Source organism: Carcharodon carcharias, chromosome 8 (genome assembly GCF_017639515.1).
Source record: "Carcharodon carcharias isolate sCarCar2 chromosome 8, sCarCar2.pri, whole genome shotgun sequence".
In the NCBI taxonomy this organism is placed as follows: domain Eukaryota; kingdom Metazoa; phylum Chordata; class Chondrichthyes; order Lamniformes; family Lamnidae; genus Carcharodon; species Carcharodon carcharias.
This window is the reverse complement of record NC_054474.1, coordinates 77,955,347-78,099,525: the sequence shown is the minus strand read 5'-3', so window position 1 is coordinate 78,099,525 and position 144,179 is coordinate 77,955,347. Positions and strand designations below refer to the sequence as shown.

The 144,179-nt window shown below is 41.8% G+C and overlaps 1 protein-coding gene across 3 annotated transcripts; it reads left to right on the top strand.

Moving 5' to 3' along the window:
• Positions 1-45,949: 45,949 nt before the first annotated feature.
• On the top strand, positions 45,950-126,799 carry cpeb4b (cytoplasmic polyadenylation element binding protein 4b). 3 transcript variants are annotated; one of them, XM_041193352.1, is made up of 10 exons: positions 45,950-47,412; positions 69,372-69,462; positions 77,257-77,307; positions 89,645-89,668; positions 102,527-102,700; positions 103,030-103,119; positions 105,643-105,761; positions 106,476-106,590; positions 120,807-120,988; positions 122,747-126,799. In XM_041193352.1, the coding sequence occupies exons 1-10, from the start codon at positions 46,264-46,266 to the stop codon at positions 122,972-122,974; spliced, it is 2,223 nt and encodes a 740-aa protein (XP_041049286.1). In that variant the 5' UTR covers positions 45,950-46,263; the 3' UTR covers positions 122,975-126,799. The 3 variants fall into 3 exon arrangements, with proteins under 3 accessions (XP_041049286.1, XP_041049287.1, XP_041049288.1); XM_041193354.1 differs by lacking the exon at positions 45,950-47,412 and adding an exon at positions 68,186-68,339; XM_041193353.1 differs by lacking the exon at positions 89,645-89,668 and having other exon boundaries at positions 45,951-47,412.
• Positions 126,800-144,179: the final 17,380 nt, after the last annotated feature.

Sequence of the window (144,179 nt, the reverse complement as noted above, 5' to 3'; positions counted from 1 at the left end):
TTCAGGTTACTATCAGATCAGCCATGATCTTATTAAATGGCAGAGCAGATTCAAGGGCCTGAATGGCCTACTCCTGCTCCTTGTTCGTATGTTTCTATGTAGGAGAAGCTCAGTCTTTCAGGAAAGCATAGTTTCATGTGTGTCTCTAGTGTGCCCATTTCTTAATGCTATGTTGGAGGCATTCTCACTCTGCTGGCTGGCTAGTCCAGCAATGGAATGGCCATCCTCCTCTCTCGCATTCTCCATGACTTCCTCCTCAGATGGGATTAGAACATTCAACTCAAATTCCTTGCTCCTCTCCTTGGCATTGAAGGTTTCCTTATCTTGAATGACAAAGTGGAGACTTAGGGAAATGTCAAGAGACACCTTGTTGTCATGCATACCCATGCCACATACAGGCCACACATCCTATTTGGTACCTAATTGCCTTATCATGTACAACTGTCACATGATCTTGCTTCTTCTGCTATATGGTACCAAGGTTGACCAGCCTGGCCTAACGCTCCACTTGTAAAGTCTATTTGCTTGATACCCTCATGAAGGGCACTTTGATACAACAACACATTGCCTGTTACCCTGGCTGATCAGAGGAGGTCATTGACCCTTTTGCGACCATGTTTGTGGCTGGACGTCATAGATGATCATCTCCTCTACGATCTCTTCCAGATCACCTTGGTCAAGCAGGAGGGTCGGAGAGAGGGATCCAGGAAGGTGACTGCTGAAGCGGAGAGGAAGGAGTAAGGTTGGCTAGAGCAGGTCTAGGAAGTTGATTGCAGAAGAGAAGAGGGAGGAGTAAGGGCAGCAGGAGAGGTCTAAGAAGGTGATTGCTGAAGAGGAGAGGGAGGAGTAAGGGCAGCAGGAGTGGGTCTAGGAAGGTGATTGTTGAAGAGGAGAGGGAGGAGTGTGGGGTTGTCCAGAAAGGTGATTGCTGAAAAGCAGAGGGTGGAGTGAGGGCCTGGTGGGTGGGGGGAGGGGGAATCCAGGAGGATGATTGCTGTAGAGGAGAGGGTGAAATGAGGAGGAGGGAGAGGGTTCCAGGAAGGTGATTACTGAAAAGGAAAAGATGGAGTGAGGGCCGGGGTGGGGGGTAGGGGTATCCAGGAAGGTGATTGCTGAAGAGGAGAGGGAGGAGTGTGGGTTCACAAATGTTGTCAGTTAAGGGGGGTGGAGGGTGTAATTCACAAAGAATTGTTTCCTAGCCCTGCAGGTGAAAGATCTTGCTGCCAACTTCCTACCAGTTCTCTCTACCTGCAGAGAATGGATGCTTGCAAAGGTGGCCCATCCTGGCCTGATATTGAGTCACGTGATGGTAGGGGCAGCCTCTTTCTGCCCACCCCCACCATGTAATTCCATGTGGGGCATGTAATTTGCATCGTAATTGCATGTGTTGCAGCTCCCGATACATGAGAGGAAGTGGCACTCACTTCCAGCCCCACCATCGGGATCCGTACTTTTCTGATTAAATTCTGCCGCTTACCTTCCTCCTATCACTCGCAATCATAGTGTTCACTTGACGACAATAGAAAGATAAAAACTACCATGAGATAAACTTCCCAAACCTAATTTATAGATAAAATCATTTCATTTTTCATAAAAATGTCAACAGAACAGCCTGTGGATTCTCTTGGTTTCAGTCTTCCATGTGTCTTTGCCTGTCCTTGTGCTTTTATGCTATACAACCCCAGTGACTGTAGCACAGCTGGCAGAAAGCTGCTGATTTTCAGTGCAGATGGTCTTGGAATATGGTACTCAAGCAAATCTAGGCCTAAAAGCTCTACACCATCTCCATATGGGCGGCAGCAGTCCTAGTTGGCTGGCTGAGACAGCAGCAAGGGCACATCCAGGGTGTCAGTGGTGGGAGGACAAATGGTGTATTCCTGAAAGAGGACATAGCAGGCTTACATACCATGGAGTAACTCCCAGCCACTCCTCCAGGGAGGCATCTCAACAATCCTAATTATCTGTTGGAGGACAGATTGCTGGATCCAGCTTCCACTGGAGCACTCATGACCTTGGATGGAAGCTACTTTGTGCTGCAATGGCAGCTGAGTCATCGGCCATTGGACACTGTAATCATAGTTGGGTCTGCATATGTGTTCATCCAGCCAGTGCTGCATAGGCAGTTAAATGGCTGCGCGGCTCAGCAAGTGACCCAAGTTTGTGCAAAGCTATCACCTCACAACTTAGCCTCTACTTAAAGCCAACTTGCACCTCTTAAAGGGGAGGTGCTTTCTGATTGGAGCAGGTGCTGGGATAATTTGTGAAAGAGAATAAGCAGGAAGAAGGGTGAATTATGGCTCACCACTGGGGAGACCGTGTTCCAAAGGTTCTCGGATGCTGCACTAGATACCTTGGTGGATGAAGTGGAGAAATGGAGAAATGGCTCCATCTGCAAGGAGCCAGATGACACTCCAGAAACACATGGTGAAGGCTGTGGGAGCAGAGAGCAGTGGAGGGCAACGCCTGGCATCCAGCCCTAAGGATCTGAATGCAGTGCTGCAAAGAGTTTAATGGCCTCACACAGGTGGTCAAAATCAGTGAATGTATCTTCAAATTCCATGGGGTGAATTTTAAGACGTCTGGGGAGGGGTGGGGGGTGGGGGGGCAATGCGTACAGTGGATGGGGGGAGGGTGTGGTGGCGGGAGGTGCATTGCTGGCTCCCCCAGTAGAAAAATTTTGAGCCACCGACTTTAAAAAGGGTTGTCCCACAGTGATAGTGCGTTGGGGGTGGCCTTAAAAAGTGGATCTTCAGCTCTTCAGGGAAAGGAAGTCCTGCCCTCAAGAGCTGCCAGCCAATCTGATTGGACGGCTGCTGAGTAGACACAGCAGCACCATTATGCAGTAGTGGCCACTGCTGGACTACAAAGGAGATCCCAGGAAGAAGACAAAGGATGGGATTTACCCCCCTGCTGGCTAAGTGCAGCGACGAGCGGGATAAGCGGCATTCTCCCCGCTGGCCATAATGGCAGGTTGTCCTGCCCGATTATCCTCTTCTCACCTCATTAAATATGCATCAGCAGGAAACATGTTGTATCGCCAGTGGGAAGCCTCTGATTCACCCTCCCCGCCATGACCTCAGCAGAACCATATTTAAACCACACCCGCGCACTGCTTTCTCAATGTCTGAAGCCTGGGACTGCTCCGGAAGAGAGATAACCTCCAAACCAAAGAAACATACAGCCGCCAAGTTTAGTAGCGCGTCACTGGGTCACCATCTGAATTCCGCTGTGGAACACCATGACCTTCTCTAACCTCATGAGAGCAGGAGGATGTCCATCAAGGTCACCAACCTGGCCTAAGAGGAATTGTCTGTGGCAGTGAGTACCAACTCTGCCCGGAGGAGAACAAGGATCCAGTGTCACAAATGGATGAATGATCTATCCACACGGCCAGGATGAGAAATCAACCTTCTCATCACTCTCACCTCACATTCTCACAAGCCCCTCAGACATTCACAGGATGACACTCCACAGGGAACTGACACACTACCAGCACAAAGGGCATCACTACTCGCTCTCCTACACACACCTTGACATCTCCATCTGGTCTCTCATCCTCTGCAGCTCATGTCCTCATACAGTGCACGGCTCCACTCAGCGCACACACAAGGCATGCATCCTTATCATCCACCTTGGCATGCTTTCTGCTCACACTCTCTCCATCTGTCTTTATGCAGACCAAGCTCACCCATAATAAAAGGGAGAGGACCCAGACCAGTGGGGGCATATCAGAGATCAGGGCCCTCACCCAGTATGAAGAGCATGCAGTACACCTGGCCGGAGAGGACTGGGACAATTCCTGTGGTGACGGTGAGACCAGCAGTGCACAACCAAGTGAGGACCCAGCATCAGCTGATCCTTCAGACAGCGAGACTGTGAGTGAAATGTGATGTTTTGTACTTTGCTGCCACACATTATTTATCTATAATCTCTTTCAGTGGCACCTCAGCTAGACAACACAGGGGCACTGAGAGCCAACCAATCCTCTTCAGCCCCCTTGACTCCACAGATGGGGATCCTGAGGACACAGCAATGGAGCACAAAGCACAGAGCTCACCCATGCCCTTCAGCAGCTCAGACACAAACTCGGTGGGACTTAGGTATAGAGCAGACTCGGGATCACAATCAGGTGAGTACAGCACAGATTCTGCTCCACAGCAAGCAGGAGCAGGGACAACCAAGGTCACCAGCACTCGAAGGACTGTTGGAGGCCAGGATTCCACTGAGTCCAAGTCAGATGACAAGCCTGTGCACTCAGCCTGAATGCAGATGTTGGAGCTAGAGTGACAGTCACTGGAATATTAGGCAGGGTTGTCAGATGCGTTCCACAGATTGCAATGTACCTCAATCTCACTCCAGCTGCCCCCTCCCATCAAGGAGCTACCCAGGGGCCCACAGGCATCCATAGGGACGAAGATCAGCAGCTCAACAAACTGGGGACAACCCAGGTGACTTCATGAGTGTCCAGTCGATCCCAATCCCCTCTTCCTGTGACCCAAACACCTTCAGCTCCACAGGTCAAGGAGGGTGCACCTTCCTCACAGCAGGAGACCCAAGGTTCAAGTAATCTTCATTCTTGGCTGTGTAAGATGGAGGCGCATGTAGTCCCCCGTCTTGCATGCATTCTGGAAAGGTAAGGTGTCATGTAGAAGGAGAGATGTAGGTACCCATGGAGAAGGGTAATCTTTTCTTGAACTCCATGTACTGTCTGTCATACATGAGACTTTGCAATTTAAAAGCCCATATTCAGTAATCGTGTGCGCTCCTGCCAGCCTTGCATGTTGTCGACTCTACGGGTATACATCCAAGCTTGCCAATAAGTGTGCGCACCCTTCTTCCTCAATGTGCTGGTGCCTTGCCCCTCCCAGGCACATAGCCCACAAGGCTAGCGTCAAAAAAGGGATGCACCCCCCACCCCACCCCCCCCCCCCCTCCCCCCCGCCCCACTAGTGATCCACTCCTCCTAGATGCCCTAAGAACCCTCCCCAGCAGCATATCTTTCATTTTCTGGTGTGACATATCTACAGGTTGCAAGATGGTGGTCTTCAGGTTTCACTACCAGACAAGCTTAAACCCTCCATGTGTGGCTGTGCAAATCCCTCCCATCATCTTGGTGGAGCATAATGTTAAGGTTTCCCTCCCTCCAAAACTCTAAGTCCTCCCCCTGTAATCCTTGTTCCCATTGTAACTGTAGTTGATATCCCTGTGTTACACCTGAATCATTTGAGGTGGATGGTCCTATGCTGCATGTTGACCTTGCCCCTCACCATCTTGAGGCCTACTGCATTATGACATATAGAGGTCCCCCCCACCCCCATTAGACCATTGAGTGCCCACCCCTACACTACCTGTTCCTGGTCTACAGGCTGCAGATTCCTCTCCTGACTGTGACTGTGCCATCTGCATCCCAGTAGTATGCCCAAAACCCCCCAGACCGCCATGCTTGAGGTGATGACCATGCCCTGGTACACCATGACTGACAATGGGCTGACATGCCCTTCCCCTCCCTGGACTGGGACAAGGACAGTCTTTGCAAGCTCAGCTGTCTAAACTGAAGCTTCATTACTCGGCTCTCTTGCCATTCTGGCCACAAGGACATCTCTCTTCCCCTTCCCTGCTTCCCTGCACCCCCTGCCCTCATCATGTGTCTGTGTGCACCCTTCCCCAGTCTTCCCCCCACCCAACACAAGTCATGTGTCTGTGTGCACACTTGCCCTTCCTGCCTGCCCCTGCTGCAAGAATCAACAAGCTCCTCATGAATCCATATTTATTGAGCTGAACAGCGCAAAATTGTGCGTGGTCAACCATGCCACATCCCCAGCAGAAATCGTTCCCACTTCTGCACCCACTACTGAACTTAGGCTACAGTACAGAAGATTCTTGCCGCATTCACTGACTTTGATAATTCATTTAAGGTCATTGAACTTCTTACAACACTATATCCAGGCCCTCAGGACTGAGTCTCAGCATTAGACCTCCACAGCTATCTGCTCCCACTGCTGATTCTTGGGGGAGGGGTGGACCTTTATGGCCCCCCACCAGATTTAGGACATCTCTCCTCCTTTCCACCCCCTCCAGCATCAAGCCCTCCAATGTAGCATCAGAAAAAGTCAGAGACCACTCTCTCCCATTTTGGGCCATTCTTCAGTCTTTCACAGGTCAGATACAGCTTCCACAAGACTGCCGGTATCTACTCCAGACATATTGCGCTGCCCCTTTAAGAAGTGCAGGCTGGCTTAAAGCAGTGCAGGTTAGCTTTAACTGGCATTAGCCATTCACAATACTGGCCCTCCTACTAAGGCATCCAGCCAATCATCAGCACAATTAGCACTGGATGGATGTTGAAATCATTTAAACCAGCAGACAGCACCAAGTTCACGTACTGCCTGCATTGTTGTCAATGGGTGCAGGTTAATTGTACATTTCAATCTCCACGCCTGGCTTTGGGGCTATCGAATTTTGTCCCTTGTGTATTTCACCATCAGAGCTTTTAAACAGATGTTGCTTTTATGCCACAACATGTAATTTCCTGCCGACTCTCATTTTTCAGGCAAAATTTCTTGTACACTTGCATTGTCATTATTTTCACCACATTTGTCAAATGCAGAAGTTCAGACCTCCAAAAGGGCAAAGGAAAAAATACGCTAATAAAACATGTCCACTGAAAAAGATTCTTATTCGAGTAAACTCTCATTATTGTTATTGTACAATTCATAGCCCAGAAACTCCTGGAGGAGCAAACTTTTTATTTCGCTTCAAGCAACGATTTTGAACTCATCATTTTCTTGTCAAGGATTCTGAAAGTGACAGGAACAATATCAGCATTTCACTGCAACTCAGTTATGTATACTCTATATTTATTCCTGTAACAGAATGCTCTGATAAAAGAGATACAACTGAATTTCGCCTAGTTGCAGAGAGCTAATTTTACAGTTGGAATATTGATCTTGTAATTTTCTCCGACAGGCTGGCTTGGAATATTACTTTTGGGGCCTAAAGTGAAATAGCACCTTTCAGCTGAAGGAGATCTTTGGGGAGGAATGGGGTGGGGGGGTTGGGGGGCGGTGGTGTGTAAAGTCCTGGGTTGAAGAGAGTGTGGTGGGGGAAGAAGGTGATGACCATGCCCTGGTACACCATGACTGACAATGGACTGACATGCCCTTCCCCTCCCCGGACTGGGACAAGGACAGTCTTTGCAAGCTCAGCTGTCTAAACTGAAGCTTCATTACTCGGCTCTCTTGCCATTCTGGCCACAAGGACTTCTCTCTTCCCCTTCCCTGCTTCCCTGCACCCCCTGCCCTCATCATGTGTCTGTGTGCACCCTTCCCCAGTCTTCCCCCCACCCAACACAAGTCATGTGTCTGTGTGCACACTTGCCCATCCTGCCTGCCCCTGCTGCAAGAATCAACAAGCTCCTCATGAATCCATATTTATTGAGCTGAACAGCGCAAAATTGTGCATGGTCAACCATGCCACATCCCCAGCAGAAATCGCTCCCACTTCTGCACCCACTACTGAAGAAGGGGATAGTGTGGAGTGGGAAAAGAGAAAAGGAGGGAAAACAAGCCATCTTTAGAAATATAGATATTGCAAGAGGCCAAACGTGCTTTTTTTAATGCTCCTATCCACCAATCCCAAAGGGTAGCTTGTTGAAACTGCATTGTCAGAAATTGGGATAATATTTCACATCATTTCGAGAACCATATTCATGTCAGCACTGATATGGTTAATCACTTTTCTCAAGACCAAGGTTTGTTGAAGACTTCCTATGAATGTATCATCAAATTAATTTTATTTGTGTGCTGTACTGCATTACAGGCCTTCTCATTTTAATTTATGCATGCCAGAAGGTATATGCAAATGAACAGCATGACTAAGCAAACGGGAGTATTCAGGCCATTTCATAAATATGCTAACCACGTTTTTTTTCTCTCTGAAAATTATTTCACAGATCCAGTCGCTACACATCTTTTTGCCGGAAGAGGTTTAGGTACCATTTTCTCTCCTCTCCATCAACATTTATTCCAAAAGTTGGTGAAAATGAGGAAAAAATACAAATGTGCTGACCTATTGTAACAGGAATATGTGTATTTAATGTAATTTAGTACATTAATAAGATCCAAAATATTTAATGTCTGAATACAAGCTGCCACGCTGCACTGCAGCAGTATAAAATCACTCCCAGCTATGCATGGACTTGAACTTACATAATGATCTTTCACATCCTCAGGGTGTTCAAATGCTTTATAGTGAATGGATTATTTCATGAGATGCAGTCATACTTTAGCAAGCAAGCACCACAGTCAAATTTACTCAACAAAGCCACACAAATCACAAATAAGACAAATGAATGATCGATTAATTATTTTTGGAGGCATTGATTAGCTAAGACACAGTCAGTCTTCCTCCTCTTCTTTAAATAGCATGGGAGGATATTTTTCACATCAAACTAAACAAGTAGATGGGGTGTCAGTTAAATATTTCAGTCGAGAGACAGAATCTTCAATAATCTAGCACTTCCTCAATAATGAACACATAACCTTTTGACTCGCAGGCTGACACGTGGTTCACCCAGATCATGACATCCAAAATGCGCCTCAAGCCTCATTTATATTTGTTCCCTAAATTACAAGAGTCAAAAGTCAGAATATTGTGGGTTTAGGACTTCGGCATAATACCGCAGTACTGAGGAAACACTGTATTGTCAGAGGTACCATCCTTCAGGCAGTGATATTAAATCAAGGCTCTGTCTGTCTATTTCTATGGTTCAGATAGGAACATTAGGAAAAGGGGTAGGCATTCAGCTCCCTGCGTCTGTCCCGCCGTTCAATTAGGTCATGACTGATGTGATACCTCAACTCTGTTTTGCCACCTTTGTTCCATATTCCATGATACCCTTAATTAATAAACATCATCCTACCTCAAACTTGGAAGCTTCAATTTTCCTCGGCCTCATAGTATTGCATAGTAGTTACAGCATAGAAATAGACCAGTTAGCTCAATAGGTGCATACCAGTGCTTATGCTCCACAAGAAGCTTATCCCACCCATCATCATATCATTCTATTACTTTCTCTCTCTTGTCTTCATCTAGCTCCCCCTTTAAGGCATCTATGTTAGTCACCTAAACTACTTGTGGTAGCGAGCTCTGCATTCTAACTACCCTCTGGGTAATGTTTCTCCTGAATTCCCTACTGGTTTTCTTGGCGACTTATGTTGATGAACTCTAGTTCTGGTCTCCCCTGCAAATTGAAACATCTTATGGGGGACTTGATTTTGGAGCAGAGTGCTCAAAGTTGCTACCAGGTGAACATTAAAAATCCCTTGAGACTATTCAAAGAAGTTTGAGGAATTCCACTGTGGCCCAAGTCAAAGAGAAGGATATTTTCATGGTATCCTATTCAACATTCCTTCCTCAGGCAACACCATGTGAACAGATTAATTGCAGTTCATCCAAATGCTCTCTGTGCTATGCACAAGCTAGCTGTTGTGGTTCCTAGATAACAACAGTCCATTCACTTCAGCATAGTTCATTGTATGTGAAGCACTTTGAAATATTTCTGAGGAGATGGCTCTATCTAAATATATGACTTTCTTTTGAACAGAGCATATAACACATTGGTGCCCTGGGCCATTGCTTACAAATCCAAAAAAGTATCTCCTTTCCTGTAATTATTTCTGCCTTATACTCTATTTTTTTAATTATCCCTCTCTTTGTCTTTCAGTGCATGTGCTGCTTATTGCCTTTTTGTTTACAGTAGTCTTATATCCAAATCCATTAATATTAGGTAAGAAAATCAAATGTTTTGGTTTTGAGATATCTCCCTAGTTTTCGGGCAATGAGAAATGTCACTGTAATTGCTGAATGTCACCACTTTGATGTACTTGTTCCATGTCTGCGACTCAGTTTTAAATTTTCAAAAGTCTGCAAGTGCTGCAGACTCTGTACCCAAAGAGAATTGAACAAAATCCCTCCAGGTATCATTGTAAAACAGTTTATCCAACATAACACAGTCAACATCTTTACAAAGCGCTGTCTACTGCTGCTGAAGCATTTGAATAGCTTAGAATGTGAATGTTTGAGTGCAGCTTGCTTTGAAGCATCTAATTACATTTCTTACGCAGATAGCAGGGTACATCATAGGGATTCACATCAGTGATGCTAGACAGTATTTTAGCACAACACAACTAAAAGGGATATGTTATCTATTATGTATAAATAAAATTTATATATTTATGTTTGTGTGTGCATGCCTATTACATATATACATATATATATATATGAAACAGCACCACTGTATTTTTTCTAACAATTCTGGACAGATTAGTACACAAGTTAGAAAGCTTTACATTTGTAGTGACCTGCCCTTAGTGAAAATAATCAAGCTCTAAAGCTCTATTACCAGACAAAAATAGAACCAGCTTACTTTAATGAGATTTCTGGCTCGTGCCCCAGCTGTTCAGCACAAGCTGCTCTCCTTGCTCCATGACCCACCAATTTGTGGCCTCACTGATGATGAGATTGTTTCCATCTCTTAAAATGTGAAGAATGAGCACCTTGCTTGCCTTTCTATTAAATGCATCTACTTCCCTCCCTGCAGCTGGATGCACCAAAAATCTACTCTGAGTTGCAGTTTGAACACTTTTGTACCAAAACACATTACATACAATTTTGAAGTGAAGGTAACAGTAGCAACTTGGTGCTTAACCAACATAAAGATTTCAATTGTTACATATAAGTTTTAAAAGACATGTGAAGAAACTAGGATACAGATATCCTCAAATGAGGTAGACAGTTGACATTTATTTGGGTGACAGCATTGTAACAAATATTCATTCACTTGGCAAAAATAGATGGAAATTTTAAACTATAGAAAGCAACAAAAGTGTTAAGTAATTTTCTTCTGAATGTTATAATTTAACTGTAAGGCCTGACAACCTTGTCCACACTCATCTTGAAGCAGAGATTGTCACTCTTTACCTTAAATAAGATTGAGCATACTCTGGAAAGGTAGGGGTGAGGCCAGGTTTAAACCAGTCCATCCTTAAAATTTAAAGTCCCAAATCCACATCAGACAGCTTCATGGCTCAGATTTGTTGCTTTTTTCTTGCTTTACTCCTAGGGAAGAATCAACATAATATTATAACACCCTACTATTCTCCAAGTCATATTGCAAAACTAGTTAGGCTTTCTTCATTTAGTAGTATTTATGGTCAGGTGTTTATAGAGATATGCCACTTTTATTATGTCAAACAAAAGATACAAATATAATGCATATGAATGTTCACTGTGAAAAACATATTAGCAGCTGATTGTCCTAGTTAGATTCTGATATGGCTGAACAGTATAGAGCCTATTCTCAGAAGTTTTATGCTCTCAATGTGTACAGTTTGTGTTGACACCAAGTTTTTTTATATAAATTTCTCCAAAAACACAATTTTTAGCAATTTTTTATGTGTATTACATCATAGGCTATTATGGTTTGACCAGAAGGGCCATGTAAATGACAATACCGCTGCACATTTGGTGCAGTTGAAGGCTATATGTGTCATTTTTCCACTGAAGTAATTGCACCACAGGGAAAAAGTTGCAATTTAATCCCAGTAGGCTAGGAATTTATGTGTTAAAATAAGGCAAGGCGGAAACCAACAGTAACACCTCCCATTTGAGGAGGTCACAAACAGTTTTACTCTTGTCCCTAATGGATACAAAGGTATTGAATTGGCTTCCAAAAATGACATAATTTTAAATAGTTTTTTTATTGCTCTGAGTTTTTGATAGCTTCAATGTGGCATTACGAAATCTATGAACATTGTCATGGTATGGTCCTATAGTTATATTTCCTTGCTCGCTCTCATCTTGAAAGTGTTGACTTCTTACACTGATACAGCTTCACAAGCACCAGGTGCTCTCCAGTCTCTACTCAAGTGTCCATTATTCATGCGTGAGTCTTGATAATGAGTATTAGTGTGGTATTTGACCACTCAGCGCGCCACAGCTGAGCCCAAATCTGTCCTCAACCAATGTTCAAGCAAAAACAATTTCAACACAGACCACTAGATAGCAATCAGGAACAGGATACTGGTCCAATTTTTTCCTCTTTCTAACAAGGGGCACTGAGGCTAATTAATTATGGTACCCCACTGTCAACCCAGCTGAGATCATCTAACTCAACACAGACTAAGGATCAATCCTTTGGTGGCTCTGATCTATGTAGCTCAGCTACTGCAGTAAATAATCTTATTGAATCATCACAGGAATAGATCCACAAGTCTGCAGATATACACAGAGCTTAATGTGAAGCTTTTTGATGGATCATCATGTTTTTTTCTCCTCACTTCAATACACAGGGCTTTTCTGCAAATATTACGTCAAACAATGACTTTTATTAGAAAGAAATGCACAACAGTTCCTTGATTATTACTTTATGCTGGCACAACATTCAAACTAGAGTCCCAAGAATGCGGAGTAATTTCCAGTTACGACCATACTCCTGTGCATAATCGACCTTTGATGAAGGCTTCTTATAGTCTTTAGTTGTCAAAAAATCATAAATCCATCTTTTTATTTTTTGTTAATATTTTGCTATGCATAATAAGCACAGCACATGTCCTAGTCATCCCTAAGGATTTAAAAAGGGTGTTGTCTATTCACTGCACTATAAACATTTTCTTCAAACACAACATTTATTCTAAGAATAAAGTAAAATAGTATGCCTGTATGAATGGGCGGCATGTAATGTTCAATAAATCAGTGCCAATCTTCTCATGAGCAATGGGACAAAGTCAAAAACATGTTCGCAGCTAGGCAAATTTGATTTCTGGTATCTATATCTCTGCCTCCTTTGGTGATGGATGCCAGACCATTTTGTAAGGAACCATCTAAAGGCAAGTTGTTGTCATACTATCCACTCATTTCTTCAGGCACTTGAATAATGCCTGAATTAGTTAGCCTAGGAAGCCACTTCATGTGGTGGCACTGTGCCCATTTTATGTTTGTGTGCATAGAAGGAATGAGTGGGACCATTAATGTTTGTACAAAAGAATACACAAGTATACACTGAAAAGGTTCCATAGTAAAGTGGAGTGCTATGTATCTTTAGGAGAATGTAGTTGATTGACCACATGACTGTATTAACCAATCGCTATACAGCACGAGTAACTGTAAGCCTAGAGCTGGAGGTGATTGAAGAAGCACACAATGTGTTAGTGCTCTGTTCTGAGTTCCAATAAACCACCAGTGTTTGTTCAGTCAATTAGTCTCTCTGCCAATATTGTACCAAGCACCAACTAATGTGTTAATGTCAAGGGACTTGCATTCGCAGGGCAAAGCAAACTCAATAACCAAAAAAACATAAACTGGCGATGAGGATAAACTGGATCAATTGACGGCAATCAAGAAAGCCGGGGTAAGCCAGTTACATTATTTCACCACTACCTTGAAAGCTATTTGAAAGCGCAGTCCCCTTAGTCATCAACTATGCTGCAGTTTGGGCGTCTTGAGCCATTTGACCCCATTTCCGATGACTGGTCTCATTATACCAAACATCTAGCATTCTTCTTTACCACTAACAACTTCGCAGGGGATGGGAAGAAGAGGACGATTCTTTTGTCCACATGTGGGAACAAAACATATGGGCTGATCCACAGCCTCAGGTCACCTCACACCCCCAATGCAAAGACTTTCAACGAGTTAGTAAATATTGTGAATTGTTAAAGCCAAAGCCCTCAGTCACTATGCAGCGTTTTCAATTCAATTTGCGGAATAAACTTCCCAGAGAGACAATCACTGGCTATGTAGCTGCTTTAAAGGAATTAACAAAATATTGTGAGTTTGGGACTTCAATTAGTGACATGTTGAGAGACCAATTGACATGTGGAATCAGGGATGATGCTATTCGAAAGCGATTGCTATCTGAAACTAACCTAGACTTCAGTAAGACATTAGAATTGACAACAGCCATGGAGAGCGCTGTTAGAGGCTCAGAGGCAATAAAAGATACACAAATTGGCACCATCCATCTTGAAGGGTGGGAAGGGCCGGTAACAAAAGGCACAACAACGTAGGACTCCGCAGAAAGGTGGGAAACGATCACTATATACAGACCATTGAAGAACAACAGTACTACAGTGAAAACCCACAACATTAATGAGAGAAAAGCATCCAGGCAGCCTGCAGGCAATCACCAATTCAGAAATATCTAATAAAAACAAAAATCTGCAGATGCTGGAAATCCAAAACAAAAACAGAAATACCTGGAAAAACTCAGCAGGTCTGGCAGCATCGGCAGAAAAGAACAAAGTTGACATTTTGAGTCCTCATGACCCTTCAACAGAACTAAGTAAAAATATGAGAGGGGTGAAATATAAGCTGGTTTAAGGGGGGAGGGTGGGGGGGAGAAATGCCGGTGGGGGGTGGTTGTAGGGACAAGCAAGCAGTGATAGGAGCAGATAACCAAAAGATGTCACAGACAAAAGAACAAAGAGGTGTTGAAGGTGGTGATATTACCTTAAAAAATGTGCTAATTAAGAATGGATAGCAGGACAAACAAGGTACAGATAGCTCTAATGGGGTGGGGTGAAATAAGACTAAAAGGGCATAAAAGGTATAGATTTAAAAATAATGGAAATAGGTGGGAAAAGAAAAATCTATATAAATTATTGGAAAAAACAAAAGGGAGGGGGAGGAAACAGAAAGGGGGTGGAGATGCAGGAGGGAGTTCAAGATCTAAAGTTGTTGAACTCAATATTCAGTCCAGAAGGCTGTAAAGTGCCGAGTCGGAAGATAAGGTGCTGTTCCTCCAGTTTGCATTGAGCTTCACTGGAACAATGCAGCAAGCCAAGGACAGATATGTGGGCAAGAGAGCAGGTTGGAGTGTAAAAATGGCAAGCAACAGGAAGGTCTGGGTCATTTTTGCAGACAGACCGAAGGTGTTCTGCAAAGCGGGCGCCCAGTCTGCGTTGGTCTCTCCAGTGTAGAGGAGACCACATTGGGAGCAACGAATGCAGTAGACTAAGTTGGGGGAAATGCAAGTGAAATGCTGCTTCACTTAAAAGGAGTGTTTGGGCCCTTGGACAGTGAGGAGAGAGGAAGTGAAGGGGCAGGTGTTGCATATATTGCGTATGCATTGGGAGGTGCCATAGTTGGGGGTTGAGGAGTAAGGGTGATGGAGAAGTGGACCTGGGTGTCACGGAGGGAACGATCCCTACGGAATGCCACCAGGGGGGTGAATGGAAGATGTGTTTGGTGGTGGCATCATGCTGGAGTTGGCGGAAATGGTGGAGGTTGATCCTTTGAATGCGGAGGCTGGTGGGGTGATAAGTGAGGACAAGGGGGACCCTATCATATTTCTGGGAGGGAGGAGAAGGCGTGAGGGTGGATGCGCGAGAGATGGGCCGGACATGGTTGAGGGCCCTGTCAACTACACTGGGTGGAAAACCTTGGTTAAGGAACAAGGAGGCCATGTCAGAGGAACTGTTTTTGAAGGTAGCATCATCAGAACAGATGCGACGGAGCCAAAGGAACTGAGAGAATGGGATGGAGTCCTTACAGGAAGAGGGGTGTGAGGAGCTGTAGTCGAGGTAGCTGTGGGAGTTGGTAGGCTTGTAATGGATATTGGTGGACAGTCTATCTCCAGAAATTGAGACAGAGAGTTCAAGGAAGGGAAGGGAAGTGTCAGAGATGGACCATGAGACCATCCTGGTGGGGGATGGAGGTGTAGAGAGATTGGACTTCCATGGTGAAGAGGAGGTGGTTGGGGCCAGGGAACTGGAAATTGTTGATGTGACGTAAGGTGTCAGAGGAATCACGGATGTAGGTGGGAAGGGACTGGACAAGGGGAGAGAGAAGGGAGTCAAGATAACGAGAAATGAGTTCCGTGGAGCAGGAACAGGCTGACATGACCGGTCTGCCGGGACAGTCTTGTTTGTGGATTTTGGGTAGGAGGTAGAAGCGGGCCGTCCACGGTTGGGCGTCTATCAGGTTGGAAGCTGTGGGAGGAAGATCTCCAGAGGAGATGAGGTCAGTGACAGTCCTGGAAACAATGGCTTGATGTTCAGTGGTGGAGTCATGGTCCAGGGAGAGGTAGATGGAAGTGTCTACGAGTTGACGCTCAGCCTCCGCGAGGTAGAAGTCAGTGCGCCAGACAACAACAGCAGCATCCTTGTCAGCGGGTTTGATGACAATGTTAGGGTTGGACCTGAGAGAACGGAGTGCAGTAAGTTCAGAGAGAGACAGGTTAGAATGGATGAGAGGAGCAGAGAAATTGAAACGACTAATGTCACGCCAACATTAACAACTCATCGACACCAACACCCAACTAGGACATTCCACCCCTTCCTGTCCCCACCCCATCTTCCAATCCCAGCCCCGGCCGTGTATTCACTATCCCCCCTGACCTTCCCCTTTCCGACGCTGAACGTTCAGTGCTCAGGAAAGGACTTAGTTTCATACCCTTACCCCCTCATCTCAATGAATTTTGGGCTTGGCATGATGCTGAACTCTTCTTCCGCCGCCATCGTCTCTGTGCTCACTTCTTTGGGCAGGAGTCCTCTCCCAGTTCAACGGATCCTTTTACCCACCTCCAATATTCTCCCTCCACCTGGACCCCTCCCTCTGGATTCTTAGCTTCTCTTGATCTTTTCATTGAGAAATGTCAGCGTGACATCAGTCGACCCCACCACTGAACATCAAGCCATTGTTTCCAGGATTGTCACTGACCTTATCTCCTCTGGAGATCTTCCTCCCACAGCTTCCAACCTGATAGTCTCCCAGCCTCAGACGACCCACTTCTATCTCCTACCCAAAATTCACAAACAGGACTGTCCCAGCAGACCAATCGTGTCAGCCTGTTCCTGCCCCACGGAACTCATTTCTCAATTTTTTGACTCCCTTCTCTCTCCCCTTGTCCAGTCCCTTCCCACCTACATCCGTGATTACTCTGACACCTTACGTCACATCAACAATTTCCAGTTCCCTGGCCCTAACCACCTCCTCTTCACAATGGACGTCCAATCCCTCTACACCTCCATCCCCCACCAGGATGGTCTGAGGGCTCTCAGCTTCTTCCTCGAACAGAGGCCCGAACAAACCCCATCCACCACTACTCTCCTCTGTCTGGCTGAACTTGTTCTCACACTGAACAATTTATCCTTTAATTCCTTTCACTTCCTCCAAATAAAAGGTGTGGCTATGGGTACCCACATGGGCCCCAGTTATGCCTGTCTCTATATGGGGCATGTGGAACATTCCTTGTTCCAGTCCTACTCCGGCCCCCTTCCACAACTCTTTCTCCGGTACATCGATGATTACTTCGGTGCTGCTTCATGCTCTCGTCGGGACCTGGAAAAATTTATTAATTTTGCTTCCAATCTCCACCCATCCCTCATTTACACATGGTCCATCTCTGACACTTCCCTTCCTTTCCTTGACCTCTCTGTCTTAATTTCTGGTGATAGACGGTCCACCAATATTTATTACAAGCCTACCAACTCCCGCAGCTACCTCGACTACAGCTCCTCACACCCCGCTTCCTGTAAGGACTCTATCCCATTCTCTCAGTTCCTTTGGCTCCGTCGCATCTGTTTTGATGATGCTACCTTCAAAAACAGTTCCTCTGACATGTCCCCCTTCTTCCTTAACCGAGGTTTTCCACCAAGGGTCGTTGACAGGGCCCTCAACCATGTCCGGCCCATCTCCCATGCATCCGCCCTCATGCCTTTTCCTCCCTCCCAGAAACATGATAGAGTCCCCCTTGTCCTCACTTATCACCCCACCAGCCTCCGCATTCAAAGGATCATCCTCCACCATTTCCGCCAACTCCAGCATGATAGCACCACCAAACACATCTTCCATTCACCCCTCCTGGTGGCATTCCATAGGGATCATTCCCTTCGTGACACCCTGGTCCATTCCTCCATCACCCCCTACTCCTCAACCTCCACCTACGGCACCTCCCCATGCATACGAAAAATATGCAACACCTGCCCCTTCACTTCCTCTCTCCTCACTGTCCAAGGGCCCAAACACTCCTTTTAAGTGAAGCAGCATTTCACTTGCATTTCCCCCAACTTAGTCTACTGCATTCGTTGCTCCCAATGCGGTCTCCTCTACATTGGAGAGACCAAACGCAGACTGGGCGACTGCTTTGCAGAACACCTTCGGTCTGTCCGCAAGAATGACCCAAACCTCCGTGTCGCTTGCCATTTTTACACTCCACCCCTCTTGCCCACATGTCTGTCCTTGGCTTGCTGCATTGTTCCAGTGAAGCTCAACGCAAACTGGAGGAACAGCACCTCATCTTCCGACTAGGCACTTTACAGCCTTCCGGACTGAATATTGAGTTCAACAACTTTAGATCTTGAACTCCCTCCTCCATCTCCACCCCCTTTCTGTTTCCTCCCCCTCCCTTTTGTTTTTTCCAATAATTTATATAGATTTTTCTTTTCCCACCTATTTCCATTATTTTTAAATCTATACCTTTTATGCCCTTTTAGTCTTATTTCACCCCACCCCCACTAGAGCTATCTGTACCTTGCTTGTCCTCTTAATTAGCACATTCTTTTCTATAATATCACCACCTTCAACACCTCTTTGTTCTTTTGTCTGTGACATCTTTTGTTTATCTGCTTCTATCACTGCTTGCTTGTCCCAACAACCACCCCCGCCACCCACCCCCCTTAAACCAGCTTATATTTCACCCCTCTCCTATTTTTACTTAGTTCTGTTGAAGGGTCATGAGGACTCGAAACGTCAACTTTGTTCTTCTCCGCCAATGCTGCCAGACCTGCTGAGTTTTTCCAGAAATATCTAATAATCTTTCTGCCACCGCAATGGTCACATTATGCGTCATTGTAAAGATAAGCTGAGACAGCATTTTAAAAATTAAGGTAGAAATCGCAAAATCTGTCTCATTGAATAACCAGAGGAAGCAGAATCTGACATCTGTTCATTATACAACCTGAAAGTGGGCAGGACTGAGCCAATCCAGGTAGTCATTAGAGTCAATGAACAACCCATCAAGATGGAGGTCGACACTGAGGCATCAATGTCTGTCATAGGAGAACATATGTTCAGATACTTGAATAAAAGAGTCCATCCTTTGATTTTGGAAGAATCGGACACTAAATAAGAAACATATATGGGTGAAGAAATAAGAGTGAAAGGGATATGTCAAGTCCTGGTGCAATATGGGGATCAGTCTGCAAATTTATCCCTTATAGTAGTAGCTGGGGTGAGCCCCAGTTTAACTGGTTGCAACTGGCTCAAAAAGATTAAATTGCAATGGGCCGAGATTTTTCAAATCAGAATGAGAGACTTACAGGAATTGTTATAAAAGTACGCTTCCATTTTCAGTGATGAACTAAGAAGAATTCATGGGCTACAAGCCAAACTCCACATAGAACCTAATGCAACCTCCAGATTTATCAGAACCAGACCAGTCCCTTATGCTCTATGGGACAAGGTCAAGACCGAGATAAACAGGCTGGAAAAGCTGGGTATCTTACAACCGGTGCAATTTTCCGAGTGGGTGGCACCCATAGTATCCGTACTGAAGACAGACCAAAGTGTTTGCTTGTGCGGTGACTATAAGTTAACTGTAAACAGAGTGGCCAAATTTAATAGACACTTGATACTGAAGATTAACAAATTGTATTCAAAATTGGCAGGGGGCATCACATATTCAAAACTCGACATGAGCCACGCCTCCAAGCAGGGAAGGTTGGAAAAGGGCTCTAGGTAATTCGTGACCATCAATACACATCAAGGATTGTATCAATATACTCGACTACCCTTTGGGGTCTCATTGGTGTGTGCTATTTTCCAACGTACCATGGAAAATCTGCTTCAGGGTTTGCCCCATGTTGTTGTTTATCTCAATAGTATCTTAGTCACTGGACTAACTGATGAAGAACACTTAGCTAATTTGGAAGAGGTGCTGAAACACTTCTCACAAGTCGGGGGTATGCCTGAAATAAGAAAAATGTATTTTCCAAGCCAAAGAGGTAGTTATAAGGTCAAAGTGCAGGGCCTTTCCCATGGAATAAAAGGTCAAGGCTATTTGTGAGGCACTTGCACTGAAAAACACAGAACTAAAGGCCTTCTTAGACATGATAAACTACTGTGGCGGATTTCTCCCAAATCTATCAACCGTACTGGTTCCATTGCTTAAGAAAAACCGTAAATGGATTTCGCAAGCTCCAGACCAGGATGCGTTTCTGAAGGTAAAGCAATTGTTAAGATCCTCAGCCCTACTGGTCCACATTGACCCAAAGAAAGAATCGATTTTAACTTACAACGCATCCCCTTATAGGGGAGGGGCTATACTTTCATATCAGATGTTGGATGGCTCAGAACAACCCACTGGTTATACATCACATACACTCAGTACTGCAGAACGACGACATTCTCAAACTGAGAAGGAGAGCTTGTCTGTTGTGTTTAGTGTTCAGAAATTCCATCAATACCTCCATGGTTGCCATTTTCACATTATATCCAACTACAAGCCTCTGCAGGGATTGTTTGGAGAGGATAAGGTGATACCCCCCCATCGCATTTGCTCACATCCAGAGGTGGGCACTGATATTGGCTGCTTACAAGTAAACTTTTATTCACCGTTTGGGAAGCCAGAATGCACATGCTGACACGCTGAGCTGCCTTTCCCTGCCAGATAACAATGTGAAGGTTCCAATTCCCCAGGAACTTGTCTTAGGACTAAATTTTTTGTGTTCCTCCCCTGCCCAGGCCAAATAATTCCATGAGTGGACAAACTGAGATCCACTTTTATCTCACGTCCAAGAGCAGTTCTTGAATGGATGGTCAGGCAAACAAAGTCTGATGATATGAAGCCCTATTTAATCGCAGATATGAGCTCACCTGCCAGGACCGCATATTGCTCTGGCAAGCAAGGGTTATTGTGCCCGAGGGGGCAAAGGCCATTACTTGCCGAATTACATAGCACTCACCCTAGCATTAATAGGATGAAGATGCTTGCATGCAACTGCTTGTAGTGGCCAGGGATGGACATGGACATCAAAACCCTAGTCAAAAGTTGTCTTCAACGCCAGCAGGTGCAAAGTCTGCCCCACTTAGCTCTATTGCACCCTTGGGAATGGCTGGGTGGCCATGGATATGCCTCCACATCGATCATTTGGGGCCCTTCTTGGGCATGATGTTGCTTTTACAAACTGATGCCCACTCCAAGTGGTTGGATGTCTATGAAGTCCAGTCACCCCATCTGCTACCGGGTTTTGCAGTGCGCAGGTTACCAGAGACGCTCATGTCAGATAACGGGACTGCATTTAAGAGCGGGGATTTCCACAGGCTAAAAACCCTCAAAGGACTAACTCATATCAAAACCTCACCTTAGCACCCCGCCTCAAATGGTTTGGCTGAACAGGCAGTCCAAATCTTTAAGTCTGGGATGAAAAAGCTGGATGGGGATTCCATCAGCACCAGATTGTCACGGTTCCTGTTCGCATACCAGACGATGCCGCGCACGACCACTGGTATTGCCCCCCCGAATTACTGATGAAAACACGTCTCTGCACCCCTAACTTTTATTAGGCCAGATTTAGGGAGGAGGATGGAGAGAAGCCAAGAGGTCCAGAAGACCAGACATGACGGCCATAATCAAGAAAGAAATTTCATGGTGGGAGACACATTTCTCGCGAAGAACTTTGGAAATGGGCCCAATTGGCTATTAGGCGAAGTGAGTCCCATGACAGGACCTGTCTCCTATAATGTATTGGCAAATGGACGAATAATTAGATGACACATGGATCATCCTCTGGAGAAGAGAGATATTCCCACAAGAAGGAATAAGGTCATCATTTGCTTTTGAGTCTGCATCGCATGTGGAAGAAATGTCACACGATTTGGAAGTACCAGTGGAGCCGATTGGACCCAAGAGGGTCAAAGCTACAAACTTGCCCACTTCCACTGAAGAGCTTGGTGGACAGTTGACCCCTGAGAAGGGGGTCTCGGAAAAACTAGCTGAGGTCATTGAACTACAATGCTTGACACACCCAAGGGAGCCTCCTGAGACACTTGACTTGTGAATAGTTATTCATGTAAATAATTGGGATGTGATGCTTGTTAATTGTACTTTCAAGTAAAGGGGGAGGGATGTGGTAAAGTGGAGTGCTATGTACCTTTAAGAGAATGTAGTTGATTGACCACATCACTGTAGCGTGCACTACTTTGGTAACTGTAAGCATAGAGCTGGAGGTGATTGAAGAAGCATACATGGTGATAGTGCTCTCTTCTGAGTTCCGATAAACCACCAGTGTTTGTTCAGTCAATCGGTCTCTCTGCCTATCTTGTATTAAGCATCAACTAATGTGTTAATCTCAAGGGTGCAACTCGCATTCGCTGGACAAAGAGAACTTGATAACCAAAAAAACATAAAAGATTCAAAAGCAGAAGTGTGAAGCTCCAAATTTTTATGGTATAACCTATACAACGTGGTGTGAAATTGCACCCTTGAGGCAGCAAACAAGTTCCAAGAGATCCAATTTAATGGGTTAACCTCCAGCATCTGAACAGGATCATGCCTGCTGTGTTCAGGATTGCCTGGCCAACATGCATCCTAACCAGTGAGGGACCACTGAGAGTCGCCACCAAAATGGTGGCATCTTAAAAAAAACTTAGCTGAATTTGGAGCTGGAGGCACAAACATAAAATGGGCACAATGCCAACACACGCAGTGATTACCTGGCCTAATTTAATGGTGGCATTATCTAAGTGCCTGAAAAAAATGAAGAAATTCCCCTGGGGTAGCCCATTCGCCTGTTTCCTCCAGTCTTGTCACCCATATGCCTCCTGAGCCGCCTGATCCAGAGTAGCACTTCAATGGCGTCAGTAACCCAGGGAGGGAGAACTCTTGATGTTTTGATGAATATTCAACCTTAACCCTCCCTATCTCTGAAAACTCCTGCAGCCCTAAAAGCATCCCACCTATAACGCCCTCCACCCCACACCCCTGGCCCCTCCCCCACCATCCAGATTCTCTGTCCTCCAACTCTGGACTATTGTGCATTTACCTTCGCCCCACAATTGGCCATCATGCTTTCAGCAGCCCAGGCCCCATGCTCTGTAATTTATTGTCTAAACACCTTTGCCTTTTCACCTCTCTATCATCCTTTAAGACTCTCCTTAGAACCCGACCCCTTAAAAAAGCTTTTGATCAGCTCTCCAAATGTTCTTCTTTTGGTTCCGCAATGATTTATTTCTGATCTTTGCTTCTGTGCATCATTGCAGAGTGTTTTACTATGTTGCTATATGTGACAGATTTTTGGTGTTAATACTGTTAGTGTGCTGCTGATAATCTATCCTGATAAAAATAACAGTTGTACTAGCTAGCTGCCTATTTCTGTTTATTTCTCAATTGTGAACTCATTGGGCAGAATTTTCCCAGATTTGCACTAAGTGCGATAGTGGGTGGGTAAAATGGAGTCCTACCCGCCAAAGAAAATGGTGGGCTTTCACGCCATATCGTCCTGAGCCCACCTCATTATTTATTCACTCCTACAAAATAAACTGTTTCCATTGCAGGTAGGCTTCCATTCACCCGCCATCATTAAAACGCAGCTGCGAGCAAAGCGCCCATCACCACCAGCTCACCACCGCTTCCCGGGAGGCATGGCCAACAAAGGAAAAAAGACTGCAGCCCCCAGCTTCAACGACGGGTCCCTTGAGCAGCTGCGGGATGCTGTGGAGGACCGCTGGGATGTGCTCAACCCCCACACTGGCCGCAGGATGGGCAGCAAAGTCACCAACCTGGCTTGGGAGCTGTGGCAGTGGTGGTCAGCGCAAATGCCCTGCAGAGGAGGACAGCCACCCAGTGCTGCAAAAGGATGAATGATCTCCTCAGTTCCATCAAGGTAAGTCACTCTTTTCATCACTCCCAACTCACACACTCACAAACCCATTGCACATCCACAGGGCTTCACTCATTGCCAGTGCAAGGGACATCACCTTTCACACTCTCACACACACCTGCATTGTCCGTTGGACCACTCACCACCCACACAGGCCAAGTATACTCATCATCTGGCCCGGCAGGCGTCCTGAAACACTTTCCCCATCTCTATCCGTGTAGGATCAACTGGCACACAACAGGAGGGAAAGGTTGCAGACAGGTGGAGGGATGCTGGAGATCAAAGGTCTGACAGAATTCAAAAACAGAGCCATCCAGCTGGCTGGGACTGGTCCTGTGATGACGGTGAGGTCGGTGCTGCTCTATCAAGTGAGGGTCCAGTTGTGCAACATCCATCAGGCAACCCTGCCGTGAGTGATGTGTCCTCTTTCACAGGCCACTGCCATGCATTAATTATCTCCCCTTGCTTTATCACGCACATCTGCCAAACAGCCAACAGAGTCCATGACCCAGGGCCTCCAATCAAGCCCCGAAGAAACCTCTGAAGAGGAATCTGGAGGCACCGTCCCAGAAGTCCCATCACAGTGCTCACCCACACCATCCAACAGCGCAGAAACACATACCTCAGTGGGACCTAGCTTTAGAATAGCCTCGGGATCACAATCTGGTGAACACATCGCACTTTCTGATCCACAACAGGAGGAGGCAGGGACTTCCCAGGTCCTCGGCACTCAGAGGACTGCTGTAGGTCAGAACATTGCTGAGTCCGAGTTAGATGATGAGCCTCAGGGCTCGATCATGTCACGGTTGCTGGCACTGTAAAGGCAAGCTAGGGAACATCAGGAAGGGATGTCCACTGCACTCCTCAGATTGCAAGGCACGTTGGAGAAGTCTGTCCGACTTCAGGCTGAGGTGACAGCGCCGGCATTGCAATGCACCAAAGTCAACACTGGCAGGATGGCGGCCTCCATGGAGACCTTGGTCCAGGACGTCGCTCCTGCACTGCTGTGCGGGCTTAATTCCATCGCTGATGCCACAGTTGGCCTCCAACAGTGTGAATGTGAGAGGGGTGCTGGGCAGCTACTCCTTCCACTCAAGGAGTCAGCCAGGGGCCCTCAGGCACCCATAGGGAGCAGGATCAGCAGGCGCACACTCCAGGGCCTTACACCCAGGTGACCCTGGGAGTGATCAACCCATCTCAATCCATTTTCCTATGAGCTCCGCAGATCCAGCTTCACAGGCCAAAGAGGGTACCACTACCACACAGCAGGACCCCAAAAGTAGGCCGGGGTCCTCCAAGTCTTGGCCCTCCAGAGGATGCCCACCAAGGACATCACAGACAGGGCGTCACAGTCAGCAGGCTGCCTCCACCTCTGCTGTGGATGTCCGGGGAGCACCAAGACGTAGTGGCAGGGTTAGGAAAGTTAAGTAAAAGGTGTTGTACAGCCTGGGCACGGGTGTTGATCACTTGTACATACTGTTCACTATTGTCAATAAACTCCTAAGAATTTCTCCCTCCCTGTGGCTCCTTGTTCTGATGAGCAGTGTTCTTGCCACTCACATATGAAACCTTTCTGCACAAGATAAAAGGCAGGCGTCTCAGTCCAGGGCCTCTTCCTTGTGCTCCGTGCGGCCTTCAGAGCACAGTGATGATCCAGCCTCATGCTCCCTGGAAACATTACTGATGCCTGCACATTGGCAGTGCTGATCATTGTTGCCAGAATGTAGTGGGCAGGTGCCACAGAGTTCTCTCATTCTCCCTGTGTGCTCTTAGCACCTTTAAGGTGGGGCTGGCCCATCTCACAAGCATCAAGGACCAATGATGCTGTGCATCAGCTCCTGAAGGGCTGAGACTCCAAAGTTGGACACAGCATCAGATGTGTCTAAAGTCTCAAGGCTACATTTCTGATATGGCCCTGATCATGAAGCGCAAGCGAGCTGCTCTCAGCCAGACAGGAGTCAGACATTTTCAGAGGCTATGTGAAGATCTATGGAGTGTCCTCACTGCATGTTGTCATCATCCTCCTGCAATTGAGTGACTATTAGGGCCTCCACTGCATCACCATGACAGGAGCATTCTCACAGAGGATTTTGGCCCTGCCATAAGCCAGACTGAAGTCAAATGTTTACAACATGTTGTGAGGATCTATGGGGACACCTCACTTCATGTCGTCATCATTCTCCACAAATCTGGCAACTATGAGGGCCTCTCAAGTGTGCCTGCCTTGTCTAGCCAGTGCAAGAGCCTCATCCTTGTCACTGTCACAAGTGTCCTCCTCATCCAAAGAGATCTCCAGCTCCTCCATCTCCTCCTCAACCAGCTCGTCTCCCCATTGGAGTACCAGGTTGTAAAGGGTGCAGCAGATGATGACAATGCATGACATCCTCTACAGGCTGTATTGCAGGGCACCACCAGACCGGTTCAGGCACTGGAATTGCATCTTCAGCATCCCGATGGTCTGCTCCACCAAGTTGCGAGCTGCTGCGTGAGCCTCATTATAACGTCGCTCTGCTGCAGTCTGAGGCCGCTGCACTGGTGTCATCAGCCACGGCCCCTGTGGGCAGCCCTTGACCCCAAGGAACCAACCCTGCAGCCTCTGTGGACCCTGGAAGATTGTAGCTATCTGCAAGTGGCTCAGGGTGTAGGCATCACTCGCACTCCCTGGAAACCATGCATACACCTGCAGGATGCATTTCTGGTGGTCGCATGCCAGCTGCACTTTCAGTGAATGGAAGCCCTTCTGGTTGATGAAATCCACCGAGCATAGTGACAGAGACCTAAGTGCCACATGAATGCAGTCAATCACACCCTGCACCTGTGGGAATCCGGAGATCAGGGCGAATCCAAAGGTCCTTGCATCCTGGCTGTCCTGGTCTCGGGCAAAATGCACAAAGTTGTGTGCCATGGAGAGGATGGCATCCATGACCTCATGGATGCATTTGTGGTGGCGGATTGTGAAATCCCACAGAGGTCACCTGTGGAGCCCTGAAAGGAGCTATTGGCATAGAAATTGAGTGCCACAGTCACTTTCACAGCCACTGGCAATGGATTCCCTCCATGTCCCCTTGGCACCAAGTCCTGCAGTAAGTGACAGATGTGAGCCACCAGCCACCTAGACATGCGCAGTCGTTGGCAACACTGGTTCTCAGTCATCTTCAGGAATGACAGGTGGTGTCTATAGACCCTGGGTGTCTCTAGGCACCGACCAGCCATGGCTGACTGTCACTCCTGGGTAGCATGAGTGGGGGACCCTGTCAACCTTTCTTCATGAGGTTGTTGCTCCTGCCTTTGTGTGGCCTCAGTCGCTTTCTCCTTTGTCTTCTAAAGTTTCTGCAGGCCATCAGGCATACAGCTAGGTCACCAGAATCCATGATCCTGACATGGTCCTCCTGCAGCATGAAAGAAAGATGTGGTTATCATGGCTGCACTTAACACCTTTCCTGGCCCTGTGTGACCACACCTTAATGATTCCCGCGAGTGCTGGTCATCCCACGGACGGCCAGAGATGAGTACGCTGCATGGCTGCTCTGTCAGCCTGTGACATGAGGGACACTGGTCCAAACTGGGATGCTGAGATTGCAAGGAGCTGGGAACGCCTCCAGCAGTGATTGCAAAATGGCCAGCGTTGGCGAGGAGATTGTACAACGTGTACAGTCCAACTGCTCCATGGACCAATAAAGTGGTGGTGGACTTGAATTCTGTGCTTGGGGGGTCGGGGGGGTGGGCAGTGGTGGTGGGGAGGGGGCAAGAGGGGGGTAAGGTATGGAGCACTTGGTGACCCTTTAGTGCTCTGCATTGCTTGCATAGGCAGGCAGACTAGGAGCCTGACCCCAATCACATCACTGTGACTGCCCCCGTTTTGTCTCAATTGCAGAGGCATGGTCAGTTTATACAGGTGTCCCTAATGCATGGCCACTTCCCCGGCTTAACTTGCCCTCTGACGTCAATTGCCTGTGTGCGGGATGCAGAGCCAGGGCAGCACTTGACCCCCTCCCCCTACCTCCCCCGCCCTCTCTCCCCAGCGCCCCCCCCTCCCCCCCTCCGCCCCTGACAACTGTTGCCTCTGAGGGTGGCCAGTACTTGTCCCTAGACATCACCCCCATCCCTCCAACCCACCCCACCAAGTCAGCAGTCACCTTCGAGGCTGGCCAGCATTTGCCCCTGAACACCTTCCCCGCAGCATTCGCCTCTGAGGCTGGCCAGCAATTGCCCCTGGACACTGCCCCCCACAACCACAGCAGTCACCTCCAGGGCCAGGTGTCAGATGCCACCAAGCCCCCCACCCCCCCCCCCCCCCCCCCCCACCCCCACCCCAGCGCCCCTGAGGCCTGTAAACAACAGGCAAGCTGTGGAGAATGCTGCCACTCACTCATTTCATTTCTCCCAAAGTGAGGGCCGCCAAGTGCACGTCGCCTGTGTGCTGTTGTATAACACATCGACGTGCTTTCTGGACAACGTGGACAGACATTATGGCGGGGTTCCAAGAGTTTGGCGGGATGGCCTTTTAATTATATGCTGATGTATTACAATTAGCTCCCTACTGGTCAGTGGCAGGAAACACAGTGCGCCGTTGGAGGGCTAAGTAGACGATCGGAACCTGCCTTCATGCCATTGTGAAGCAGATCGCACCATGTTTTCCGTACACACCACCTATCATGCCCACCGCCAGCGGGCTTGGAAAATTCTGCCCATTGAATTTTCCCTCAGCTATGTTCAGGTTGCCATCGCTGATAGTTATTTAGCCTTTTATTAGTGTTTGTAAGATAGTGATCACATAATCCTTTCACTGAATTTAAGCTAACTATTGTACACCTTTAAGTCACAATATCTAAACATTCTACTGTTGTCCCTTGTTGCTGTACTATTTCTGTGAGATGAGGTTGCTCGCTCAACCATTGCAACTAGCAAAGATTTGCCCTACTGATCCACAGGGCTTAATGTTTAAGTCTGATCCATTCAGCTAATTTTCCAGTCCTGATATGATGAATGAATTTTTTCTTCATGGAATGCTCGAATGGAATGTTGTCTGGTCTGAGATTCCACTGTTATTCATAACATGTCATCTTCCATCTCTATTCTCATACTGCACTGCCTGCAAAATTTTGGTCCTTCTGCAATTTCTACTTTTTCTATCATATACTTTACCACTGCATCTGCCACAAGTAGAGTGCATCTGATCTGTTCACAACGTAATGGAAAATCTGAATATCCTTTACTGACCAAAGGAATAGAATGTATTTTATAATGAGTGTAGCCTACTGCACTGCAATGATTAGTGAAATAGAAATTGCATATAACTGCAGTATGAGTCACACAGCAAAACCACTGCAGTATGATTCATGTGCTGCACTTGTAGAAGCCCAGCAGCAATTTGAATCTCCACTGCAGATTTCTCTCTTAATGGAGATACAAAATGAAAATATTGTTCCTGCTTTTTACACCAGAGTAGGAATTGGACAAGTAGTGGGTTAGGTAAGCGGCAAGCCCACATAACATCGCCAGCATGAGGCCCTGGCAATCTTAAAGCCTGGGTCTCATTGTAATGACTGATGGGCTGCCCAAATGATTGCATCAAGAAACAGGCTGCCCATCCATTTTCACAGCACAGTTTCTCGCAATTCAGTTGCGGCCCACATAAAGCAGGAATGTATCTCTTAAAGCAAGTTTGCATTCTATTCTGCTTAATTTCCTTTCTGGAAAAAAGTAAGAGAATGAATCACAGATACAAAAATAGAATTACCTGGAAAAACTCAGCAGGTCTGGCAGCATCGGCGGAGAAGAAAAGAGTTGACGTTTCGAGTCCTCATGACCCTTCAACAGAACTTGCATTCGAGTCCAAGAAAGAGTTGAGTTTTTCCAGGTAATTCTGTTTTTGTTTTGGATTTCCAGCATCCGCAGTTTTTTTGTTTTTATCTAATGAATCACAGATGTTTCCCTGGAATTCCTCATGGGGGGGCATAAAGAGAGAGGTAGATGCTACTGAGGCCATGGTGATGGAGGAGGAAACTGTCACTAGAAGGGTTCAAAATTGACATGGAGGAAGTGTTGAATAGACTTAAGGTCAAAAAGGCACCGGGACCGGGTGAGATGCATCCAAGGATATGAAGGAAGTGAGAGTAGAAATTGCAGCAGCACTGGCCATAAACTTTCAGTATTCCCTAGACTCGGGGGTGACACCAGAGGACTGGAGAATTGCAAACATTACGCTCTTGTTCAAAAAAGGTTGTAAGGATAAGCCCAGCAATTACAGACCAGTCAGTTTAACTTTAGCGGTGAGCAAAAATCTAGAAACAATTATTCAGGATAGAATTAGCAGTCACATGGAAAATATATGGGTTGATAAGGAAGAGCCAGCATGGATTTCTAAAGGGGAAATCATGTTTAACTAACTTGCTGGAGTTTTCTGAAGAGGTAACAGAAAGGTTGATGAGGGTAATGCTTTTGATGTGGTGTACATGAACTTTCTAAAGGCATTTGACACAGTGCCACACAACAAGTTGTGAGAAAAGTTATTCCTCATGGAATAACAGGGACAGTAGCAATGTGGATACAAAATTGACTGAAAAATAGGAAGCAGAGGGTAATGGTCAATGGATATTTTTCAGGCTGGAGGAAGGTTTTTAGTGGAGTTCCCCAGGGTTCAGTATTGGGACCCTTGTTTTTACTTAAAAATATTAATGATCTAGATCTTGATGAGCAGGGGACAATTTCAAAGTTTGTGGATGATGTGAAGCTTGGGAGTGCTGTGAACTGTGAGGAGGACGATGTGGAACTTCAAGAGGACATAAGCAAGTTGGTAAAGTGGGCAGATAGGTGGCAGATGAAGTTCAATGCGGAGAAGTGTGCATTTTGGTAGGAAGAACATTGATAGACAATATAAAATAAGGGGTGAAATTTTGAAGGGGACGCAGGAGCAGAAAGACTTGGGTCATTGAAGGTGGCAGGACAGGTGGAGAGAGCAGTTAATAAAGCCTATAGTATCCTGGGCTTTATTAATAGGGACATAGAGTACAAGAACAGGGAGGTTATGCTGGATTTATATAAGATACTCATTAGAATATTGTGTACAGTTCTGGGTGCCACATTATAGGAAGGATATGAACACATTGGGGAGAGTGTAGAAGAATGGTTGCAGGGATTTTTTTTTAAATTCATTCATGGGATGTAGGCATCACTGGCTAGGCCAACATTTATTGCCCATCCCTGATTGCCCTTGTTCAGGGGAAATTTAAGAGTCAACCACATTGCTGTGGCTCTGGAGTCATATGTAGGCCAGACCAGGTAAGGATAGTAGATTTCCTTCCCTAAAGGACATTAGTGAACCAGATGTGTTTTTACAACAATGGTTCAAATTCCACCATCTGCCATGGTAGGATTCGAACCCGTCCTCAGAGCATTACCCTGGGTTGCTGGATTACTAGTCCAGTGACAATACCACTATGCCATCACCTCCCCTCAGGGATGAGAAACTTCAGCCATGAGGATAGATTGGAGAGATTGGGACTGTTCTCCTTGGAGAGAAGAAGGCTAAGAGGAGATTTGATATAGGTATTCAAAATTATGAGGGAGCTGGGCAGAGTTGATAGGGAGAAGCTGTTCCCGCTTATAAAATGATCAAGGACGAGAGCGCTATGATTTAAAGTGATTTGTAAAATAAGCAAATGTGACGTGAGGAAAAGCTTTTTCACACGAGTGGTTTGGGTCTGGAATGCACTGCCTGGAAGTGTGGTGGAGGTAGGTTCAATCGAGGCATTTAAGAGGGCATTAGGTGTTTATTTGAATAGAAACAATGTATGAAGGTACGGGGAAAAGGCAGGGCAAGGTGCCAGGCGCTGATCTGGCCGCCGGGCAGGAAGGTGAACCAGAGGCGGCAGCTGAGAGCATCCCCAAGGGAACCGGGCAAGGAGCAAAACAGTGAAAGAGGAAAGAAAAACATCCGAGTGGAGAAAATATCAACCTGAAAAGGCAGGGCAATGGCAGTAGTTCATAATGCTCATTTGGAAAGCTAGTGCAGACACGATGGGCCAAATGGCCTCCTCCTGTGCCATTAAAATTCAGTGATTCTGTGAGTCACATTCAAGACACCCTCTACCATGTTGTATGGCATTACCATCGTGCTAAATGGTATAGATTCAGAACAGATCTAAAAGAGAAAAAGAAACAGAAAACCCTTGAAAAACTCAGCAGGTCTGTCAGCATGTTTCTGTTTTTACTTCAGATTTCCAGCATCCACAGTATTAAGCTTTTATTTCAGATTTAAATGAGTAGTGTAGGAATGTGTGCTGGGGCAGGGCCGGGCATACCTAAAAATGAGATACCCACCTGGTGAAGCTACAATACAGGACTACATGCGTGTTAAATGATGGAAATGGCATGCTATAGACAAAGAATAGTGATTCCACACCAATGGATCAGATCAAAACTCTACAGGCCTGCTGCATCCAGTCGTGAATGGTGTTGGGCAATTAAACAACTAGGGAGAGGAAGAGACTCCATAAACATCCCATCCTCAATGATCGGGGAGTCCAGCACATAAGTGGGCTGAGTTTTAGAACTGAGATGAGACTGATTGCTACTAATATCAAGGCAGCATTTGATCAAGTGTGGAGCCCTAGCAAAATTGAAGTCAATGGAAACCTGCAGGAAAAACCTCTACTGATTGGAATCATACCCAGCACAAGGAAAGAAGGTTGTGGTTGTTGGAGGTCAATCATCTCAGTCCCAGATCATCGCTACAGGAGTTCCAGAGGGTAGAGTTCTAGGCCCAACCACCTTCAGCTGCTTCGTAAATAACGTTCATCCCATCCTATGGTCAGAAGTGCGGATGTTAACTGATAATTGCACGGTGCTCAGTAACATTTGAGATTCCTGAGATATTGAAGCACTCTGCATCTATATGGAGCAAGACTTGGACAACATTCAGGCTTGGACTAAGCAGCAAGTAATATTTGTGCCACACTAGTGCCAGGCAATGACCATCTCCAACAAGAGAGAATCTAACCATTGACCCTTGACATTCAATGGCAGCACCATCGTTGAATCCTCCACTTTCAACATCCGGAGAGATTACCATTGACCAGAAACTGAACTGGACCAGCCATAAAAGTACTGTGGCTAAAAGAGCAGGTCAGAAGCTGGGAACTCTGCACCAAGTAACTCACCTCCTTACTCCACAAAGCCTGTCCTTCATCTACAAGGCACAAGTCAAAAGTGTATTAGAATACTCTCCATTTGCCTGGATGAGTGTGGTTCCAACAACACTCAAAAAGCTCGACACTATCCAGGCCAAAACATCCTGCCTTTATTGACACACCGCCCATCAGCCTTCACCAACACGCACGATAATTGCAGTGTGTGCCATTTACAAGATGCACTGCAGCAATTCACCAAGGCTCCTTCAACAGCATCTTTCAAATCTATAACTCTTACCACCAAAAAGAACAAGGGCAGCAGATGCATTGAAATTGCAAGCTCCCCTCCTAGTCGCATACCATCCTGACTTGGAACTATATTGCCATTCCTTCACTACCACTGGGTCAAAATCCTGGAACTCCCTTTCTAACAGCACTGTGGGTATACCACAGTGGTTCAAGAGGTGACTCACCACCAACTTCTCAAGGGCAATTAGGGATGGTCAATAAATGCTGACCTTGTCAGCCATGCTCACATCCCATGGATGATTTTTTTTAAAAAAAAATGTTCCTGAGGATGCACCAACACATGATCCATCTGTACTGAGCACCTGCACAGAACTGGCACTCCACATGGTTAGACAGTGAGCTAGAGGGGTTTGCATGCAGAGAAACATCCGTCATGTCAAGCAGCAGCAAGGACTTGCAGCATAGACAACCCAGGTGACAGATCATCTGAAATCGAGGTCCTCTTCTAGCTCTGCTGAACAAACTGAAGATGAGGACATTAAGGACCAGCTATTAAAGAAAAATTGCTTCCTTCAAGCAAGGTATATATAATATTGGAATGCCCGCCAAGGAGTTGCAGCAGCATGACTGAAAGTATGTAGGAATCTGCTTGCAGTCTGTGTGGTCATCTTGCATAGCAGCAGCATGCTCCAGTTTATCTTAGAGTGTGTAGCCAGCTCCAGCAATGCTGCAGGCTCTTGGCTTATGCAACATGTGTGCTGGCTTCCAATGAGCAGAATAACTTGCTGTCCCTGTTTTCTACTGCGGCTTTTCCTCATCCAACTCAACACAAAATCAAGCTGGCATTAATGGCACCCATAAGCAGTTACAATTGACGGCGGTAAGTGTCAGGAAGAAGCAACCTGGAAGCTGGAAATTCTCCTGGTAATTCAGACAGCATAGTGCATACAGATCCTATGATTCAATTCCCTGCAGCTAAGTACCCCTTTAAAAATTGTTTCATTGGATCTCAAAAGACCAATTTTACTTGGTTTCACTGGCAGGTTAGACGCAAGGTAGATTTCTGTGGTTTCACATTAAAATCGGGTCATGACATCATTGGATCCAGATTTTTATGTATTCATGAGGTGCCTGCCCAGTTTTGGTGGGTGCCTGAGCTGATTCACAAAACTGCACAGTTAAATGGCAGTTGGTGGAAATGCTGCAATAGGTCTGAAGCAATTTTAACTGCCTGACCTAAATGCTTCCACCAGACTTACTGAGTTAAAATCACCCCCTTAACTTTATATTGCACATATATTCAGTAACACAGTTGGAGAGTCTGCTAAAGCAGTTACACACCCTGGGGTCCACAAGCTTCATTCTCATGCTTTATTATTGTCACAGTTTTAAGTCTTTTGTTCTCTTTGGTTACGAGGAACCAGCCAATCCTATAAGCAGACCTCATGTCCTTATAATTTTCAGTTTGTCTTTTACTATTCAATATCTAGTTAAACCAGGGATTGTAATAGACAAACTTATCTCTGTATACAGGCCACATGCATTTTCTTCTCTTTCCTGAAGGAAGACTGCAAAGCACCCTGCTGAGACAGCCAAGGCTTCATGCCAACCATGAAGTACGTGAATAGGCAGCGTATAGCTTTCAGTGAGAACAATTATCAACACCCCTCAGATATGGAAAATAATAAACATACAACTTATAAACTCACTGTCTTCTCTAGCTAGGTTATTCAAAGTTAGGTGGTTCAGACCATTTTAAAATGTAGACAATTTCTTATTGCTGCCCATTAGAAAATAATCACCCTCTGTGTTTCAGAAAAAAAGATAGCGGGTGATTGATAGATTTCTCTGACACCTGCTTTAAATCTGAAATATTTTGGGTCTGGGTGGTTGGGAGGTGGTGGCAGTTCAACCCACCAATCTATCAGTTACTAGCCTTTGTGTGAGCGCAAGTGCCTCCCTCCTCACTGCTCCATTTAAGTAAAAGGAACTTTGTGACACTTCATTTTCTTACAGTGGTATAAAATGTTTGAGATTGTAGACAGTGATTCTTCCTCATCCCCTGCCATGCCTGAATAGTTAATGAACACTTCAAATCGTCGAAAGCACAATGGCTTCAGGTTTCAGGCTTCCAGCTGTGAGAAAAAAAATGCTGGATTTAACATTATAGAAACAGTACTAATTTTAACAATCTAGCTCAGACAACACAGGCAAAATGCAGATTGTTGCAATACTACTAAAACCCTTTTAATGCATTACTACGTTGCAACTTTTTGTTGGCTGAATTAGTTGGTCTTCATGACATTGCTGACTGACAAAATAAACTTCATTCCATTGGTGTAATTATCTGCTTACTTGTTTCTCTCCAGCTCTTTAGATATTACTTAAACCTTCAAAGAGCTCCTGTGTTCATCATAATGAGAATGTCAGTGAGGGGAAATAGATCCTTGGTTACCCAGTGTCAGCTTTGAGTCCACCCATGTTCCAGAGAAGAGGTCCCTTTTCTTCTCTAAAACAATGTTGCCTAACCCAAACATCACTATTTCAATTGTGCCAGTGTGAATATTTCTGCTCCACAAGAAAAAGAATGATGCTTGTCAATAGTTTTCTTTGAAAAATGTCTACTTTTATTTTCTTTTAAATTACAAAGGACGGTTAGCTTTACAAACATTATCCTGGAGTGTTCCTTCTTATATTGCTGTGGTATCAAACAGTATTTATCATTTTACATTTGTTAAATGTTCATGGGATGTGGGCATTCCTGGCAATGCCAGCATTTATTACACATATCTAATTGCCTACAAAAGCAGTGTTGAGCCTTTGTCTTGAACTGATGCAATTTGTATGGTGTAGGTATACCCACCATGCTGGTAGGAAGGAAGTTCAGGGTTTTGACCCAGTGATAGTGAAGGAACAGCGATATAGTTACAAGTCAGGATGGTGTGTGTCTTGGAGGGGAACTTGCAAGTGGTGGTGTTCCCATGCAACTTTTGCCCTTGTCCTCCGAGATGGTAGAGGGTGCAGGTTTAGAAAGTGCTGCCAAAGAAGCTTTGGTGAGCTGCTGCAGTGCACCTCCTGCATGGTAGTGTGAAGGAGTCTATATTGCCAGTCTGTTTCTATGTGATTTTGGGGCAGGGGCCAGACCCTGGTTGAAGGACTGCAACTTCTAGCATTCCCAGGCTTCAGTGCAAGGGGCTGGGCCACACATGCTCGGTTCTGGGCTCCCTTTGACAGTTAAGGTGATGACTCAAAAAGAGTGGTCAGGTGACTCAGGGCATGGAAACCTGACCATGGGACCTGGGAGCAAAAGAATTCATGTGACCATTCCAAACAGTTATCATTTTCCAACAATCTCATTTGCAAAAACAATCATAGTTAGTTCGACCTTTGAACCATTTTCTAGAAATTTCATTGACTGCTGTTGAGTGTATGACAGATCTATTGTTTCTTTTCCACTTTTGACATGCAATGCCTTGGACTTGCAGCTAAAGGCAATCCAGGGATTCAGCAGACTTCAGTTTATATTGTGAAAGCTTATTGGTCCATGGTAACCACAGGACTGGCTTTGAGCGCTATGATTAATAGGGACAATATGACTGAATAATATTGTTTGATATTGTCCCATGCTAAATATTGTTCAGTGATCCCTGATAGCCATGTGAGCATAACAAGATATTTTACCACAGTGACAAAATAACATCATAAAGCAGTTTCAGCTGATATTTTTGGGCAAAAAGATACAAGATCCTAAATTAATTGAATGTAAGTTTGAGAGGTGAGGAGTTAATATTTTACATTTATTGGAAAATTAATAAAGAATTGTGGTTTAGCAATTTTTAAAAATTTCGGCGGTACATGGCATAGGAGGTAAATTGATCCTCTTAAATCACCTTCCTTGAGCATGGCTATGAGGCACACAGCTAAAAGTACACCATCAATGCAGTATTCTTTATTTATACCTGAAATTGTATTGTGGGCAGTTTATTTTCAATAGTCTATTCCAAGGTATGTTGGAGCAGTCATAAAATTGGCATCAATGCAATCCTTAAAGGAAGAGCAGGAGCAGATGAGATGCAGTAAGAAGCCACGAGAGTGAAGAGTGAACCCATTAAGAGGCTGATTCCAAAGTCAACCTGAGATGTAAATGCAACCACTTTCTTTAGGGGTGTTGTATCGGATTTGTCTATGCTAACTACATAATGATAATAATGTGTGATTCTTAGAAAACAACCACATTGGTATTTAGACCAATCAGGTTGCTCTGATAACAATTTTCTGAAAAATATGAAGTATAGGCATCTGAACTAATCTGCGATCTTTCTACCCTGAGAACATCTAACATAAATGGGGAAGCTTTACACAGTCTGTCTGAATTCAATGTTGTGTCCAGAATGACAGTAAAACTTTGGCAAATCAGTTTTATTTGTTTAAGTTATTTTATTTACATATTACAGTTATGTTTTCCCCAGATAATGCCGCAAAAATCCAATTTTACAAAATGCAGAGCAATGATTTTTTTGTTACTACCTTCCAAATAATTCACTGCAAATATTGAATCGTTACACAACCACTATCTTTTTAAATAATTATATTTTAACTGGCATGTACAGAACTCTCTTGGGCTAGTTATTTCAGATCAGCCTAGTCCTTTATTTCATGGTTCTCCCCTTACTTTGAGAAGGCAACTTCCTTGGGATCACAAAGAACCTTCCTGCTTGACACCCAAATGAAATTCCATGGCTGGGAACTTGCTCAAAATTATCTCAGCCATGTTTATTCAGGAGTATATTGAAAATTGTATTATATCTTCTTGATTTAAAATTTGTATTTTGAATGACATGACATGAGCATCAATTTGAGATTATTCGGTAAAACCAAAAGTAGAACAAGGCCACCAGTAATATTTTGGAAAGATTTCAGATTGGCATTGTTTTAGTGGCACTAATGCCAGGAATGCCATATTTCAATATTAGGAAAAGACACATATTTCTTTATAAAGTGGTTCACCTTCCCCAGTGAGAAATGCCTATGCAATTCATTGGAAAATACATAGGGAAGCTGAAGACTATCCTTGTGAAATACATTTTTACTTTCTTAGTGAGAGTGCCTAGGCAACTCATGAACAACAAGGTCACGAGTGAATTACAGCCAGCTTCATAAATATTCAGTGGCAGAGCTGGCTTTATGGAAATTAGGCAGACGTGGAAACAAAAATACATATTTAATTGGTGAGAAGATATTGAACATTCCCTTTAGTCCGACTTACACTCTTCTTGTTTATAAAAGAATGTAGCTTTAGTCAGGAACTATTTTAAGGTTGGTAAAGTTTTACAAACTTTTGCATGGTGTTGTCATAATATAGCAATTGTAGAAATGTGAAAAATGTTTCCACAGATGCTGGCGCATACTAGTGAAGCAGAGGAACAGCTACTAAATATTGAAGCATTTGGCAATGTTGTCCCTTAATTCCAATTGCTTTCAACAGGCAGTTTTCTTCTGTATTTTGATATTTCCTGCCTTGTAGCTTTTGGCCAACATCATCACTACAGTACAAAGCGTACACACATCTACAAACCATGTTAGACTCACTATAACCAACTAAAGCGAGATAAAACTCACTGTGAAATTCTTGAACTTTCACTGCCACTCAAAAGACAGCATTGCATTGTTCAAAAAAGTAAGGTAAATATTCTTGGGTGGATTTTTAGACTATTTCATTTAAGGGCAATTATTTTTTTTTAAAAAGTAGAGCCGGAAACTGACACATTGAATAAAAATCAGCATTAAAGCACAATCTTTATTGTAAATTAGAGTTTCAATGGGCAGAATATTCCCAGACCTTGAGGCAGTGGGGTGCAAAGCAGGCAGGAAAATTGCACTAAAAGGTATTGGATCAGCTTCCCAATGTGCTCCCTCCTCCTTGCACTTTTCTCGGAGGTGGGCCACAGCAGTGATGACAACCCACCCAGCAGCAGCATAGGGAATGCAATCAAGCTAATTAAGGAGCCACTTAATGGCAATTATTGCAGCAGCACAGCAATTTTGCTGGTATTGCCCCGGCTCCGCCACCCCTCACCACTCCCCAACCCAATCTCTTTCCACTCTCTGGCAATTGAGAGGATGTAATTGTGCTGCAGGAGGTTGAGGCTGCATTACAGCTGAAGTAGATTGAAATATTTTCAGCAGAAAATGGCCTCCTAACTCAGAGTCTTGCCATTGAGGCTGGAATTCCTGGAGGAGGATGTCTCTGATCGTCATGGACCTAATGAGGTCTCAGGCACTCCTCTGATAGTGATGGCAACACCAGTGCCCTTGCTACTTGGGCGTCAGTCACATTCCCTTTGATTACAGAGTGAGGGCTGCTGTTCTCCCTTGCAGTGGGCTCCAGAACCCACCCATCATTCCTAATCGCACAGTGAATGTGGAGTCAATCTACTAATTGGCTGCCTCCCATAGAATTCAGCTGGAAGGCGTGCTTTCGCCTCAAGAAAGTTCACAACCAAGAAACGACCCTGATATCAAGTTTCTGACGTTTGTCAGCCCAATATCTCTGATTATGCACTTAAATAGGGGAATTCACATGCTTATTGTGCTTAGAGAGAGCAAACATCCTTCATCGCATTTAATATAAAAGAGTTTGATATTTCTTTCCTTTCACCAATTTTTCTTCCCTACCTGTTTGTGATGGTCTTGATTTTTTTTGGCTTGTTATATTCCCACAGAGGCCAGGCATCCTCCCTTACCTTACCTGAGTGGCAACTATTTCTTGTGAGTCTGATAGGATTGGCAGGTCAGCAGTCTATTCATTCGCTGAAGGGTTTCAGAGCCAAGCCCAATCCAGTTGTCACACATACAATTTCATCAGACTTGGCTGGATACCGAACAGAGTGAGGATCCTAACCTTGTGGTACTGAATCTAATTGTTCTGTTCCTGCCACTATCCAGCCTTACTGCTCAGTTCATCACTTTATAAGTGCACTGTACTATCAGAGGAATTTCTGGTTGAACTGGTATTGTACATTTCAGTACTATCCTGACTGAATAGTAGTACCCTTGTTTCTGAGTCAGAGGGTAGATCTTGTTATGGCATTGGGGGTTTTGCCTGCTGGTTGGAGAGCTGGCAAGAGACCCATGGTGCCTCCGTTTGGGAAGGCCCACTGAACCGCATGCCAGTCAGGCAGTGGCAAAGCCACCAGCATGTCTTCCCCTGGAGTCAAGACCAATCAGAGGCCTGCAGCTCTTGTGCTCAGCAGCTGCTGAGGAGGCTGTGGTTGCCGCCAGAAGGACACCCGCAGAGTCCTAGAAACATGGAGGACCCAGGCTACGGGTAAGTAATGTGGGGTTGGGAGTTGGTTTTACAGGGTGGGAATCAAGGGAGAGGACAGCAGAGGGGGTCAAAAGCAAGGTCAAAAGTTGGCTTTCAGCAGGCCTCCCCCTCCCTGATGTCCAGTTCCTCAATCAGGCACTGAGGTGACAAGTGGCCTGCCCAGGTTCACTTGTCATGCATGCCACATTGTGACAGGGCCACCTGCAGCTAGGTTAATATCAGCGGTGGCAGGATGAGGCTCTTAGGTGGTCGGTAATTGACCATTTAAGAGCCTTAACTGGCAGTGGAGTGGGAAGGTCAACCAAGGACCTTCCACCCGGAACTTAATTCTGGTGAAGGCGGAAAGGTGGCGGGGTTCAGGTATGCCACCATCTGGCCAAGTAAATGCCCTTTCCACCTCTAAGCTCATGACCAGCGAGAGTAGAAGGTTCCATCTAGAGTGTGAGTTCAAGTTGTTGTGAAAATATTTTGCATTCCTACTGATGCTGCATCAGAATTGTATCATCCAGTGGTCTTTACATGATAATCATGGATAAATGTTTGATTATCTTTATTGTGAGAAATGAGGTGCATGCCAAACATTGCCTCTATACTACCTAATAATAGGTAAAGAGCTTCTTTATGCACTATGTGCATTGAAGTCATAAATGCATTTTCCATTTTCTAATTAATTTGTCTTGTTCTGTTTTGCTGTGACCTAGGCCTGTGACTTTTGCCCTTGACCTACCAGTGATACCTCCAACTTGGCTTTGAGTTGGGTTCAGCTTTGGCCTTAGAGAAATCACAATTTAAAAAACAAACTGTTCAGCCTAACTAGTGAGTGCTGGTGTTATGCTCCAAACAAGCAGCAATCCTAATCCCATATGTTGATCCTATTCCTTTATTGCTTTCAGTCTCTTTATCTTCAACCTGAATGACTAACTAAAATGTTGGCAAGTTATCTACTTCAGTCTATAGCTCTGGTAGTGCATTACACAGTCTCACAATTCTATGTAGTGAAACAAAATTTTCCTGCTCTCTATCCTAAATCTCTTACATTTAATAATATCTTTGTCACTTCATTCTAATCCCGTTAATCATTGGAAACCTTCTGTTTCTATCTAGTCTGTCCCTTTCCCTGTAATAATTTTAACACCTCTATCAAATCACCCCCTTAAACCGCTCTATGTAACAAAAACAATAGCAGTTTTTCTTAAGTCTTTCTTCATATTTGTATTTCATCAGATCAGGAAGCCTCCTATTGAATTTCCACTGTAATACAAACATATGAATTAGGAGCAGGAGTAGGCCACTTGGCTCCTCGAGCCTGCTCCAATGTTCAATAAGACCATGGCTGATCTGATTGTAACCTCAACTCCACATTTCCGTCTGTACCCAATAATTCTAAATTTCATTGGCTTCAATGGGAACGTAAGATCCCACTGTCATAAAATTTTGCCCAAAGACTCTGCTCCCACCACCTTTTGAGGAAGATGGTTCCAAAGACTCACGACCTTCTGAGAAAAAAGAATGTCTCCTCATTTCTGTCTTAAATGGGCAACCCCTTATTTTTAAACAGTAACCCCTAGCTCTACAAAATGGAAAACAGAGACCTCCTAGTTCTATTCTCTTTATTTAATCAACACTCTTTCTAAGATATGAAGCCATAAACTGTACACAGTACTCCAGCTGCGGTCTTACTACTAATTTATGTGGATTTGTCACAATGCCTTATTCATTACCTTCAGTCTACAATGCTTCTTGGTACAAAATCCCAGTTTTGTTGCAAACTTTTTCTGATGGTTTAAGCAAAATTAATACAGCTAACATATTTCAGATTTGATACCAATCACGGTTGTTGCATTCGAGAGATGGAGCTAGCCACTTTCTTGGATATATTGTAACCAGCAATGTTTCATTTGCAAAGATTGTGTTAAAAATCTTCTGCTATACAAGTATACAAGTCCAAGTCTGCTGCAACCTGTTTTGGAGTGAACCTTTGACATAGTTGTAGCATTCCTACCTCTGAGCCAAAAGGTGGTGAGTTCAAAACCTGCTTAAAGCAGTGCCAGCAAGTGGAGACCAGAACTACTGCTGTAAATTCTGGAATGGCATCCATCAGGATACTTGCATCTGGTGTGGATGGGGCTCCTGGTTTGTGGGAGCCCATAAAATCATCCTGCTGTACAAAGCTAACCACCCTCATGGCTGTAATAAAGATAGTAAGGCCTTGAAGGAAGCATTCACATAATAACCTACCAAACGATTAATCAACCTCTGAATGCTTTCAATACAATCTACTCTTAGATTCCAGAAATTTTGTGGTCACAAAGTCCATTTATCAAATGTTAGTATTAAAGCTGTAGTGAGAACTATTTCAGTATAGGTGACATGAGGAAAACATTTTTACAGAATGAGTAGTTAGGATTTGGAATGCATTGCCTAATGGAGTAGTGGAAATGTTCAATCATAGCTTTCAAAGGGGAATGGGATAAATACTTGAAGGAGAAAAAATTGCAGGATTATAGAAAAAGAGCTGAGAAGTGGAACAAACTTCAAAAGAGCTAGCACAGAGTCAATGGAAAGAATGGCTCATACCCTGCTGTATTTTTCTATGAATCAACATGCGCTTATAAAAATAGCAAATACTTAGCTATGTAAACTGTAGTTTATATCTAGGTTGGGATGTCACATTTGCTTGCAAAATTGAAAAGCAGGAAAAGACTAGCTGTTCCAAAAGACCTGCCCTAAAGGGAATGGAGCCTAAGTGCTAACTTAGAAACTTATAGAATTTTTTAAATAAAAGTGAACCTTGGATAAATGTCTAACAGAAATCTGGAACAAGGTTCTAGAAGAAAGAAACATGCGCAACAAAAAAGTATTTTGATCCTGTATCTTGAATACCTTCTATAGGTTGATCATAGAATGGCAGAGACCCCCACCAAGTTGGTTGCTTTTGTTGGGCAATGGTTTACATTGTGGGAAATCTAAGAAGAGAATCAAAATTAATCGTTAATAAGGACTATGACATAATTAGAATATGACCTGGGGCACTATTTTTGGTGACTAACTCCAAATCTGTGTTTTTACATTAGATTTCTTAATTTTTGCCTGCATTAAGGATCAATTTCCACAATTCTATCTGTTCATATTGTGGGCCATTGGTTTATTGTGACTGAATAAATCAAATTGCATTTTTATTATATAAAATTCAGAGAATTATTAGGGATCAAATTTCACAATTTCTTTCATTTTCCATGAAACCATCAGCCTTAAATATGATATACTGATTTAACTTTTATTTTTGAAAAGGACCTATATAAATCACTCAGCTTTTCAATTCACAAGCAGTAAAGCTATTCAGATACAAATCTTGAAAGAAAAGTTTTGCATTTGTATTACACTTTCACAACCTCAGGATGTTCCAAAGTGCTTTACGCCAATTTGAAATATAGGTACTGTCATAGGAAAGCGACGGCCAATTTTGCGCAACCGTGTGCCACAAACAGCAATGAAGTAATAAACAAATAATCTGTTTTAATTATGCTGACTAAGGGATAAATATTGACCAAGGCATCAGGGAGAACTCCTGAGCTCTTCTTCATAACAGTGCTGTGGGATCATTTATGTCCATCCTCCCTATACTGTACCCTTCATTTTTCCATGTCTGTCATGAAAAAAAATGCAATAAGTAGCACTTGGGACCTTTATTTACATTATACTTTATGTGCTTAATTATTTAGTTAAAGTGAAACAACATGGGCAGTGTCTTGTGATACTGAAACATGTCACCAAGCACCAAAGTAGTCTTATAACCTAAAGGTCTATGATGCATATAGGATCACCGGGCAGAACTTTTCAAGTATATACTTAAGTTTTATTCAACATTTTACGGGCTTCATTATTCCAGAGTACCTACCAAATCACTGTGAGACTGATGGGCAACCATAGATTTTTGTTTTCATTCACCTGATTTTGATTCAGTTTTGCTATTTTCATGACTTTTGTTTGCTTTGATTTTAAATGAGTTGGGCTGAGCCACCCTTACCTGAGACTGAACAGCAGTTGATAAGCTTGGGTTGTACCAAAATTAGGACCCCCATTCAATCACTTATCATTGTATTCATAAAATGATACAGTACAGAAGAAATTCATTAAGCCAATCGTATCCATTAGGAGATATTTATTGGATACGAAAGCTGAATGTCTTAATTTGCACTTTGGAGCCACCTGATCCTGTAGGATATGGATGAGTACTGATACACAGCAGTAATAATAACTTCCCAATTTAATCCATCCTGACCAACATCCAAACCAATCCCCAAAATTGATTCTTAGATTAGTCAATTCAAACCAACTGCAAGATACATGCAAAGTAACAGTGCAAAAGATGACTTAAAATGTTATGGGTACATAGCAGTAAAAAAAGGGACATCTTGTTCTAGATCTTTATTTCAATTTTTCATATTAGAAAGCTGAAAGTACTTCTTGCCACATCCTCTCCCTACATTTCTTGATGGCTGCAGAAAGGACAAGACTTTTGGTCCCTTTGCATACACAAAGCAATATCATTAGAGTTTTGCAACAGAGTGGCATCTTTCATAATGGATTTGCACCATCAAGTCTCAGTCAGTGGCAATATTGGGGAACAGAGAAGTCCAGCAAAGACTGAACTTCTTCTGTCAATGGGCTACTGGAGGATGGGGGTAGAGAATTGCGAACTTGCATTTTATGTACCACTCACAAAGGGCCTGAAAAAATACTTTCACACTTCTAATTTATTGCAATATATGAGACGGAATATTTTGCAATCAATAGTCAATAATCTGAAGAAGAGTCATACGGACTCTAAACGGTAACTCTGTCTTTCTCTCCACTGATGCTGTCAGATCTGCTGAGTTTTTCCAACAATTTTTGGTTTTGCTGTGAAGTGAAACTATGACCGACTTGATGAGCAAAACAATATTAATAGTTTATCTTTTTTTAAAAAAAAGCCCTGTCAGCTCTAAGTGCCCTTCCTTGGCCGCTGGTCAGTTGGAACCTTTCATTTAAAATCCGCGCGTGCCTCCACGTGCGGATTTCCCGTTTGTGACGTGAGATGAATATGCAAAGGAGTCTTGCCTGGGGGAGGGAGGGGAGACCTTGAAACTGCCGAACCGGAAGAGAAAGGCGGCGTGTTCTTGTCAGAGCGAAGGGCGAATGGGGCGGCGGTGGGGGAGGGGCCTGAAAACAGTCGAACAGGAAGAAGCTCGCGACTCTGTCATTGCGCTCAGTCTGTCGGTGCAGGCGGGCGGGCGAAGAGTGAGGAGTGAGAAAGCCGGGGGGGGAGGGAAACGGGGTGGGGGGGAGGGAAACAAGTTCTTCCTTCTGTGATTCTTTTTGTGGAAGGGCGGGGAGGTGGGTCGATAATATAAACATATTTATATAATGTAATAACCGACATGTGAGAGAGAGAGAAACCGGTCAGGGAGGACGGGAGAGAGAGAAAAAAAGCTGCTGGTTTCGAAACAGTTAATTGGATTTTCTGAGGCAAAAAAGTGGTGCCGAAAGGGCGGTGACTCGACATTTCCCCCTTTTTATTAATATATATGTGTATATATATATATTTCAAATATATATATTTAGAAAGGATAAAGAAACCAAAAGGAGGGCTGGGGGGTGGGAGGGGGGTGAATCCTGCGGCCGTCACTCACGCTCGATGGGGGATTACGGGTTCGGTTTATTAGTTCAGACCAATAATACCAACAGTAAGGTCGCCTTTCCAGTCAGGTATCACCACCACCACCATCACCAACAACAACAACAACAACAACAGAGCGCTGCCACCGGCTCGGCTTGGCTTTTTCCTGCTTCGGCTCCCCAGACCATGCAGGATGAGCTGCTGCTGTCAGAGAAATCCAAATCCCAGCAGCAGCAACAACAACAACAGCATCAGCAGCAGCAGCTCTCTCCCAGACTCGATCCGGCTGCTCCTGAACTAGTCCTCCTGCCCGACTCGCCCAAATCCGAGGAGGAGAACCCGAGCGGCGCTAACGGCGGCAGCAGCGCCAAGGAGAAGCTGAGGATGGAGTCGCCCATCCTGCCGGCTTTCGACTACCACGATCCCCCCCCGCCGCCTCCTTCCTCTTCCTCCTCCTCCTCCTGCTCCTCGTCGGGGCTCGGGGGAGCGGGCACGACCGGGACGCCGTCTCTCACCTCTTCGACATCCTCCTTGACCGGTTTCAGCAACTGGTCAGCAGCGATGACTCCTCCTACCGTCAGCGAGGATAATTTCTTTCACCAGGGAGTCCCCGCTCCCTCCGCCAACGGTGCCATGCTCTTCCAGAATTTCCCTCACCACGTCAGCCCCGGCTTCGGGGGTAGCTTCTCGCCTCAGATGGCCCTCTCTCAGCACCACCACCCTCACCACCACCACCACCACCCTCCTCCTCCTCCGCCGCCACCCCCTCACCATCACCACCAGCAGCAGAGGAGGTCCCCTGCCAGCCCGCACCCCGCACCGTTTCCGCACAGGAACGCTTTCAACCAGCTGCCTCACTTGGCCAACAGCATCAGCAAGCCTCCCTCTCCGTGGAACAGCTACCAAAGTCCGTCGCCTTCGTCCTCCTCTTCGTCCTCCTGGAGCTCCGGCGGCGGGGTCGGCGTTTGGGGTGGATCCCAAGGCAGAGATCACCGCCGAGGAATGACTGGCGGAATGGCAGGCCTCAACTCCATCTCGCCCATGAAGAAGCCTTTCCCCGGCAGCCACGTCCCGGCGCACAAGTACTCGAGATCCAGCTCAGCTTTCCCACCAAAGTCTTGGATGGAAGACAGTATGCTGAGGAATGACAATATTTTACCATTTCAGGTGAGCAATCATTGGAGCCTAACGCGTATTGGAGTTAAGCTGCAATTTATTAAATGATAGCGTCGAGATGGAGATGTCACATATTCCCTACAATTCGGCTACTTGTCGACAATGGCCAATACTTTACATGTACATTTATGACAGCAGTCCTTTGTATTTGAAATGTCGTACTTTAGTATGAATTCCTAACGCCCCACTTATTTTTTAACTATAGCTTAGTAAAAATGCCGTGCTCAATATTAATCAAGTAACCATACTTTGAATTTCCTGTATTCATACCAGTCTTTGCTTTTCCCGAGTCCAAATTCTAACTTCCGATGAGACTTGGGAATTGAGATCAAACAGAACCCTGATTTTTATCAAGTCCAGTCCTGAACACCACCCTGCTCGGAGAGTGTAATTCTTTTGAAATAAGCGCATATTTTTCCTTAAATTGAGTAGAGAGGCCAGTTCAATTTAGCGTTGTGAAACCCGTTGGAACTCTAATTCTATCAATAGAGAAATACATATCAAACGTGTTTGCAAACGGTATGGATGTTAATGATGTAAGTAAGGAAAGTATTGATTCACTGCTCTTCAAAGCTTTTAGTTAGAAAAATCAGATACCTTAAATTTGCCAGAAGCTAATATGCAAAAATCCTGTTATTTCACAAAATGTGGATGGCAAAAAGTATTACGACTTATACGATTTTTTGCAATCTTGTACTAATTAAATTTAGACAATTAGTTTTTAAATATTTTATATATACAGTTGTAGACATGTAGATTTTAATTATTGGTGAAGCAGCTCAGAAATTAAGATTGGTCTACCTGAGACCAACAAATTCAGCAATGTGTGTATGTGAAGGCATGATTGGCCTGATGTGCTAATGAGCACAGAGTGCATGTCCTTGCACTTCGAGTAAACAGGGTGGTTCTTTGAGCTTTACAAACTAATTTCAGCAACTACTTGCAAATCTGCATAACATATAACAAGAAGAATAGTCTTGTAATATCAAAAAGTATATATTTTCCAAACTTTGGTCCAATGACTTTTTTAGCTGCTGGTTGTGGAATTATTTTGTCTTCGTTTTGAAACCTGTGTTAAAAAGGCAAATGGAATATCCTGTCACAATTTCTCCTTGGTGTAGCAAAATTGATTACATTTTTGTTCCTCTTCCAGAGGTACTGGGTAGCTCTTGCTGGCTTTATTTTGGCTTGCAGTGTGCAAAATATGAAGAACACTTGAACAGCAGCTCTTTTTTAAAAAGATCATACACTGCTCAGCCTGTGCAGTTCAAGGGGAGTTTTAAACTTCCCAGCAATCGTGAGCTTGGCTGATCAATGTCTTCAGTGTGTAGTAGCAATGTTCTCTGCCATCCATTGGTCAGAATTAACAGTACAAGGGTCTGATGACATGGTAAGCTATTACAAAATAGTGCCCTCTTAATCAGAGATGGAGAGTTAGTTAGCATTGGAACAGTGACTAGTGACTGCAGATTGACCTCTCGCCTGTTGCTTAATTTGCTTCAGAATTTTGTGTATCTTAATTTAGTGTTCATTGGCAGAATTTAAAAAGTGATCCATTATTATAAATCCTTTAGTTTTTTTTCCCTGAATGCATTTGTAACACTTGTGCTAGTTTGATTTTAATTTTGTTACTTTCATTGCTGGTATGTTGGTATATTTGATAATTTAAGGAAAATGGTAAGTGTGTGTTTAACAGAAGAACGTCGTATATAAGATTTTTTTTCTCCCTTGGGACACTTTTATTTTAAAGAAAGTGCTGACACTTCTAGGCAGTACTGACTGTCTTTCTTTTCTACATTTACCTATTTGTTATTACAGAACTCCACTGTGGGAGGAATCTATGGATGTTGCAGTGAGCAATTTCATAGAAAGTAGTATTTATCAGTTTGTCTTTGCATTCTGGATGCTGATTTAGAATCTTCCACAATAGTAAACTTCAAGTATTGATCTGTTATATTTAGCTGGTATTCAAGTTTCCTGGCTCAGGTGCTTTTCCCTGTTGGCACCCATAACGGAAAAGGCACCTGATTTATGTTTCCCCACATGGAAGCACCAACGATTGGGCCAATCTGTAATATTTGCTAAGTGTCCGGATCCAAATGGTTGAACTGTGAAAAACAGGAAGTTTCTTTTGGAGAAAAAAAATCAGTTTATCTCCTCGTCTGAAGACATTGGCTCTTGCTGGGTTCCAGTATTTTGTCCAAATGATCAGTCATGATGAGTCAGCAGGGTATTTGTTCATGGAGGTTATCATAGATGGAAGCCCAATACTTAGTATGTGCACAATTTTGCAACAAATTATATTAGTTAGTAATTAGCAAATGAGAATCCTGCCTTATTTAAAGAATATACATAGATCATTTCCATTGCTCGAGCATTGATTCTAAGTGTATTTAATTTGCTGGCTAGTTGAAATCAGTCAACTCATTACAGACCAGGATTTGAGTCCAGTATCTTCCAGTCTCTATGGCTTAGTGGTAAGATTTTCTTTTGTTCTGTATTTTGTGGCAGGAAGAAATTTACATAAAGAGAACACAAACTTGCTCTCTCATTTAAGTGCAAAGGATGGTGATGCTGGTAAACAGGAAAACACCAGCATATAATTTGGGTTAGATGTGCTTCCAGAAACAATATTGCAAATGTATTCCTAAACGTTTCTCCTTTTGGGGGGTTGGGGGAGGTGGGCAAGGATCAACCTGTCCATTTGGGCAAGTGGTTGCTAAGTGACAGTTTGAATCAAGAGCCCTATTTCTAGGGATGGAAAGTTTTGTCCAGTACAGTAACTAGATGAGTTCTGTTCTGGGTCCCCTGACACTCTGCTATTTGTTAAGAATATGAAGGAGAGTATTTGTAATATAATACTTGCTGGTTACACTAAGCTCTGGTATGTAATGAGAAGTTAATAGCATCCAAAAAAGTATGGACACGTTAAGCAGATTGGCAACGTGTTTTAATGTATGTAAATATTTCTATTTACAATATACATGTACATGATAGAAGTGGTTAATTGGAGAAATGGATTTGAGTGCGAGCGCCATTGTGATTCTCTGAAGATATTAATAAACCTATTCAAGACAAGGCTTCAGTAGCATGTAACATGATTCCACAAATACAGTAAAAATGTTTTTGTTGCATTAATACCTTACAGGAGAACCAACCAAATAGTGGATTCTGGTGTGAAAAGTCTTAATTCTTTGTGCTCCATTCAGTATAGCCATAAAGCTTGCAATACTACATTCTGCAGAAAGTAATTTTGAACAATTACAGAACTGGCAGTGCACCAAAAGGTTTTTTCCTGAAATATAAGATTATAGGATAAAATTTGAAATTTTAATACCAGTTTCTCATTCAACTTAAACATGCATTCATATTTTAAAAATCAAGTGCATCATTCTAAATGTAATTCTGGTTTGGTTTCTGGAAAGCTGCAGTGCATTGGAGTAATTTTTTAAATTAGCTAGAGAGGTGGGAGAGGAAAACTCCCATTAAGTCAAAGTATAAGGAAAAAGACCAGCAGGGCATTGAGCAGGTTGGTGACAGTTACCTAGATTTGTACACAAATGCACAGGCATAAGAAAAATGAGTTAAAAGCATAAATTCACTTAAGAGGGTATGATGAATTTGTTATTACAGAGACATGGTTACAACCTGACCATGCTTGGAAGCTAATTATTCCAGGCTATGGAATCCCTAGAAAGAAGGAGTAGCAATATTGTTAAAAGACATAATCATGTGATTTCAGCAAGGGTGATCAGGTCATTGATAATGTATGGGTAAAGTGAGGAACAGCAAAGAATGTAAGACTCCCATTAGGGTTGTCTACAGACCCCGATGGTGATTTTGTGGAGTGATGTATAAATTTGGAAATCGAGGAAACGCAGCAAAAATAAAGTGGTTGGTTGCAATAGGAGATTTTAATTTTCATAGACTGGAAAAAGCAGAACAGCTTGATTAATAGATATCAATTTCTAGAAAAATACATCTTAGAACTGATAACAGGATATTCCATGCTGGATTTTAGTGATGAGTAATACAACTGAATTAATTCTGACTGTAAGGAAGCACCTTATGAATAGTAACCATAATATGATTGAATTTAATATTAAGTTTGAAAGGAAGGAGAGTCACAAACCAAGGTTTTAAATCCAAGACCAGCATCAATAGGATGAAAAATTAATTGGCTACATTATTCTTGGTTGAACTATTGATAAACTTACCAACATTGGAAATTATTCAGATGTATTTGTTATGATACAAAATCTGTGGTGGCGGTGTGTTACAGTTCGTTGTGAGTTGCTGTGGTAATGTGCACTTTTTTTCCTTTGTGTTGTAGTCAGGAGCAATGGATAGTGACAGTAGAGACTCCAGAGTTCTTTCCAACACACAGGAAACTTTCCTGCTCTTAATGCCTGCCATTGACATGTGTTGGAAGGATTTGCGGGTTGATACTGAACCTGTTTAGCAGCACCTTCCTTGGTGGTCATGTTCTGGGGTAGGATTTTTTATTAATTTTCATGGGGTGTGGGCATCGTTGCTAGGCCAGCATTTATTGTCCTCGAGAAGGTTCTGAGCTGTCTTGAACCACTGCAGTCCATGTGGTGTAGGTACACCCACAGTGCTCTTAGGAAGAGAGTTCCAGGATTTTGACGCAGCAACAGTGAAGGAACAGCGATATATTTCCAAGCCAAGATGGTGTGTGGCTTTGAGGAGAAATTGCAGGTGTTGGTGTTCCCATGCACCTGCTGCTGTTGTCCTTTACATGGTAGAGGCCGAGGGTTTAGAAGACACTGCCAAAGGAGCATTGCTGAGTTGCTGCAGTGCATCAATTAGATGGTGCACACTATGCCACTGAATGCTTAATATGTTGGATGGAGTGCCAACAAAGTAGGCTGTTTTATCCTGGGTGGTGTCAAACTTCTTGACTGTTGGAGCTACACTCATCAGTCAAATGGAGAGTATTCCATCACACTCCTGACTTGTGCCTTGTAGATGGTAGTAAGAATTTGGGTTGTCAAGAGATGAGTTCGCTGTAGAAAACCAGCCTCTGACTTGTAGCTGCAGTATTTATGGATGGTTCAGTTTCTAGTCAATGGTAATGTTACTTACCACTTGTTAGCCCAAGCCTAAATGTTATCCATATTTTGCTGCATATGGGCACAGATTGTTTTAGCATCTGAGGAGTCGAAAATGATGCTGAACATTGTGTATTCTTCAAGCAACCCACTCTGACGTTATGGTGGAGGGAAAGTCATTGAAGCAGCTGAAGATGGTTGGGCCTAGGACATTACCCTGAGAAACTCCTGCAGCGATGACCTGGGACTGACAAGATTGACCTCCAACAACTCAACCAGTGGTGGGTTTTGCCCCTGATTCCCATTGCCTCCAGTTTTGCTAGGGCTCCTTGATGCTGCACTTGGTCAAATGCTGCCTTGATGTCAAGGGCAGTCACTCTCACCTCAGTTCTTGAATTCAGCTGTTTTGTCCATATTTGGACTAAGGCTGTAGATTGGTGAGGATGAGGTCAGGTAGGTTTTTCCCTCTTGGTTCCCTCACCACCTGCTACAGATCCAATATAGCAGCTATGACCTTTTAGGAATTGGCCAGCTCGGTCAGTAGTAATGTTACTGAGCCACACTTGGTGATGGACTTTGAAGTGCCCCACCCCCCCTCCCACAGTACATTCTGTGCCCTTGCTACCCTCAATGCCTCTTCCAAGGGGTGTTCAACATGAGTACTGATTCATCAGCTGAGGGGAGCAGTAGGTGGTAATCAGGAGGTTCCCTTGCCCACATTTGACCTGATGCCATGAGACTTCATGAGGTCCTGAGTCGATGTTGACGGGACAATTACCCCTCTCACCACCACCCCTGATGGGTCTGGCCTACACGTGGGATAGGATATAACCAGGGATGATGATGGTGCAGGAACCTGGGTGTCTGCCATTATAATGTATGATGTGGTGAGTGTGACTATGTCAGGCTGTTGCTTGACTAGGTTGTGGTACAGCTCTCCCAATTTTGGCACAAGCCCCCCTCAGACATTAGTAAGGAGAACTTCGCAGGATTGATGGAGCTGAGTGTGCAGTTGTTGTTTCTAGTATCTAGATTGATGCCAGCTGCTCCATCCGGTTTAATTTCTTTGACTCTTCTGTAGCAGTTTGATACAGCTTGAGTGGCTTGCTAGGCCATTTCAGAGGATATTTAACAATGAAACGCGTTACTGTGGGTCAGGCCAGGTAAGGACAGCAAATTTCCTTCCCTAAAACAGGATTAGTGAACCATCTGGGTTTTTGACAGTGGTTCCATGGTCACCATTAGTGAGACCATCTTATAAGTTTCAGATTTATTTATTGAACTTAAATTTCTTGAGCTGCCATGGTGTGATTTGAATCCATGTCCCCAGAGCATTACCCTGGCCTCTGGATTGCTAGTTAAGTAACATTACGGCACCAGAACTTCAGGCTCGAGACAGGGATGCTACCCAGCGTGCCTCAAGACCTCCTGACAAAACCAGTATGTATCCCTAAAGGGTTCCACTTGTTTTGTTAAGGAGCCATGATCAACATTTTAGATGAGAGACAATATCAAGTTAAAAGAAGGAACTTAAATGTAGGCATGCAAAAGTGGATATCTGATGGATGGGAAAGCAAAAAAAAAGGATACAAAGAATGAATGGGAGCAAAAAGAGAACATATGTGGGGAACAAAATGTGCAAGGGATCTCAAGTTAACAACAAGGATATTTTGAAATATGGTAAGAGAGAATAGTAAAGGGGAATGTGGACCTGTTAAGGATGCATGCAGGATTATAAGACACAATAGCAAACTTAATAACTTTTCTATCTGCTTTCCCAGTGATGGTAGATAAAATAAAAGTTACACAGGAACTCTACAAATAAGTCAAGGGGAGGAACTTAGTAGCTAGAACACCAGTTTTTAATATTGTAGTTGAGAAAACCATGGTACTTAGCCAAATCTCCAGAGCCTGATGGCCTTTGCCAGAGTAGTAAAATAAATGGGTGAGGAGCCCTTGCCTTGTATTTATCTTCTGTGTAACACCTTATTGCCTTTGGGATTGGAAAATTGCAAATGTCACTGCGTTATTTAAAAAGGGAAGGGGGAGAGAAACCAGACATTTACGACTTGTCAGGTTCTAGTAATTCCCTACAAGTGATGAGCCATCATAACAAGAGAGATTGAGATTTGGGCAGTACAGTTGATCAGAGAATTGACATGAATTTGAGAAGGGTTGATCACATATTAGTAAACAAGTTGAAAGATTTAAGTGGTTGCTAGTATGTTGGATAGGGAAGTGTCTTTTTAGGCTTATAGAAAACATTCAATAAGATTCTGCACAAGTATTGTTAGTAAAAATGAGTGTGCATGGAATTTGGGTAACCTTATGACAGGTTGGTCATTGGTTGGGAGGTAGGAGTTGGCGAGTCGGGATAAAAGATTCATTCTCTGGCTGATGTAACGTGGTGTTCCCCAGTGATCTATTTTGGGGCCACAGCTTTTCCCAATATGGGTTAATGTGATTAATGATTTGACTGAAATGGAAAGCTGCAGTTCCAAAATTTGCAAATGACAGCAAGTTAAGAACAATGGATGTATTCCATCCAGAGTTCTGCATTTTTTTTTTTGGAAACCAAACCTCTAGAAAGAAATACTGTCCTTGGAAGAAGTAGTGTGGATGGACTAGAGTAATACCAAGGCGTAATAGGTTAAAATATGCAGACAGGTTGCAAAAAACCTAACTTGTACTTCCTTGAGTATGTGATTTAGGGGTGATCTAATCAACATGTTTAAATTCATTCAGATGCTTAAGGGTACACAGGGAATAGATACATTTCAACGAGAGAAAAAACTTTCAAGGGGAGAATCCACCATCTGTGGTTAACAAAAAAGTTAGAGATAGTATCAACCTTAAAAGAAAAAGCATATAATTGTGCAAAGCTGGGTGGCAGGTCAGAAGATTAGAAAGAATATAAAACACAGCAAAGAATGACAAAGAGACTAACAAGGAGGGAAAAATTAGAGTACAAGAGAAAGCTAGCTGGAAATATAAAGATGGATAGTAAGAGTTTCTTTAGATATTGAAATATGAGAAGAGTTAACAAAGTGAGCATCGGTCCTTTAGAAAGGAAGCCCGTAGCATTGATAATGGAAAGTAAAGACATGACAGCTGAATTGAACAAGTATCTTGCATCAGTTTTCACTATAGAGGATACGTGTAAGCTCCCAGAAATAGCTGTAAATCAGGAAATGGAAGGGAGGGAGGAACTCAAAAATTTCAATTATCAGAAAAGTGGTATTGAGCAAATTGTTGGTGCTGTGGGCTGACAAATCCCCTGGTCCTGATGCACTTTATCCTAGAGTCCTGAAAGTAGTGGCTAGTGAAATAGTTGATGCATTGGTTTTAATTTTCCAAAATTCCCTGGATTCAGGGAAGGTTCCATTAGATTGGAAAATAGCAAATGTAACTCCTTTATTCAAAAAGGGAGGGAGACAAAGCAAGAAACCACAGGCTAGTTAGCTTTACATCTGTCATAGGGAAAATGTTAGAAGCTTTTATTAAAGATGTTATAGGGCAGTTAGAAAAGTTTAAGGCAATCAGAGTCAACATGGTTTTGTGAAAGATAAATCATGTTTAACCAATTTATTGGAGCTCTTTGACGAAGTCACGTGCTATGGATAAAGGGGAACCAGTGGGTGTACTGTACTTAGATTTCTAGAAGGCATTTGATAAGGTGCCACCCTTCAGGTTATTGCAGAAAATAAGAGCTCATGGTGCAGTGGGTAACATATTGGCATGGATAGCAGATTGGTCAGCTAACAGAAAACAGGTTAGCTATAAATGGGTCTTTTTCTGGTTGGTGGGATGTAATGGGTAGTGTGCTGGGGCCTCCACTTTTTATAGTTTATATAAATGACTTGGATGAGGGGACAGATGGTATGGTTGCTAAATTGGCTGATAATGCAAAAGTAGGAAAATTACTTTTGAAGAGGACATGAGGCTACAAAGTGACATAGGTTAAGTGAGTGGGTAAAAACCTGGCAAATGGAATATAATGTGGGTAAATGTGAAATTGTCCATTTTGGCAGGAAGAATAAAAAGAATCATATCTAAATGGTGAGAGATTGCAGAGAGATCTGGGTGTCCTAGTGCATGCTTCACAAAGGCTAGTATGCAGGTACAGTAATTAATTAGGAAAGCTAATAGAATGTTATTGTTTATTGTGAGGGGAATTGAATAAATAAGTAGGGAGAATATACTTCAGTTGTACAGGGCACTGGTGAGACCACATCTGGAGTAATGTGTACAATATTGGTCTCCTTATTTAAGGAAATATGTAAATGTGTTAGAAGCAGTTCAGAGAAGGTTTACTAGACTAATACGAGGAATGGGCAGGTTGTCTTATGAGGAGAGGCTGAACTGGCTAGGCTTCTATCTGCTGGAGTCTAGAAGAATAAGAGATGACTTAATTGAAACCTTTAAAATCCTGAGGGGTCTTGACAGAGTGGATGTGGAGAGGATGTTTGCTCTTGTGGGAGAATCTAGAACTAGGGTCATGGTTTAAGAATAAGGGGTTGCTCATTTGGGACAAATGAGAACTTTTTTCTGAGCATTGAGAGTCTGTGGAACTCTCTTCCTCAAAAGGCAGTGGAAGCAGGGTCTTTGAATATTTTTGAGGCAGAGTTCGATAGATTCTTGATTAACAAAGGGGTGAAAGATTATTGGTTGTAGGTGGGAGGTTACAATCAGATCAGCTATGACATTGAATGGTGGAGCAGGCTTGATGAGCTAAATGGCCTACTCCTCCGGGTTCGTATTATGTAGAAGGGAATCCACAACATGAAGGCATAATCTTAACATTATCTGTTGATCATTTAGAAGTAAAGTTGGGAAACACTTTCACATGAAGTTTAGTAGATATCTGAACTTGCTCCCCAAAGAGCTATGGATATTATTGAAGTTTAAGACCCAAGATAAATAGATTTTTGTTAGGTTAAGGATTATGGAGCAAAGGCAAATAAATGGAGTTCAGGTACAAGTTAGCCTCGGTCTAATTCAGTGCCAAAATAAGCACAAGGGCTGAATGGCCTGCTTCTGTTCCTGTCTCACTCCAAAATATTTTATTTTGCTATATTTGGGTTGAAGTTATTCACTCCATTAGTCAGGCTAATAGTTTGCCAGTGAGAAGCAGGAAATAGGGATCTGCTTCATACTTCAGATCTGCATTTCACAAAACTGAAATTTGAACTGAAGCTGTAAGCATTGCTGGTACTGCATTCGTCAACCTGCAGTGTGAAATATTTGTTGTGGTGAATCCCAGTGTATCATAAAGCTAGATTTTAAGATTGTCACAAATTAGCGTTTTCTTCATTAAGTTGTAGTGGTTTGTATTGAAGCAGGAAAGTCATCTTCACTGAATAAATTGTACAACATAGATGATTCAACCATTGGTAAAGCACAAATTTGTAAATGGTTGTATTAGGCTTTTGCCCCAAATTCTCAATTTTGTATCCTGTTCTGTTAAGTCCCCAATTATAATTACAGCATGTTTGTTGGGCTGTTTACTGTCCATTGAAGTACTTGATTGACATTCCATGACAAACAAATCGCATCAAACATGTAAGCATCTGGTAGCAGTTGGGACCTTATATGATTTGTCTGTTGGTGGTATTTAAAGGAACGACTGTTTCCTGCTCCATCTGTAATTTGTAAACTACTTCTATGTTGAATTCTGTATGCCAGTGCTTTCCAACGTTTTCCCACTGTGACCTCATTGAAAATTGCCATGACCTCAGAGTGTGAACAGGGTGGATGAGTAGAGCTGAAAGAATTGGGGAGGGAGGTGGATTTGAAAGAGTGAAGGAGGGGAGAGAGATTTGAGTTAGTTGGGGGGGGGTGGTGGCTATTTGAGCATGGTGGGAAGTACTTAAACTGCAGTTGTTATTTTAAAAAACACCTACCTTTTCAGCAGAAATTGGGTCTTAAAAAATCTGACCATTAGGTCATGCCCACCAATAGAGAAAAAAAAGCAAAGTTTTAAAGGCACCTCACAACTGCTAGCATTCAGTTTGAGCTCCGCAGCAACCATTATTGCTGCCTTGGAGCTCATGACCCTAAAACCTCATCTCGTGACAGGGTCACAGCCCACAGTTTGGGAAGCCCAGCTGTACACATTGAAACTGAAGTGTTACAAAACAGAACAGGAGGAAGCAGAATGCAGCCTGAAAATGATCAAGTAAGAATAACAAAAAATAATGGTGAAACATGTGAACATGACCAGCGAAGTGTGTATTTTAAAACTTGAGGTCATTTTGAAGTTTAGGAGTGTATCTTGGATTTTATCCAAGAATGGGCAATCCTGTGGAGATAAAAGGCAGATACTATGCAACAGTCTATCAGGTACAGGAGTTAGTTAAAATGCAGTTACTTGAGTATGGCGGTTTTGTGATGTCCCATTCCAAATTTGGGTGGATGTAGGTTGACTTTAAGTGCAGGTCCAGGAAAAAGTGAGAGATATATTTGCAGCTGCATACTTCAGTGCAGCTCAAAACATAGGCCACAGCTAGGAGAAATTTTTGCCTGAAAGTCATGTCAGACTAAAATATCTCTCAATCGGATGTCTCGTTCAGTTTTTTAAAGAAAATGTTTTGTCAGAAGCTTCCTTCACATCAAGCGACAGAGCCCATCAGTGTTGCATTCTGATAATTGCAATTGTATATTAAGATTTCCAATGGCTGAGTTGCTTTTGCTTTCAGCAGAGAACTCCATTTTGCAAGTATGTTTTTGTATGCTTTGATTTTGATTAATTGGATGCTGAGTACCAGCTATTTTTTTTTCCATTCTTGATCTCAGCTTCTATTTTGCTTAACTGCTAAAACTTCAGTGGTTTCTTTCTACTGGCGATTGTAACTTGCCTTTTGTCTCAAGTATAGAAACTACTGTACTAAATATGCTAACATTTCACAAAGGAAGTTCAGATAAGAGAGGTCATTCAGCTCATCTGCCCATAGAAATCTAAAATCATTTTTCATCTTGTAGCAATCTAACTGCTTCTTGAATGAATCTGCAGTTTTTTTGCCGCCACTGCCCCATCTGGGAAGGTCATTTCATATATTGATCATTTTGTGCTTCCTGACAGTTCTCAATTTGTGTTTTACTTGTTAGTATCTTGAAGATATTGGTACCAGCGTTATTTGTTTATTAACTTTTAGGCACAGGGGATATCACTTTGAAATGTTATCCTCCTTTCTGTCCTGAAGTTTGGTAGTCATACTGGAGTATTGTTCCACGATGATGGCTCATCAGTACCTCCAGTTCATCTTTTGTTTACAAGCCAGAAGAGTGATCATTGTTTGGGTTTGATCATATGGGAGCTATTACGGATGCACCTGACCCTGTCCCTCTGTCTTTCTCTTATATTTGAGATGTTGATGTTATTAGATAGCAGTCGGAAGTGGGAACTCATGCATAAAGTGATTTTTCCCCGGTCATCTTTTCTTCCCCCCCATTCTCCCCACACCTTAAATAAACCTAGCAGTATTGAGCTCAATTATAATACCCATTGCTGAGATTATGCACCTTAACATAGATCAGAGCTTGAGGCCTTGCATGGTCAAGTTCAACATTAACCAGCTGATCATTCCATAAAACTCTGATCTGAGGAATCTTGCACATTTTAGTTGCATTTTAGAAGTGAGGGACTTCAGAACGGAAAGACTGGCTGTTATACAACCGGAAAACTGTATTTGATTTAATAGGGACTAAAGTTGGGCCCAGATAATGGTTATCCCAGACTATTGGAAGTTGGAATGAGGCAATAGCCCATGTTCTCAACTTTTGAGAGGCATGAATTGTGTCAAAGGATTGAAAGGTGATGTATCGCCCACCTGTTCAATAAAGATTTAAGGTAAACCAGTAGTTAGGCTTGTCTCAAAGTGATTAGCTTCCTGAGTCATGATACCGAATGAAATTAGCAAACGTTTAGTGTATTAGGTAATTCCATGGCCAGTGAACATTTAATTTTTAAGAGCAGGCTGTGCTTCACAAACTTCTGAATTTTTCAAACAAATTATTGCAGAAATAGGGGAGAGGATATGGTTCATTCTGTGTATGGAGATTTTCTGAAGGTGTTACAAAGAGTTGTTTCATGTATTAAGAGTAATGTATAGCCAGATAGTTAAGAGACTGACAGCAAAGAGTCGTCATAAGTGGATACTTTTCAGATTAGTGTGCCTCTGTATCCAGGCTGGGGATATTTCTGTCCATTTAATTGTGAATGGTTTGGAAATAGACGCAGAAGGAATGTTAATGAAGTTTGCTGGTACTGAAATTGGAACAGGGCAAACTGAAGGAGAGAGGAATGCCATGAGGAAGCTGGGGTTAGTGCAGTGAGAAGATAAGTAACAGATGCAATTCTATGCATCAAAGTATGAAAGTGTCTTTTTTTAAATCGGAGGGGGGCTGGGGGGGAAAGATCAGTTAAAGGAAGTACCTCCTAAATTTTACCACTCTTATGGAAGTTGCTGCAGATATTCGATCTTTAAAGATGGAAGAGCAGGTAGAAAAGACTGCATAAAAAAGTGAATTTTGTACATATGGCCATCAATTTGATAGTGATGTTGTTTAGACTCTTGTCGGGAGTATCGAATGTAGGTTTGCATACTTCAATGTACAAAGAATATCAGCCGTGGAAATATTGCAGTGAGGATTCACTAGAAGTATATCAGAAATGAGAGGTTATAATTATGAAGCTCAGAAATTTTTTTGGATTAAAAGAGGACTTGGAAAGCTTTGGAGAATAAATAACAAGACTTTTCCTACTGGTTGGTGAATTAGTAATGTGGGGTTATAGATACTTTGGAAGAGGAAAGGGAAATTTAGAATTTTTTGGGGGTTATTAGAACGTGGAGTGCGTATCAATGGATGGCCATTGAGATGCACTATGATCTAATTTTGAAGGAATTTGGATAGGTATTTGAAAAGCAAAAATGTAGAGAATAAGGGAAAGAAAAATAGGATGAAAGTAGGTAGTGTCATTCGAAGAGGTAGTGTCGTCACAGAAATTATGGTCTCAATGGTGTCCTTGTCATAACTTCTATAATCCACAGCTAGTAATGCAAGAAAAATTGGTGATCTGTGTTCATCAGATTTCATCGGTTGGTCAGTTCACATCCATCAAAGCTGAGGTGGGTTGAGAGCAACTGAAGAATCTATAGAACCCAATGTTGTCATAGTGGAAGAAACAAAAATATTCCCCAGAATGCAGCATGATGAGTTCTCAAATATACCTTAATGTATCATACTAAACATAGGTTGCTTTGTTTCTCAGCAGGTTAATGTCTCATTTACTTTTTATAGGCTGAGTAATGCATTCTAGCTATAGCTGTACATATTGACATTTGCACCATCTAGCTTTGTTTGGACTTGAGAAATTGTTTTCAAGTTTTCTTTTGTTACACGTGTCAGCCATGGCTCAGTTGTAGTAGCACTCTTGCCACTGAATCAGAAGGTCATGGATTCAAATCCCACTCCAGAGACTTGAGCACAAAATCTAGGCTGCCAATCCATTGCAGTGCTGAGAAAGTGCTGCACTCTGAAGCACCACCTTTTGGATCAGGCATTGGGGGAGGCAGGGCCTTACTTTTAGGTGGCATTAAAAGAAATTGTGGTGCTATGTTTTATAACATAAAAACATAAGATATATAAGCAGGAGTAGACTATTCAGTCCTTCATGTATGCTCTGAAGAAAATTAGGGGAGTTCTGCCCAGTGTCCTGGCCAATATCTATTTCTTAACCAACATCACAAAAATTAGTTTATGGCCATTATCTTGCTATGTGCAAAATTGGCTGCACGTTTCGATACAACAGTCACTACTCTTTGAGTGCATGTTTGCTGAAAAGTGCTGTGGGGCATCCTAATGTACAGAAATGCAAACTCTTCAAATTCTACTGAACTTCCAGTCAATTTTGAGGTTATTCCTAGCCCTGTAAATTGTTAAATGGTCTGTGCTATTATCTCTGAACAGCTGGAATAAGATCAATCCATAGAGTATCTTTCCGTATAACTATTTTTACGGGAGGAAGGTCTTATCTTCTTGGGAAAGGTTGAGCAGCTTGGGCCTGTACTCGTTGTAGTTTAAGTGATCTTATTGAGATAAGTTAGATTCTGAGGAGAAGTAGAAATGTGGTGAAATATATACTGTTTAAGGAGGAGGTGGGAGAGGTGAAGCTGGATAGAAGGTCAGTGATAGGTGGAGACAAAGGAGAGATTGCAAAAGATGTCATTAGCAAAAGGATAAAGAATGTGGATGTGCTAAAGGTGACATTAAGAGTAGAAAGCTGGATGAGCAAGTGACAGATGGCCCTAGTGGGGGTGGGGGGAGGGGACGGTGTGGGGGAAGAAAAATCAAAATAGGCTAAAAGGTGGGGATAAAACAATGAATAATTTTTTAAAATAATAGAAATAGGTGGGAAAAAACATAAAAATTTAAAAATATTGAAATAAGGGGATTAAAAAAGGGTGAGAATGGAGGAGAGAGTTTATGATCTGAAGTTGTTGAACTCAATGTTAAGTCCGGAAGGCTGTAAAGTGCCTAATCAGAAGATGAGGTGCTGTTGCTCCAGTTTGCGTTGAGCTTCACTGGAACATTGCAGCAGGCCAAGGACGGACATGTGGGCATGAGATCAGGGTGGTGTGTTGAAATGACAAGCGACAAGAAGGCCTGGGTCATGCTTGCGGACAGACTGAAGGTGTTCTGCAAAGCAGCCTCACAGTCTGCGTTTGGTGTCTCCAGTGGAGACCACAATGGGACCAGTGAATGTAGTAGACCAAATTGAGGGAAGTGCAAGTGAAGTGCTGCTTCGCTTGAAAGGAGTGTTTGGGCTCTTGGACGGTGAGGAGGGGGGAAGTAAAGAAATTGAGATAGCTGATGTCATGCCAACAATTCTCAATGAAAAGATCAAGAGCAGGGAAGAGGCCAGAGGGAGTCTCAATTTCTCTGCTCCTCTCACCCACTGTAACCTGTCTCCTGCACTCCGTTCTCCCAGTTCCAACCCGACTTTGTTGTCAAACCTGCTGACAAGGGTCTATCCGCAAGCCTGACCCAGACCTTCCTGTTGCTTGCCATTTCCGATCCCCCCCCTTTCCAATAATTTATATATATTTTTCTTTTCCCACCTATTTCCATTATTTTTAAAGGTATTTCCATGCATTGTTTTATCTCTGCCTTTTAGCTTATTTCGATCCCTTCCCCCCACGCCACCTCCACTAGGGCTATCTGTACCTTGCTCATCCTGCTTTCTACCCTTAATGTCACCTATTAGCACATTTCTTAGCTAATATCACCACTGTCAACACCTCTTTGTTCTTTTGTCTATGACATCTTCTGGCAATCTCCACCCATCACTGGCCCTCCATCCAGCTGTGTTCCCCCCCCCCCCCCCCACCTTAAACCAGCTTATATTTCACCTATTTTTCCTTAGTTCTGTTTGAAGAGTCATATGGACTCGAAATGTTAACTGTATTCCTCTCCGCAGATGCTGTCAGAACTGCTGAGTTTTTCCAGGTATTTTTAGTTTTGTTTTTGTGCTGCTGACAAGGGTGGTGCTGTTGTTGTCTGGCATACTGAACTCTACCTCTCAGAGGCTGAGCACCAACTCGCAGATACTTCCTCCTGCCTTTCCCTTGACCAAGACCCTACCACCGAACATCAAGCCATTGTTTCCAGGACTGCCACTGACCTCACCTCCTCTGGAGATCTCTCTCTCCCCCACAGCTTCCAACCCCAGCAGCCCGCTTCTACCTCCTCCCTAAAATCCACAAACAGGACTGTCCAGGTAGACCGATTGTGTCAGCCTGTTGCTGCCCAGGGGAACTCATTTCTTCCTATCATGACTCCGTTCTCTCTCCCCTTGTCCCGTCTCTTCCCACCTACATCATATCAACAATTTCCAGTTCCCTGGCCCCAACTGCCGCCTCTTCACCATGGATGTGCAATCCCTCTGCACCTCCATCCCCCAGCAGGATGGTCTGAGGGCTCTCCGCTTCTTCCTTGAACAGAGGCCCAAACAATCCCCATCCACCACCACTTTCCTCTGTCTGGCTGAACTCGTTCTCTCACTGGACAATTTCTCCTTAAACTCCTCTCACTTCCTCCAAATAAAAGGTGTGGCTATGGGTACCCACAAGGTCCCCAGTTATGCCTGTCTCTTTTTGGGGTATGTGGAACATTCCTTGTTCCAGCCCTACTCAGGTCCCCTCCCACAACTCTTTCTCCGGTACATCGATGACTGTTTCGGTGCTGTTTCAGGCTCTCGTCTGGACCTGGAAAAATTTATTAATTTTGCTTCGAATTTCCACCCCGCCATCACTTTCATATGGTCCATCTCTGACACTTCCTTTCCCTTCCTTGACCTTTCTGTCTCAATTTCTGGTGATAGACTGTCCACCAATATTCATTACAAGCCCACCGACTCCCACAGCTACCCCGACTACAAGCCCTCACACCCTGCTTCCTGTAAGGAGTCCATCCCATTCTCTCAGTTCCTCCGCCTCTGACACATCTGTTCCAGATGATGCCACTTCCCAAAACAGTGCTTCTGACATGTCTTCCTTCTTCCTTAACTGAGTTTAACCCACGGTGGTTGACAGGGCCCTCAACCTTGTCCGACCCATCTCCTGCGTCTCTGCCCTCACACCTTCCCCTCTCTCGCAGAATCATGATAAGGTCCCCCATGTCCTCACTTTTCACCCCACCAGCCTCTGCATTCAAAGGGTCATCTTCCACCATTTCCACCAATTCCAGCATGATGTCACCACCAAACACATCTTCCCTTCACCACCACCCCCACCCCCGTCGACATTCCACAGGGACCATTCCCTCCTGGACACCTTGGTCCACTCCTCTATCACCCCCTACGCCTCAACCCCCTCCCACGGCACCTTCCCGTGCAACCACAGAAGGTGCAACACCTGCCCCTTTACTTCCCCGCTCCTCACCGTCCAGGGGTCCAAACGCCCCTTTCAAGTGAAGCACTACTTCACTTGCACTTCCCTCAATTTGGTCCACTGTATTTGCTGCTCCCAATGTGATCTCCTTTACATTGGAGAGACCAAACGCAGACTGTATAGCTGCTTTGCGGAACACCTTTGGTCCGTCTGCAAACATGATCCAGACCTTCCTGTTACTTGCCATTTCAACACACTACCCTGCTCTCATGCCCACATGTCTGTCCTTGGCCTGCTGCAATGTTCCAGTGAAGCTCAACGCAAACTGGAGGAACAGCACCTCATTTTCCGACTAGGCACTCTACAGCCTTCCGGACTTAACAACATTGAATTCAACAACTTCAGACCATGAACTCCCTCCTCTATCCTCACCTCTTTTAATCCCCTTTTTTCAATATTAATTTTTATATGTATATTTTTCTCACCTATTTCTATTATTATTTTTAAAATTTATTTCTATTCATTGTTTTATCCCTACCTTTTAGCCTATTTCGATCTTTTTTCCCCACACCGTCCCCTCCCCCCACCTCAACCCCACAAGGGCCATCTGTCACTTGCTCATCCAGCTTTCTACTCTTAATGTCACCATTAGCACATCCTTTAGTCAGTATCACCACCATCAGCACCCCGTCCACCTTTTGCTTAGGATATCTTTTGCAATCTCTCCTTTGCCTCCAACTATCACTAACCTTTTATCCAGCTTCACCTGTCGCACCCCTCCCTTAAATATTATATATTTCACCACATTTCTACTTCTCTTTAGTTCTAACTCTGTCTTTCTCTCCACAGACGCAGAGATTTTCCAGCAATTTTTGTTTTTGTTTCCGATTTCCAGCATCTGCAGTATTTTGCTTTTTATCTTAGATTCTGAGGAGGCTTGACAGGGTAGGTGCTGAGAGGATATTTCATTTCGGGGAGAATCTAGAACTAGGGGGTAAGTTTCATCCATATGAGGGGTCATCTATTTACGATGGAGATGAAGAATTTCTTAGAGTTGTTAATATTTGGAGGTGGGATCATTCAAGGCTGTCATACAAATTTTGATCTACAAGTAAGTCGGGCGTTAAGGAGTGTGTGGAGTTCAGTCCATAGCCAGATCAGCCATGATCTTATTGAATGGTGGAGTGGGCTCGAGGGGATCAATGAAAATTCCTAATTCTTATGTATTTATGTCTTTATGGTACAGACAGGAGAGAGATGGTAGGATGGTTCCCCCTTTTTCCACCTCTCAATTGACAGAAAACATGTTTGAACCTGCTGAGTGTGTGATTGTTCAGAACAAATGACAGGTTTTGTCGTAAGTTTTGAAAAACAAATGCGCACGTGCTTTCCCTGAGATGAAGTCTTGAAATGTTGTACCTGTAGTTCCTTTTGTGAATGTGCTGAACATTGTATAATCAGTGAACATCCCCACTTCAGACCTTGTGTTGAAGGAAAGGTCATTGATGAAGCAGCTGAAGATGATTTGTACTATGTGGTATGATTCCAACCAGTGGATATTTTTCCCCCTTATCTCATTGACTTCAGCTTTGCTAGTTCTCCTTGATACCATACTCTTATCAAATGCTGCCTTGATGTGAAGGGCAATTGCTGTCACCTCACCTCTGGAATTCTGCTGTTTGTCCTTGTTTGGTCCAAGGCTATAATGAGGCCAGGAGCTGAATGGCATTGGCCCAAACTGAACATTAATGAGCAGGTCTGAAGAAGTCAGCTCTGAAGAAGAGTCATAAGGACTCGAAACGTTAACTCTGTCTTTCTCTCCACAGATGCTGTCAGACCTGCTGAGTTTGTGCAGCATTTTTTGGTTTCTGTTTCAGACTTCCAGCATCTGCAGTATTTTGCCTTTATATCAGTGAGCAGGTTACTGCTGAGTAAGTGTTGCTTGATAGCACTGTTGACGACACCTTCCATCGCCTTGCTAGTGATTGAGAGTAGACTGGGATAGTAATTGGCCAGATTGGATTTGTCCTGCGAGAGTGAGCACCACAAGACATTTTTAATGTGGTTGAAAGCAGACTGTTTTACCATCTTTTGCCAGACCATTCTTTGATGTTTAAAAGTGAAACTTATAATAATGGAAAACTGAGCAAGGAGCATGTCATTGCTATGGTCTGTGCCGATTATGCTGCTGCTTCCTGTGATAGGAAAGTCCAAGAAGCCACGTTGCTTCACAAATGTCAAGACAACCCAAAAACTGCCTAGCTAACCACCAGTATTTTTGCAGCGTGGATCAGAAAAGTAAACACCACATATCAGCAAAAGGAAGGTTGTCAGCATTACAGACAATTGCCCATGCACCCTGACATCGCTGGTGACATCAAGAGCATCAGCTATGTTCTTGCCTCCTAACACCACGGCCAAACTCCAGTCTATTGTTCAGGGGCGATGAGGAACCTGAAAACCCGCTACCAATGGCAGCTGATCTCTCAGGTTATTGAGACCATCGATAAGAAGCAGGAGTACAATCCAACAGGACGTGGAAGATGCTGACAGAAGTCACAATTGTCAACCCCTTCCATCACGTTGGGTTCGAACAGGTTATGACTGCACAAGATGTCAAACAAGGAGCAGGGCGAGACCAACTAACCCAATGACTAAGCACTTCTCACTCGCCTACAGGATGCAGCAGAGACAACCATGGAGATTTGTGCAGAGGTGGACAATGTCATAGACGGCATAAAGGAACAGGCATGATGCAATCGTTGATGCAATATGTTCTTCAGCTGAGGAGGCAGATAACCCTGAAGAGTCAGATAAATGCCAAGCCTGGCTGCTTCCCTAGCTGATGCCACAAAGGCTGTGGAGTTGTTCCGAGATTTTGCACTGCAGCATGAAAACGTGTTTGACTTCATTGACGAAATGGTGGACTGTATTGCACATGTCTGAGGACAGCATGGTAAGCATAAATAGACTACGGAGCTTTTCTGGAACTAAATCTGACAATTTTTTAATGCAAAAACTTTTCCAAGGTCAAGCCTTTATAAGATTTGGACAAATTGAATTCAGACTTTTTCCACACACACTACTTTACTGTGTTTACATCTAGCATCTAAATCTGTTGGTTTTTGACCATCTGTATTTGTAGGCATCCATAGAGATGCATTCATGTGGGAATGGGGTATCCTGGGCTATCATGAAGCTCTGCTTAACATGAATTTGTGGACGGAGCCCCTGGGATTTGACTCATTGGGATCTTACCTTATCGTTTTGCTGAATGTTTTGCTCCTTGGCACGGTTCCCCCCCCCCCCCCCGCCCCAACCCCCTCACCCCCCATGGGTGCTTTTGGCTTTCCAGCATCCTTTCTGAATATCTTTTAGGACTATCCTTAGTCTTGGTCTTGGAATGGAGAACTATTCCAAATCGATCTCTGAAGTCATCTGAAATATGCAAGTTTGTAAAGAATGGACAGGTTGCATTACATAAGTTTGTAATGTTCTACAATGTGCGCATTGAGTAGTATTTTTAACTGCAATTTTGATCACAATGATCTGTATCTATAAAGTACGTTTTCGGTAAATATTTAGTAATATTTTACTTTGGACTTTAAGGCTGAGTCAAGTCTACTTGAAAATACTAATTTTTAAAAACTTTTTAAAGTTATAGTTATTTGTTTTTGCAATAGTGGTGGTCAAGAAATAATTTCTAATTCTACATTTTTACATAATGCAGGATCAGCCCTTCTCAGGAGTGACACTAATTGAAAATGCCTCAACTGACTTTAATCTTTCAAAATTATTTGTATCATATACAAAATTCATTGAACTCTTCACACAAATTCCAAATGTAATTATGAAATAATGAAAGATATATTATTGAGTGTCATCCTACCTTGAAAGTAACCACTGGTAACTTTTTTACTGTTTGCCTTAGTTTGTCTGAGTAATGAAGCGGTCAGCAAACAAAGATTAAATTCTGTTCCTTTTCCAGGATCGAACTAGATTATATGACACTTTAAACATGCATTCACTGGAGAGTTCACTGATTGACATCATGAGAGCTGAACAGGACCCACTAAAAGGTAAATGCAAGCCTCCAAAAAAATGTTAACAAGCTTTTACAATGACGTTAAACTTTTAATAAGTTAATGTTTAGGGGCCATAGCAAAAGGAAAAATGTGGTTACAGAATGCCTATCTTCCACAAATATTAAAAAAAACAAGAATAATACAGTTTTAGATGAGCTGAATAATACTAAAGTTTACAAAAAAGGTTTTATAGTTTGAAGATTTGATTAAATGTCCTTCTGTGACCAAACTTCAAAGCAGTTTTCTACTTTTCGTTGATGTGCCACACTTACTACTGATGTAAATTTGACAATAGCAGTCTGGAGTAACATTCCCCTTTTTTTCCCCCCTTCTTTTGCCCCCTCTTCACGTGTTGGAAAATGCTTGACACCTGTCCATGGTGACACAGCTGAAGTCAGAAATTCAATGTTTTGTGACTATATGAACCCTTTAATGACTGTTTTGTGAAATAATTAACATTTAAATTGGCAAGTTTTAATTTGGGTGAAAACCTAATTGGGCTGTGATATACGACAATAATTTGGATTTTTAGATGGGTTGAATGGTATATACTTGAATGTCCAAAATGTTTAAAATAATATTAGAGATTGAGAAGAATTAACTATAGTCAATTATTATAAAAGCAGTATTAGAAATGTGGGGGCACAAGATTCACGTGGCAGATTAGCTGCTTGGGTACTTATTTCTATTATAATAGATGACTGATTTGCAAGTCCAATTTTATGCCTGTAAGCTGATAAACTAACCAATGGTGTAGGTGTGCATAGGATTGTGAACTTGAATAACAGTATTTTTGAGGACAGTAGGGGGTGGTGTTGTAGGATGACAATACCATTAAGATTTCTATTGTTATACTGGAATGTAAGGATGACATCCAAGGCAGAATCCATATGAATAGAATCACAAAATAGGACAGGAAATAGGACAATTCTTGGTGTGCATTACAAGCCACCTGTGGAAAGGCGAGACAGGTAGTGATCTTCAGACAGTTCAGGTAAACTATATGCAAGAACAATGGAGCAATACTGTTAGGTGATTTTAACTGGGCCTCAAATGTAACACAAGGTTAAAGTAAGTGCTTTTTAACTTCCATCCAGGATTGCTTCTAGTCTTAAAAGCATTGCTTGATTTGTTTCTGGGAAGTGGAGGAGGGCAAATAACATGAGGCAAGGGGAACCATTGGGGAAAATAGTGACCATGACATGTTGCATTTAATGTAAGAATAGAATTGGACTGCAGTGGTTCAAGAAGATCGCTCATCAACACCACTTAAGGGTAATTAGGGATGGGCAATAAATACTGACATTGTCAGTGACAGCCACATCCCACGAACAAATAAGAATAAACTGTTTTAAAGGCGAACGTGCTGGATGGAAGCATAACTAAAAAGGGATTGGACCCAAATTAAATTGGTGGGAAAATGATCAATCGGGTTGATGGTCATCACTTTTTAAATATTATCTCTCTGATCTATGTTCCAGTAAGAGAAAAGGGCGTGATTGATGTCTATAGTTTTGTGTATAAATAGATTGAAACAGTCCTGAAATTTGAAAGGAGGCATATGATAAAAGTACGGTTAAAGATAAAATCTGGTAACAAGGTGAGAAGGCAGATAAGAATTGCAACAGTGAACATGAAGAAGACATTGGTATGAAATGAATTGTGTTTTTTGATAACTAAGAAATAAAAATATAGCAAGAGAGGGTAGCATAGCTAGGGATGAAGAAAAGGGCCCAAGCGTGGAGAATGTAGCTATGATGGAGGTGCTGAGTAAACAATTGCATCAGTTTTTACAAATGATGGTGGAACTGAAAACTTGGAGTACTAGGGGTTATGTAGCACTGTAGAAAAGAAATTGGTTCTGAAAAGTTCTGCAGAACTAGTAATCTGTTATTTGATGCTGAAATCAACTCCCTCATGGCAAAAGCTGCAGCAGTTATGTCCAAGCTGAGTAAGTGTGTGTAGAACAACAGCAACCTGACCAAGAACACCAGCTTGCAAGTCTACCAAGCTTGCTGCAGTGAGTGACTTGATGTTCAACGTTGTTATTATCACTGAATCCGCAAGATTCTGCGCATATGCAAATTATCCAAGGTACATAACCTGGTACATTGCATGTGTTGCTTTAATTTAATTTGCTTCATAATTTTACCTTGCAATACGTGAGTAAAGCCTACAAGATATCTAGCAAAAGTGCATTCAGAGACAAAGGCGACCTTCCTAAAAGGAAGAGGCAAACTATTACTTTGGAACAGAGATTAGACGCACTATGACATGGTAATACTGAGAAGGCTGCAGCCATAGTGAGTTCACTTGGGCTTCCACCAATGACCGCGTGCACCATCAAGAAGAATAAAGATGAGGTAAAGGCCAGTGCCCAAAGTGTGACTGCTCTTAAAGTGCTACGAAGAATATCTGTACTAGGTGCAGCAGGTTCGCAAATATAGAATGATTGAGGGTGTGGTCAAGGACCAGAACCAAAGGAACATGCCTGTTAACAGGCTGACTATGAAAAGAAAGACTGGGTTTAACAATCTGAAATGGCAAGAAGATGAAAGTCCTGCTGTCATGGTTGGTTTGATAGATTTGAGGGATGCCACAGCTTGCACAACATCAGGATGAGTAGTGAAGCTGTGAGTGCTGACAACATAGCACCCAGTAATTATCTTGTTGAGTTGAAGGCCATTTGAGGGAGGCTATACACCCCAGCAAATCAGCGAATCAGATAGGCCTATTTTGTTTTTGGAAGAAAATGCCCATCAGGACATGTATTTAAGACCATAAGACATAGGAGCAGAAATTAGGCCATTTGGCCCATCGAGTCTGCTCCGCCATTCAATCATGGCTGATAAGTTTCTCAACCCCATTCTCCCGCCTTCTCCCCATAACCATTGATCCCCTTACCAATCAAGAATCTATCTATCTCAGTCTTAAATACACTCAATGACCTGGCCATGTCAACTGAAGAAAATACTGCATCAGCATTTAAGCCAGGATCTGTTGACTTTGTAACTGGATGACAATGCAGAAGGTGACTTCAAGATTCAGCCTCTGCTTGTGTATCACTCAAAATTCAAGAGCAATGAAGGGTCATAGCAAGGGACATCTTCTTGTAATTTGGAGGTCAAATAAGAAAGCTCAGCCGCCAATGAACATGGTTTTTCAAGTGGTTTTCGGTGCATTTTTATCCAGCTGCCATGGAATATTTTGCTCAGAGAAACATTGCTCATAAAGCTTTGTTACTTTTTTTTTGTTTCTTGGCTTATAAATAAGATGTATTTCATATTTGTGTTGCGTATTAAGACCAAAAATCTTGGGTTGGGAATGCATCTCCTGATGTTACATATATGTAAATGGGAAAACTTACTTTGAAGTAAGTAGTGGTTTCCAGGAATGTATCTACTACTTAAACTGGTTATTTCTGTACACTCCACATGCTGGGATGAGTTCAGTCCCAACAGTGCCAAGGCGTGACACCATCCGGGGCAAAGTAGCCTGCTTGGCATCTCCTCCACAACGTTAAACATTCCCCCCCTTACCACCATCACCAACACACAGTGGCAGCAGTGTGTACCATCTACATGATGCACTGCAGAAATTTGCCAGCTGACAGACAGCCTTTTCCACACCCAAGGCCTCTACTACCTAGAAGGACAAGGGCAGCAGAGGATTGTGGTGTTCCCATCACCAACTGCAAGTTCCCCTCAGAACCATACACCATCCTGACTTAGAATTATATCACTGTTCCTTCACTTGCAGGGCAAAAATCCTGGAAACCCCCTCCTAGCCCTGGTTCACTAATTTCCTTTAGCGAAGGAAATCTGCCATCCTTACCTGGCCTATGTGTGACTCCAGACCCACAGCAATGTGGTTGACTCTTAAAGGTCCTCTGAACAAGGGCAGTTAGGGATGGGCAACAAATGCTGCCTTTTCCAGTGACAATCACACCCCAAGAACAAAAGAAAATAAATTATTGAGCCTGTAGTCTTGAGATTATCATGGAGGAGGTGAGAGGTTTTATGAAATTAATTTGTACAAAAGATTATAAGAATAGGAAATGCTCTACCATAAGTGGATATCGAGGCAGAGTCTTAAAACAGTTTCAAGGAGTGGGATAGTATTTGAAGAATGAAAATAGATGCAGGAAAAGGGATTAGAGTAAATTAAAAAAGCAAGGGCAGCCATGATAGGTCAAGTGATGGCCTGGTTATTAAGTTTCATGACATTGTATTTGCAGTTGAGGGTTATTATGTAAATTGATTTACTCTGTCACATTTAAGAAACAGTTGCCCATCATTCAACTCTGGCGCATGATGTTTATTACATCTGTAACTGCCATGCTGGAAAATGCCATATATGGAGGTCAGATGAAGACTCAATCAGAATCTGCTGTGATATTCCCTCATGGACAAATGCAGCTTCTTGTAAATTGGCGTAAATTGAGAATGGGCTTTTGGACTATGCACAAGAAGTGGAATTGTACAGCAATATGAGCCAGCACCTTCAGGGAAGATGGAAAAAAATTCAGCAGGGCCGAGAACGGAGGAGGAATAATGCCTTCAGAATATTGAGTAGACAATGCTTTACTGTTAAAAGGAAAGGAAGAAATAGGTCACTCTACTATTGAAATGTTCACTGACCTTTTATATGAATAGATCATTGATTTGAGACCAGTATCATGCCAGTATGCATTGTTGAATTAACCTGGATTGCTTTGAAACAACCAATGAATGTTTTATTCAGAGTTTTTTGTTTCAGTGAGTTAAATCGGTGAGTTCTTCACATTTGACTTGAAGTGGTCTAATATGATTTCAAATTTACAACTCCTGGAGAGAATAATTAAACACTCACTGCACTGTTACTTAAAAGCAAATTTATTAAACTTGGTAGCTTAAGTTTATTGTATGAGTTGACCAAAATGAAACTTTTTTTTGCTTTTCCTTTACTGTTTCTGATTAACAGCATTTTAGTGCATAATAATATGAACTAAAATATGCATGTTGCTGAATAGTCATTTAAGCATAATAGGTTATTTTTCTTGGGAGTTGACATGTAAATTTGAGGTGGAAAGAGTGGACAGAGGCAAGAGTTGAAATAAATATTCAAGTTATATTTTATTATTGTCTGATAGGCAGGCATATGCTTTTCCAGCAAGTGACTGGCTAAGTCAACACAAACCCTGCTTATCTTTCACTCCCAAAGTGGCTAATCATATCACCTTGATTGCTATCCTATTTGTCAACAATTAAATCTGGGACCATTCTGCACAGATATCTTGCCTCTGAACTATTGCCATATTCAACGTTTCAACTTTTATTTTGATATGAAGGAATGTTTTTAGCCAGCTTTTTTGGTAAATTGTATATATTGTTCAGCATTTTAAAATATATGGGGTATTGTATTTTAACATCAGGGGAGAGAAGTAGTGAGAGATTGTTCCTGTCTCTATTGAAAAAAGTGTGTACATTTTACGCACTGAACCAACCCACTGCTGAGCTGAACCAAAACTTAGTAGATATTTGAATCCTGCTATAGGGATGTTGTGATCCTGGATGAGATCCCCAATTTTGTTATCATCTCGGTCAAGACCAGTAACTTCAGAAAAATCTGAAATCCAGTTATCTATTGAAATAATAAAGCCACAAGTTTCCATGGTTCAAAACTGAAGAACTTTTACTATACAAGAGTCAACCAAAGCAAATATGACACTATCTTGGGTAATCTCCTGTTCTTACAACCCAGAATCAACGTAAGTTAAACATGAATTAACAGGCAAATTGTGGTCAGTTATAAACCGTTAGTTACACATTATATAGATACAATTAAGACATATTTGAATTGGCTCGGCAATCCACTCAACCTTTGTCGTCAATGTCAGTCACAAAGTCCTTCAAAAATTCGGTCTCCCTTCTTCTAGGACATGGCCTGATTCCCCAGCTAACAGCAGCGCACACCAACCTGAGTTCCATGGGCACGACCTACACCAAAAATGGCACACAGCTGCAGCAACTAGATCTTTGCTCATTCTTAGCTCCTGGATCTAGCCTTTGTCTTCGTCAGCTTGCCTGTAGTGCACCTGTGGACTAATCTACTTCTACTGAGCTTGGATGGCTGTGTCCTTTTATAGCTTTCAACCAGGCTTAGTCTCCCCAGAAGTTTTGGTTTCCAATCTGTTTCAGTCTCGGTTTCCTTAGAAACTGCGAATTTCCTTTCTCAGTTTCCTTTGTCGCTTCCCTTTTTCAGTTTCCCTTTCAATTAAGATCTGTCTCAAAACTACAATCTTTAACCACAGATTCCATCATCAGGGCGATAAACATTGGAGTCTGGAAGGGTGATCCCTTTTTATGTTCTGTTTCTTCATAGCTCCTTGTATAATGAAGCAATCTGTGCCTGTGTGCAGCAAGACCTGTATAACATTCAATCTTGGGCAGATAAGTGGCAAGTGTATTTGTGCGAAGCATTGACCATCCCCTACACTCTGCTTTCAATGGCATTACCATCATCAATTCCCCCACCATCAACATCCTGGGTCACCATTGACTAGAAACCTAAATGGACCAGCCTTTTTCATACTGTGGCTACAAGAACAGATCAGATGAAAGGCATTCTGCAGCAGATGACGTGTTCTGACTCCCCAGAGACCTGTCCATTGTCTACAAGCACAAGTCATGAGTGTGATGGAAAACTCTACACTTGCTTTGGATGAGTGCAACTCCAACAATGTTTGAGCTTCACACCGTCAAAGATTTCAGACCCCATCCACTATCTTTAAAAAAAATTATTCTCCAACACTAGCACACCTTGGCTACAGTGTGTACCATCTATAAGGTGCACTGTAGCAACCTGTCAAGGCTTCTTTGACAGCACTTTCCCAAACCTATGACCCCCTACTACCTAAAACTACAAGGCCAGGACAGCAGATGTATGGGAACACCACCTCTAACACCAGCAACCTCCCCCCGCCCCACCGCACCTCCAGTCTCTCACTGTGCCAACTTGAAAATATATCACTCAGTTAGTATCCAGGAAATCCCTACCAACATATCCTGTAATCTTATTTTTAAGCGCATGGACCCTTTAAATTATTTTTCTACAAGGCAACTTAAGAGTCACTCCCTACCTCATAGTACTGTAGGAGTACCTTCACTGCACCAATTGCAGCAAATTAAGAAGGGGGCTCACCATCATCATCTTGGGAGCCATTGTCAGCAACACCCAGATCTTGTGAATGGAAAAATCTACGCATATTATTTCTTACCTGTAAGAGCACAGCAATTGCTTCTGCAATGTGTTCTTAACCCAGTATCTATTAAAAAAACTACTAGATATTTATATAGGAAGATGATAGCTGTACAGGAATACTTTAGCAAAAGGCTGATCAAAAGTTAGAAATTTAAATTAAATCCAGCACAACATTAAATACAAATACAAATGTACTGTATAACGATATGCCACATGTGAATGCAATACATAATCTATGCCACATAATGTGAATGCAATACATAATCTATATGCATCAGTTACTTTATCGGGGCTTAATTCTAGGGTAAAACTGACAATAGTTTCACAAAAAATGGTCCTTGCACATTTTAATATACTGTAAACAATTTATAAATAATACAAGTATGCACTAGTACTGTAGGTCTCCAGAGATTGCACTACCAGTTGAGAACAAAATCCATGTTCGGAATCTTGGGTGTTGGATTGATGGATCTTTTGCTGGAAAGGGTGACCAAAACTGGCTTGTCAGTTCATTGCTTCCTATAACTCTGTTTTATTTTCATATAGGTCGCCTAAACTACGCACATCCTGGATCAGACAGTCCTCTTCCTATTAATGGTAAGTATTTGTCACAAATGTACAAAACCATTTCTCAATGCTGAAATTGGGAACTCATCATTTGAAGAATTGCAAGACCAACCATCATATCATTGTGGTGCAGCACACGAGAAACTCAGTATGCCCTTCTAAGCAGTGAATATCTCGGTCCAGTAGATTTCTGTTCTGAGGATAACTCGGAATGCAGCCCTTCGTTTTCATTTAAGATCTGTGTTATTGAAACAACCAGTGATCTCTTTTATTTATATCACGTCAGTCTCTATAAAGTAAAATTTTATAACCTTAAGGACCCTCTGCAGTGAGCATCTGAATAATTAGAAGCAAACAGCATCTGTATTTTAAACAGAACAATTTTTAAAAATTCATTCATGGTATGTGGGTGTCACTGGCTAAGCCAGCATTTATTGCCCATCACTAATTGCCCTTGTTCAGAGGCACTTAAGAGTCAGCCACAGTGCTGTGGGTCTGGAGTCACATGTAGGCCAGACCAGGTAAGGACAGCATATTTCCTTCCCTAAAGGACGTTAATGAACTAGATGGGTTTTGACAACAATCGACAATTGTTTCATGGTCATTAGACTTTTAATTCCAAATTTTTATCAAATTCAAATTCCACCATCTGCCATGATGGGATTCAAACCTGGGTCCCCAGAGCATTACCCTAAGTGTCTGGATTACTAGTCCAGCAACAACACCATTACGCCATCATCTCCCCAACCACCACCAGCCCCACTCCCCACCCCCCCCAACTATAACAAATATGACAGTGGTAACTTTGCATCACTGCCCAGTATGTGTAAACTATACTGAAGCATATAGTGTAGAAGTACCTCTACACATTAAAGCGGAATAAGTAAATTAGTGTAAAATAACAAGTTTCGTTAATTTTAATATAATCTATTCGTATTTAAACTATAACTCAATAATTTCTTCATTCTTATTATATGCTGAGAGGGGAATGACTAAATAATCATTCATAGACTCTGGCCTATGAATGACCTTTCCTAATTCTGGAATAGAATCTTAGAATTCTTTAAAGGAGCCATCCATTAGTCCCATTTCCCTGCCCTTTCCCTATAGTCTTGCAAATATTTCCCCTTCAAGTATATATCCAGTTCCTTTAAAGAAGTTACTTAATCTGCTTTCACATACCTTTCAGATGCAGAAACCGTTTTTTCTTAATTATTCTATGATCCCCTCAAGATTTGAACAGCTCAATCAAATTTCTCATCTCCTCTAAGTAGTGCAGGCCCAGCTTCGCTAGCCTAAGTATCTGATTTTTTTCTTCTTTATTGGGTGCAAGATGATATGAAGTAAAACCACAAAATACACGGTACAATTAGTTTGGGTAAGGCTATAAATCAATCTTAATTCATATGATTTTATAAAACATTCATTTCTTTCAACAGACCTCTTTAGTAGTTTGTAGTTTATTACCAACTATCAGTTATAAATATATATTGTGTGTAGTAGAATCCATGTTTTAAATTTCCTGCAGCAGTACAGCCTAATTATTTCTAAAATTCAGAACACCCCATTAGTAGTTTAAGATTTTATATCACAAAGGAATTGACAAAACTGTTCCTGACAGTAAATAAAGGGAAAGATATAAGCTAGAATTGACTAGTATATATTCCGTGTGGTAGTTGCTTGCACTGCTGTGGAACTGTGCACAAGTGGTTTAAAGTAGGATAAGCAATGGTGCTGCAGATTAATGATTTAAGCATGTGTCATTATAAGGAATGTTAAATTTACATGAATTTCCAATCCCCCTGTTACTGAGTTGATTTTTTGCAATATTTAAACCATAGAAGTGGTCCATTCTTAATGGATGATGAGTAGCCTGTACTCAATGTAGCTTCATGGTGCAGGAGATTTAGTCCCATTCCTAATACAGCACTGGTAAATGTCTGAGGAGATATTTCTTAACATTATTTTGATCAAATTTGGTTTCCCCCATTGATTCTCTGTCAAAGATTTTCAAACTCTGCTCATGTCTTCAATTTGGATAACCATATGAACTCAGTTACCCTAAGTATTATACATTTGTGTAATATTATCATGAAATATTAATGACTTAATCAGAGACAAAGCATTCACACTAAACCTTAGGTACCTAGTTAATCAAAACTCAGTTGCTGGATCACTCTCCAGCTCATTTTTAAATTTTCAGATTAAATGTCATAATCCATACAAAATTGCTTTCGGTGGATTTGCATAATCTACTTCCATAGCAGAAGACCACATCATTTTGGATTTTATTCCTTTGTCATTTCATGTTACTTGATTGGAAGCTTATTGAAGTTGGGTTGTCTGTTGAAAGGAGTGAGTTATTAATTTTGGGGTTTCATAATGAAGTGCTATCCAGCATCATTTTATGATGGCATCTCCTGAGAATTATAATGTTAACTAGAAATCTTTTAATATATTGTGTTTCACTTAAATAATGGACTCAACTCAATCTGACCTATTGAAAGACTGGAAAATTTTAGTCTCTATAGCCATATTAACTTTTTTAACATGTTTGGCAAGTTCAGATGTGTGCTATAAACTCCTGATAGAAAGTTGACATTTACCATGCCATTGCCCTCTTGGTTTCCAACAAGGAAACGACGCTTGGTTTGGAAGTTCCTAGAATGTTATATCTTGACCAGTGAACTTTCTGGAGGCATAATCCATCATTGCCTTGTGATATCTCTTCTCTCCCCACCTCCCACCACCCCCAGTTGAAGGTTGAAATATGGTTTAAATTGAAGTGTTTACACATTCTGACGCTATAATCTCCTTGTTACAAGTCAACCTGCTCGGTATATAGCGGTGAAGTCTTTTATATTCAGTAGCCCTTTGTCTTAAAGGGGACTATTACTGACTTCACTTTCTTTGTGCCTTGATGCTTGTATTTAGATTTTGATGCAGGAGTGTAATTTAAATTTGACCATGTTAAAGTAGAGAGGCTATGACAGACAGTAAGGAGGACTGTAAAAGAATTGACATAGAGATAGATTAGCAGAATATACAGATAAGGCAAAAATACCTAGTTAAATATAGGTAAGCATTTGGTAGTAAATTTTGAGTAAAATGGGAATTGAGTTGACACTCTGGAAAGCTATGGATAAACTGAGACCTAGGAGTTCAAATATATAACTCCCTGAGAAGTGTGTGTAGATTTAAAAGATAGCCGTAACCAACGAATAGCCTTTTAGATTTTATAAATGGGGATTATAGAGGACAAAATAAAGTGTGATGAGGCATATGGCAATGGTTGGACCACATTTAATTAGATTGTATGCAGTTATGAATACCCCATTAGATAAAGATTGGAGAGCACTGGAACAAGGCTAGGCTATTTAGTTCCTTGAGCCTATTTCACCATTCGATGAGAATGTCTGACCTGTGACCGAACTTCATATAAGCTGCCTATGCCCCATATCCCTTCACACCTTTGGTTAACAGAAATCCATCAATCATCTCAGATTTAAAATTAACAAGTGACTCAGCATCAATTGCCATTGCGAAGACAGTCCCAAACTTTTATCGTACTTTGGTTTTTGAAGTTTTTCTTCAACTTTACTCCTGAAAGATCTGCCTATAATTTTTAGGCTATGTCACGTAGTCCTAGACTTCCCAATCAACTGGAATATTTTCTCTCTATCTTTTCTATCAGATCCCCTTAACATCTTGCAAATTTCAATCAGATCAGTCCTTAATGTTCTAAATTTCAGGAATACAACCCTAGTTTGTGTATTCTCTCCTTGTAATTTAACCTTTGGAGTCCAGGTACTTCCTATTAAACCTATGTTGCACTCCCTCCAAGGCCAGTATATCTTTTCTAAGGTGTGGCGCCCATAACAGAGCACTACTCCACATGTGGTAATCAGTGCTTTTGTATAGCTGCAGCAATCCAGAAAGATCCGCATGATTTCTTTTCTTTTCTACCTGTGCGTGATATTACAATCTATGCATATGGACTCCTTAGACTCTTTAGGCCTCCTTTTTTCACCCTTTTAAAAAGTACTCTGATTTATCCTCCTTGTCTGCAGGTGAGTTCACTTATTGAAATTCATTTGCCTTGATTTTGCACATTCATTTAATCTTTTAACACCTTCATAATTTTATGTTCCCATTTCCACTGCTTATAATACCACCTATCTTTGTGTCATTGGCAAATTTGAATATGCGGCTCTGTATTCCATCATCTAAATTGTCAATAAATACAGTGAACAGTTGAGGTTCCAACACAGATTCCTGTGGAATGCCACTAGTTGCATCCTGACATTAGAGTACCTACCCATTCTCCCTACTTTGTCTCTACTCAGCCAATATTCTAACCAGGGCAATAGTTTGCCTTCCATGAGCTTAATTTTTAATCTTTTATGAGAAACTTGTATCAAATATCTTCTGGAAGTCCATATAGATAACATATATATAGACATTCTCTTGTCCATTCTTGAGTAACCTCTTCAAAAGAAAAAATCAGTCTGGTTTGTCAGCATGACCTACCCTTTACAAATCCATGCTGTCTTTCTCTGATCAACTGAAAAATTCAAGGTGTTCAGTTGCTCTATTCTTAATTATAGACTCCAGTAATTTCACAACAGATGTTAGGCTAGCCAGTCTATAATTCATTGCTTTCCATCTCTCTTCCTTGAATAGTGAAGTGACTTACAATTTTCCAATCTAAAGGTACATTTCCTGAATCAAGATCACTTTGGTAGATTATGTTTGGGGCATCAGCAATGTTTAAATCCCACTCCCTTTAACCCCTGGATCCCATTCCAGCGGTACAGTTTTTTCCTCTCCCAGCATTGGTGCCACTGTCCTAGGAAATGGAACTCCTTTTTTCTGCACACCACTCCTTCAACCACATTTTCACCTTCCTGATCTTCTGTTTCATCCATTAACAGATTTGCCACATTTTTTGTGCACAGTGCTTGTCTCATCCTAAATCTAGAATCATAGTGGCTATTAAGTTTCTTCCTTTCATATACAAGATTGAACGTGATCATTTCTGGTCTCTATTGAATAAACATTTGTGCACGTTAGGCTATTGACTAAATCTGGCTCCATATTAAATTTAATATGGCCTACTCCATTGTTTAGTTCTAGGATATATTGTCACAGAAATCCATACTGAATATGTTCCTGAAATTTGCTACCTTACTGACATGAACCTGTCTACTTCTAATCTATATGGAAGTTAAAATTTCCCATGAAGACCACTCTGTCTTTACTACATGCTTGTCTAATTTCTGTCCGAATGCATTCTGTCACTTCACAGCGGCTTTCATGGGGGCCTATACGCAAATTCCACTACAGTCCTGAATCCTTTTCTATTTCTTAATATTGTCTGCTTACCTCTTGTTATACGATCTCTTACTATAGAAATAATTAAATAACCAAAGGTACTGCTGCCCCACCACCATTTTGTCTATCTTTCCTGTGGACCTTATATCTGGTGTATTCTGTTCCCAATCCTGACTGTTTTGCAACCATGTCTTGGTAAAGGCCACTATGTCATAACTTAAATTGAATTTGCACTTGCGATTCATTCAGCTTGTAGCTTGTATTCTGAGCGTTTGTATAAAAGCACTTATTTGAGCCACACAACAACCATCACCACCACTTCCCACCCACCCTCCTCTAACCCTCCCCCATTTACTCGTTTAAAGTCCTTGAGTGTATTTAGGGCACTGGTCTGAGCTTGGTTTGTATGGATTTCATACCATTGTATCCTGTGAAATGGAACTCCTCTTTCCCACACCACTTCTTCAGCCACATTTCCACCTCCCTAATCATCTTATCACCATGTCAATTTTCAAGTGGCTTGGGTAACAATCCAGAGATTATAATCTTGAGGTGGTTTATTTTAATTTAGCCCCTCCCTTATGTTTCAGAATGTCTACGGCTCAATGGCTCTGAGCTGGAGTAATTAGAAATGGAGACATTTATTGCAGATATGTTTATTCCAACCTCCGTCTACAAATCCCCACATACTGCAGTTTAGATGCACAACCTGCTCTTGATCTATATTTTTATATTTATAAAAAAATTTATAGAATCTTGGGCTTTTAAAGTTATCTACGGTAACTGTTTAGTTCATACAAAAGCAAATCGTAACCACCAAAGTTATTACTGTATCTTACCCACACCATTCCATACTCTTCACAACCTGACATCATTTTTTCATTTTTCTGTTTGTCCAGTGTCTGCAGTTCTGCCCAGATGAGGCGTGCTGCCCCATCACTACAATTTTTTAAAAAAGCACTGACTTGCCCCTTTGCACCAAATTCCTACTCTGTCCAAATTCTAAACTTCCCACCATCATGATAGTGCACTTAGTTATCATTTTGATAAATCTACGTTACTAGGGATGGGAATTTATAGTTATGAGGAAAGAGCCAAGGTACTGGGACATTTTTTTCTCTGGAGCAGAGAAGGCTTAAAAAAATGAAATATATAAAATTTCCATAGTCCATGAGGAATGACTATTTTCTCAGATTTAGAAGTCATTGACCAAGAACCATCGATTTAAATTTGAGAAGAGTAATTAGCAGAAACATTTTCATATAGTGAAAGCAAAGAGTGCTTTGTCACAGGAAATGATTGAGGGAGACCACAGTATCTTTTAAGGGAACATTGGATTAGTATTTGAACACAGGACAATACAGGGCTACACGGAGAGGATAGGTTAGTGGAATTACAGAATCACAGAAATGTTACAGCACAGAGGGAGGCCATTTGGCCTATCATGTCTGTGCCGGCTCTTTGCAGGAATAATTTGTGCCACTCTCCTGCCTTTTCCCCATAGCCCTGCACATTCTTCCTTTTCAGCTAACAATCCAATTCGTTCCTGAATGCCTCGATTAAATCTGCCTCTACCACACACTCGGGCAACACATTCCAGATCCTAATCACTTGCTGTGCTAAAGAGTTTTCCTCATCCCTGTTGCTGTTTTGAACAATTACCTTAAATCCAAGCCCTCTTGTTCTCAATCTTTTTACCAATGGGAACTCTTTTTCCCTATCTATTCTGTCCAAACCCCTTATCACGTTGAACACCTCTAGCAATTCTCTCACTCTCTTCCCCAAGGAAAACAGTCCTAACTTCTCCAATCTATTTACATAACTGAAGTTCTTCATTCCTGGGACCAATCTTGTGAATCTCTTCTGCATTCTTTCTAATGCGTTCACATCTTTTCTAAAGTGTAGCACCCAGAACTGGATGCAGTACTCCAGTTGAGGCTGAAGCAGTCTTCTATACTTGTATACCATGACTTATTTTCATAATCTATGTCCCCATTAATGAAGCTGAGGGCAATGTATACTTTAGAAACCGTTCTTTCAATCTGTTCTGCTACCTTCATTGATTTTATGCACATAGACATCCAGGTCCCACTGCTCCTAAACCCCTTTAGAATTGTACCCTTGATTTTATATTGTCCCTCTGTTCTTCCTACCAAAATGAATCTCTCCATTTTTTTCATTACATTCCATCTGCCTCTTGTCCACCCATTCTGCCAACTTGTCTACATCCTTTTGAAGTTCTACAGTCCGTGAAGCAGTCCATGTTCAAATATAGCATGACCTGGACATTATCCAGGCTTGGGCTGACAAGTGACAAGTAACATTAGTGCCAGACAAGTGCCAGGCAATGACCATTTCCAACAAGAGAATCTAACCATCACCCCTTGACATTCAATGCTAATACCATCGCTGAATCTCCCACTATCAACATCCTGGGGATTACGTTGACCAGAAACTGAACTGGACTAGCCATATAAATACTGTGGCTACAAGAGCAGGTCAGAGGCTAGGAATCCTGTGGTGAATAACTCACCTCCTGACCCCCACAAAGTCTGTCCACCAAGAGTGTGAGGGAATAATCTCTTTGCCTGGAAGAATGCAGTTCCAACAACACTCAAGAAGCTCGACACCATCCAGGACAAAGCAATCCACTTGATTGTCCCTGCCCCCACTCACCCACCCTATCTCAAACATTTACTCCTCTACCAACGCAATGGCAGCAGTGTGTACCATCTACAAGATGCGCTGTAGGACAGCACCATCCAAACCCACAACCGCTACTATCTAGAAGGATAAGGGCAGCAGATAGATGGAAACACCACCACCTGGAAGTTACCCCCCAAGCCACTCACCAACCTGACTTGGAAATATATCACCGCTCCTTCACTGTCGCTGGGTCAAAATCCTGGAACTCCCTCCCTTACTGCACTGTGGGTGTACCTACACAGAATAAACTGCAGCGGTTCAAGAAGGCACTACCACTACCTCAAGGGCAATTAGGGATGAGCAATAAATGCTGGCCTAGCTAATGACACCCCAATCCCGTAAACAAATTTTTAAAAAAACGATCCTTTTTAAAGTTCACAATGCTTCCCAAGTTTCATATCATCTGCAAATTTTGAAATTGGGCCCTGTACACCAAGTTTTAGGTCATTATATATATTAGGAAGAGCAAGGGTCCCAACACAGAATCTTGGGGAACTCCATTAAAAGCCATCCTCCAGTCTGAAAAAGCTCTGCTTTCTGTCATTCAGCCAATTTTGCCACTGTCCCTTCCACTCCAAGTTGTAACTTTGCCCACAAGTCTGTTGTGCAGCACTTTATCAAATAGAACCTTCTGGAAGTTCATGTACAACACAGCAACATTACCCTGATCAGCCTTTTCTGTTAACTCATCAAAAAACTCCAAGTTAGTTAAACAGGATTTTCCCTTAACAAATAAACCTCTCCTGGCTTTCCATTATTAACACACATTTACCCAAGTGACAATTAATTCTGGCCTGAATTATTGTTTCTAGAAGTTTCCCCACCATTGAGTTTAAACTGACTGGCCAGTAGTTGCTGGGCTTGTCTTTGCACCCTTTTATGAAAAAGGATGTGCCATTTGCAATTCTGCAGTCCTCTGGCACCACCCCTGAATCTAAGGTAGACAGGAAAATTATAGCCAGTGCTGCCTCAATTTCCACTCTCTTCCCTCAGTATCTTTGGATGCATCCCATCTGGTCCTGTTCCCTTAGCAGCTATTAAGTACAGGCAGCCTATTCAATACCACCTCATTTTTCACCATGACCTGCTCAGCATCTTGTTCTTTGGTAGGATTGATGCATTCATTTAATACCATAGCTATTCCTCCATGCATAAATCCCCTTTTTGATCCCTAATTGGCCCCACTCCTCCTTTGACCACCCTTTTACTATTTATATGCTGACAGAAGACTTAGTATAATTTTATATTGCTCCAGCAAATAGGCAACATAGACATCATAAATAATTATCTGAGGCATAAATGTCTAATTCTGTGAAGTATCTTTGATCTGTTTCTATGAGCCTTTATTGTTCTTGATTACCGGTCTATTTTCTTAATTATTGGAGGGGAAGGTGATTTACTAGTGGGAATGTTTTTCCCCAAACATAGTCAATTCCTTTACTCAACTGTGTCTAATCTATTCCTACGTGAAGCTAAGATGCATAAGTATCTTTTTTTAACCAGCTGTTCTAAAGTTTAACTAGAAAAAAATTATTTCTTGGGATTTGGGTGTCGCTGGCAAGGCCTGTTGTTGCCATCCCTAATTGCCCTAGATTGGACTGGCTAATAGGCCATTTCAGAGGACATTTAAGAGTCAACCACGTTGCTGTGGATCTGGAGTCACATATAGGTCAGACCAGGTTAGGACTCTGCAGATTGGTACACTAATGTCCTTTAGCATTAGGCAATCTATGGTAGTTTCATGGCTACCATTAGCGAGACTAGCTTTCAGTTCCAGATTTTATTAATTGATTGAAGCTAAATTCCACCAGCTGCCTTGGTGGGATTTGCACCCATGTCCCCAGAGCATTAGGCTGGACCTCTGGATTGCTAGTCCAGTGACATTACCACTCTGCCACCATCTCCCCGATCTGCCCTAATTTTATTTGAATTTCAAGTTATGTAGCTGACAAATCCTTTTACTTTTACTCATACTTTTCATTTTTTTTTAAACTAGTTTTCTGTTAATTTATTTTGCTTAACATTTGAAGTATATGTTAACCTCTGAAATTATTTGCAAATTGAAAGTTGTCCACTTCACTTACAAACAATAAGCCTGGAAGGATAGTAAAGATGTGCAAATTTATAGTAAATGTTTACTTAACCACTCATGATCATTACAGGACAGTATTAGCTTTAAATTGAATTATTCCATCAAACTAGTTCGAACTAAGGCCATAAATGCCCATTTTTTTTGTACCAGCACTCCTTTGCCTTGTACAGCTTTGGCATATTTTTAAACTTTTCTCCTTATCTGAAGTTTTCTTTGAGCCGATAATTTTATTTCCAAGAATTAACAGTTAATTGGGAGATGTCATGAAACTGATGGTCTGATAAAGCTTCTTTTGCTGTACTGCTTCCAAATCCTTGAGATTAATTGAGACCTCCTATAGGGATAGCTGAGATCAGGTACAATACTACTGTACAGTGTTATGATGCAACAGATGATGTGTACCAGGTGGACCAAATCCATGAGAGAAACTTGATTGCGCATCACAACGGTTTTGCAATTTGTATTTATTTTGAGATGCGTGCACTACATTCAGAAGTAATAAGCCCACTAAGACATTTAGAGACTTTAAAAACAAAATTAAAATCTTTATTAACAAAAGAAAAGATTTCAAGCACACAAGACTACAAATTACTACTTAAATTTCCAAATTAACCTGACTTGCAGTAACACCCCCTTTAATGCAACGGTCCAAAAATAGATTTTAGATTTTAAACAGATCTAGCAAGTTAACACAATACCCAGTGGAATTCCCGAAATGGCTTTCTCTAGCTTCAGTTTCGGTAGATAGCAGACTTATGCACTAATACTGAAGGCTTCATTAAGGCTATTTCACACACTTCTGTTAGATCTCACAATGCTTTCTCCTGACCCATAGCCTCATTCTCCTTTATACATATTTCTCTCTTCTTAATATGTAAATTCCAATGCTTCATAAATCTTTGAAACTGTATCTCTCATATAACTTTCATGTTGTTTCTATATATTGTCAGTAACCCTTGGGAAAACTAAACATATTCCTGAGCCTTGCTTGTCTGGCTAATTGTAAACTAAAATCCCTTTGAAATCCAACTCTCCCTTCGTCTAACTAAAAATGCAAATTCTTTTCACACCTTACATGCTAAACCAACATCCATGTTTACTTATTAGCATATCAAGCACCCAGCTTCTTTTGATGATTTAAACTTGCAGTCTCCTTGATCCAAATGTAATTAAATCACAAACAAACAGACCCAACTACTTACCCCCATAAACGTACTTCCCCTTATTTCTTCACACCCTACAAGGAATGTGATGGAATACTGTATCCTCCACTTGCATGAATGGGTATAGCTCCTAACACAAGAAATTTGACACTATTCAATACAAAGCAGCCCATTTGATCAGCATCCCAACCACTGACTTACACATTCACTTCATCTGCCACTAGCTTACTGTGGCTGCAGTGTATATTACCGACATGCACTGCAGCAACTGACGGGACTTTGGCAGCACCTCCTAAATCTGCAATTTCCAACAGGTGTATGGAATCAACATTGACTTGGAGAGAAACATGAAAGCATACACATCCTGACCTGAACTCAATGCTGTTCCATCATCACTGGGTCAAAATCCTGAAACTCCCTAACTAACAACATTGTGGGAGCACCTTCATCATATGGACTACAGTGGTCCACCATCACTTTTCTGGGATAATGCTATATCCTAGAGTTTTTTTAACAATACAATAAATTTCAGCAAATGGGTGGCTAATTCAAGCTATTCTCATTTGTTTTGCTAGCTGGGGCTGAGACTTGTGCACTAGTTTACTTTAGGTAAAGATTGAGTGTTGTCAATTTTTTTTTACAGCTATTAGACTCATTTACTGTTTTTCCCAACAAATCCAAAAAAACAGAGGTATTTGCTGTAATTAATTGCACATTAGTCATCCCCACTCTCAACTGTATAAATTTATCTAGTCTTCCTTTGTCCTGCCCTCTTGAAAAAGAATGATTGTCTAGTAACTGGGCATGTGAAGAAATTATTGGTAACTTAGTGTTACATCTTTGCCAGTGCAACAATAGGTGGCTAATGTCCAGTGTTATTAACATTAGGCCCTTTATCATTAAAGCGATACCTATTTAAATTGCACCCTTTCCTTTTCCCTTTTCCCTAAAATAACCATTTCCATTATATTATAACCCACACTTTGTGCTTTGCATTTTCTACATGGGTGTGATAAAGGAAATAAATTTATCTCCTATGATTGAAAAGTGTTTTCTTTCTGTTTACATGCAGCAAGGACATATGGGCGAAGGCGAGGTAAAACTATGAAAATAAATTACTATAATGTATTCATAGTGTACTTCACAATGACTGGACTGGTAATTTAGTCATCAATTTTTTTATACATAAGTCACAACATTTCAAAACACACAGTAATTCCTTATGTAGACTTTGAGTAGTTTCAGTGGGAGATGTATGACATAACTGCAAGTATATTTTATTCAGAATTTTATATTCATTGAATTCTATTGCACAAGATGCTTCCATTGTTCATTTATATTTCATTCTCTACCTCTGCATATCTATTTTTTGAGATGCACAAAGCTGGCCTCTTTTTTCCTCCATGGGTCTGTTGACTCCAGGATGATATTTAATAAATGTTGGGTTCGAATTCAGCTTGATAATAAAGAAGAGGCATTGATACATTTTCTGATTGAAAAACAGTTTAAAATAACCTTTGCTACCCAGTTCCACCTTGGTTTGTTCAATATCCTTCTGAGTTACTTCCAATAAAACATTAAGAGGCTTGTCATTTTTAGATTGGTGTGAGCTCCGGCTGATGTTGTGTTTTTAATTTTGGAACACTTGAGCATGTTTAACTATACAAATATATTTACTTTGTTTAATATTTGAATAAACCGCCCACTTCTTCAAGCATACTTTTTATTATTCATTTATGGGGTGTGTGCGTTGCTGGCTAGGCCAGCATTTATTGCCCATCCCTAATTGCCCTTGAAAAGGTTGTATTGAGCTGCCGCCTTGACCCGCTACAGGCCGTGTGAAATAGGTACACCTACAGTGCTGTGATTTTACAGGTAGGTTATCCTCGTTAATATTTTGCAAAGCCCCCCCCCCCCTTACATGTAGGGCAAAAATTCTGCAATTATTCACATTTGCATTTAATCAGTTGTGATTTTCTTGATTAACTGTAAGTGATTATCATAATCCTTCTGTCCATTGGGCATTCTTGATAGATGACAGTGATAGGCAGTGTGTGTCCACTTTGACAATAATTGTTGACAAAAGGAATAAAATTATTCTTTATCATATCATAGACTGAGATGAGGAGAAATTTCTTCACCCAGAGAGTGGTGAGCCTGTGGAATTCGTTACCACAAAGTAGTTGAGGCCAAAACATTGTCTGTTTTCAAAAAGGAGTTAGAGATAGCTCTTGGGGTGAAAGGGATCAAAGGGTATGGGGAGAAAATGGGAGCAGGCTATTGAGTTGGGTGATCAGCCATGATCATAATTAATGGCGGAGCAGGCTCGAAAGGCCAAATGGCCTACTCCTAGTTTCTATGTTTCTATATATGCTGTTTTTAAAAAATGATTGCAAAGAATAATCAGAAGGCTTTAAATTTCATTTTTGTTTTAATGACTAACTTTCACCAAGCTCATCATTCTTATGTTTTGACTTTCTCTGTAATATCTGTTGCTTGTTCTTATGTTTTGCTTTCACAAGAGCACTGACCCTTATTCTGCTATTTTACCTTTATGGTACTATCAGTACCTTCTTTGGTCTTTAACACTACCACTAACACACCCCGTCTTGTGTCCATGACATCTTTGTCAAATCTCCCGAGCTCCCACCTATCCCTGACCTCATATTTTGCAAAACATAAGAACAAGCGACAGATGGCCCCGTGGCGGTGGGGGTGATGTGTTGGGGGAAAAAGATTGGATTTTTTAAAAAGGGGTCAAGGTTGAGGAGAGAGTTCATGGCCTGAAGTTGTTGAACTTAATGTTAAGTCCAGAAGGCTGTAAAGTGCCTAATCAGAAGATAAGGTGCTGTTCCTTTAGTTTGCATTGGGCTTCATCGGAACATTGCAGCAGGCTAAGGATGTGGGCATGAGAGCAAGATGCTCAGTCTGCAAGCATGACCTAGACCTTGCTGCCGCTTACCATTTCACCTCACCATCTCGATACCCAATGTGGCATAACTTGAAAGGGTGTCTTGCCACCTCATTCAGCCCATGTCAGCCATGATTTACTTCTCAACAGAATCCACTGGACCTTCCTATTTCAAGCTAAGATTCAATTTTTTTTCCCAGGAAATAGTAGTCTCGAAACTTCCCTACTCAAATGCCTGTCAAATTTTAGAAATCTACAGTGCATGTAATCAAGTATGTTTTAATTCAAGGAGTGCATTGCCCCATGTTTCCCATTTTTTTATTTGTCTAATTTTAGGATCAATGCCCCCTTTCCTGAATCCCCCATCAGAGGAAATCGTTTCTCTGCATATACCCTTTTGAACTCCTTAATTATTTAAAAGGCCTTGCTTCAATTTTGCTTTAATCTTTTATTCTGTTGTGCGTATAAGCCAAGTTTATACAATCTGCCCTCATAATTCAACCCTTTCAGCTTGATATTCTGTTTAACCTATACTGCACCTTTTCCAAGGCCAATACATCTTCCCTGAAATAAAAACAAAATACTCAGTAGATCAGCCAGCATCTTTTGAGAGAAAAACAGAAATAATGTTTCAGTTTAATGACCTTTCTTCAGAACTGGAAAAAGTTAGAGATGTGTTGAGTTTTACGCAAGTGAGAGTGGAGCAGGTCTATATATAGTGTGGTGGAAGGCAGAAAGATTAAAGGACAAGGCCGAGGGAGTGGTAATGGCACAAGTAAGGAAACATTTAGATGTGCCTAGTGCTGGTGTTAATAGCAGAGTGGTGAACAGTTGTTGTCTGGAAGTGAGAGGGGATAAAATGAGAAACAAGAGGACAGCCAAAATTAGCATAGAAAAAGGAAACAAAATGGTAAAAGAGGTTACGATCTAAAGCTGTTGAACTCGGTGATGAATCCTGAAAACTGTCAAGTGCCCAGTGGAAAGATGATGAGCTTCATTGGAATGCTACAGGAGGCTGAGGGTGGAAAGGTCAAAGTGGAACCACTGTGGAGAATTAAAATGATGGGCAACTGGAAGCTTGGGGTCACCCTTGCAGACTGAACAGAGGCGTTCCAATTATCCCAATGCAGTACGTACTTCCTTGCTCCTTACTGTCAAAGTGTGTGTCCTGGAAATACTCGGTAGGTCTGGCAGCACCTATAGGAAGAGAGAGTTAACATTTCGTGTCCAATGTGACTTTTAGAGCATATTCGAATCGGTGCTAAATCTGTTTCTTTTTTCACAGATGCTGCCAGACCTGCTGAGTATTTCCTTCAGCCACAGTATTTTCCTTTTATTTTAACTAGCGTTACTAGCCATGTTAATTACTTCAGCTGTCTTGTAGCATAGATACTAATCCTGTCTTTAAGATATGAATGTTTTGAAATGCGAAGAAGTTTATTATGGTTAAATAATAATAAGTAAACTAAATATTAATGTTGGTAGAATCATTCAGTGCTTTCACCTCTGGTTTAATTAGGAGTGCAGCAGAGTAGCCAGGCTCAGCACCAGACATAACTGAGGTGCCAACCTGTGCTGCCACAACACAGGGCTACGTGCATGTTAAACAGCTGACGCAGCATGCTATCAACAAAGCAAATAAATCCCACGCAACCAACGAATCAGATCAAAGTTCTGTTGTTCTTCCATATCCAGCTGTGAATAGTGGTGGACAATTAAACAGCTAACCAGAGGAGGGTCCGCAAACATCCTCATCCTCAATGATGTCAGAGCTCAGCACCTTAGCACAAAAGACAAGTTGAAGCAAAAGCAACCATCTTCAGCCAGAAGTGCTGAGTGGATGACCCATCTCAACCTCTTCCCAATGTCCCCAACATCACAAATGTCAGTCTTTAGCCAGTTTGATTTATGCCACGTGATATTAAGAACAGCTGAAGACACTGGAGACAGCAAAAACCTGTTGGTTCTGGCAACATCCCAGCTGTAGTACTAAAGACTTATAGTCCAGAACTAGTCATGTCCTTAGCCTAAGCTATCCCTGTACAGCTACAAGACTGTGTTATCTACCCAACAATGTGGAAAATTGCCCAGGGATGTCCTGTCCACAAAAAAACAAATCCAGTCTGACCAATTATCCTTCTACCGGGCTATTCTCAACATCAGCAAAATGATGGTGTTGTTGAGAGTGCTATCAAGCAGCACTTAGCAATAACCGTATATGGCATCAAGTAGCTTTAGCTAAATTGAAGTCAATGGGAATCGGGGAGAAAGCCCTCCACTGGTTGAAGCTGCGCTGAACACAAAGGAAGATGGCTGTGGGTGTTGAAGGTCAATCATTTCAACCCCAGAACATTGCTGCAAAAGTTTCTAAAGGGAGTCTCCTAGGCCCAACCATCTTGAGATGTTTCAACAATGACCTTCCCTGTATCATTTGGTCAGAAGTGGAGATCATCGCCGATAATTGCACAGTATTCAGTGCCATCAGATCAAATAATGGTGCAGGATATGATCTCTGTGTTTGGCATGTGGTGTACCTAAACATCACATGACTTTTTATGGTTGCAGAATGGACATGAGCTATGTGCCTAGAATCCCAAGCACCATATTCCTCAGATGGTAATGCAGTCTGTACCTCTGTGCGGGGAGACCTTGTCAACATTCAGGCTTGGGCTAATAAGTGGCAAGTAACATTTGCACCACATGTACCAGGCAATGACCATCTCCAACAAGGGATAATCTAACCAGCTCCCCTGACATTCAGTGACATATACCAATGTTGAATCCCACAATATCAACATGCTGGGGGTCACCATTGACCAGAATCTTAACTGGACCAGCCATATAAATTCTGCTGCAGTGAGTAACTCACCACCTGAGTTCCCCAAAGCCTGTCCACCATCTGCAAGGGGCAAGTCAGGAGTGTTTTGGAGTAATCTCTGCTTCTCTGGATGAGTGCAGTTCCAACCACAGTCAAGAAGCTGGAGTCCATCCAGGGCAAAATAACCTGCTTGATCAACACCCTATCTGCCACCTTAAACATTTACTCCCTTCCCTACCGGCACAAAGGAACAGCAGTAAAAGGCCTACAAGATGCACTGCAGCAACTCTCAATGGCTCCTTTGACAATACCTAAACCTCTGACCTCTACTACCTGGAAGGACAAGAGCAACAGACACATGGGAACATCATCACCTGCAAGTTCTCCTCCAAGTCGCACACCATTCTGACTTGGAACTAAAATGCTGGTCCTTCACTGTCACTGGGTCAGAAACCTGGAATTCCGTAACAGCACTGAGGCTATGCCTGCCCCAAGTGGACTTCAGTGGTTCGAGAAAATTGCTCACCACCACCACCTTGAGGGCAATTGGAGAAGGGCAATAATGTTGGCCTTGACAGCAACACACACATCCCATGACGAATATAAAAAAAAAAATCAAGGAAAATTTGGCCAAGAGGACAATGCAGTACATTAATTTTAAGCAGATACGGTTATGTACGAATCAGTTCTATTTATCCCACAAGGATTTGAACTATATATATGCAGTTCCTTAATAGGTTTGAATCCACAGATTATAATCATCTCCTTGGTCAAAGTCATTGCACTTGTATTCAGCAGCTATGACTGTTAATATTGTGTTCTGCTCTTGAAGCCTATAAACCACTCCAATTTTAAAACATTAACATTACAAAGTGAGATTCCTATTTAAAGCTTTTTCAGAAAGTCATCTAAAAGGAATAACTTTCATATGGAAGCATTAATGAACAATTAAAATTGTTCCATGGTGCTTCACAGCAATATAACAGAAAATCAACCAATAGAGGTTAGAAACAGTGATCAAATGTTTGGTCAAAGGAAGATGGGAGTTCAAGAGCAAATGGTTTTACAAGGGCTTTTTTTATTTGAACTGGGAGGTTATTAGACGGTTTAATGGAGATGGGACAAAGTATATAGAAACAGAATGCTTTCACTAGATGAGATGTCTAAAATAAAAAGACACAAAGGATTAAATGAAAGATTTCAGATGGAGAGCTTTTACAGGGAGCTATTAGTCTGGATTGCATTGCAGCAGTTGGTGCTTGAAGCAGCAGTCATTGTCAGTATTTATGATTGTTGAAAGGGGTAAAAGGTTTATGGAACAAGGTGGGAACATTAGATCATACTGCCTCCGTGGAGGCTAAATGGCCCGTTTTCAGGTTGTACCTCCTGCATAATCTCAGGTAATATGTAATGTAATTCCAGATGGTGGGACCTACGCAGGTGAAAACACAGCTGCTCATTATAAAGTATAATAGAAGGGAGGACGTCAGCAGAAGAGATCAAGTTAGCGGAACAAAGTACTTGTCGGAAGTATGGAATTATAGGCTTGTCAAGCTGCGGAAGTTACAGAGCTAGATGGGGCAAGACCAGAGAAGAATTTAAGTAGAAGGATGGCAATTTTATGCCAGAGGCTTTGGGGAACTAGTGTAGGTCAACGAGAATGAGAAGTTCGGGCAAGTGGGACCTTGAGATGTATAAGATACAAGCAGCAGAATTTTGGTTTAATTGAATTTTACGGAGGCTGGAGAATGGGAGGTGGAGTTGGAGAGCATTGGATTAATCAAGTCTGGAAGTGATGAAGGCATGTAAGAGGAAATAAAAATAGAAAATACTGGATGTACTCAGCAGGTCAGGCAGTATCTGGGGAGTGAGAACCAACATTAACTTTAAAAGTAGATTTTTTGGGCAAAAAGCCGTCAACCTGAAACTTCAACTAGTGTTTCTGTCCTCAGTTGCTGCCTGTCCTGCTGACTATTTCCAACATTATCTGAGTTTATTTCAACCTTCTAGCATCTATAGTATTTTGCTCTTCCACATGCACGAGCGTTTTGGTTGCAAATGGGCTGAGGTAGGGGCAAAGGCAGGTTATGTTACTAAACTGGAAGTAGGCAGTCTTTATGGGGGTGGATATGTGGAGAATTTAACTGCCCTCTCCCCTGCCAGCATATATAAAGGTGGTGGCACAAAATGAAACTGGTGGCTAGCCCACCCCTGAGCTGTTCCCCCATGTATGTTGGGCAGGTAAGGCATCAGCCAGACTGCCCACCCACCGTTAGGTCTATTGAAACCCTTAAGTTGCCAATTAAAGGCCACTTAATAACTTCTTCCTGCCTCTGTACCATAGTACAGAAAGAAAGAAAGTGGTCAGCCCAATAGTTTCCCAATGGTAGTAAGAAGCAGGAAGACGGGGGCAGTTCCTCCTTTGGGGGGGTTCTCCTGTGCATTTCGGGGGCATTCCTCACTTTTTATGCCTCCTCCCTGGCGCCTCAAACCTGATGCCCCCCCCCCAAAAAGCCCACCTCACCAAGGTCCCCGATCCTTCCCTGACTAAAAACCCCATACTTAACGTAAATCCATGATCTCGTGGCTCTCTTGTAGTCCTAGCAGTGGTCACTACTGCGTTATGGCTCTGCTGGGACTATTCAGCTACAGGCCAAGCAAGTTGGCTAGCAGCTCTCAAGGGTGGAACACCCTGTGCCTGAGGGGCAGATGTCCCATTCTCACCTTAAGACTAACCCCAGCAAGTTAACAGTGTGGAGCAGCCCATTTTACCAACCGACTTTTCTACGAGGGTACAAACGATACACGCCCCACCCCTTGTAAAATTCACCCCATGGAGTCTGAAGCTCACCTCGGGTTCAAAGAGGATTGCAAGATTGTTAACCATCTGGCTTGGCCTTAGTGGCCAGGAAGGGGATGAAGCCACTGGTGAGGGTAGCGAGTGCCACAGACAATGACTTTGGTCCTCGCGATGCTTAGCTGCAGAAGGTTATGCAAGATCTAATATGCAAATAAATTATTTTGTTGGTTTGGTTGATTTTTTTTCTATTTCGCTTAATTTCAAGATCCCAAGTAAAGTTTAAAAAAAATACTAGTGCAAATATATATTTAACAATTTATGCAAATACTGTTGAGCCCTGTCCTCAAAAAAAAATCTTAAGTTCTGTTAAATTTAGATAATATTTGCTGCACTAAGTTTACACCTCAACATTATTTCAGATAATCTCATTGCATGTAGACTTAAATTGGTGTGTTAAAGTAGTGGCTATAGTACTAGACTAATTACTAGATAGCCTAAATTTAATATGGACAATTCATGGAACCCATTTTTTAAATTCCCTGGCAAAATTTAAGTTTCTAAATTTAAATCAGAACATGCAGTGATAAAATTTTGTAATATTGAAGATGAAATTGTCTTTTTTTTAAAAAGTCCTTGAAGTTCTTATAACTATCATTACATTGTTTTTGAGGGCATGGGAGAGAAAAGAAAAAGGAGGAACATAAATAAGAACATGAGAAATAGGAGTAGGAGCCTGTTGGCCCATTGAACCTACTCTCCCATTTAATACTATTGCATATGATCTTCTGCCTCAACTCCACTTTCTTACCTGCTTCCCATGCCCCTTGAATCCCTGAGTGCCCAAAAATCTGTCACTCAGCCTTAAATATTTTCAACAATGGAGCATCCACAATCTCCTGAGTAGAGAATTCCAAAGTTTCATGATACCTTGAGTGAAGAAATTCATCCTTATCTTGATCCTAAATGATTGGCCCCTTATCCTGAGACTCTGCCCCTGTGTTCTAGATTCCCCAGTCAGGGGAAGCAGCCTGTCAGTATTTACCTTGTCAGTCCCTAAATACCTTCAAGTTTTTTGTAGCATTGCCATTATGATACTTAATCCCTTCTTCTTGAGTCTCTTCCTGTGCCCACAGTTGCATGAGACAGACAAAACACATGCTTGGGTCTGTTTACATAGCTAGTTTTTCCTGGAACAGGTGACTGGCGTGTCGCCAGAGGCTACAGCTTGAGGGGCACCACTCCGCCTCAAGCATAGCTGACGAGGAAATTCTCCCATTCTTACTGCCTGCCATAAGAGTATTGAAAGCATTTACCGGTGGTTGAGCAGCATGTTAGGCCATATTATAAACACACCTTCTGTGGCCATCAAGTCCTGGAGTGGAACTTGAATCCCGAGCTCAGAGGTACAGACGCTATTCACTGTGGCACAAGATCTCCCAGTGGTACTTGATCATTAACCCAAAAGTCCTGATGAAAATTCCAACCACAATAAATATAGGAAGCGTCACTGCCACCTTCTCGAAACTAGTAAATGTGATTTGGTCAGCATAGCCTAGATCCTGAGAATTTTTTTTGTATGTTGATTGAAACCAAAACTGAATATTTCAGTTCATCCATATTGTACGAACCTGCAATGGTAATATATAACCAAAATATTTTCAACTGGGTTGTCAACGTTGAACTTTTCCGCAGCTTTAGGAAAGTTAATTCATTTTTTTAAAATCCAGAAGTGTTCTGTTCCTCAAATAGAATTCTCTAGGATTGTCAAGAAAATCTTCACAATGTAGAACTACAGAATAATGGAGCATGGACAGAGGCCATTTGGCCCATCATGCCTTTGCTGCCTCTTTGGTAGAGCTTATCTAGTTTTTCCCACTCCCCAGCTCTTTTCCTATAGCTCTGAAAATCTTTTCCCTTAAATTATTTATCCAGCTCTTCTCAATGTTAGCATTGAGTCTGCCTCCCCAGTGTATTCTGGGTCACAATAATTCACTGTTCCAAAAATGTTTCCTCACATCACTTTTTGATTCATTTAATTTGTGTCCCCTGGTTACTGATTTTTCTGTTACTGCAAACGGTTTCTCCTTATTTACTATTGTCAAAGTCATTCATGATTTTGAACAACTATATCAAATCTTGTCTTAAATTTCTCTGCTCTAAGCAGAACAACTCCAGCTTCTCCAGTCTCAACATAAAAGTGAAGTTCCCCATCCCTGGTACCATCTAGTAAGTCTCTTCTACATTTTCTCCAAGGCCTTGAAATCCTTTCTAAACCTTGGCGCCTGGAATTGAACAAAGTACTCTAGCTGAGGCCTACCCAGTGTTTTATAAAAAGTTTGCATAATTTGCTTGTATTCACACTCTGTTCCTCTATTAATAAAGCTAAGGATCTCATAAGTTGTTTTAGCAGCCTTCTGAACATTCAAAAATGTGTGTACATATAGCCCCTAAATTTTTCTGTTCTGCACTCCCTGAAACCGTTTAATTCACATTGCATCTCCTCTGTTTTTCTAATACTTCCCTGCATTAAATTTCATTTGTTGTGTATCATCCCATTTCAATGGTCTGATATCCAACCAATAACATTGTCCTCATAGTTCATCACATTTCCAAGTTTTGTATCATCTGCAAACTTTGAATTATGCCCTGTATACCCAAATGAAGGTGAGCAATATATAAAAAAGATCAGAGGTCCTAATAGCAACCAATGGGGGGCACCACTCTATACTTCTCTTGAGTCTGAAGAACAGCCAGTCATTGCTGCTACTCTTTTCTGTCTCTTAGCCAATTCGGTATCCATGCTGTCACTGCTGCTTTAATCCTATGGACTTTAATTTTGCGAATATGTATCACTCTGTAAAATGCCTTTCGAAAATCCATATATGCAACATCAACCATTCCACCCTCATCAATCTGTTATTTTATCAAAGTGCTCTATCAAGTTAGCCGAGTGCCATTTGCATTTAAAAGATCTGTGCTGTCTTTCATTTATCAGCCTGTACTTTTCCAAATGCCATCTAATTTAATTTTGCTAAAAGTTTCTCCATCACCAATGTTAGGCTGACTGGTCTGTAGTTCAGGTTTATCTCTTTCCGCCTTTTTAAACAGATGTGTAACATTTGCAATCCTCCAGGCCTCTGGCACCACCCCCATATCCAAGGAGGATTGAAGCCAGGACGCTCCACAATTTCCATCCTCGCTTCTTTCCATAACCCAGAAAACAGCCCATCCAGACTGTGTGATGTTTCTACTTTGAGGGCTGCCAACTTTTTAACTACATCCTTTTTATTTTTATCCTATCCAAAATTGTACTGTCTCCTCCTTTACAGCCACATTGGCAGCATCCTGTTCTCTATTGAAGACAGATACAAAGTACTAATTTAGTACCTCAGTCATATTCTGTGCCTTTTACATGAATAATTCATTTTTGGTATCTGGCCTCACCCCTCCTTTGACTAACATTTTACTAATGTATTTATAAAAGTCATTTGGGTTGCCTTTTATGTGAAGCTACTAGTCTATTCTAATACTTTCTCTTCCCCCACTTTTTTTTTAAGATTCCACTTTTTATATTCAGCTTGTTTTTGTACTGTTTTATGAACCTTAGAATTGTCAAAAGCTTTCTTTTTCTGTCTCATTTTAACCACCATATCTTCATCCATGCAGAGAGCTTTGGCTTTGGATGCCTTTCCCTTGTCCTTTATGGAATGTGCCTATTTTCTGCTGAACTGTATCCTCTTTGAAGATTTCCAGTTGTTGAATTACTGTTTTTATTGCTAAAATAGATAACTTGCTAGAGCTAGCCCTTCTTCAATTTAGTATTTTTACTCTTGATTGTACCTTGCTCTTTGCCATATTTGCCAACTATTCAAAATGATTCTAAATGTACTTTTAAAAAAATATAAAAAATATTTAATTATTATCCTGTGTAATTAAAATATATACCAGGTGGCCCATAAGTCATCACTTGACTTGACAAAGCTCAAAAAATGTGTTCTGGTGAGTTTTTGCCAGAAATATTAACCTATTTAATTTTTGTTTAGATGCAGGGAGATCTGTGAAAGAAGTCCACATCTTCTATTTTCATTCCATAATTCTTCTGTTTGTTTGACTTATGTACTTGCAAATCTATGCAAGTTTGTATGAACCAAGTGCAAAATAATTGCAAATTTTGATATATGATGCATAATAAGATATATTGCAAGCAGTTAAATTTTTAAAAATAGATAATGCATCCATTTTAGGAAAGGGTAATGGAATGGGAAGACGAATATTGTTATGACTAGACCCCGGGTGAGGCCCCCTAATATGTTGACCCCAATTTTGTTATGTTCCCGGGTGAGGAGGAATGAGCTGGTTCCCTTTATTCAACCCCCTCAGTTGGTTGCAGTAAGGTTAATTTAAAAGGGATCATCATTCCCCCCCACCCCCCACTTTTTTCCCAGTCCAAATGTGCTCTTTTAGGAGCCAATTTAACCAGGCTTTCTTGAGTCAAAGGAAGAGTAAGCTTATTAGTTACGAAAAACCAGAGAAAAAATAAGAAAAATGCAACACGTATGCACAGATCAGAAATCAGAAGTTGAGTCCAAATAAAAGTTAAAGATATATGAATCAATCTTTGGCTTGGCCAACAGGCCTAGATGGCAAAATGTTACAGCTGTTAAATTGGGTGATTCCGGTAGAGCTGACTTTGGCAGTTGAACAGTCGGTTTGGAGACGCTTGGTTCTGCAGGTTGGCAAAAGAAGCTGTCCTATTTCCTTTTTGATTGTGGCTTTGCTGACTCTTGCCTCCAGCAACAGTGAGAGGGACAAAGACTTTGCCTGCAACTGCAGGGGTGATGAGTTGATCATCTTACTGTCATGCACACTAACACTGCTCTGCAGCTAGCTTTTTAATCCATTTTACCCTGTGTATTCCTGTAAGTGGGGAAAAAGAACATGTCTTGCCCCCAGAGTCTGTTTTCTTTGTCCGACCATTTTACACATTGAGATATGAATCAACAGGAGATGGATTTTGGATCCCTGCTGAGACGTGGTAATCAGTATTTTGTCTCAGCAACCACAGGAGATTAAAGTTCAGTCTTTTGCATCTTTCCTATCTCTGTTTTAAGTGTTTCTGCTTGAAGGAAGCCATGACACCTTTTCAGGTGCGACATTCCATGTTCTCTCAGGACAGGTCTGTTAGTATAACCCACATTGGACTTTTCCAGAAAGTGTTCGCTTTACATTATCAGCCATCTTTTATTTGGTGTCCTTGCTTGTAGTTCTTTAAAAACAGACACATCTTCCTTAAAATGTTCAACATACTCGTAAGTAAGTAGTGGCTGTAATCGGCATTTATGACAAAGGTATTAAAGCACAAATACTTGCCTGAAAAGAAACTTTTTAAAAATCTTTAATAGTTTAATATTTGTGTTTCTTCTAGGTCATTCATCACTTTTTCCTGTTGAAGATGGTTTCCTTGATGATGGACGTGGTGATCAAACTCTTCATGGTGGCTTAAGTTCTCCTCATTGTTTTCCTCATCAAAATGGCGAACGAGTGGAACGATATTCCCGTAAAGTATTTGTTGGTGGCCTGCCACCTGATATTGATGAAGGTAGTGGTGCTTTTTTAATTAGTTTGTTCCAAAATATTAAAAAATTCGACAAGTTAATGTTTGAACAAACCAGTTTTATTCAAAACAATAGAAACAAAGCTGACCGTCTACAAAGCTCATAATTCCTCAGGATGTGTTATATATAGCACAGTGGAGTGGAAGCCATTATGCATGTCAACATAAAATAGTGCACTCTAGGTCAAGAAATCTGTCTTTGTTATTGCAATTTATTCTCTTCTATGGTCACAGATGTAGAATATATTTTATGTGCCTTGTAGAAAAGTGATCTATGTAGCTAGGAGGGACTGAACATATTTTTGTTCAATCAGATGAAATCACAGCAAGCTTTCGTCGTTTTGGTTCTCTGGTTGTTGACTGGCCTCATAAAGCAGAAAGCAAGTCATACTTTCCACCAAAAGGTAAGCTAAATTAGATCTGGAATCTGACATTATTTTTGGTATGATGCTAGACCGGGTGGGGGGGAAAAGATCACATTTGAACAATACTGTCTTAAGCTTCATTGTCTTTAAAAATGCACAGTAGATTTTTGTTTTATCCTTTATTGTGTGTAATGGAAAGGAGCCAGTGACTACCAAAATAAGGCTTTTGTTTTATTCATCAGGGACACGAGTCAGTTTTGAAGTTTAAATCTTGCTAACATTACACGAGTAATTAAGGTAGCAATAAGAACTATGATAACATCTTGTTTTAGGTCAGTAGTTCCAACTTGAAAGAATATTTATGTGAAATATTGCTTTCAGACTGAGAATGTGGCAGGGTGTATGTTAATTGATGCTGGCTCCAAGATTAAATGTGAGAGTGGGCACTTGATTGAGGTGTAGGATGTGTGAATGGTGGACTTAAATATTGATGATGTAAGTTGATTCACAAAAGAAATAGTTAAATACTATTATAGTTAAGCTGGCAAGGAAGAAGCATAGCTGGTTGTTGGCGCACAATAACACAGACGTCTTTATATCAGTTCAATGCAAATGGAGTTTCAAGTTTGTTCAATTTTATCTCTAGGAGTATTAAGTAATCCACTTAGTTCCAAATTAACAAAGGTTTAAAAAATACTTTTATCAAAAGCTTTCCTTTTGAGACTGAGCCAAGGTGGTATGTGCCATATATGGTACCGTTATCTTAGAAAAATCCAAAGACATGGGGATAGAAACTGATATCCGTTGCACCTTTTTTTGGGACATAAAACTTGTGCAATGATCTGTTTATGGAATCTCCACCTGACCTGCTTATGAGACCAGATCTAGGCCAAATTCTTGCGACTTTTAAAAAAAATGTCAGCCACTTAAACATTTGGCCGTTGAATATGATGAGTTGCCTTGTGCCTGTTTTCAGATCCCTGTTCCCCTCGGTTTTTCTTTGTGAATGCAACCAACAAAAGAAAGTTTGCATTTTCCAACTTCAATTTGGGTGCTCATGATGACATCAATTATCCTTCCAGCTTCACAGTACTTCCAAGTGCCATTGCTAGCCTGCAGTCAGCCCTCTGAAGTCTTAACTGAACTACACTGCCATCGAGGCATGTGGCCTAAAGTTCATCCTGTTGAAAGGGACTAGCTGTCTCTGGAGGTGTGACAATGGGCTATAAACTATTTCACATGTATAACGGCAACATACAGCTCTGCCTCTTCACCACCTTTGTCATCCTCTATCGCTGTTTATCAAATTGCTTGTCCAACTCTCATCCTGGATAAACTGTAGTTTCCTACAGTTAAACTTCAGGAAGACCAAAACAATTCACTGCCACTGGCTCATATATATTCGTCACTAATTTGCATCACCCAAGTGCCAGGCAATGACCATCTCCAACAAGAGAGAGTCTAACCACCTTCCTTTGACCCTCAACAGCAATAGTATCACTGAATCCTCCAACATCATCATCCTAGGGTCACCATTGTTCAGAAACTTAACTGGACTAGATAAATGCAGTGGCTACAAGAGTAGGTCAGAGGCTTAGCATAATTGCAGTGAGTAACTCACCTGACTCCCAAAAGCCTTCCACCATCTGCAAGGTACAAGTCACAAATGTAATGGAATATTCTCCACTTGCCTGGATGAGTGCAACTCCAACAACATCAAGAAGTTCAACACCATCCAGGACAAAGCAACCCACTCAAAACCCTATTCACCACTCTCTAAACATTCACTCATTCCTTCTGTCATCAGCACAGAATGACTTTAGTGTGTGCCATCAACAACTTGCCAAACCTTCTTTGACAGCACCTCCCAAACCTGCAACTTCTGCCATGTATAAGGACAAGAGCAGCCTGCACATGGAAACACCACCACTTCCAAAGTTCTCCTCCAAGTCACATACCATCCTGACTTGGAAATATATTGCAGTTCTAGTTCAATTTTATTGTTCTGAAATTTCATTTTACAAGTAATATTTTAATTTAACTGGCATCTGCCATGATACTTTGAAATCTATGCTTGATGATTTCAAAATTTCTCTGTTTTCACATATTTATAGTGTCATGGTCATCTTGCTGGCCTTTAAATCCATTTTTGTTACAGACTTTCTTGAAGTTTTCCCCAACTCAAATTTGCAACAATGATATCAAGGAGGCACAAGGAGTAAGATAAATTCAAAATTTTTAACAAAGTGAAGGAAAAAGATAGGACATGTATATATTGGTAAAAGACTAGAGTAAAATTAAGACTGAAGTAATAAAAAAAGATAGAATAAGGAAACAAGAATAGCAAAGGGAAAGGGGTTGGGCAAGCACAGGTAAAGTAAGTTCATGCTGTAGTATACTTTATTAGCTTAGGGTTGATGCAGCAATGTTCTAAAGCTATTCTCAATGTATAGCTTTTTGTACAGTAATTTGTTCTAATAATTCTAAAGGTATGACACTAGACGGATGGTCAACCAAACTTAGTTGACTTGGATAAATTAACTTTTTCGTCTTATTTTGTAGGCTATGCATTTCTGCTGTTTCAGGAGGAAGGTTCTGTGCAAGCTTTAATTGATGCTTGTATTGAAGAGGATGGAAAGCTATACCTCTGTGTGTCAAGTCCAACCATCAAGGATAAGCCAGTGAGTAGATACACATTTCATAAGAACTCCAGGTTTAATATAGTTGATAACAATTAGGCAGGCTCTAAAATAATGGCCAGGATTTTACCATCATCCCACCGCCTGCTGGGATATTACGGTCCCGCCAACCAAATGGAGATTTAAATGAACGCTGCCTCCGCAGGGGGGGAGACGCTGCGACACAGCCGTAAAATCCTGGCCAACGTTTTTTGGTGGTTTTGATAGGACAGGACTGCGGCCTTAATAAAGCACAAATGTAGATTTGAGCCTCTGTTAAAACAAGTTACTTTTCAATTGAACTTTTGGGTGAACTTTTTCCTTTGGTCAGAAATCTACGGTATCTCTGCACCATAAAACTTTCTACGTATTTGTTTTAGTTCTTTTAATAACGGCATCAAAATTGTTAAGTACAGAGGAGGAAAACAAAGCAAAAATTACAAGCTGTAGTTAGTATAATTAAAAATATAAAAAAGTTGAACTCCAGCTGTTGTATTGGACTGCCAATTGGAGAATTTGTTCAAACTCTAGCATTTCAGTGGTAATTAGGATTTTTCAAGGGTAGCATTCATGGTCACGAAATGAAGTGCAACAGCAATGAAAACCAAGTTAATGAGAACAAAAGTAGATCTACAATTAATGAATGGATCAGCATGGAATCAGCCTTATCATTTTTGAAGTTTAAGGAATTCTAAATTTCCATACTTTTAAACACAGGTTCAAATACGGCCATGGAATCTCAATGATAGTGATTTTGTAATGGATGGTTCTCAGCCTCTTGATCCACGGAAAACTATTTTTGTAGGTGGTGTTCCCAGGCCTCTGAGAGCCGGTAAGCCAAAAGATCAACAAAATACTCCCATTGTATAAAATATGTTCTGTATTTATTATTTAGAACTTGTCCATCTCCTATGTCATTCGGCATGTGGAATTGAATTAGAGAATTGGGGATAATTGGACCATGATGCACAGAAGTATTTCATTCTCATTTTAAAGAGGAGGGTATAGTTATAGCGTAACATGGGCAGTTTCTATTATTAATGTGTGTAGAATTTATAGTGAAAAATTTGAGGAAATACAAACATTGGACTTTAATATATTGCAGATATAAAACTGGGTACATATAAAATGTAAAATAATTTTGTTCAACCTCCCTTGCATAGTTCTGAGGACCGAATGGGATTATGCCATCCCTTCATTCCCGCAACTATCACACTCAGCTCCAAAGATGTTTTAGGAATTTGTCACAGGGCTACTTTGCAGGATAAGGTTGGCATGATGGATGTGAATGCAGTATAGTAAAATAGAGGCTAGGATTTCCCTGCATTCATAAGTGCCCGCTTTCTTTGTACTTAAGTTACAGAATGAGTATTTCCTGAGCATGCAATTTCATTGGTAAAATAACAGCCATTGGTTATCATGGCACAATTTTAATACTGCTTTAACATTTCTAAGGAATTAATGTGACATTTAATTGCTATACATGCAGAAATGTTTGTTAATCTAATTGTGGAATGTGCAATTTGAAATTAAAATTGCTCAATAGATTTTAGAAAAATCCCAATTTAGCAGCTAAAACCTTGATTTTAAACTTTGTTCTGGATATACTTGAGTATATTTTGATGAGATAGAACACTCCCCAGATATATAAATGAAGCAATAAGCATACCACTATGTGACTGAATTTCAATGTCATGTCAACAATTCTGAAGGCCCGATGAAATGTCCTCAAGAAGTTGTGAAGAGCACAAAGGTAAGGCTTAAATATTAATGCAAATGAACCATACAGAACATAAAGGAAAGTGTTAACTGTTAAATGTGTATGCAAAAAACAATACTGCACTAATAAGGAAATTTATAGCAAGGATGTACAGGCTAAGGAAGCACAAGTGAGAAATTAAACTTATGCAAATTATGTTATGCATGCCATGATGGGGAAGCATGAATGTATTACAAGAAGAAATTTCTATGGACCCAATTGTATTGTCGCAATCCCTGTTGCTCTCATGTTTAAACATTTGCATATAATCTGAGATGGCAACCTTGAATAGGATTCCACCTAGATAATATACAGCTCATACCTTATGAACAAATTACTATACATCTATTGAACATAAAATAAGAACGTAAGAAAAAGTAACAGGAGTAGACTATACAGCCCATGAAACCTGTTCCAGCATTCTGTAAAATCATTGCTGATCATCTGCCTCACTCCCTATATCCCCTGATTCCCTGAGAGATCCAAAAATTTGTCTATTCCAACCTTGGACATATTCAGTGATGGGACATCCACTGTCCTTCAGGGTAGAGAATTCCAAAGATTCACAAACCTTTGGAACAAAGATTTTTCCTCATCACAGTTCTAAATGATAAACCTTTTATCCTGAGATTACCCAAGTACCTTAGATTCCCAGCTAGGGGAAACAACCTCTGGATTGAATTTCTGGGTCCCATCAGTGGTCTCTGATCAGCCACACCTACGCAGTACTCTACTTATGGCCTCTGAGGAGGTGGATGAAACCTGCTTGCTTGGTTCAGCTTGTGGATGAGATGCATGGAGCAGGCTTTCTCATTGTGGAGATGTCTCTAGAGGTATTTCCAAAGGCTACTGCACATACAGCATTGGAGGTACATACTCTGTCACTGGGCACCCTTCCCTCTGAGGGGCCAAGGAGGACAAAGGTGACCCTTATCTTGCTCCGTGACATCCTCAGCCCTCAACTGATATTCCGGATAGCTGGAGGGGAGCTGTAGCAGGGTCATAATTAGCATCCCTTCCAAAATAACTCTGCACTGCCACTGACTGGTCCAGGCTACATAGTGTGACATGCATCCTGTGTACATCAGTGCACAGTTTCTGCATGCACTCCAAATGCTGTTCCAAATGGCTGTTCATGAGATTGGTCATGTGCTCACAGTCCTGAGCCATCTGAGCTGGACAGACTGCTCTGGGAACTCCAGCATGTGGGAACATATCTGTTGCTCCTTGTCTAGGCTCTGCTTCTGAGGCCATGTATAAGTGCCCAGTTGAACAGGGTTGTATCTGTCTTCGCTCCTCTCAGGGGAGCTGCCTCTTCCTCTAGCACTTCCTGCTGCATACTAGTGTCGTGCTCCTCACCCAGAACTGCTGCCGCCATTTAAATGTGCATAATGACCCACTGAGTATATCTGTGCTGGTGGACAGTGCACGTGTAAGGTGTGATGATGGTTCTTTGGACCTTTGCTGGTCCTCTTGAGGCTTCTGAATGGAAATGAGCATCCACTATGCTGTGGGACAGGGTGGAGTGCAATGTTGTCCCTTAATAAGCCCATTGCATTTTCTAATCATCTCCACCATGAGTGCCCATATCAGCTTTGTCAATTTCCTCGTGGTCTACAATCCTAGCTATTTCCATCCCTTTCTTCTCCCATGAGTGTGATGACTAGAAATAGGGAACACTTCCACACATTAACGCCCTCTATCTGACATTGTACCATTTCTCCTACAAGGACAAAAGAGAGCATTATAAGGCACTGCTGTCATCTATGGCCAGTGGCAGCTGTTCCTATTCATTAGAAGGTGTATGAATCAGTGGTGACAGATCCTCAGCAACACTATGGTTCTGAGACATGCTGATGGACTAGACTGTCTGTGAATACACCCCTTCCATGTTCAGGAGAAGCAGGTGCCCTGATGCTGCTCATCACGTTGGAGGGTGAATACCTGGCCAATTGAGTGCAACCTCCAACCCTCAGACCAAGTCTATCAGGTCTTTGAATCTTCCTTATTCTGGATCAAGCTTCTGATCACACTTGCTAACTGTGGCAGCAATGTCCATCCACTCCTGCTTGGTCTGGGATGGTGGCCTCTTCTTGCCACCATCTAAGAGAACTTTTCTCCTCTCCCTCATGGCCTCCAGCATGACCCCCAGGTCTGCATCTGAAAATCAAGGCTGAATTGCCCTGGATTCCAATCCTCTGGCTCTGCTGAGATATTGTGAAATTCAACTCTTCTGTGACCTTTCACTCTGCAGCCACAGTACCACAGTACTGGTGGTCAGTTTAAATCAGGCCTACTTAAATTATCCTGCCCCCGTTCCTGCTCCTGCAGCCACTAATTGGCCACCAGACCCATTTCCATAGCAACTAAGGGGTCGCCCCAAGAAACTCAGGGATCATTATTGTTTCTCTCTCTCCTCTTCCCCACACCCCAACCACCCTGGGGCAAGTTCAGAACTTAGAAAAGGTCCTGACTTCCATTTCCCGCCCCCCATAGCAAAAATCGAGCTTTCAGTGTCCACACTGAGCCTCATTAGAATCTCGTCTGTCTCTATGAAATCATCTCTCATTCTTCAAAGTAGAGGCCTGATTTACTCAGCCTCTCATGATAGGCCAACTCTCTCATCCTTAGTGAAACTTCGCTGTCTTTCCTTAAATATGGAGACCAGAATTGAAAACAGTATTCCAGTGTGGTCTCACCTAAGCCTTGTACAATTGTGGCAAGATCTACTTATTCCCATATTCCAATCCTTTTGCAATAAAGGCCCACATGCCATTTGGCTTCCTGGTAGCATACATATAGAACAAGCAAACGTCGAGTTCCTTATACTAGTACACCCAAGTCTGAGCATTTAATATTTAGAAGTTTCCTGCCTGTTAAGGAATATTTTGCTCCTCCATTACTACCAAAATGAATAGCCTCACACCTGCCCATATTATACTTCATCTGCCCCTTTGTTGCCCACTCACTTAACCTGTCCATAAATATATTTTTGCAATCTGTGTCCTCCTTAAACTTATGTTTCTGCCCAACTTTGTATTGTCAGCAAATGTCATTTGTACAGTTTGTAAATAGCTGAGGCCCAAGCACTGATCCTTGCGGTACTTCACTAGTTATAGCCTGCCAAATTGAAAATGGCCCAGTTATCCTTACTATCTGCATCCTGTCTTTTAATTAATCATCTATCAATGATATAAAAACAAGTTCTGGAAATACTCAGGTCTGGTAGCATCTGTGGAGAGAGAAATGGAGTTAATATTTCAAGTCAAATATGACTCCTCTTCAGAATACATTCACTATATATTTCACCGAACTCCATGAGACCTTATCTTGCATATTAGCCTTTTGTGGTGGCACCTTGTCGAATGTGTTTTAGAAATCCAAGTACATCTACTGGTTCCCCTTTAACTAACCTAGTTAAATTCTCAAAAAACTCTATTAAATTTGTCAAATACAATTTCCCTTTTGTAAAACCACATTGACCCTGTCTAATCATACTATAATTTTTTTAAAGTACATTATTAAGGCTTCCTTAATAATAGATTCTTGTATTTTCTTGATGACATGCTAACTGGCTTCTGGTCCTGTTTTCTCTCTCCCTCCTTTCTTGAATAGAGGTTACGTTTCCTAACCTCCAACTGCTGGGACTGTTGTGGATTCTGGGGAATGTTGAAAAATTATAACCTCTGCAGCTACCTCTTAAAACGCTACAAAGTAGGCCATAAAGTTTTGGGATTTGACAGCTTTTAGACCTTTAAGTTTCTCCAATACATTCCTCTCTGATATTAATTACCAATGTTCCTCACTCTTAGCCCCTTGGTTACTCTCTCTTTCTGGTGTGTAATTTGTGTCTCCTACTGTGAAGACTAATGCAAAATATTTGTTCAATGTCTCTGCCGTTTCCTTAATCTCTATGATAATAAATCCTGTGTTTACCTCTATGGGATCAACTTTTACTTTAGCAACTCCTTTTCAAATCCATGTAAAAGCTCTTGCAATCTGTTTGTATATTCCTAACCCTGGCAGAAAAACTTTGGTATATGGGTTCTGAAGGGATTGGAATAGAGTTTTACTATTTAGATAACCTATGATTTGCATATGTTGCATAAATATAATCTATTATTCACACTCTATGTAGGTATCCTAATAAGTAAATGAATGAGTATGCCTATTTACTCACCATGTACTGTCTGCTGTCCTCACAGAGCCCACTTATACTTCAGCTGAACCTGAAGACCTCTGTTCATGAGTGGTTCAAACTTCAGCCCCATTTGAAGCAGTTAGCATACAGATAAACACACAACGGGAAAATCCATTCTGATCTTGATGAGGAAACCCTGTTTAGTGGTCAAGAATAGGCCAACTAATACAGAGCAGAAATCCTGGCTGGATTACTGACTGGTCCAAACTTTTGCAGGGGTGCAATTTTAGTCCTGTTTTCCATGCTGGTATAGCAACAGGACTCTTGAGCAATTGCTTATATCCTTGCATTTTGGCCCAGATCTTCCTGTCTCATCAGACAGGATGTAAAACCCAAGATGCACGTCTGGTCCCCACAGAAGTCAGAACGTGCTGATTTCCAAGGAAGTTGCCTAGGAAGTTTGAACTTCTGATGGGCAATTTCCCCTGCTCCCTAGACCTTATTGAATGTCTTTGACTTTGAGCTGGACTTACTGGAGTGCAACTTACCTGAATAGCTGCCCAGGAAATGTTAGACTGAAAAATCCAAGTCTAACTTCTGGTTACCTACAGAATGACCCCAAAATCTGTCATGCTGTCCACCAGCTGCCCCCCACTCCAAAACTATCACCCCCCCCCCCACCCCCGATCTGACTACTCCCCAACTACCTATCCAACACAACCTGACTGGCCCCTGACCTGACTATCCCTCCTGACCCAACCTGACTACCACCCTGTCCCTCCTAGCCTCTCACTTATTCACAACATCCATCTGTTCTCACATACAGCCATTTACTACATTCACACTGGACATTTAAACTTGCCATATGGCAGTAAGTGCTATAAAAAGGTCTTGTCTTGTCTCTTTTTCTCCCAGCCCTGCTCCCAAAATGCTATAACACTGTAATGGAGCTCTCCAATGAATGATGTGTTCTGCATTTCTGGAGAAGCTAGGCTTGGAAGATCCAGCAAGAAATGTGGGAGCAGCATCTAGGCATGGAAAAGTTCGAGCAGAGTAGCAATCCGATGATGGCCTGGAACTTGCAAATATATTGAATTAGACCATAAGACATAGGAGCAGAAATTAGGCCATTTGGCCCATCGAGTATGCCCAGCCATTCATTCATGGCTGATAAGTTTCTCAACCCCATTCTCCCGCCTTCTTCCCGTAACCTTTGATCCCCTTACCAATCAAGAACCTATCTATCTCGGTCTTAAATACACTCAATGACCTGGCCTCCACAGCCTTCTGTGGCAAAGCATTCCATAGATTCACCACTTTCTGGCTAAAGAAGTTTCTCCTCATCTCTGTTCTAAAAGGTCTTCTCTTTACTCTGAGGCTATGCCCTCGGGTCTTAGTCTCTCCTACTAATGGAAACATCTTCCCCATGTCCACTCTATCCAGGCCTTTCAGTATTCTGTAAATTTCAGTCAGATCCCCCCTCATCCTTCTAAACTCCATTGAGGACTCTGGGTCTATACTCAAACATTCCTCAAATGTTAAGCCTTTCATTCCTGGGATCGTTCTCGTGAACCTCCTCTGGACCCTCTCCAGGACCAGCACATCCTTTCTGAGATACAGGGCCCAGAATTGCTCACAATATTCTAAATGTGGTCTGACCAGAACCTTATAAAGCCTCAGCAGCACATCCCTGCTTTTATATTCTAGTCCTTTCGAAGTAAATGCCAATATTGCATTTGCCTTCCTAACTACTGACTCAACCTGCAAGTTTACCTTAAGAGAATCCTGGACTAGGACTCCCAAGTCCCTCTGCACTCCAGATTTCTGAATTATCTCCTCTTTTAGAAAACAGTCTATGCCTCTATTCTTCCTACCAAAGTGCATGACCTCACACTTGCCCACGTTGTATTCCATCTGCCACTTCTTTGCCCATTCTCCTAACCTGTCCAAATCCTTCTGCAGCCTCCCTGCGTCCTCAATACTACCTGTCCCTCCACCTATCTTTGTATCATCTGCAAACTTAGCCAGGATGCCCTCAGTTCCTTCATCTAGATCAGTAATGTATAAAGTGAAAAGATGTGGTCCCAACACTGACCCCTGCGGAACTCCACTAGTCACTGGCTGCCACCCTGAGAAGGACCCCCTTATCCCCACTCTCTGCCTCCTGCCAGACAGCCAATCTTCTATCCATATTAGTACCTTGCCTCTAACACCATGGGCTCTTATCTTACTGAGCAGCCTCCTGTGCGGCACCTTGTCAAAGGCCTTCTGGAAGTCCAAGTAGATAACATCCATTGGCTCTCCTTTGTCTAGCCTATTCGTTAGCTCCTCAAAGAATTCTAACAGATTTGTCAGCCATGACCTCCCTATGATGAAACCATGCTGACTTTGCCCTATTTTACCATGCACTTCCAAGTATTCTGAAATCTCATCCTTAATAATGGACTCTAAAATCATACCAACAACAGAGATCAGGCTAATCGGCCTGTAATTTCCTGTCTTTTGCCTCACTCCCTTCTTAAACAGGGGGGTTACATTAGCGATTTTCCGGTCCTCTGGGACCCTCCCTGACTCCAATGATTCCTGAAAGATCACCGCTAATGCCTCCACTATCTCTTCAGCTATCTCCTTCAAAACTCTGGGGTGTAATCTGTCTGGTCCAGGTGATTTATTCACCTTCAGACCTTTCAGTTTTCCTAGCACCTTCTCCTTGGTAATGGCCACCATACTCACCTTTGCCCCCCCGACTCTCTTGAACTTTGGGGATGTTACTCGTGTCTTCCACCGTGAAGACTGACGCAGAGTACCTATTCAGTTCCTCCGCCGTTTCTTTGTTCCCCACTACTACTTCTCCAGCGTCATTTTCCAGCGGCCCAATGTCCATTTTTGCCTCTCTCTTACCCTTTATATATCTTTAAAAAACTCTTGCAATCTTCTTTTATATTACTGGCTAGTTTACCCTCATATTTAATCTTCTCCCTCCTTATTTCTTTTTTAGTTGTCCTCTGTTGGTCTTTGTAGGCTTCCCAATCCCCTGGTTTCCCACTGCTCTTCGCTGCACTGTATGCTTTCTCTTTAGCTTTTATCCTGTCCCTGACTTCCCTTGGCAGCCATGGTTGCCTCGTCCTCCCTTTAGTCTGCTTCTTCTTCTTCCTAGGGATGAATTTTTGCTACATCTCCCAAATTACTCCCAGAAAATCCTGCCATTGCTGTTCCACTGCCTTTCCTGCTAGGCTCATCTCCCAGTCAATTCTGGCCAGCTCCTCCCTCATGCCTCTATAGTTGCTTTTATTCAACTGTAATACCATTACATCTGATTCCATCTTTTTCCTCTCAAATTGCGGGGTAAATTCTATCATATTATGGTCACTTCCTCCTAAGGGTTCCTTCACCTTTAAGCTCCCTTATCAAATCTGCTTCATTACACATCACTAAATCTAGAATTGCCTGTTCCCTAGTGGGCTCCACCACAAGCTGCTCCAAAAAGCCTTCTCGTAGACGTTCCAAAAATTCCTTTTCTTGGGATCCACTACCAACCTGATTTTCCCAGCCTACCTGCATATTGAAATTCCCCATGATCACTGTAACCTTGCCTTTCTTACATGCCTTTTCTATCTCCTGGTGTATCTTGTGCCCCACATCCTGACTACTGTTTGGAAGCCTGTACATAACTCCCATTATGGTTGTTTTACCTTTGCAGTTCCTCAACTCTATCCACACAGATTCTACATCATCTGACCCTACATCGTTTCTTGCTATCGATTTCATTTCATTTTATTTCATTTCTTACTAACAAAGCAACCCCACCCCCTCTGCCAACCTGCCTATCTTTTTGTTAGGATGTATATCCTTGGATATTTAGCTCCCAGTCTGTGCAGAAGAGATTTTTAATAATTCATTTCCAGAATGTGTAGCCCTGGCAAGGCCAACAGTTATTATTCATTCCTAGTTGCCCTTGAAAAGGTGGTGCTGAGCTGCCTTATTGAACTATTGCAGTCCATGCGGTAAAGCTACTACCACAATGCTATTGTGTAAGGAATTCTATTACTTTGACCCAGCAACAATGAAGGTATGGCAATATGTATCCATGCCAAGCTTTGAAGAGGAACCTGAAGTGATGGTGTTCCCCTGGGTTTACTTTCTTGTCCTTTTGTGATGGTGGGGCTTGAGAGTTGGGAGCAGTTATCAAACAAGCTTTGGTGAGTTGCTATAGTGCACATACAGCTATATAGTTGCTACATAGCCACAATGTGGCAGTGGTGGAGAAAATAGATGTTTGAAATGGCGGCTGAGCCACTGATCAAGTAAACTGCTTTGTCCTGAATGGTGTCAAGATTCTTGTGTTGATATATCTGCACTCTTCCAGGCAAGTGGGAAGTATTCCATCACATTCCTGACCTGTGCCTTGTAGGTGGCAGAGGGGCTTTGGTGAGATCAGGATGAGTCATTCCCCACAAATACCCTGCCCCTGACCTGCTTTAGTAAGTGTGCATTTATATAGCTGACATGATTGAGTTTCAGGTCAATGCCAACCCCAGGATATCTATGAAAGAACATTTGGTGTTAGCGATGCAATTTAATGTCATATGGAGGTGATTGGACTCTTTTGTTGGAGGTGATCACTACCCATGCCCAGTTATGCCCTGGCTTGCCCCAGATGAATATATGGGTATTTGTCCATGCTGCTGTCTATAGCAGCAGCGGCACTTGTAGTGAAGATATCCATTAAAGAGACCTCATCCACATTGCCCAGAGTTGCATTCACTTCATTTCACTTTAAGAATGGATTCAGGCAACCACAAGGAGTGGATTTCAAGACCCCATAGATACCCACTGTTATATATGTTATGGGAAGTTGGCCTCCAGCAGTGAAGTTCCTGGAGTAGCACAGGAGAGCCTAGTTGGCAATAACTATTGACGGTTCCATGCCATTGTGTAGTTTTAGTCCCTACTGTCATCTGTATCTCTAGCTCACCAGCTATAACTACTTGAAGTGGGAAACTGCTTGATAAGACAGTTGCACAAACAACAGAGATGCTTGTGATACAATCAAGGCAAATGCACTTGCAAAACATATGACAAAATTGAATAAAACATTCAGTTTTACTTTACCCTGCAGTGTGTGGTTATTTCATTGTGCAGAAAAGAAAACTTTATTCTTCAAATGAAAAATGATATGTTTGATGCTTGAGCGATGTCCACTGGGAATTCCTAGGTGGTTTGGTGGCAGAAAAGCTATAAGCAATGGCATGACGAGCCAATACCTCAAGTAATGCATTGCAGATGCTGAGTGCCTGTTATTCCTGCAGGCCAAATTGCAGACCTCAGTCATAGCCTCCGTGGTGAGCCTGAGCCTCCTTCCACTGCCCTCCCCCAAACAATGCCCAAGCAACTGATCTTATTCTTTCCTTCTTCCACTTCCTGTTCTCCTTTGGCTACTACCCCATGGTGTCTTATCAGAAAAAAACCCTGTATGCTGGTCACTCAAAGTAACTGTTACCAGACTTATTCTAAAGTAAAATAATTGCCTTTTGATTTGACCGTGTGACTATAGAATGTTGTTTCAGTTTATAATTTAATGACTAGCAGGAGCTTAACCGTTAAAAAAAATCTTTCCCTATTACATTCTGTTAATTCGACTTGTTTGATTTTTGATGGAATAGGATTCTTTGGAATGCCATAAACTGTTTTTTTGTGCCCTTCTTGATCACATCTTTTACTTTTGTCAAAATTATCAGATGGAAAAACATGCTTGTTAAATGCTGATTTCTGTGGAACTTTGCCTGCCAAAGCACTCATTTAACAATTGCTGGGTGCTCCTCCACATCTTCCGTTCATTAATTTAAATAAATGGAAAATTGTGAGGTTAACTGGAAATTGCAGCAATGTGCTCCTGGTAGACAAAGCTTTGTGGTGAGAGCAGACAGTAAGAAAATTGATCCTGGAGTCTCTTTTCTCAAGTTTTAAAACAAGCTTCTGTGCCATAATTGCTGCTATAGCAATATATGCAATATGAATCAGAAGAAATGATGAGGTTTGAAAACAACTTTAAACTTGTATACAATATTTGAAATAGAAAAACATATCTAGGTGCTTCACAGATGGTGATCAGCCAAAAAAATGATGCCAGACCAAGAGATATTAAGAGAGCTGATTAAAAGCTTGATGAAAAATATTTTAAGGTATTTGTAGGAGGTTTTTAATTGAGAGAAGTGGAAAGGTTTAAAGAGGAAATTCTAGAGCATAAGGCCTAGAAGATCGAAGGCATAACCACCCACACTGAGGGGAAGTGAGCAGGGAAAGCCAGAAGTCAGAGTCCTGGGAGGGTTGAAGGACATGGTCATGACTGTATTTAAACATGAGAATGAAAATGTTCAATCTGTGGCTTTGCAGGCCAATGTGTGGTCAGTAGTAACGACTTAGATTGCAATGTGTGATGGTATATGGATAGCACTTTATTTTAATGAACTGTTTATAGAGAAGAATGGGAGGTTGGCAATTAAATCATTTGAATGTTCAAATCTATAGATAACAAAGGTATGGATGAGGATTTTAGCAGCAAATGGATTGAGGGGGAAAGCCTTCTCCACTCCCTTTGCCCCAGCATTGGCTAGTATGTTTTCAGCCATGTAGGCCTAAATGCAGCAATTCTCCCTTGAAACCACTCCCACCTCTCCATCTCCCTCTTTCCCCCTATAGGATGCTACTTAAAACCAACTCTTTGAAAATGTCCTTTTCTAAACCCTCAGTATTTCCTTTGTTCCGCATCCATTTTTGTCTGATTTCTCTGAAGTACCTTGGCTTATTTTTTGTTAAAGGCTCTGTATAAATTCAAATTGTTGCTTGCACACTAGTTTATTTCTTCTCATTCAGTTTCCTCCACGCAACTAGCCAAAATGATAACCAAGGGAATCACAAAAATATTTGGTCCTCTAATGCTACATTTGACATCAAAGTGGCACCTGTAACTCTTCTTTCGTCTATCAAATTATTACGCACCTGTCTGAGGTAGCTTCTGAGCTCTTGTCTTATCTAAGAGTGAGGTAGTGAGGATCCTATTTTTATTCCAGGTTTATTATTTTACTAAAAGCCACGTTTTGGTACTGATTATTTTGTCATTTACCAATTCTATATTTTGTACTTGGCTACAAACAGAGATGGTTCCAATTTCACCTTGGTTTCTTGCTGCTTAAATATCAAGAGGGGCTTTACTTTTTACTTTTTATGGTTGAAAATAATATATGAATAAATAGGACAAAGTATTCAAATACATAGTACGTTGAAAGGTGCAATCACAGTGAAGAAGACATTAGAAAACTTACAGGCTGGGCAGTTAAGTGGCAACTGAACTTTAATGTGAGGTGATGGACTTGGTAAGAAAATAGCACCAACACCTTAAATAAACTACATAGGGTAGAAGAACAAAAGGGACCTGGGGATACAAGTAAACAAATAATTAAAAATAGAATCACAGGTCAACAAAGCAATTAAAAATCCTAACCAAACACTTGATTTATTTCTAGGGGAATCGAATTACAAGTAGTAAAGTGATAAGTTTGTTTAAGATCTTGGCCAGGCCATACTTAAGAGTACTGTGCATGATTTTAATTTCCATACTAGAAAAAGGAAAACGAGCAGTATGTTGTTAAAAGTCTATATTTATATAGTACCAGGCCAATGAGACATTAGGTCAGAGACCAAACACTTGGCCAAAGAAGTACATTTTAAGGAATGTCTTAAAGGAGGAAAGCGAGATGCAGAGGTGTAGGGAGGATATTCCAGAGTTTGAAGCCTGAGCAACTGATAGTGCCACCAGCAGTGGTGGAGCAGTTAAATTGAGGGCCATAAATAAGGTGGTTTCTAATAAATCTAATACAGAAATGAGAAGAAATTACTTCACTGCTTCAAATGTGGAACTCTCTACCATAAGAAGTGGTTGAGACTAATAGGTGCTTTCAAAAGGAAGCTAACTGGATACATGAGGGAAATAGGAATAGAAGGATTTGCTGAAAGGCTAAATGAGATGGATGGAATCGGAGGAGGCTTGTGGATTATAAACAAGTTGGGCCAAATGACTTGTTTCTATTCTGTACATTTTATGTAATTTGTACAGTAGCATTTTGGGTTTTTATAAATAGGGCATACAGTACAGGAATAAAATGATAAAAAATGTGTGCAAGTCAATAGTTAGGTGACATTTGGCTATATTTAACGTTTCCCCATGAGCGGATTTGAAAGTGGTGTGGGGTGGCTTACCTGCCACCTTCCTTTCCACTTCTACTCCACAATAATATGAGTGGTGGGAATGGCATTGGGTGGCCTGCCATCTCTCCAGTGGACCAATTGAGGCACAGATTTATTGGAGCAAGGAGTGCTTTGCCTCAGAATATGAGAAGGGTGGAAAAATATTTGAAGGAGTTGATGATATGGAGAGAAACAGCAGGGCTGTCCATTATTTTTGGGTAAGAACCAGCACAGATAAGATGCACTAGGCGTTTCCTTTTGTGTTGCAAATGCTAAGTTTCTGTAGAATCTCACTTTACAGAATTCAACATCTGAATCATTTAACTGCAAATTCAGTTTCTGTATTGAACAACTATAGATTCAATTGGTGCTTCCACTGCAGTACGGGTAAGTTATAATTTATAGATCTAGTTTTGTGTCAGCTGACTGGGATAGGATGCTGCTTTTATTGCTATTAGTAAGACTGTTATGTTGGTTTGTCAGGTGAGACGCTAGGATTAGTCTAAGTGACCCGAGGCTGAGGAAAGAATATACCAGAATTCTTGTTCCTGTTTGGTACCAGGTGACTTGTATACAAAATCATGCCTGTCCAAGGAACATGGATTTCCAAGGAGAATAAAATTTGGCTGCATTGTGATAAATATTCAGAGTTGAATATCCTGTGCACATTTACCATCCAGGATCCTACATGAAGAATATTATTCCCCCAGTACAAGATTTCACTAAATTGAACCACAGCTGGTATTAAGTTTAGATGGTACCTACAGTAAAGATTTCAGGTCATGTAAATCTATAACATAAGATTGGTGTTATAATTTTAATTTTTTAATTCTCATTATGTAGAAGTCCCCTGATTCACGATTTTTAACTGTTCAACTTACTTTGTCACAATTTTTGTATGCAGTGGAGCTGGCGATGATCATGGATAGGCTCTATGGTGGAGTATGCTATGCTGGCATTGACACGGATCCTGAGCTGAAGTACCCAAAAGGTGCAGGGCGTGTGGCTTTTTCAAACCAACAAAGCTATATTGCTGCTATCAGTGCTCGCTTTGTCCAGTTACAGCATGGAGACATTGATAAACGGGTAAGCGTTTATCAGTGCACACTTTTATATATAAACATTCAAAAAACATTAGTTCTCAACGGAAATGGGTATAAAAGTCAAGTGAAATGAAAAGTGGGCTGCTGAGTCACTATTGCCTGTTTACACGATCCACAAAATTAAGATTTAGCCCAATACTTTTACTCCACAAAATAATTTTATTCCTAGTTTTAATCTTGCTTTTTTTACATTTAAATAAAAATCTAAAGTTTGATTTTGTTTGTTCCAAAGTTTTTAGTAATGGAAAATGTGTTGGCGTTGCTATCTTTATTTTAGTCCTAAGCCGTCATAATTTGTTTTTGAAAAAATGTCAAAACTGTTTCACTTTATACTCAATTTAAGACCACAATAAATGTTGAAAAATAAAGTGGTGCCTGAACAATGGCTGAGATTTCATCTGCTTCAATTTCTAACTTTTGTTCCAAGTGCTGATTGATATTCTTCCCTCAATCAAGGCAGCCAAAAACAGATTATCAGTTATTTATTTTCTGTTTCTGGGGCTTTGCTGTGTGAATATTGACTGTCACATTTGTCTACATACATAATTTTGCTTTTGTATTACTTTTATGTGCATGCTGGAAATCTGAATTGAAAACAGAAAATGATGGAAATACTCAACAGATCAGGCGGCATCTGTGGAAAGGGAAGCAGAGTTGTCGTTTCAGGTCAATGACCTTGCATCAGTACTACTTCTGATGAAAGGCCATCAACCTGGATCGTTAGATTTGATTTTCTGTGGGGGCAGAAAAAAGAAGTTGGGTCTGTTTCCAGGTTCTGAATCTGCACTCCGTGAAACAGTCACTCATTGGGATTTTTAAGGTGCTCCTTTAATTAGCAAGGAGGCAATTAAAGGCCACGGGTGGGCTCACAAAGCTGGAGGAACAGTCAGAGGCCTTGCAGCCTGAGAGGAATAGGCTGTGATGGTGGCTAACTAACAGAGGGTGCTTCAACATGGAAGCACCTTTTAAAATTTTAATTAAAAAATTGGCTCTTGCAGCAAAGTCACTACTGTTGTGGGTGGCACAGGGTGGGAGCATGGATGGGAAGGAGCCACTCTATAGGGAGGCATGCGACTTCTCTTGCAAACAGATAAGTAGCAAGTGTCTCTAGACCTGCCTAGAGTGCTGGCCCTGGTCTGCTGCCAGGTGCCCACCTTCAGGCAGTTGAAATGCCCCCACCAGTGCTGAAGTCTGGAGGCCAGCTGGAAATTTCCAGTCAGCCGCCTTTAATTGGACAACAAGACTCTTATGGAACCTAATCAACTGACTACCTGCTGCATGGAAGTGGGCAGCCACGCTGACCCCAATCCCACCACAAAAAAGGAGGGAACAGTAACTATTGGTGTGGTCAGTGATTATTTTCAGCCCTCATCCACTTCTGTTCCTGTGCCTAAACTTGGCCTGAAGATCCAGTCCATTAACTCTGTTTCCCTCTCCATAGATGGTTGTCTGACCTGCCAAGCGTATACAGTATTTTCAGTATTTACTTCAAAAAATAACATTGCTTGTAAAGCACTTTGAGACCTTCACTTTGTGATTATATAAATGTAAGATTTTTAAATTTTTCCCCTCATATTAGTTGATGAAAACAATAGCATATGATGCCACCCTTTATTTCCCATGTGCAGATCTGGAAACAGTTTCAAAGATTACGTGAAACAGCACAAAAGATTGTTATGCTTTTGTTTGTTTACCATTTATCTCCTCATCGAATAACGTAAGTCTTATGTTAATTTTTTAGGTGGAAGTGAAGCCATATGTCCTTGATGATCAGTTGTGTGATGAATGCCAGGGTACCCGTTGTGGTGGGAAATTTGCACCGTTCTTCTGTGCCAATGTCACATGTCTGCAGTATTACTGTGAATATTGCTGGGCTGCCATACATTCTCGTGCTGGGAGAGAGTTCCACAAGCCACTCGTGAAAGAAGGAGGAGACCGTCCACGCCAGGTTCCCTTTCGTTGGAACTGAGGGAGATAATTAAACATGATTCTAGTGGCAAGATAAATGTTCTAGGGCTGCAGACACCAGACTAGCTAGGAAAAATAAATAAGTGCATTCTTCTACTGCCTCATCCCAGATTTCAAAATGTATGAAAAATTCACTTCAAAACAATTTGGTTAAACTAAACTCTAGTTTCAATGTTTTCTGTAAACATTGACTGACTTGTGATAACACTGGATACTTGATCCTCATCTTAATGGAATAATACAGATTCAGTCAGTGTGCATGATTGATATTTCTGGGTCATATTACTTGCACAGCTTGGTGCTGGACTTGATGGGGAATGTCATGTTGAGGAAATTGTGTGATAGGGAACCAGTTTAAGCACCATTGTTAGTTGTATAGACAGAATCTAAAATTAATGTGAAGTTATACTGTAAGCCCTTCTGTGTTTGGGTTTTCAATTAAATTATATCTGAAGTAGGGGAATAGCACTGTATGAAATAAGAAAACTTGGATTTGCCCTCGAACAATATGAATCCCAAATGTTTTTTTTAAAACTGTGTGGTTTTAAAAAGTTGTTTCTAACACACTACAGGCTTTACTAACAAGTATGTGGGGTAAATACTTTTGATGCTTTCCCCATCTCTTCACCGCCACCCCAAAATAAACAATATAAGATAAGGGGGTTTAGATTGCTGCTATGGTTGAAGTGTGCACTTATTTCAGAAATGGAAAAACCACAATTCGAAGATCTATCGCCCCTAAAAGTTTACCAAAGTTGTTGAGATTGACACAAATCTAATTGTAGAGAGGCATTTTCCTTGCTGGAAGAGATTTTATACCTTTATTTTTTTGATGTTGCTATTTACAAAGTCGACTTGATCTACTAATATATTGTCATGTGTCAGCTTTTGCTCTCCATTTTGACACACAAAAAGTAATACCTCAATTGTAGCCTTGATTTATATTTTTTTATTTTTAGTGATGCTATTTAATTGCAAGAGACAATAGGAGCCTTGCTGCTGTTTAGATGGTATGATAAAATGCCATTTCTTTTCCAGTAAAGTGGAAATTAAAAAATAACAAAGAAAAAGGCTACAATGCAACACAACTAGATGTAGCACAGGCTATGGCTTCAGCTGCCTAAGATTTTTTTATTTTATTTTTTACGTGGAATAGTATGAATGATTGAATGTTTACTTGTACACCTGTTTTGCATGCACTATATATTCATACATTTTCCCATTATCTACAGTACTTATATTCTGCCTATACGTTTTTTGTTTAAAAAGTTACATTTTGAAAATGTAAATGGCATATAGAACAAAGGAAACACTGAAATTTGTTTGAGAGTGCCAAGGTGCATGTTTGTGTTACTGTAGGTTAGCATGTGGTGTCACAACACTATAAGTGTATACTATGCAGGTTGGCTTTAAGTGGTACTGCCCTTGCAATGGCGATGTAGGTGCTGGACTGCATTGAAGGAATTATCTCCTTGTGATTATTGCGTGATTCAGCCAAAGGTGGTTATGCATTCGTGTGCGAATTTTTAAAAATATATGTGAAAGGTTATTGCTCCTTACTCTTGCTATTTTTTTCTGAAACAGTGCATAGCATCTTCAAACTCCTGCAAACCAAAGACTAGATTATTCACTGCTAACTGCTGACTTGTGGCCCACAAGTAACACACTGATAATAGCAGTGTAACTATTCCTTTGAAGTAAGAGGGTTTAAAGAATTAACCCTAGTCAAAATGGAGACATTTGCTGTTAAATGATCAAGTTTAAAAAGTTTAAATTTGATCTATGTTTTGACCACAGTGGTGACAAACTAACAGCAGCAGAGAGTTGTGAGGGTGCTTACCTTTTAGCTCGTCAGGGATTTACTGTTAAGTAAAGAATATGTAATTCTTAGTGGCAATCTTTAAGCTATAGAAAGTGTTGGTTATCATCCTTTCTTGGTGTATTTGTGTGCTGTTGTGCCATTCCTGCCCAATTCTGATGTTTGTAGGAGTAGCGAATTAACATTTTTGAAATTTGACACTGAAAGATAACTTTTCTACTAGTAGTTAACTCCCTTTTTACGTAGCAGAATCTGCCTTTGAACTTTTTGGTATGTTGTTTCTCTAGCTGGCTTTTTGTTCCCCTTTTCTTTTTATATACATATATCAACATTTGTTATGCACTACTTTTGTATATCTTGTTTTTTCCAACAGTTAATATTTTTAAGCTCACTTTTTCACTGATGGCATCTCTTTTGCAATACCTCGATTTTTCATAATCTAAAGAGAGATGAATAGTTTTTCTATGTTTGTTCAAAGATTTGCACATATAGTTAACTTAATTGTGCAAAGAAATGAGTTGAAGCAATCAGTTTTGTTTTCATTTTCTTATTTTTTCCTTTAACATTTGAAGGCAAAGAAAACTTTGAATATCATGAATGTTAGGGATCAGCAATGCTGTTGATAAAACTGCAGAGTCAGAAAAACCTATAGTCATAGAAACTATAACCCTCCCAGCTCCAGGTATTGATGTTGTTCATAAGTCTGAAGTAATGATACAGTAGATATTAGAACCTGGTTGCAATCTCAGCCCAATCCCCATTGTTTAAATGTGGATTCTAGTTTCTTAAAATAGTACACTGTATTTTCAGCTAATATTCTTTGAAAATATTCATACAGACTCTTTCTCACAGTTCCTGTATCTGTGGTACAGTAGCTGACCTGGCACAATTACAATACAAAACGCACACAGAACAATTAGCAGTAAACTTTGACATATGGATTCTTAGGTGTTTGATGGTTTTAAAAAACGATTTACCTGTTTTTAATGGACAAAACCAGGTTGAACTGCCATCGAGTTACCTCAGTTCTAGATAGTGTGCAAGGCTGAAATGATTAAGAAAATAAAAGCATGCATGTAAACAAAAAAACAATATGTAAACTTCAAAACTTACTTGTTTATTGTGTGTTGTAAAGTTGTTTACAAAGGTTAAATTTCATTTCTCACTTGCCCATAGCATGGCAAATATATCCTCATACACAGACCTCTGCAGAATGCATGATTTTAAATCTGATTTGTGGTTCAAGAAGGAAAGGATTTTATGAATGCCATTGGAAGGACTTGATAATTTATTCTTTGTGTCTGGATTTTAAGAATTTCTTACAAAGTTACAGAAGACTTGAATGTGGTAAATTGTGGAAAGTTAATGTCATATTGTTATGTGCAATACTTTTTTTCTAACTTCTGAAAAAACTTTACAGTGTAAACCTTTAATGCGATTTTTTTAATTGCAAGCATTCAGATTAATATGTTGTCCACAATGTCATTTTCTACTGTTATTATATTCCCTTTTATCTTACTGATATTTGTAAATTCAGAATATGATCTTTGTACTAATATAAATAATTGAAGTTATTTTTAGATATGGACTAAAGGAAAAATGTGCTTGTTTGCTTATTTTTGTTACCTTACTTTAAAAAGTAGCAAAGACTACTTTTCTCAGCAGCATTATAATAATTGGGTCAATATCCTGTCCAGCATTTTATTTTTTGGTATTTTAAATTGAAATGTATAATTAGTTTTTTATCATTTTGACCATTCAGATTTTTTATGTTGTAATATTTTTTGAATGTGCAGCTTTTTTAATATTTTAAAATGTCTAGTTTTTATTGAAAGCTTATGTATTCAACACTGTATGGCAAATATTCATAAAGAAAGAATAGTTATTTGTGGAAGTCAGCCATCAGTGGTGTGTCTCTGTGGCTGAATTCCTTGTGCTTTTCACTGTGTTTGGGGAGGTTGTAGTGATGATTAACAATTTTAAATAAAGGAAACTCATTTTTATTAATATTTGTTCACTTTTTTGAGTTGATATTTTATGTACCCCCTCTATTAAATTATTTGGTACAAAAATGTCCCTTTCTACAGCTTGTTTGTTGAAGTGGTAGTAAAACATAATGTTGTTAAAGTTTTATGCCAACTATTTATAACGCTCAATAATTTTAAAATATTTGTAATGTGAAATGTTGAATGATTAAAGTGTTTCAATGTACTGTAAATGTCTGAGCTTTATACTAACATTGGTCTGCAACTTATTTTACATTTATTTATTTGCTTTGAATAGATAGCTAACCATTGCCTATACTGCTTCTATGTACTGCATCTTGAAATGTACCCAATACAGTATTCTTGTTTTTATTGAAGGTCGTCTTAGTGTTCCTGCCTGTCTCTCTTATAATCTTTAAGGTTTGTTTTAGAGACAAGTCTAATATGAATTATTGCAACAGAATGGACTTATTTACATGAGACCTTAATTGTAGCACCTGTTTCTTTGCACTTAAAAATAACTAGGTTTCAGCCGAGGTGTGAAGCAGAACAAGAGAACTGTCATATGAGAGATGTATGTAGTGTTTACACCAAATAATGGCCTGGATCTTCTGAGGACTAGCAGTCATCGTTGGGCAGCGCTCTGCTTGAAGATTCCCATGACTTGATGCTGCTCCTCATTTCTTCTGGGTCCTTCTGAGCATGACTTTTCCAGAAATGCAAAGCACAATGTCCGTCTGAGCTCCATCGAAGCAGGGTAGAGTCAGGGACGGTGGTGGTGGGAAAGACAGGGTATGCCCCTTTTTTTGGCCCTAACTGCCCTATGGCAAATTTAAATGCCCAGTTTGAATGTAAATTGCTAGGGTGGGTGGGGTAAATATGGCAAATTTAAATACCCAATTTGAATGTGAATGGGTGAGGTAAGTGGGTTGGGAGGTGGCCTAGAAGGTAAGTGGGAAGGGTAGGTAAGATGGCAGCAGGTGGTCTGGGGGATGGTCAGGTTGGGGAGGTGTAGGGGGTGGGGGAGGTGCGGTTGTCAGGTGTATTGTAGCCTTGATGTTAGACTAGGTTTTAATCTGTCTAACGTTTTCCTGGGTAACTATTAAGTACGTGGGGGCTGTCTGAAGTCTCTGACTCTTAACTCTGAGTCGTAGACATTCTTAAGGGTCCCAACAATCCGGCAACTGGAAGATTTGGCCGATGTTTTCCGTGGCATTCAATGTAGAACAAATCTCAACTGTGCACTTTTTTTAGTATTACAAAAATCGGTTGATTTTAAGAATTTTTAAAAATAAACGGTATATATTGAGAACCAATTTCAAGAACTAAAACTGTCGAGTATATAGGTACATTTCACAAAATGACATCTAGAATCTGTTGGCACTGTTCGGGTTATATGAATCCATGGAATTTATATAGTGTGTTATGGAAATAAAACGTTTGGCCCATCAACACAGTACTACTTTTCCATATGAAAACGTAGCCCTATCCATTCTGCTTTTCCCGTGCCCTTTGATTTATCCTTTAATTACCCATTCCCTTTTAAAAGAACTTATGGAAACAATTTGTGGCAGACTTCCACTTTTAAACCATATTAAGGGATTTATTTTTTTCACCTACTCATTCTTTTTGGCATTATTTTAAATAAAAGGAATTGTATACAGTTTAACTTGATCCAAATATATTTATGTAACTAGTACATGCAGTAGTAAAGTTTATAATTTAAATGACTAGGTCTCTGTAAATTAGAATATTGTCATTTTATTTGTAAACCCGGTATGCACACACTACCTTAAGCTTAAAATTCCTTAATTGCTATTTGACTCTCTCTCCAAGATCCTTCATAAATCTAGAACTTCAAGTTCATCTTGATTGTGGTTTGAGTTCTTCTAGATTTTAGCATTATTAATGAATCACATTTTGCAGGGTGGTAGATAATCATTTAGGCCAAGAGCCCTTATTCATTTCTTGCTATCACTAAATGTTCAAATTTGCAGCACAAGAGAAAGCAAAACAAACCATTAATTTGAATACATGGGAATTGCATTATAGCACAAAGCTATTTCCCAAGTCATTTCGTTTTTAAATGAGTCACCTCGTTCTTGCATATATAAGATAATTAAATTAAGTACTATTTGAAGACTCTGCACTCTTTCAGTCAAAACAGATGTCACCAGGGTAGTGGGTACTGTCAGTTCAAATATTGATAAAAATGCTTCCAGTCTTTCAAAGTAACCAAATATGCTGTGTAAATTGGTTATTTATAGAGGTAATTGATCTCATTTGTTAATTTATCTTAAAATGATGAGTGAAGTGCTCTGTGCTGGATCAGGCTCTGAAGGAGACATTAGTGGCATGGATGTGTTTGTTCATTAAAAGAAAATGGTGAAATATAATGACCCCAGCTTTCAAGAGTGATTGCCTGAAAACAATCTATAGACCCTAAATTACTAAGACATGGAAATTTTTATACTTGATTATAACGAGGAATGCACCAGATGGTAAGAGTACTATTAGTAGATCAATTGTAAATTGTTTTTTTTAAACTATAAAATATACCTCCTTATAGATTGGAGATGTAGGCTTCCTGCAGGAATGATTTTTGATTTAACCTGAATTTTTTTTAATGGATGAGTGGGGAAAAGGACTTTTGAGACAACAGATAATACATAATTATTTTTGTCCTCATTTCCACAAACCCAACCACAGCAGGAAAACACCCAGCTACCAGGTCTTTGTAAGACCAAGGGAGTAAGGAAAACTGATTTTACCCACTACTTTTTACTTTGGGGATTTATTTAGCCTTGATCAACATTTCTCCAATCCAACTGAAATCTGGAACTTGAAGCATGACTGTAAACCCACAACCTTCCTTGCCATAGCAGCATGCCCTGCTACTTTTTCACTTGTTTCTCTTTTGCATGTATGGCTGTCTGTCTTGACTTTTAATTTCAATAAATTATTTATTCAGATTTTAAACTTTAGAATTGACTCCTTTTTTTCCCCCTAACTGTTCAATTGCAGGCTGGAAACTAGACCTATTTCTTGTTTGTGTCTAAACATGGAGCAGCCTCATTAACAAACCGACTTAAGATTGTCAACCTGTTAATAAGAGGCATCTTATTTTGGGTTGAGTTGGTACAGGGCTATATTGGATGGAGACAAAACAGCTAATTATGTAAACTTTTCTCTAAAATTTATGCTTTTCACCTGTTTGAATTTGTTTCTGTCCTAGTTCATTAATCAATTTATTGGAAATGATATTTATATGCCACTATCCATTTTAAATAAAACCAGGTCCAATATTAAAGGGCACTAAGTTTTTTTTTACTTGTTAACACACCATTGAAGTAGCATTAGATTATGCTGTACTAGAACTGATACCGTCTACATGTTCAAAAAAAATCACTCGGGTACTAAGCTATCCCACCTTCAGATGCCAAATCAATAATTAAGTGTCTCAGCCTTAAACTTCAAGAAGAACTGCACACTCTGGAATTAATGCTCCGCTGGAATGGCCTGGGAAGTGGGGGAGCCATATAATGGGGCAGAAGTGTGTGCTATTAAAACCCCATAGCCTTCCTGATTCCCTACTCCACCCCACCCCTGGTTAAGTCTAGAGCAGGAAGAGTGGAGAATGGCCTCCAAGCCAATTGAGGCCCTTATCTGGCCACTTAAGGGCCGTATCCTGCCACAGCTAGTATTCAACCAGTAGCAGGTATAAACTGTCAGGTGAACCCTAGAGGTTATGCCTGAAGCCTGCTTGGGGAGGGATGTCCCTTCTTAGCCATCCTGTGCCCAATAGAGGGACCAGCCTGTAGTGTAAGGAACCTCAGGGCAGACATCCCCCCTGTCCTTTACAATGACCCATCCACCCCCCCCCCCCCCCCCCAATGTCTCCCTGGCCCCAACAAACCCACGACCACTACCGCTTAGAAAGACATGTAGTCAACATATTGAAAAACCACCACCTGGAAGTTCCCCTGCAAGCCACTCACTGTCGAGTTGGAAATATATCACCATTCCTTCACTGCTGCTGGGTCAAAATCCTGGAACTTCCTCCCTAGCAGCACTGTGGTGTACCTACGCTACATGGACTGCAGCAGTTCAAGAAGGCAGCTCATCACCACCTTCTCAAGGGCAATTAGGGATGAGCAATAAATGCTGGCCTAGCCAGTGACACCCACATCCCATGAATGAATTTTTAAAAAACTCACCTTTGGCAGAAGCTCTAACAATGATCTTCCTGCAGTACTGGTAGTGGCCACATCCAATCCCCCTTTTTTGGTCAACAAGATTAAGAGGTTACTTTAGGTGTAGATTGATTAATACACAAAACAAAATGATTCTGCTATTCACTGTTGACATTGCCCATTCAAAGTCATAAATTTAGAAAGTAAAATTCTTATTGAAGTAGTAGTCCCTATGGTTTATTGCTGGTTTTAGTTGCATATATTTTTTATGATTGGCATGAGCTAGAAGAGAATAAAAGACGACTGCAACAGAAAGCTCTTGAACTCCTAATAGGCTGAGACATGGTACAATGCATCTTCTTTGTAATTTCCCTCGACAAATTCACAAGTTCCCTCATCACTGGAGAAAGAGAGAGTCTGCGACAAAGACACTGATAGATTTCCATTTTATGTCTGTGTAACAAGCTGAAAATTAATATTGGATGATTTCCAAAATGTGTGGTTGATTTGCCAATGCCAGCTTTATGCCCGGTGACAAAAAGAAAATTTATCACTTTATGCTGCTATCGTGCAAGTGGCAGCCTGTTTTAGTACAATATTGGTTCTTGGCAGATGCCTGGGAACAGAATGGAACAAATCTGAAAGGCAGATTTAATTTGAAGGAAGCTAAACAGTTTGTTAAATTATAAAAATGGTTCTTTTGAAAAATAATTTTGAGAAAGATTTGGTTAACTTAAATTTATAACTTCTGTTATATCAAAGGAGACCAGTAACCTTTAAAAAGAAAATCAAACTCCCAGTTAACTGAAGGAATTATGCCACAAAGTTACACATTTTAAAAAAAAAAACATTTTATTGTACAAGTACTTCTAACAACACTACGCTTCGCAAACGCTCATTCCTTGAGCCCAAGATTTCAACAGGACACTCCCTCTTATTTCCACACAAGGATCTTGTGGGTCCCTTCACTTCTCCTGGCACTAAATTGAGGTACAACCTAGTTCTCAGGAATTGACTTTGATTCTCCTCTGCGTTTCTGCTATTCACCCACATATGAGACTTCTTGGGGTCCTTCCACTATTATCCAGCTAGACAACCCTCCAACTCATTAAACAGCAATGTTTTTGGTCACTGCTGTAGAGTGGCTGAGTTGTACTATTAGTGATAGAGTTGATCTGCAGACGCTTCTTGGGTGGAAACGTTACCTTTATTTACAATGTACTCAGCAGCAACTATACATGTGCTTTCAACTCCAACTCTATCTCCACACCTACTACGGAGGTAGCCCGTACTACTCTCCTATTGGTTACTACAGATCATGTGATCTTCCCTAACAAGTATTATTCTTAAAAGTCAGAACATGCTAAATAAAATCATAATTACTACATTCCTCCTGCTGTAACTTGGCTAAACATAATGTATTTAAAAGTATATATTTTTCAAGACAACCTAATATTTACATTGTGTAAGGAATTTACAAGTTCAGTTTTTCAAGTGGCTTCCTGGTACATGTGGAATGTCGCAGCTCCACAACTTCAGATTCTTTGTCAGGTACCTCCTTTTCTGGAGTTGCCTGAACAGCAGGTGCTTCGGTGGCACTTGCAGTTCTGTATCCTCAACTCTTACAGGAACATCAGACATGTCAGTCCTGGGTTGAGTATCCTCAACAGGAACCACAGACCAGGTCATGGTCACTGGTGGAACCAAATCTTGGTGATTTGTCTGTGTCTCCCTTAAATGGTCCACATGTTTACGGATGATCCAGCCTTCCATCTCCAGTCACCGCACTTATTTCACCCAGTAACCACTTTGGTCCTTCCCCGAAGCTTTTTCACGTATACCGGCTCTCCCATGGTAAATTTCTGCTCACAAATATGCCAGTCGTATCTAGTTTTCTGGCTTCCCTGACTCCTTTCCACCTTCCCCTCTAAATTCGGCATTATTAAGCTCAATCTCATCCTGACACGGCGTTTCAACAATAACTCCGCAGGTGAGATATCTGTTGTGTGGGGGGTAGTCCTTTAATAAAAAAGAAAGGGGCTGGCTTGGTTGTCATGGAATTCCCCAGTTAGCTTTATCATGCCTGCCTTGAACGTTTGAACCACACTTTCGACCAGTCCATTTGAGGAAGGGTAATACGTATAGTTTTCACGAGTCATACAGTTGAGGCTGATAAACCGTTGAAACTCAGCACTCGTAAATGCCGTGCTGTTATCAGAAACAGCTACTTCTGGTAGTCCGTGAATGACAAAACTCTGACCTAGTTTCTCAATTGTAGCGGCTGATGGTGACTTCACCTCATATACGTCCAATCATTTTGACTCGACATCGACGCTGAACAGAAACATTGACTACATTGGATCTTTCCTGGGAACGATGTGTAACCGCACCCAGGGTCTATCTGACCCCTCCCATGGGTGTGATGGAGCTGTCACTGGTAACTTATGCAGTTGCTGACATTGCACACATTGCTTTACTGAACTCTTTATTTCGCCATCCATTCCTGACCACCATAGATAGCTGCGTGCTATGATCTTCATTTGGGAAAATCCTGGAACTGTGTAGTTCAATTAAAAATGGCTCCCTTCCCTATGGGATTTTAATATCATTCGTGCATCCCATAATAGGATGCCATCCTGGCTGGTTATTTCATGTCTCCCATTGAAGTACAGTTTCATTTCATCAGATACGGGCTCCTGTGACCAACCTTGTAGCACTTATTCTCATACCTGAGATAGGACTGTGTCCCACCTTATCCAGTCTCTGATCTGTTGAGCACATACCGACGAGGAACCTAAAAAAAATTAACAGTAAAACAAGTTCCTGTGGAACTGGGAAGTGCTCATCATTTTCTTGTAAAGGTAAATGACTAAGGGCATCAGTGTTTGTGATTTGATTGCCAGGACCAAGTACAAAAGTGTATTCGTATGCTGCCAGAATTAAAGCCCATCGTTGTATTCTTGCTGAGGCTATGGGTAGTATAGCCTTTTCCTCACTAAACAAGCCTAACAATGGTTTGTTGACTGAAACAATTGTAAATGCGGCCGTGTATGTTCCGGTGAAATTTCTTGACATCAAAGACGATGGACAGGATTTCTTTTCTATCTGCGGGTATCCCTTTTCTGCTGTGGTGAGTGTGCTTGATCCATAACCTCTTGGCTGTTCCGTGCCATCGTCCATCTGATGAGAGGGAGATGTGTCACATGTCAACACCAATTCTTTTGTCTGGTCATAATGCGCTAATAGATTGGACAAGTGCAACAATTGCTTCACCTTTATGAAATCTTCTTTCTAGGGCACCTCCCAAAACCAATGTTGGTCCTTTTTGAGTAGGGAATGCAGGGAGGCCAGCACTGTAGACAAATCAGGGTAAAAACCACCAATAATAGTTGATCATTCCTAGGATGATTTGAGCTCTGAGGCATTTTTTGGCACAGGTGCCTCTCTTATGGCTCTCACTTTCTCCTCAACCAGGTGGAGGCCCTATGAATCTACCCGATGACTCAAATTGATCACCTCCCTCGCTTGCAACCTGCACTTTTCTTTTTTTAGATGCACTCCAGCTTGCAAGAAACGTTTTAAGACTTCTCCTAAGTCTGCCAAATGCTCTTTTTCAGTGAACCCTGTCACCAATACATTGTCTAAATAGACTACAACCTGGAGCAGTCCCTGCAGTAAGCTTTCCATTGTTTTCTGAAGGATGGCACAAGCTGAGGAGACACCGAAAGGCAATTGTGTATATTGGTACAACCCTTTGTGGGTATTAATTGTGACAACTACCTGGGAGACATTATCCATCTCTAGTTGTTGATAAGCATGACTCATATCAAGTTGTGTGTACATTGTCCCTCCTGCCAGCTTAGCATACAGGTCTTTGATTTTTGGAATGGGGTGCCTGTCTAGCTTTATTAACCGTCAATTTGTAGTCCCCACAAATTCAGATGATTTGGTCGGGTTTAAGGATGGGGACTACTGGTGCTGCCCATTCTGAGAACTGAACAGGTTGTATAACACCCAGTTTCTCCAGTCTGTTCAGCTCAGCATTGAAATTTTCTCTCAGGGTTTATGACCTTCATGAAGCAAGTGGTTCCTTCTGGATCCACATAAATCTTGGCCTGCAGGCCCTGGATTTTTCCCAGTTTGTCCTGGAAGATGGTGGCATACTTTTTAAATAGTTCTGGTAGCCCATTTTCTCTCAGTTGAAAGATTTTGGACCATTCTAACTTAATGTCCTTTAACCAGACTCACCCCAGGAGGCTTGGCCCTTCACCTACTACCAGCATCATGGGTAGCTATGCCGATTGGCTTTCATAATGGACAGTTACTTTGCTTATGCCTTTTAATTGAATGTCTTCACCTGTGTAAGTTTTTAACATGGCTGCTGTTCATTCCAAGCTTAATTGACGTTCACCATTATCCAAATATCAGAAAGTATGTTCCTCAATTACTGTGGTGGAAGCTCTCTGTCTACTTTCATAAATTTGCCATTTACTTTCACTGTGACAAATATTGGTTCTGTCTTTCCAACTTTCAGATAAAACGAGTAAATGTCAGAACTTCTTGTTTCAGGCTCTTGCAAATTGTAGATTTCATTGGGCTTCTTCCTTTGTTTACAAGCCTGCTTGAATCTTTCCTTGCACTGCCTCATTATATGTCCATTTCTGTGACAATAGTAGCATTCGCTTTTTTTTAATTGCCAATTGCTAAAAGACTGCTTGTTTCCACCTCTATTAAATTATTCTTCAATTTCGCTGGTGTTATTTTTCTTTATTCTTCGGTTAGCGGGGGCTGTTTTCAGATTCTTGGCAGAGTCTTGCTTTTTTGTGCCACTGTCAGCTGAGGTTTCCCACCCGCTGTGGAGGACAGCACCGTTTTGCGCACCCTGCATGGCTTGTGAATCTCTCCGAGTGCTTTCCATGGCCAGCGCTATCTCTAGCGCCTTATTGAAATCCAGATTCACTTCAGACAACAATCTTTTCTGAATAGAGTCCTCTTTCACGTCACACACCAAATGATCTCTGTCATTCAGAGTCGTACCGAACTCACAATGTTCCATTATCTGCTTCAAATTTGCCACATAGCATGCAATTAGCTCACCCAGGGCTCTATTTCATGAAATAAACCTGAACCCCTGCATGATGATGAGGGTTGGAGTTGAAAGTGACCCTTTACAAGGTCCACTAATTAATTGAAATTCTTCGAATCTGGGGCACTGGGTGCTGTCAAACTTAGAAACAAACCGTGGGTTTGCTCCCACAAGTACTCAAGAGGATCGCTCACCTCTTTTCTTCCCCCATAATTTCATTCACTTGAAAAAAAAATGCGAGGCATTCTATGCATTGAGACCAATCATCTGTAGCTGGTTCAAAATGATCAATTTTCCCAAACTGTGGCATTTTGAGAAAGAATAACTTCTTCAATTCTAACGGAGCTTGCTGTTTACAATCACTAGGTGAGGTACAGTGCCGATTTCTTTCTAACTTGATTTCTTCTGTTCAATCCTATCCCATCCTCATTGTTGTAGGGAGGCCGAGTTGTGCAATTAATGATAGAGTTGATCTGCAGCCACTTATTGGGTGGAAACATTAAGTTTATTTACAATGTACTCAGCAGCAACTACAGGTGTGCTTTCAGCTCCAACTCTATCTCTACACTGACAACTGAGGTAGCCTGCGCTACTCTCCTATTGGTTACTGCAGATCATGTGATCTTCCCTAATAAGTATTATTCTTAAAGGTACATTAAACAATAAATAAAACCATAATTACTACAGACGCCCCAGCTCAAGTGTGGACCTCACTGCTTTCTTGTTCAGTCCTTTCTAATTTCAGAAAACACCCTTTTCTTTCTCATAGCCTTATGGCTGAATGACGTGATAGTTTCTGGCAGATTTCTCTCACTGCCTGTCTCAAAGCCACTTCCAGGCTTCAACTCCCTGATTTTGTGTGAAAGCATGCAGACAAAACCCAAAGCCCAAAACCAAGACAATCTCTTCCCTGTAAATTATCCCAAGAGCAACATAGCACCCTTAAGATGTCCCAGATTCAAACTCGTTATCCACAATTCCCAAACTTGTCCGTTGATCTGAGAAGTGCATGGATACTTTAAAACCTTCCCTTGTTTACCAGTTGCTTTTCAATCTTTGATTTGGGGAAATTATATCAGTAAGGTATAGCTCTAATAGGGACAACTGCAACATTACCAAACTCCCTGGCTCCATTACAGAGCTCAGAGAGGACCACGTGGCTTATTGTTTCATAACTCTAACTCCTTTTAAGTAAACATGAACCATCCTTTGAATGGTACTTGCTAGTTTCTCAAATGCAACTTTTTTCTCTTTCACATTTAAAAAAATCAATTCCCAAAACATGAATTCTGAAGTTTGACATTTTTGCAATGCCTTCCCCGAGGAAAAAATAAAGACCCATTGCCATTGTGATATGATTTTATTCCTACCATCTAGAATATAACAGCTTGCACCATGCTACACATTTGAACAACTATCTTATTGCATGCAATACACATAGCAGATCCCTATTGTCTACAAATCAGTCCATCTTCACATTACATTGTTAGCTTCATAGCCAGGAGCTGTGATCCACTTAAAATTTACAATTCTTTTTCTTACAATGTTTTATTTTGTTTCTCTTATGTGTATGAAAATCTATTTTGCTGCTAGTAAGAGTAAACCTCAATGTTATTATCCACATGTGAAGTTTCAAGCATAGCCGTTTTTCATTCTTTCACGAGATGTGGATGTCGCTAGCTAGACCGGCATTTGTGGCCCATCCCTAATTGCCCTTGAGAAGGTGGTGGTGAGCCACATTCTTGAACCGCTGCAGGCCATGTGGTGTAGGTATATCCACAGTGCTGTTAGGGAGGGAATTCCAGGATTTTGACCCAGCGACAGTGAAGGAATGACGATATAGTTCCAAATCAAGAAGGTGTGTATCTTGGAGGGGAACTTGTAGGTGGTGATGTTCTCAAGCATCTGTTACCCTTGTTTTTCTAGGAACTAGAGTTTGAGATTTTGGAAGGTGCTGTCAAAGGAGCCTTGGCTGCAGTGTATCTTGTAGAGGGTACACACTTTTGCCACTGTGCATCGATGGTAGAGGGAGTGAATGTTTAAGGTGATGGATGGGGTGCCAATCAACTGGGATGCTTTGTCTTGGATGCTATCGAGGTTCTTGAGCATTTTTGGAGCTGCACTCATCCAGGCAAGTGGAGAGTATTCCATCACACTCCTGACCTGAGTCTTGTCAATGCTGGAAAGACTTTGGGGAGTCAGAAGGTGAGCCACTCACCACAGAATTCACAGCCCTTGACCTGCTCTTAGAACCATAGTACCATAGGAAAGTTATGGTGCAGAAAGAGGCCATTCAGCCTATCGTGTCTGTGCCATTCGCTAAAATGCTACCTTCCCCTGTATCCCATGTGATCTCACTTTTCTGACCAGTCTGCCATGTGGGACTTTGTCAACTGCCTTACTAAAATCCATGTAGACAACATCCGTTACACTACCCTCATCAATCCTCCTTCTTACTTGCTCAAAAATTGATTAAGTTAGTAAGTCATGATCTTCTCCTAACAAAACCATGCTGACTATCTCTCTTCAATCCGTGCCTTTTAAGTGACAGCTTATCCTGTCTCTCAGAATTGATTCCAATAAGTTGTCCACCACCGAAGTCAGACTGACTGTCCTATAATTTTCTGGCCTATCCCTCACAGCCTTTTTAAGTAACATTCACAATCCTTTGGTATCTTACCTGTATCTAGTGAAGATTGGAAAATGATCATCAGAGCATCTGTTATTTCCTCCCTTGTTTTCTTTAGCTGCTTTAGTGACATTCCACCTGGCCCTGTTGACTTATCCACCTTCAAAGATGTCAATCTCTTCAGTACTTCCTCTCTCGCTATGCTTATTGTATATAATATTTCACACTCCTCCTCCTTAACTAGAATTTCTACATCACCCCTCTCCTTAGTGTGAACAGAGATACAGTACTCATTGAGAAAGCTGCTCACATCTTCTGCATCAACCCACAAGTGACCACGTACATCTCTGATCGACCCTACCTTTCCTTAGTTATTCTCTTGCTCTTAATGTACTGGTAAAACATCTTTGGGCTTTCGTTGATTTTGTCTGCCAATATATTTCCGTATCCTCTCTCTGCTTTTCTAATTTCCTTTTTTACTTCACTCCTGTACTTTCTACACACTTTTAGGCTTTCTACAGTATTAAGATTCTTGTGACTCTCATAAGCTTTCTGATGCTAAATGTATTATGGGGCAGAATCATCCCAGATTTGCACTAAGTGTGGAAGCAGGCATGTAAAACAACGTTTTACCCTTGATGGCAGCTTTTCACGCCATATCGTCCCAAACCCGCCAGATTAATTATGCATTCCCAGGAAACATGCTGCTTCCATGGCAGGTGAGCTCTCATTCGCCTGCCATGCCATCAACTCACCACTTCAGCACGCTGGGCATCATATTTAAAGGTCAGCCGCATGAACACCTCTCAGTGTTTCCAGCCCACAACTGCTGCAAAGAAGACATGGCCCCAAAAGGCATAAAGACTGCAGACTCCAGGTTCAATGATGCGTCCCTTGAGCACCTTTTGGACGCAGTGGAGACCCACTGTAAAGTCCACTATTCCCGCTCTGGCTGCAGGATGGGCAGCAACCACACTAATCCAGCTTGGGAGGCGCTGGTCAGTGCCAACGCCCTTCTAAAGAGGACAGCCACCCAGTGCTGCAAAAGAGTGAATGATCTCTTCTGTTCTGCCAGGGTAAGTCACTCTCAACTCACAAACCCATCACACATTCACAAGGCCCTCACTCTCTGTCAGTGCAAGGGACATCACCATTCACTTTCTCATATGCACATTGTCCTCGTCCCATCCATGGGACCATTCACCACCCACACAGGCCAGGCATACTTAGCATCTGGCCTGGCAGGCGTCCTGCTTACATTCTCCCCATTTCTATTCATGTAGGACAAGCTGGCACACAACAAGAGGGAGAGGTTGCAGACTGGTGGAGGAATGCCTGAAATCAGGGTCTTTACAGACTTTGAAAACAGAGCCATCCAGCTGGCCGGCGAGGATCTGGACTGTTCCTCTGCTGACAGTGAGGTCAGCGATGCTCTACCAAGTGAGGATCCATCAGACAACCATGCCGTGAGTGATGTGTCCTCTTTCACAGCCACTGCCATGCACTAATTTTCTCTCCTTTCTTCCACAGGCACATCTGGGAAACAACTGACAGAGCCTATGACCCAGGGCCTCCAATCAAGCGCTGAAGAAATCTCTGAAGAGGAATCTGGAGGTACCATCCTTGAAGTCCTGTCACAGCACTCACCCACACCCTCCACCAGTGCAGACACACACACCTCAGTGGGACCTAGCTTTACAGTGGCCTCGGGATCACAATCTAGTGAGCACTTTGTACTGTCTGATCCACAGCAGGCAGAGGCAGGGACTTCCCAGGTCCCCAGCACTCGGAGCACTGCTGGAGGCCAGAAATTTGCTGAGTCCAAAGGGATGTCCACTGCACTCCTCAGATTGCAAGACACAGTGGAGGAGCCCGTCCAACTTCAGGCTGAGGTGATAGTGCCGGCATACCGAGGTCAATACTGGTAGGTCGGTGGCTGCCATGGAGACCTTGGTCTAGGACATCTTTCCTGAACTGCTGCACGGGCTCAACTCCATCACTGATGCCATAGTTGGCTTCCAATGGTGAGTACACGAGCACGGTGTGAGGCAGCTTGATTTCACTCCAACTATCCTCCAGGAGTCAGCCAGGGGCCCTTGGGCACCCATTGGACAGTGGATCAGCAGGCATACCCCCCAGGTCTATCCATCCAGATGACTTTAGGAGTGTCTGGTCCATACGAATCCCTTCTTCATGACCTCAGTAGCTCCAGCCCCACAGACCAAGGAGGGTGCCACTGCCACACAGCAGGACCCCAAAAGCAGGCCAGGCCCTCCAGGTATCAGCCCTCTAGAAGACACCAACTGAGGTCATCACAGACAGGGTGTCACAGTCAGCAGGCTGCCTCCACCTCCACTGTGGATGTCCGGGAAGCAACAAGACATAGCGACAGGGTTAGGAAAGTTGAGAAGATGTAATTGCACAGCCTGGGTATGGGTGTTAATCACTTGTAAATAATGTTCACTGCTGTCAATGAACTCCCAAGAATGTCACGTTGCCTATGGCCCCTTGTTCTGATGAGCAGTGTTTGTGTCACTCAGATGTGAAACCTTTCTGCACAAGACAAAGGCAGGTGTCTCAATCCAGGGCCTCTCTCCTGTGCTTTGTGCAGCCTTTGGATCAAAGTGATGCTCCGGCCTCACATTCCTTGGACATGATCTTGTCATTGCTGCCGGAATGTTGTAGGCAGGCATCACAGAGGACCGTCATTCTCTTTTTGTGCTATCAGCACCTTTGAGTTGGGGCTGGCCCCCATCTCTTCAGCATCTGTGACCAGTGGTGCTGTGCTCCTGAAGGGGTCAGGTGCTGAAGGCGGACAAAAGGTCAGAAGCTTTTAAAGCTTCATGGCTGTACTTTTATGATAACCCTGATTACAGAGTGCAACCAAGCTGCCCTCGGAAAGTCAGGAGTCAGATATTTCTCAAGGGCGATGTGAAGGTCTACGGAGTGTCTTCATTCACATCATCATCATCCTCCTGCAATCGAGCGACTATTAGGGCCTCTACTGTGTCTCCATGACAGGAGCAATATCACAAAGGGTGTGTGCACAGCCATAAGCCAGACTGGCATCAAACGTTTACAGATGCAAGGTGAGGATCAATGGTGTGTCCTCACTGCATGTCATCATTGTCCTCCAAAACTCTAGCAGCTAAGAGAGCCTCCCTCATCTGGCCAGTGCGAGGGCCTCATCCCTCATCCCCATCGGCGCTCTTCTTACCGGAGGAGATCTCTGGCTCCTTCATCTCCTCAACCAGCTCCTCTCCCCATTGCAGCATCAGATTGTAAAGGGTGCCTCAGACGATGACAATGTGTGACACCCTCTGTGGACTATATTGCAGGACTCCACTAGGCTGGTCCAGGCACCAGAACCTCATTTTCAGCATACCGATAGTTTTCTCCACCAAGTTGTAAGCTGCTGCCTGTTGTACCTTCACTCTGCTGCAGTCTGAGGCTGTTGCACAGGTGTCATCGGCCACATCCTGTGCGGGTAGTCCTTGAACCCTGGAAGACTTCAGGGATCTGTGATGATGTTGTGAAACCGATTTTTGGTCTTCTCGCCATATTGTCCGCTCACGCTATTGAATACGACTGCAGGCAATCCTGCACATGGTCACTATCTCCAAAATAATCCCCCACTGCTCCTTCATTCACTTGCCCAGCTTCATTTCCTAAGACCAAATCTACAATAGCGCCCCCTCTGGTTGGGCTTGTTACATGCTGGTTGAATAAGTTTTCCTCAATGCAGTTCAAGAATTTTGTGCCCTCTGTGCCCTTCACACTGTTCGTATCTCAATTGATATTAGGGTCATTGAAGTCCCCAATAATTACTGCCCTATTGTTTTTGCATTCAGAAATTTGCGTACATATTTGTTCCTAACTCCCTTCCACTATTTGGGATCTATAGTACACCCCTAGCAGTGTGGCTGCCCCTTTTTTATTCCTGAGCTCAACCCATATGGCTTCATTTGATGCTTCATTTAGTATCTCACCCCTCCTCACAGCTGTAATTGATTCTTTAACAATCATCGTACACCCCTACCTTTTTTAGTTGGTTCTCTGTCCTGCCTGAAAACTCGATATCCAGGGATATTGAGCTACCATTTTTGCCCCTCTTTAAGCCAAGTTTCTGTTATAGCAATGATATCATGCTGTCATGTGTCTATCCGTGCCCTCAACTCATTGATGGCTGTATTTGTTATACTCCTTGCATTTACATATGTCCCTTTTAACACTGCCAAATTCCTGTGCTGTACAGTTTTTAACCTGCATTCCTTCTGTCTTTCAGAGTCACTCACTGATTCTCCAACTCCTGTACCTTGCTCTGAATTAGCCTTCCGGTTCCCATTCCCTTGCCAATCTCGTTTAAACCACACCCCTCCCCTGCCCCAACAACACTCGCAGATCTCCCTGCAAGGATATTCATCCCAGTCCCGTTCAGATGCAGACCATCCAGGTCCCACCTTCCCAAGAACCGGTCTCAATGCCTCAGAAATCTGATGCCCTCCCTCCTACACCAGCTTTCCTGCCACTAGTTTAATCACTCAATTCTCCTATTTCTACTCTCACTAGCACATGGGACTGGGAGATTGCTGCTGAGATTACTGCTTTCGAGGTCCTATCTCCTTCCTAGCTTCCTGAAATCTGCTTTTGGGACTCATCCCCTTTCCAACATAAGTCATTGGTACCAACGTGGACCACAACCTCCAGCTAATCACCCTCTCCCAGTAGAATGTCCTGCAGCCGCTCCATAATATCCTTGGCCCTGGCACCAGGGAGGCAACATACCATCTTGGAGTCACATCCACGGCCACAGAAACGCCTGTCTGTTCCCCTAACTAAGAACTTCCCTATCACTACTGTTCTTTCTTTCTTCTTCCTCCTCTCCTCTACAGCAGAGCAGCCTGTGGTGCCACAAACTTGGCTCCTACTGCACTCCTCCAGGGAAACAACGCCCTGACCAGTATCCAAAATGGAAAACTGATTGGAGAGTGGGACCCCAGGGGAGTCCTGCACTATCTGACTAATTCTCTTGGACTGCTTGGTAATCATCCATTCCCTTTCTGCTCCAGGAGTCCTAAGCTTTGGTGTGACCACTTCTGTGAACATGCTATTCACATAGCTCTCAGCCTCGCAGATGTGCCACAGTGAATCCAGCTGTGGCTCGAGCTCTGAAACCTGGAGCTCAAGTATCTGCAGCTGGTGACACTTCCTGAACATGTGGTCATCTAGGACACCGGTAGTATCCATGACTCCGCACACATTACAGGACACACATTCCACATGAACAAACTATCCTGCCATGGCTTCAATTTGCTTCTCTTATGTTAACTTTATTTTATTTTGGTTTACCTTTTTTTTAATTCATTCATGGGATGTGGGCTTTGCTGACTGGGCCAGCATTTATTGCCCATCCCTAGTTGCCCTTGAGAAGGTGGTGGTGAGCTGCCTTCTTGAACCGCTAATCATACAGCTTTATCTTATTTGACATTAACTT

Excerpts from the sequence above, each read along its gene's own strand:
- cpeb4b (XM_041193352.1), top strand. The coding sequence starts at position 46,264 with ATGGGGGATTACGGGTTCGGTTTATTAGTTCAGACCAATAATACCAAC. Across the intron at positions 105,762-106,475 it reads CAACCATCAAGGATAAGCCA|GTTCAAATACGGCCATGGAA; the intron begins GTGAGTAGATAC and ends TTTTAAACACAG. Across the intron at positions 120,989-122,746 it reads ATGGAGACATTGATAAACGG|GTGGAAGTGAAGCCATATGT; the intron begins GTAAGCGTTTAT and ends TTAATTTTTTAG.